The 134,534-nt window shown below is 29.3% G+C and overlaps 8 protein-coding genes across 12 annotated transcripts; 4 read left to right on the forward strand and 4 right to left on the reverse strand.

Annotated features, from left to right (window-relative positions):
• The first annotated feature begins 15,136 nt into the window (after positions 1 to 15,136).
• On the forward strand, positions 15,137 to 21,856 carry LOC114183566 (homeobox-leucine zipper protein HDG2-like). The gene is made up of 13 exons (XM_028070634.1): positions 15,137 to 15,446; positions 15,890 to 16,115; positions 16,652 to 16,920; positions 17,129 to 17,246; positions 17,335 to 17,523; positions 17,865 to 18,317; positions 18,496 to 18,597; positions 18,707 to 18,907; positions 19,018 to 19,192; positions 19,295 to 19,566; positions 20,677 to 20,772; positions 20,905 to 21,281; positions 21,377 to 21,856. Exons 2-12 carry the CDS (start codon positions 16,011 to 16,013, stop codon positions 21,268 to 21,270), a joined length of 2,346 nt encoding a protein of 781 aa, XP_027926435.1. The 5' UTR covers positions 15,137 to 15,446; positions 15,890 to 16,010; the 3' UTR covers positions 21,271 to 21,281; positions 21,377 to 21,856.
• Positions 21,857 to 24,593: 2,737 nt separating this feature from the next.
• Positions 24,594 to 28,633, forward strand: LOC114183337. The gene is made up of 3 exons (XM_028070326.1): positions 24,594 to 24,844; positions 25,030 to 25,109; positions 28,377 to 28,633. Exons 1-3 carry the CDS (start codon positions 24,728 to 24,730, stop codon positions 28,456 to 28,458), a joined length of 279 nt encoding a protein of 92 aa, XP_027926127.1. The 5' UTR covers positions 24,594 to 24,727; the 3' UTR covers positions 28,459 to 28,633.
• A 1,796-nt stretch (positions 28,634 to 30,429) lies between these two features.
• On the reverse strand, positions 30,430 to 35,537 carry LOC114185626 (glutamate receptor 3.4). Of its 4 annotated transcripts, none has more exons than XM_028073467.1 (7): positions 35,234 to 35,537; positions 34,364 to 34,691; positions 32,622 to 33,961; positions 32,159 to 32,436; positions 31,907 to 31,938; positions 31,412 to 31,821; positions 30,430 to 31,118 (listed from the first exon to the last, which is right to left on the reverse strand). In XM_028073467.1, the coding sequence occupies exons 1-7, from the start codon at positions 35,309 to 35,311 to the stop codon at positions 30,663 to 30,665; spliced, it is 2,922 nt and encodes a 973-aa protein (XP_027929268.1). In that variant the 5' UTR covers positions 35,312 to 35,537; the 3' UTR covers positions 30,430 to 30,662. The 4 variants fall into 4 exon arrangements, with proteins under 4 accessions (XP_027929268.1, XP_027929269.1, XP_027929271.1 ...); XM_028073468.1 differs by having other exon boundaries at positions 34,364 to 34,746; positions 35,234 to 35,493; XM_028073470.1 differs by having other exon boundaries at positions 34,364 to 34,705; positions 35,234 to 35,462.
• Positions 35,538 to 38,308: 2,771 nt separating this feature from the next.
• Positions 38,309 to 43,640, reverse strand: LOC114184982 (glutamate receptor 3.7). Its single transcript, XM_028072432.1, has 6 exons — positions 43,150 to 43,640; positions 41,121 to 42,469; positions 40,478 to 40,755; positions 40,316 to 40,347; positions 39,626 to 40,032; positions 38,309 to 38,993 (listed from the first exon to the last, which is right to left on the reverse strand). The coding sequence occupies exons 1-6, from the start codon at positions 43,397 to 43,399 to the stop codon at positions 38,577 to 38,579; spliced, it is 2,733 nt and encodes a 910-aa protein (XP_027928233.1). The 5' UTR covers positions 43,400 to 43,640; the 3' UTR covers positions 38,309 to 38,576.
• Positions 43,641 to 47,951: 4,311 nt separating this feature from the next.
• On the reverse strand, positions 47,952 to 54,952 carry LOC114183373 (protein DETOXIFICATION 40-like). Its single transcript, XM_028070382.1, has 7 exons — positions 54,468 to 54,952; positions 52,341 to 52,972; positions 49,128 to 49,184; positions 48,685 to 48,923; positions 48,483 to 48,601; positions 48,316 to 48,402; positions 47,952 to 48,229 (listed from the first exon to the last, which is right to left on the reverse strand). Exons 1-7 carry the CDS (start codon positions 54,792 to 54,794, stop codon positions 48,164 to 48,166), a joined length of 1,527 nt encoding a protein of 508 aa, XP_027926183.1. The 5' UTR covers positions 54,795 to 54,952; the 3' UTR covers positions 47,952 to 48,163.
• Positions 54,953 to 64,563: 9,611 nt separating this feature from the next.
• Positions 64,564 to 73,341, reverse strand: LOC114183593 (aconitate hydratase, cytoplasmic). The gene is made up of 20 exons (XM_028070666.1): positions 72,992 to 73,341; positions 72,293 to 72,397; positions 71,964 to 72,124; positions 71,767 to 71,859; positions 70,699 to 70,884; positions 70,442 to 70,603; positions 70,102 to 70,246; positions 69,869 to 70,011; positions 69,736 to 69,792; positions 69,561 to 69,640; positions 69,379 to 69,454; positions 68,465 to 68,650; positions 68,232 to 68,299; positions 67,999 to 68,117; positions 67,730 to 67,851; positions 66,806 to 66,904; positions 66,247 to 66,726; positions 65,402 to 65,500; positions 65,065 to 65,307; positions 64,564 to 64,925 (listed from the first exon to the last, which is right to left on the reverse strand). The coding sequence occupies exons 1-20, from the start codon at positions 73,248 to 73,250 to the stop codon at positions 64,857 to 64,859; spliced, it is 2,952 nt and encodes a 983-aa protein (XP_027926467.1). The 5' UTR covers positions 73,251 to 73,341; the 3' UTR covers positions 64,564 to 64,856.
• A 13,157-nt stretch (positions 73,342 to 86,498) lies between these two features.
• Positions 86,499 to 87,194, forward strand: LOC114185745. The gene has a single exon (XM_028073639.1). The coding sequence runs from the start codon at positions 86,687 to 86,689 to the stop codon at positions 87,044 to 87,046; it is 360 nt and encodes a 119-aa protein (XP_027929440.1). The 5' UTR covers positions 86,499 to 86,686; the 3' UTR covers positions 87,047 to 87,194.
• A 27,040-nt stretch (positions 87,195 to 114,234) lies between these two features.
• Positions 114,235 to 118,211, forward strand: LOC114186189 (probable beta-1,3-galactosyltransferase 2). Of its 2 annotated transcripts, none has more exons than XM_028074228.1 (11): positions 114,235 to 114,675; positions 115,615 to 115,714; positions 115,860 to 115,933; positions 116,028 to 116,239; positions 116,358 to 116,421; positions 116,504 to 116,576; positions 116,699 to 116,819; positions 116,937 to 117,024; positions 117,124 to 117,249; positions 117,354 to 117,463; positions 117,623 to 118,211. In XM_028074228.1, the coding sequence occupies exons 1-11, from the start codon at positions 114,566 to 114,568 to the stop codon at positions 117,769 to 117,771; spliced, it is 1,227 nt and encodes a 408-aa protein (XP_027930029.1). In that variant the 5' UTR covers positions 114,235 to 114,565; the 3' UTR covers positions 117,772 to 118,211. The 2 variants fall into 2 exon arrangements, with proteins under 2 accessions (XP_027930029.1, XP_027930030.1); XM_028074229.1 differs by having other exon boundaries at positions 114,236 to 114,675; positions 115,618 to 115,714.
• The last annotated feature ends 16,323 nt before the right edge of the window (positions 118,212 to 134,534 follow it).

The following is a 134,534-nucleotide window of genomic DNA, read 5'->3' on the forward strand; positions in this document are numbered from 1 at the left end:
CAAGGAACCCATGATGGGGGAGAGAATAGAGTGTTTGAAATTTTGTGGAAAATGAGAGTTCCGCCGAAGGTACAAGTACTTGGTTGGAGACTGTTTTTGGACAAGCTTCCAACAAAGACTAAATTATTAGCGAGGGGGACTTACTTACAACATAGTCTTTGTGAGTTTTGTTTAGAATGTGAAGAGACTATAGAGCACCTATTTATCTCATGTAAAGAATCCCAAAAAGTGTGGAATATGTGTTATAAGTGGCTAGGCTTAAGCACTGTATCTCATATTATGGTAAGGAACAACTTTCAACATTTCAACATTGTTAACCTTAATAGGCAGCAAAATCTTGTTTGGAAAGGAATGTGGTTAGCAATCATAGGAGAAATCTGGAAACAAAGGAATGGGGTTATTTTCAAGCAATATAAAGTAGACCCTATTGAGATATTTGGTCTCGCACAGGTAAATGCATGGGTATGGATGAAACACAAATTTTCATCTGTAAAATTCTCATATAGTGATTGGTGTCTATCCCCTTATACTTGCTTAAAATCTCTTTGATATGATAATTGTTGTGTGTTTAAGTGCTTCAGGTAAACAGATGAAGGTTATGTGTTTAAGAGAGCCAGGATTCTTAAGTGAAGGATAGAAGGAAGACTACATAAACTAAAGTAAAAAGGCAAATAAGTAAACAAGATGGAGGAAGCCATAGAACAACTTGAAGGAAAGCCGGTGGATGCTGTGTGAGAGGATGAAAACAGGCAGACTAGGACACTAGCAAGACTTCCATCAAGGCTAAACTTCCGCATATATTTTTTGGCCAGGGAATCCAAAGCTCATGCTTTCAGCGTTATATACAATCTGCAATATTATTCTGCATCAAAAAGAAGATTTGGTTTTTGTTAGCGTTTGGTATATATTATGTTAGGTGATCTGATATAGATGCTCGCTTATGGTCCTTTTGGTTGTGGATCATAATGCTTATATAGACTGTAACCAAGTGTTTTGATTGGGTTGTGGCTGGTGATGTTATGATGCTAAGTTAATGCATCAAATCATACAGGTTTTTTGTATAAGGGTTAGAGCACTCCTCAAGTGTTCTGCTAATTTAATTTTATTCTTTGCTGATAAAAAAAAAAACATGAAAACGCATACTAATACAATATAGATAAATGATCATGACATCACCTTTTTACAACATAATCCACTAGAGTATGAACTCAGGTTGCTTAAGATTTTGACTTGATCTTTGAGTTCAAACACAACCTTTACATTGTGTATGGATTGGAATATATATATTTGGAGGAGTTGAAAGACAACATGATCCACTATAGTATGAACATAATCCACTACAGTATGAACATAATTCTTTGCATTATTGTCTTGGGAGGGAAAGATTAAGAAGACAAAAAGACAAAAAATTGTGAATTCCTGTTATAAGAAAAGAAAACAAGTCACGAGTGAAAAAGAAGATAGCACTATAAAGTCTATTTATGCAAGTTTGTGAAAAAAAACTAATTTGAAAAATATATTTTATATCACATCTTATGTGTTGGATTCGTTCTTATATTTAGTTAGTTATTAAGATTTCCTTTTATGGTTATATATATATATATATATATATATATATATTATCGAAGAGGAAATATCAAAATATTTGTTATGTATTGACATGTCACATTCTCAAACAGTGTAACATTCTAAATTTATACTACAATGATTTCAGTATGGTAATACCTTAAATTGTACATTATTTTTCATATATAAATATTAAAGTTACAATTATAACTATATATTATATTATATATATAGTTAATAAATAAATTAAAAAATAATAATTAAGTTTAGTAAAAATAATAAAATAAAGAATATTTGACCATGACACTTATTATTCGTATGTATTATTATATGTTATATATTTATTTATTTACTTTTAGTATTATCATTTGATTTATATATTTAAATAGTTTTATTATGAGTTCAGTGTAATAAACACATTGGAAGCTTTGAGTGTGACTATTATGTCATGCAATTAATGACAATAATTGTGCAAGACAATTATGAAAAGTGGTTAGGATAAAGCAATATGTTAATTTTCATGTACTAATTTTAACTTCAAATAATTTACATATGTACTACTATATTAAGTTCTCCTATACTTTTGCAGAAATTCAATTACCCAAATCAAATAGAATCAAGAACACTAGCTTATGTTCAACAAGCGTAAGCAAAATACTTTCTATCTAGAGTTAGTGAGAGTTAGAGTTAGTGAAAGCTAGAGTTAGTGAGAGTTAGAATTAGTTTATACTAATTTTAGGAATCATTTAATATTTGGAACTGTCTCTGGATATTTCTGAAGTGTTTTGAATTTTGTTTGAATGTATTTTGATTATAGGTTTGGATAAACCCATATAACCAACCTGATTTTTTTAAAAAAAAAACACCTACATATAACGAAGGTTATGGTCAAAATCGTCGTTATATACTCTTTTTTCACAATAGTCCGTGTATAAACCATTGTGGTTTTGGTTGATGAGTATCTCATCGCTTTATAACGACGGTTTGGGCATGGATCGTCGTCTTTTGTGTGACACTTTCTGTTCTAGGACGCATTTCAATGACGATGTTTCAAACTGTTGTGGTCATGTTACCAATATGACGATGGTTTTGGAACCTGTCGTCATTTCTATGCACTTTTAATGACAACTAGTCCAACAACGATTTTGAAACTGTCTTTAAAAATCTCATTTTTCAGTCTTTAAAAAGTCTACATTAGTGTGTATATATATAAAATAAAATAAAGGTATGTTAATGTAGTGTTTATAAGGCAAAGAGAAAATAGTGTTTATAAAAGGTGAATGTTGGTTGGTCATTTACATTGAATGTGTGCAGATTGATGTGGTGGAGTGTTGATAAAACTCGAGGTTTTACATATAAAATTTGCTACAACTTCATTATAGCTGAGTTCTGATCATTTTCACTCTCTTCAAATTGTTTAGGATATGCTGACAGTCACTGCTGCAAACTAATATATTTATATATATATTTCTACAAAATATTAAGACGTGAAAAAAGAAAGGGATATTAAAACTGTTTGGCGAAATTTTTAATATTGTCACCCACATCTTTGTATTGCTCCGTGTGTTACAAGATAATAATAACACAGGAGTATCTTTTCCTTGTATTATTGTCTTGGAGTGTTGAAACCTTTTCTTTATGTTCAAAGGAAAAGATACGCAATAAAGAGAGACTCAAATTAATTATGACTGTATACCCATTATTTTAATTTTTTAAATCAATTTTTGTAAAGCAAACAGAAATTGATACGGTGGAATATGTATAAATATGATTTAAATTATGAATAAAAAAAGTGTGTGTATAAGTTATAAACTATGTTTTTAAAACAGTTTTATAGGATTAAATTAAATTAAAATTATTTTTTCGAGACATAGTTCATATTAATAATTTTTATACTATTTTGGAGAATATATTATCTTATGTAGATTCATATAAGACAAAAAGTTTCGATTGGTTATTGAATAACTAAACTATTGAGTTATATGTTGTATAATTATTTTAGAAATTGTTCTCACAAACATTATGTAGGTTCTTAATATAATCATTATAGAAAGTTTTCTCGCAAAAGTTTCATTATACACTTTTGGTCAATTACTCTAAAATTTCATATACATACTAAGTAAAAGTCAAATCAATATATATGATTGTGGATTTAACAAATCGAGTGTTGAAGAAGGTCTTCCCTTTTACATATCTAAACACACTTATGAAAAAAAAGTTTAAGAAAAGATAACATAAAATGAAAATAATTTATTACGTTATTATTATAATAACATATTTTCGATCAGATTTCAAATTCATTATTATAATAATTTATGATAATAGATGTTAAGGATCCCATAAACAAAGGTTTCAACTTCATATGGTTAGAAAATTGGTAAATTCATATATATTTTGATATTTATGTTAGCCAAGCAAAAATAAAATAAATAAATAAACTAAGTGGTAAAAAGAACTTAGATCTTCTTATTACATTCATTAGGCAGGAAAATTGGTAGATTTGAACCTAATCATGCACGAAAATCCAAGTGAGGTCCACAACTATACACAAGAGGCCATATTCCTTTTCTACCCACTTTTAAGAGTATGGGAGTGTCTTGGTATATTAATCTCTTAGAGAGTGTGTAATCTAGGCAACATGGGACAATATGGGACAATATGTATTTTGTAATACTTAAAATTCACAATAATCTCACATATTGCAAAAAAATAAGAGAAAGAAAGAAAGAATAAAATCTTAAGTATTAGATGTAATGCATTGGAGTTATATAACAAGTTATATGAATTACTCTTAAATTGAGAAAATTAACATATAGTATAGTTGGTATAGCAAGCTATTTAAACCAAAAACTCATAATGTGTGTTACGGTTAATTAATCACAATACGTATTATTACCGTTATGTTGTTCTAACTAAGTCATGTGTGTGTTTGGTATTCATATGTGGTTTAGTAATCTTATCAAAATTTCATGCAAGTGGTCTACTCAACACTCATATAGGTGATTTCATAAAGTATATGTTGCAAATCATATATCATTGGTAAGATATTTGAAAATCATTAAAAACTTGTTAGAAGTTAAAATTCCTTATACCACATAGAATTTAACTATAAGTTTATCTTCTCAATGATGTGGTATCTAGAACCTTCACACACCATACAAATGGATAAATTTTATTTTAAATCAATTTTAGTGCTAGTAGAACTAATAGTGACTTATCTTTTACCCAGATGAACCTTATCCATGTCATCTCCAATCACAAAAGTTGGGTTTTCTTAACTTACTTGCTTAGTGGCTTGAGTCGTATTCTCCTTAATGTTTCTAAAATCATATTTCTCCCTAGGAGTTATGTCAAATGATCTACTAGATTTCGTTTTGACTTAACGTAATCAATAAAATCATATTGTTAATTTTATTTTTAGTTGTTATCATTGACTAACAATCATAATGTATTAATACAAGTGGAGTTGGATTCATTTCTAAATGAGTGTTTGCTTTGTAGTTTTTCAATCACCCAAACTCCTTTTCTAGCCATTTTAAAAGCAATAAACTTTAATTTCATTTGCTTTTGTAATAATTGTTTGTTTGGTTGATCTATATGTAACCACATCAATGTCATGTGTGAATACATAACCACTTGTGAATTTTATCTCATTTGAATCAAAGATCCAATTAACATCGTTGTGACCTTCTAGTATAACAAGAAAGTCATAACATTCGATGGCATAATTCATTGCACATCTTAAGTATTTCAAGACTCTGTGCATTCTATTGTACCTACTTAGTTTACTTATGTATAAGCAATATTTGGTCTAGAAAGTCTCATTAAATACAACAAAATTTTAATTATTTGGGCATACTGAGGTTAAAAAGATTTTCCTCTATGTTTTTTTTAATTTCAAGTTGGCATCATAAGGACTGTTATTAGTTTAAATACATATTGTTCTTGGGATAGCAATATAATGTCTCAATTTCTAATGACTCTAACTCCTAAAATCACATTTATTTCACTCATGTCTTTCATTTCAAATTTAGACCCTATAAATATATAAGTTTTGGTTTAGAAATTATAGCATTCTATATTCCAAAAATTAACATGTCACCAACATATAAACATATAATGACACAATCACTTTTTTAAGATTTAGGCTACACACATTTATCAACATTGTTAGTATTAAACCATCATAAAGTAAAATATTATCAAGTTTTTCATGTCATTGTTTGGTGTCAGTTTTAGTCCATATAAAGATTTTAAAAGTTTATATATTTTGTTCTCTAGACCAAGACACACCCTTCATATTGAAACATATAAATTTTCTTCTTTAGTTCACCATTTAGAAAAATTGTCTTAATATTCATTTGACAAATAACTAACTTATGAATATATTTTATAAATACCAACACTTAAACAAAAGAACTAGGGTCAAATGTATCAAAATAATATATTTTGAATTTTTGAGTAATATCTTTTACTATTGATCTTGTCTTATATTTTTTCTATGAATCCATCAAGATGATATTTTTTCTTAAAAAAATCCACATAAAACTGTGACTTTTGTTCTTTTAGGCCAAATCTAATAACTTTCAAATATTATTTTTCTTAATTAAATAAATCTCGATTTTAATGACCTTGTCCCAATTTTTTACATGAAAAGCAATAGTAAATTCTAAAAAATCTTTTTGAAATCATGTTCAACTAGGTAAATGTAAAACTCATATCCAAAGAAGGTTTATTTTCTTTATTTTTTACTTCTCAAATCCTTACACATTACATTAGGTTGTTGAGATATATCATTGATCATTAAAAAAAACATTCAAAAAACTTAATACTATTAATCTCTATTATAGTATTATATTTAATTACATCAGTTTTATGAAAAAAATTTATAAATAGCACTATAATTAATGAATACAAAGTGAATAAAATAAATTTAATTTGAATCACTAACTATATAAATAATCATTTTATTATTATAAATATAGTTATTTTTATGAATAACTACTCTAAAAATATACATTAATTATATCTTTGGGGTTAATGACGTAAAGATATCTACAGTGTAAATTATATTAAACTTCTAAGAGTAACAAGAACTAAAGTATATGGTCTTTATAAAATGTTATAAATGTTTTCAGAATATAACACACAATATTTTTTTCTCAGATTATAATTTTTAATTAATGATACAATAATTAAAGTGTTTGCCGTGTTGATTTCTTAAATTTTCAATTAAATTGAGTTAACAAACAGGTCTATGTTTTTATAAATCAATCTTTTAATCACTTAATTTGATTATAAAAATTATTTAGTTTCTCAACTAATTATTTATTAATCTCAGTTTCTTACTCATTGTTTTCAGTTTATTCCATAACCAATCAAAATATTAACAAACAAACACATTTAATTAATTCTCAAAAAGTATCATTTAAAATAATCTCAATCTCAATGTATTATTTACATAAAAACTTACGAGTCAATTAACCAATTCATAAAAAAAACTATTATAAAAATCAACATTTTATAGTTCAAATCAATTGATAATTAGATAACTTAAAAATTCACTCAGAAATAAATCTGAAAATATGAAATTCTTTAAAATTAACCAAAATTACTCAACACACTTATATTTTTTTCTTTAACCAATATTTTGAAATGACTTGTAAGTGAAATTGGTGAAACAAGTTAGAGAGGGAGATTTGACCCAAACCAGTGACACCACAAGCAATAAATTGTTGGGTCCACACCCAACCCTCCCTTGCCATGGGACTGGTTGGTTGGTGTTGTGTTGTGTGAGCAGAGTTCACAGTGAGTTTCACACATTTATTCATTTTACCCAACCACACGAAACCTTTGACTTTTGTCCTAAACAATAACCTCATCTCTCATCGGTAGTGTCTTCGAGAACATTGCTAGTAGTTTTTTTTTTTTTTTTTCAAATGAATATTAATTTGAATTGAAATATAGAAGTTTTAACATGTAGTGAGGGAGGGAGGGACCATTTGAATTTGATGACAGAAGTGGAAGGTGCAAGGGACCCAGGAGTGATCTTTTTCACGCCGTTCAATAAAAGTGATGGTTGTTAATTTTGAAATAATTTTTGTTGCAGAAATAAAATAAAAAAAATGAAAAATGGATAGGGATGAGGAAAAAAACATGAATATAGTAAATGACTATTGTGATTGCATTGGTGCAGGGACAGCTTGCGTGGCTCAGAGGGCATTAATAAGGGAAGCAAAGTTGGAGGGAGAAAGTGTGTTGTGTGGTGCAGTGCAGCGGTGGTTCCTATGGCCAATGCTTCAGAGAAATCAATAAATAAAGGGAATCTTATTATCATTATTATTATTATTATTAGGTCCACTCTTCAACTATGTCAAAATCACACACATCTCAACTTTTACCTTCAACCCAACTCCAAAACAACTTTATTTATTTTATTAATTACCTATAATTACTTTTAATTTCTTTTTCATGAAATACATATTGTAATTTTGATGTAATAAAATTTATAAATATATATTTTACCAAATATGTTAATTGGTAGACCTTCTTTCTATTATTTTGTGGGAGTATTAATAATCTACTATGTCAGTTACTTATTATACAAGGTTGTCTGCCCTTAAGTTAACTCAAAAGTCAAAAAAAAAGTTATGTGTTGACTATGGATACTTTTTTGCATGGACAGATAATCTGAATTTCTAAATTTGTCTTATGCGTATTTAGTATTTGAATAGCAAATGGTTCTATGTTAAAAAAAAATGACAATACTAAAAAGTTTTAAACTATGAGGCAATATTTACACACTTAATTTTGTGACATATTTTAGAAAATAATTTTGTAACTTTAACCATACAACAAAATCGTGCAGGAAAATTAACATACATAACATTAGAGTGGATTGATGGTGTTTTTAGTTTTCTGAAAAATTTGAAATTTTGGTTTCTGTATATTACTTTTAAAATTCATAGTTTTTATCTTTATATTTTTTTAATTCAAATTTCATTTCTTAAAACTAACACTTCATTTTTCTTTTCCTATTTAGATAGACTAAAATTTGAGCATTAAAAATATATAAATATTATAAAAGGTAAATTTTATAACCAAAATTTTATTTAATTCCTTTCAGAAACTAAAAATATGATTAATCTTATTAGAAATATCAACTAAGCTTTAATTTATCATAGACATACCTCAACTACCACAAAATTGTTTCAGATTAAGGAATAGTTTCAAATTTAAATTTTATCTAACTGAAAAGGAAATTGAGTTAACTTGACATTATTAGACATCATTTATGTATATTTATTTATACATAGATAGAAGTATTTCTTATATATTTATTGTTTTTACTTCATCAGGAAAAGTCAAGTTTTATTTTTAAATGCAAAGTTCAAACAGGGCGATAGTTCTTTTTGGATTGTCTAATTTCAACTTGATGTATAAAGGTTGAGGTGGATCAACATTTATCGTTGGTTAAACAATTTTTATATTTTATTTTTTAATTATTATCATTTTATATTATAAATTCTTTTGTGAATTCTTTATTTGTTAATTAGTGTGTTATTATTAAACTTGTTGTATTTATGTTTTTATTTTTAAATTTTTTTTAAAGTAGGTATGTCAATAAACTTAACTTACTAAGAAGATGTTTTCAAGTCTAAATCCAGAACATTATTAAGGTAATAATTAAATTTAGTGTTTCTACAATGATTTTGTCTCAAAACATATTTGGATTAGTTACTTTTAAATTTAACGGGTGATGAACAAATCTTATGATTATTTCAATAAGATCATGGAAATTATTAAAATTATTACATCAACGAACCAAATAAAAATTATCTTAATTGTTTCCGTCCTTTAAAACAACAGTACCATCAGGTACAGTAAGAATTCTACCACAATTAATCTAACATTAAATACGATTAAATTGCATTAAATTACTCTTATTCTCTTTTAAATATACCATTTGGTTTTATTTAGCAAAAATATGGTGAGGAAAAACGACAACTAATTAAGAAAATAAAATAATTAATTATATATATTGTAACTTTACTAGAGAGACTTATGGTGGTAGGAATTTTTTTAATAAGTTCTAGAACTAGTATCTATGAGCACCATAACATATATTAATATGATTAGAACCATGAATATCGTTACCAATTTCGGTTTATCAGTTAACATGTCATTTGATTAATAATATATATATATATATATATATATATATATATATATATATATATATATATATATTAGCAACTCTACCATTGCTACTTATATACTTTACACTTACAAAATCTCAAACTATATACTTTATACAAATATATACACTAAACATATAATATAAAAACCTTTTAATTCCAATCCTGTATTTTTTTTTCTTTTTAGTTTTTAGCACTGACTAATACCATTCCGGTAATTAATAATACAAAACAAATAATAGAATTTAAGATATGTGTTGGATTATACATTATGTAAAGATATACTTAAATTATATAGGTGAGTGAAATTTCATTTTATTAATTTTTTTTATAAGTTTTAGTTAAGATTAAAATTTACATTAACTAAATATATAACCAAGTTATATTATATAAATAAATATAAATTTCATCTTATTAAACTAATTTTATAATATTAAATTAAACTTATAGTTTACTTCTTAATAAAATACAATAAATATAGAAATATAAAATTAATTTCATAATATATTTCATATATTTTACGGTATATAACCATCAAATTATGATAATCAACTTTTTATCTCAGTCACAATCATATAAAAACAAAATAAACCTATGATATGATAGAATAGTTGTTTACACATTCATCAAAATTCCTATCTCTCAAATAAATGACAAGAAAATTCATATGGTTTTGGCCATAAAGAAAATTTCATATGGTTTTCACCATGACACCATCTAATGCATTCATATATTTTTATTAAAATTATTTTATTCATATGTACATTTCATAATTTAATATTCTTATTATACTCATGCCAAATTAAATTAAAAATTGTAAAATAGTAGTACTATACTAATATTCATTCATATAAACTTAAAATTGTAAAATACACTCAAAATATTTAAAGTTCATTTATAAAAGGAAAAATATTACAGACATATTCATACTTGTGTACTTCGCTCAAATACAATTAACTGGAAATTATTTATTTAAATAAGAAGTAGATGTGTCAACACCTTAACTTCAAAATTTAGCAAACATATTAAGTTTTCTCTTCAATTACTCAGGAATATGGAAACAGTTAATTTTAATAAAAATATTCTCATAATGTTTATGATTAATATATATCCATTTCATAGATAAAGAAAGTACTACTTGATCATTTTTTACTTAACCAAAATTTAAATTATCTTCTCTTTATTTTTTTATATTCATACTTTTAAGCTTTACACAAATTTTATTAAGTTTGACTTAAGATCACATCCATGATTAAAATTAACTACAGTAAAATCATTAAATAACAACTAATTTTATAGACAAATAATTAGTCATTACAATGATTAATATTGTTACCAACTTACAAAATAATAATTATTTATATATAAAGTATTTTTTATTATGAATAAAAAAATTATAATTGATTTGTGAATTAAATTTTAAATTTATTTTTAATATTAGTTACTAATGTTTTGTTTTAGTTAGTGTCTAAATTAATCTTTAATTTATTATTAGGGACTAATTTATACATAAATTTATTTATAACTATTTTAAATATCAATTTAGATTATAATTCACAAATTTTTTATGTTTTATTTATAATAGGCATTATTTTATATATCAATAATTTTTAGTTTATACATTATAAATTAGTTACTATAATTACTAATTGTTTTTTATTTTTAAAATGAATTTTTCTTTAATAATTTTCTTGTAAGATATACACTATGATAATAATTAATTTCATAATTACTGACATAATCTAATAATAACTTACTTAACAGTCACACAAAAAATGTTGACCTAGCAATAGAACTACTAAACCAAACAATTCGAAACAAAAAATATCAACTTATTCTTACATTATTCACATGCAAGGCTATCACTCAAATCATTATTGTGTATGAATTGTAACTAAAATTAAAATTAAATTCAAAAATCAAAATTCAAAAATAAAATTAAAAAAATACTATATTCCTTATTTTAACTTTTCTTATACCTAAAAAATTATAAATTTTTAGCATATTAAGAGTCTTGAATCATCATTCTACATTTTTTGAAGTAATGAATATAAAATAAATACAATTTTTATTGTTATGTTATGGCACAGAATAACAAAATTCAATGTTTTCATTATTAAAAATTTAAATGTTTTTGTATATTTTTAGTATCTTTATTAAATCATTATAAATGTTTTATAATCTTTAAACATTGAAGGGTTAAATATGTTTTTGGTCCCTCAAGTTTCAGTGAATTTTGGAATTAGTCTCTCATCAAAACTTTATACCAATTTAGTCCTTCATCTTTCAAAATGTGTGAATTTAGTCCTTTTAACCAAATTTTGTTAAGTTTATCTGATGTTTCGAGCGCATTTCATGATAGTATTTAAGTTAACATTGAAACAAAAATGTGACAAACAGTGTAAATAATTTAAATACTATCATGAAATGCGTTTGAAACGTCAGATAAACTTACCAAAATTTGGTTAAAAGGACTAAATTCACGCATTTTGAAAAATGAAGGACTAAATTGGTCAAAAGTTTTGATGAGGGACTAATTCCAAATTTCGCTGAAACTTGAAGGACCAAAAATATATTTAACCCAACATTGAATGCCTATGTATACTTAAAACACTTTAAATGCTTTTACATTCTTAAAGCATTTAAATGCTTTATTAAGTAATTAAGAACATATGCAAGATTATATAATACACTTGTAATTAGTGTGTTTTTTTTAACAATACTTTGTCTTTTTAAGTGTATCAGGGTTTTTTCACTATTTTTTTTTATTCTTAATATAATTTTAAGACATTTACCGGGTATACTTTCTTTTAGTTTTTATTTCAATACATTTCATTATATTTTCTCTTTTTGTTATTATAACTATTTTTCTCTTTTCATATTCACTAAACTAAGTAAATTAAGGGCACAATTAAAAAATACACGTTATTTTGAAATTTAAAAAAATATTTTATTAAAAAATCAACATTGAAAAATGAACAAAGGATGTATGAATACTAATTTTTTATATACACTACTTTTAAAATAGTTACTCTTTAATTTTTTTATAATTTAATGATTATAACTCATATTTGAATATTTAGAGATGAAAGAAAAATAGCTCATGTAAAATTAGTTAATTCCTCTCTCTCTTTCTCTCTAAGACCTTATGTAGTAAAATAAGAAATATAAATATTAATAATTATATTTTATTACTTAATTATACTTCTTTTACTTTACACAAATATTTTAATTGATGAGATGACTTTTTAATTTTTGAACTTTTAAGTAGTCACGTTTACCATTCTTTCTATTTCCAAGTCAAACTCCAAAAAATATATATTTATATACACACAAGAATTGAAGTAAAATATATTAAAAATTAACGTAAATATTCTTTATTTTTTAAGCGGTGGATAGAGAATAAATACTAGTTTTAATGTTATTGCACAATTTAATAAAACTTAATGTTTTTTTAAATACTACTAAAAGCATTAAATGCATTTTTGTATTTTTAATATTTTCATTAAATATTTATTTAATAATCTTTTATCAAGAGAATGTTTACAAATATAGCATCCATTTAATATTGAGTATAGTGTAGTTAATGCGAAAACAAAATTCAAAATAATACTCCTACTACTACTTTTATATATATATATATATATATATATATATATATATATATATATATATATATATATATATATATTATCTTTTTTGACATAATAAAGGTTCATAAATTGGGCTATGCTTTGCGCGCCACAAACGGGTGTCATGTTTTCGTGGAATTTATTATATTTATCTTGAACACTTTCGTATAAATGCATTATGTATATACGTGTTTAGCAATTGTCCAAGTGCTAAATACACTGTACAATGTGTTACAGAACCTCTCTTTATATTTGACAACGATGTTCTATGTTCTTGAATTGAAAGAGTTACAATAATAGCTAAATCATTATTGATCATCAACTATGCTTGATTCATTTATTTCACCAAATATATTTCGGTTTAAATGCTCACTCTTTGTACTTAGACAAAATACGCACTACTCATTTGTAGTATGTATATGGATACAAGTATACGTAAATTAATTTATATGTATATATATAGTATATACGCTTAATATGATTCAAATCATTTTGGAGAAATGGCTAGGTACAACCAATTAAAAGAAAAAAAAGAGTCTACGAAAAAAATGGAAACTTTCTTGTTCCAAAAGGACACTACCATCTGTTGGAATATATGTGATGTCATAACCTTTCAACGTATCATGGGAAAAAGAATCAAACGTAGAATCAAGGTAGTCCTCAACGCCATTACAATGGATGATGTAATGCAAATAACTCATTAACAAATTATTAAGTCACGGATCATGGTCCTTTAGGAAATAAATAAATAAAAAAAAATATGAAATCCATGTAATGCATGGCTACGTACAAATTATGATATTTAAATATTTAAATCCATGATTACCCATTGATGAAACTATATAAATTGAGTTTGGAATGATAATAACGTGCAACACAATTATAATGATTGGTTCATATTTGTACTAATTAATTAACAAGTTAAACATGGTCTTAAGTCATATTCATCACACACTTATAATTAAATCATAATACCTGCTATAATAAGATTGAAAGTAATATGACAGAAAATATACATAAATAAATTAATCACAGTTACTACACAGGAAGTTATTATACTGTCATTAATTGAATTTGTTATAGCAGAAGATACACAAAGATGTACTTTTTGGAGCTGAAACAATAATAACATAGAGTACCGTTTAACTTTATAATTTTATCCTATCCCGAACCTGTTACCATTAATTATAGTTTGTGTGTGTATGAACCATCTTTTCATTAATGCAGCATAGAGGTGTAGGATAAACCAAGTCAACAAAATTTCCCACAACATAACATGCAGATGCGTTTTCAAAGTCCAGGCTAGCATCACCTCTTTGTGTTCACACGTCAACACACTTTTTCAAAAATAAAGAAACAAACTTTACAACATCATGGTATTTCCACAACCAAAACCTTCCTCGTCTTGGTTCATGTTTTTACTGTAACACAGTTTAATAAGAGAGAAAATCAGAATTAGAAGCTGAGAAAGTGTGTGTAGTGTTACAGTGTGTGTATGGTAGAGTATATGTGAGAGAGTAAATGGAGTGTAGAGAAGCAACAGAAGGAAGTTTGGTAGCCGTCATTTGTTGCACCATCAACTCTACCGAGGGCAAAAAAAATTACTTGCTAAAGAAAAGAAAAAATGTCACTCTCTCTCTATCTTTTTCTTTCTCTCTCATTCACTAGCAATTACACCTCTTTGGCTCACCATTAAATGCAATTGCACCATCTCAATGCCCTCAGCAATAACTCATCGCTGCCACATTTTCTCCATCTGTTTCCCTCTTTCTCTCCTCCTTTTCTTTACTCCTTCAATTCCTTTGTCCTCTCCTCTTCTCACTTTCTCTCTTCAAACCAAGCTTTTTCCCATCACAACAACACTCATCAAGCTTTTCTTTACTTGCCACATATAACCAACTTTTTTTCCATAACTTCTTTCTCAAACTCTTTTTCTCTCCCATGTTTAAAAGGGTCCCTTTTTTGGCAACAAGCTTAGCCCCAAAGTAGATCTAAATACTCACTCATCTTCTTCTACCTAGCCATCGTCTCCGGCAATCACCTTCCACTGGTAAGTGCAGGAGAACTCCTCCTACATGTTGCTTTTCTAAACGGTAGGTATATCATTCCCGCAACTTCAGATCATTGTTTTAGCCACACCCAACTGTTCATGCAGTTAGCAATTTATTTATAAAAAAAAAAATCTTACTTTTTCTTTGGTGCATTTGGCTGGCTAGGGTTGCTAGAATGCCAAAGGAACGGTAGGTTTGCCATATGTATATGTTCCTTCCCCGAGATGTTTAGTTGTTTTTTTTTTTTTTCACTTTCTGATTCTGGTTGTGTCTGGTTTTGCAGTATCAGAAAATTTGTCAACACTTTGTTTCTGTGCATTTTAATATGGCATATACACTATGCATTTAATTATTCATTTTTTTTTAATTATACATGCGAAGAAGTCACGTTTCTGTGCCTGGGTTTTTTGGCTTATTATGTTAGCATGTTTCCTTTTTGAAGTGGCCTTGTCAGAATCCAAGAAGAAGCCCAACCTGTGAAGTTTTTCGACATAAAAGGGTCTCAGAAGATCAACACAACACTGGACACCAGAGAGAGAATTGAATTCTCTAGAGTTTGAAATATGCCAGCTGGTATTATGATTCCAGCAAGAAACATGCCCTCGATGATCGGAAGAAACGGCAACGTTGGTGGCTTTGGACTATCTTCGGGGCTCTCTCTTGGCCAGGTCAGTGTGCTACCTTCACCATTTAATGTCTTTGATAATCTCTTCTTCTTCCTTTTTTTTTTTTTTCAATCTCTCGAATTTTGCCCCATTTTTGTCATAATTCGGTTCTGATTCTGATGCCAATTGAATGATGTGTTGGGTTTGCTCAAATTGACTTTATCCTTCAAAAGTGACCTTATTTTTTTCACAAGTCAAAATTGGTCTCAGTTGAAGCCAAACCAGCTCAAACTCTCTCTTCTATCCTTCTCGTTATTCGTAAAACGCGTTATTCCTTCTCACTGTGTGAAGCTACTTGCTCACTTTCCCCAAGAAAACCATCAACCTAGTCAAAATCCCCGTGTTTTCTGCACAACTCTCATACCAAATAATTTAAATTATCCCATCAATTAGTCCCTCTAGCTGGGTGTCTATACATGTGAATCAGACACAAAGCCAAAAAGAAACATAAAAAAGGTGTTCTTGTTGGTTCTATTTTATTTATGTTGTCTCTTTGTGTACTAAACTGTACTATATACCTCGTATTCTTGTATTGTTAGATTGAAAACCATAAGGCTCCGGAATCTCAAAGATCTGTAGAAATGTTCCAGCCAAACCTGATGGAAGCTGGTCAACTTCTTCCTTTGGACATGCCTCAGAACACTTCAGAGAGCGATGTCCCAAGAATTCGCGAAGATGACTTTGACAGTGCCACCAAGTCAGGAAGTGAAAACCAAGAAGGTGCTTCCGGTGAAGATCAAGACCCTCGTCCCAACAAGAAGAAACGCTACCACCGCCACACTCAGCACCAGATCCAGGAAATGGAAGCGTAAGCCACCCAAAATACACTCATTTTTTGAAATGTAACTTCATTGGGTACAGAACCAGATTCACAATCCTGTTTCAGTGTTACAAAACCATACAGTGAAAACTTAGGGCTTGAATTTATTTCATCAGGACTCAAACTTGAGACTATTGTAACAGACCCGTGACAGCTATTGAGATTAATTTGTTAATTGTTTTTTTTTTTTTTTCAGTTTCTTTAAGGAGTGCCCGCACCCTGATGACAAGCAAAGGAAGGAGCTGAGTCGAGAGTTAGGGTTAGAGCCATTGCAGGTTAAGTTTTGGTTTCAGAACAAGCGCACTCAGATAAAGGTACACTTGATTTTTGGCTCTTGTTTCTTTTGTTTAAAAGTGAAAAGGAGGAAGCAACCCTTTAAGCGTGTGATGCTTTGTGTTGCAGACACAACATGAGCGCCATGAGAACACACAGCTCCGAACTGAAAATGATAAGCTTCGAGCTGATAATATGAGGTTCAGGGAAGCTCTCAGCAATGCCTCGTGCCCTAACTGTGGAGGACCAACAGCTATAGGGGAAATGTCATTCGACGAACATCACTTGAGGCTTGAAAATGCTCGCCTCAGAGAAGAGGTAGCACAATTTGGGAGCTTCTGCATGGTAGATGTATCAAGATAGAAAAGACTATTTATGCTGAGAGAAACCTTTTCTTTGTATAAAAAATTAACAAAGTATCACTCCATCTTACAACTGTAGAAAAATAATAAAGACAAGTTCTATCATTTACACTATTTGCTTAGCAAATCTTTAAAAATAAAAATAATTTAACCCAATGGTACTTTCATAATTATTTGTAAAAATAAGAAATAAAATAGAAAATTAATTAAATTATCCAAATTAGCTGTTGGTAAATGTTGAATTATTTTTAAACATTATTTTTCTTAATTCTTATATATGTGGGTGTTCATGTTCAGATTGATAGGATTTCTGCCATTGCTGCGAAGTATGTGGGGAAGCCTGTGGTGAGTTATCCACTTCTTTCTCCTTCTGTTCCTCCGCGACCACTTGAGCTTGGGATCGGAGGTGGTTTTGGTGGCCAGCCTGCGGGCATTGGTGGAGACATGTATGGTGGAGCTGCAGGAGATCTTCTTAGGTCAATCAGTGGACCTACTGAGGCTGATAAACCCATCATAATAGAGCTTGCTGTTGCAGCCATGGAGGAACTCATTGGAATGGCGCAAATGGGTGATCCTCTTTGGTTGACTACTCTGGATGGCACTACCACTGTTCTCAATGAGGATGAATACATCAGGTCTTTTCCTAGAGGGATTGGTCCTAAACCCGCTGGTTTCAAGTGTGAAGCTTCACGAGAAACTGCAGTTGTTATCATGAACCATGTTAGCCTCGTCGAGATTCTCATGGACGTGGTAAGTGTACAGGAAGAATAAAGAATAACAAACAAAAACATTTGATTATGTCACAACATATATATGTAACAGTATCTGTCCACTTATTTTCTCATCTGACATTGTCGTACTTAGATATTCTTCAAAAGTTTAATTTTTAGTTTCTGACATTTGTTATATATTTTGTTGTGCTCTTAAGAATCAATGGTCCACAGTTTTCTCTGGCATTGTCTCAAGAGCAATGACTTTGGAGGTGTTATCAACTGGGGTGGCGGGAAACTACAATGGTGCATTGCAAGTGGTAATGTATTTTATAGAATAGAGAGATAGTGAAACCTAGTACATTCAATTTATTTGTCAAGGATTCATATATATAACTAAAATGCACGACAAATTGTGTTATTATGCAGATGACAGCAGAATTACAAGTACCTTCACCTCTGGTGCCAACTCGAGAGAGCTATTTTGTAAGATATTGTAAGCAGCATGGTGATGGGACTTGGGCTGTAGTGGACGTATCTTTGGATAATTTGCGTCCTAGTCCCTCGGCCAGATGTAGAAGAAGGCCTTCAGGTTGCTTAATTCAAGAAATGCCCAATGGCTACTCAAAGGTTAGATATAATATAATTAATAAATCCTTATAGGGAATGAAATTCATTACATGTCTTTTCCATTAAAAAATGAAATTCATGGATCATATCATATCCTTGAGGAATTATAGGTCATATGGGTTGAGCATGTTGAGGTGGATGATAGAGGTGTTCACAATCTATACAAGCAGCTTGTTAGTTCTGGACATGCATTCGGTGCAAAACGTTGGATTGCTACCTTGGATCGACAATGTGAGAGGCTTGCTTGTGCCATGGCAACAAACATTCCCACAGTAGATGTTGGAGGTATATATATATATCATTTCACAAACATTTATTGTTTTTCTATTTTTACGTATGAATCTTCTCCTTAATGAACTTTACAAATGTTGTAATGTAATTAACTAGTGATAACAAACCAAGATGGGAGGAAGAGTATGCTGAAACTGGCTGAGAGAATGGTTATAAGTTTCTGCGCTGGAGTGAGTGCATCTACTGCACACACATGGACAACACTCTCAGGAACTGGAGCTGATGATGTAAGGGTGATGACACGTAAGAGTGTTGATGACCCAGGAAGACCTCCTGGCATTGTTCTCAGTGCTGCAACTTCTTTTTGGCTCCCGGTGTCACCAAAAAGGGTGTTTGAATTCCTCCGTGATGAGAACTCCAGAAGTGAGGTAACATGCATTACTTATGTATTCAAACCAGACAATAATTATGCACCAATGATTGTCTTCCTGTCAAAAGTTCTAGGCTGCATTATTGTCGGCTCTTAGGTTACTAGACATTGTTCTTCATTGGGTAACATTGCCTAGTTTGGTGCTTGATTCATCTCTGATATGTAGTCATAATATTTAGTTATCATACGTCAAATTTCTAAACTAAGTTATCTCATATCAATTGCTTTAAATTGCAAACATCCTTTTCAAAGTGCAGAAGACAAAGTGATCATGAAGACCATGCAACTTTTTTTGTTCATATTATTTTGTCATTTGACATTTCACAAATTAATTTTATCTGATAGCCTGTTCTAATCCCTCAGTAAATTAATTTTTTTAAGTTTTTAGACTTTTGAACATGACCTCATGGTGTCAGTCTAAATCATCTTATCTTTTTTAATTAAGAAAAAAAAATATTATTATATTAAATATTATAAATACTCTGTGCAGTTTTATTTTATATATATATATATATATATATATATATATATATATTAAATATTATTTCTCCAAAACATTCCTATCTTATAAATATTGCTTTTGCTCAATTGTCATATGGCATGAAATGTCTTCATTTTTATTAAATTATAGAAAATAAGTTAGTAAAAATATTAATTGGAGATTTTCTAAAAATAATAAAATCAGAAGTGACATAAAATAAACAAAATGATACGAAATTCTTGAATTTTTTTTTTCAATTAGAAAAGTAATACATATATTTAAAAATAAAAAATGTCATTCAAATGATATTTAAAGGAAAATATAAATTTTAAATGTTATTTTGCACATGAAGGAACTACATAAACTTTATTAGATTTATAGCAGTTTTTCTAGTTTATTCAACTGTACACGAATCTGTACATTTTTTTATAAATATTAATGAATAGATTTGTTCTTGTTAATAAAAAAATTAAATACCAAGAGAAAATAGGTGCTGATAAATTCTTTAAACATAATCATAATAACATCTATGAATAGTTAGTATTTGGATTAATATTAATTATCTTTTCATCTCACTGATATTTGTTTATTTTATTATTCATCTAACTTTTTCATCCTTGAAAACAGTGGGATATTCTTTCAAATGGAGGAGTTGTCCAAGAAATGGCACACATTGCCAATGGACGAGACACTGGAAACTGTGTCTCTCTACTTCGCGTGAATGTAAGTTTATCATGCGTAAGAGTCACATTTACTATTCATCGATTTCATGAAACTTTTCTCTTTCATCTCTAGTCAAACAAATTGAAGATTGAAGCAACCTATGTCATATATGTTAACGATGTTGTGTTGCAGAGTGCGAATTCAAGCCAGAGTAACATGTTGATATTGCAAGAGAGTTGCGCAGACTCTACGGGTTCATTTGTGATCTATGCTCCGGTAGATATAGTGGCAATGAACGTGGTTTTGAACGGAGGAGACCCTGATTACGTGGCGCTTCTTCCTTCTGGATTTGCTATTCTCCCAGATGGGACCACTGCACATGGAGGAAGCATAGGTGACACTGGACATGGTGGATCTCTTTTGACTGTGGCCTTCCAAATCTTGGTTGATTCAGTTCCAACTGCAAAACTCTCTCTTGGATCTGTTGCCACCGTTAACAATCTCATTGCCTGCACTGTGGAGAGAATTAAGGCTGCTTTGTCTGGTGAAGTTGCTTGACCTAAGCCTAGGTAAGAACAAAACCAACACTCCTGTAAAAAACATCCATACAGTTGTGACAAATATTCCGAGGTTGTTCTAACTGCACTTTTCTGTATTTGTTAAGTTGGATGCAGTTTAGAAAAAGGATAAAGAGGTGCAGTGCATTTTGGAGAAATGGGAAGGTGTTGGAAACTTCGGCTTATAAAAAAAAAAAAAGATGAGAAGTCAAGAGCGCACCTTGCATGATCCTTTCTTAACACTGAAAAGGAGAGGATTAAGGTTCGGGAATTGACTTCCATGGAAATAGTAAATGCTATAAGAGCTTAAAAATCAATGAAGACCATATACTTTTCTGTCTGCACCTTCCAAGACTGCGTATTTATAGTTAGTCTTTTTCGTTTGATATTATTAGGTTGTAGTTCTGGGATAAGCTCTCATGTTCTTTCTTCAGTTGTTATTATTTGTGTTTCAGCTCAAGCACCAACAACACTATAGCTAGTAATTGGGAAGCTTGCACCTTTAGTGTAGTGGTTCAATTATCACTACACGTGTTTGACCCTTTCTAAGATTTTCAATTCAATGTTTCTTCCAATTTGTCAACTCATCTCCTGTGTTTTTTTTTTTCTTATCTTATTTTTATCTGTGTTGTGTTTTAATTTATTTTTAAAGAAATGTTTAAGGATCAATCTACGGAAAAACACTTCTGACTGACTCCTAGGGTTTCAATTATACAATGTTTTGTGAAACATAACATACAATGGAAAAAGCTCCTCTATTTAATAACGTATATTTTCTAAAGTTACTTATTGTTACAGTAAATATCAAGATAATTAAATAAAGGAAAGAAGATTTTGAAAAAGGCCTACAACTCCATTTAAGCGACTTTATTTTTCTTCTTTGATATGCATTTTATAAAAAATACCTTTTGCAGATAATCGACATATATAAAAAACTGATATAGAAACTCAAAAACAGACATTGGACTGAAGAAACTGTAGGATGAAGTTATTATTCGACCTATAAGAGGAACAACTGTTAAAAAGCATTCTACATATTTTTTTTTAACTAACATCAAGTTGAGGACATTGAAGTAGACCAGTTCACTGTAGAAATATTTTCTATCATACTGAATTGAAGTCAAATGTCTATTTCCTTTACCCACTTTGGCTTGCACCTTATACTAAAACATAATTAAACAATTTGTCTAAGTTACTCATTAAATCAGAAATATCTCTAATTCAAGATGAACTAGTAGTTTCATAGTTAGAGCAATTAATCAACAAATTGTAACGATATGGACAGATCATGAGATGTGTTTATTAATTTCTTATAATACAAACTTTAATTAAGTAAAAAAAAAACAGAAAAGATGCGTCAACTTACCAATATATATATATATATATATATATATATATATATATATATATATATATATATATATTATGCTTGTTGAATATCTTTTTAAATTATTTAACTACTGTTCTAAAAATACTTATGGGCTAGTCTTTTTTATATTTTTATTTGCCATGGACTTGTGTTGGGCTTCAGATCGACTTTGAAAGGGGTTTTACTTTTCCCACCTCCCATTTTAATGATACGCTTTCTTCCCCCGTTATGTTCATTTTTGTTTTCTGTGTTCTTTCTATAAACTAGTTTATGTGGAAACGTATTTCTGAATGTTGCTTTAGATTTTGGAAATATAATTGTAACCTTTCCGAACTAAAAGATAATTTTAGGTGTTGGTGGAGGTTCTATACTTTAATTTGCAGAATGTTATAAATACATATTGAAACTCTATTACGGAATGTATTTTTCTTTGAGTTGAAATTAGAGATGACAAAAATATCCGTGGATAAAATTTGCGGTGGATAGTTACTATCCGTAGGTATTTTAATACCTGTTTATAAACAGGTCGGCTACGGATATCATACTACCTGTACCCACGGGTACTCGTTACCCGCAAAAAAATTAAAATTAAAATTTAATTTATATTTTATTAAGTTAAATTTAATTAAAATTAAAATTAACAATATATTTTATTATGTCAAATTTAATTATAATTAAAATTTAATTTAATTTATAATTTAATTTTATAATTTTATATTAAATTTTTTATAAAATATATATTTTTTAAATATTTGCGGGTATCGGGTATCCACGGGTATCCGCGGGTTTTAAAAATATTCACGGATATTTTTTAAGCGGATACTCGACAGGTAAATGGATGGGTAGTGGATGAATTTTTTTTTGGCGGGTCGGGTTGTGGGTAGGCACTATCCCTGTCCGATCCGACCCGTTGTCATTCCTAGTCGAAACTATTATAAATATTCTCATAATTATCTTGATTATTTGGTTATCTTTGGTTGATTTTATCTACAATTATTTTGCTTTTATTTTTAAATTTTTGGTTAAAAATTTATTTTGTCAATTGTTTGGCAAAAAGTTATCCTATATGACACTAAAAAAACTTTAGAAAAACAATTATCGCAGACATGAAAAAAATAAACAAAATAAATTTCAATTAAAAATATTTGATTCACATAACTAAAATTAGTTCATCAATATTAATTGAAAAACATCTAATTAATACCGGTTAAGAAATAATCTTGGATTATATTAATAAATAAGATGTAAATTGTATTAACATCATCTAAAAGAAATTCTTACTTACATCAGTTAACAATATAGTCTCACTTCGTGAACGTTGATAAGAACAAAATTAAATGTCGTTGCAAGAAAATGACCCTACAAACATCTTTACAAACATTATAGAAAAAGCTTGATTAACATAAATTGAAAATAATCTTAATTTATATTAATAAAAATTGTATTTGGCATCAAATAAAAAGTACAGCTGATATTAATAAAAAAATGTTAAGAAACATAATATTTCATGTCCAACTAAAGCCAATATTAGTTGTAAAACAATGTCCAACTGGTGATGTTCAATTTATGCTAATTCAATAATGTTTCAGTTGCAGTCAAGCTAAATTAATAATAAAATTAAAAGAATACAGAAATTTAAGAAAAATATATTATGAAGAATTTTAAAATTTTATTTGTTAGGTTGATTTTTAAATTGTCCAATCTTAAATAGTTAAATTTCTAAAATTTCATTTTTTAACTTTTTATTCAAATAAACATATTTTGCGATAAAATATTTTTAATTCTTAAAATAATTTGCTTTGTAAACTTTATTTTTTTAAATACACTATAAACTTTCTGTCAAACATTGATGGTCTCTTCGATTAAAAAAAAATATATTTAATTTAACATTTTAATAGTGAAAAATTATTTCTGAGTTACGGCGAGTTTGTAATTTTCTTTGCATATGAATGCAGCAGAGACTATTTCTTAGTGAAAAATTATTACTGAGTTACGGCGAGTTTGAAGAAGAAAAGAATAGGGTTTTCTTTTTCATTGTTCTAACAGCGTTTGCCCCAAAAGTGAAGGAGAGAAGAAGAAGAGAGGAAAGATGAGCAACGAATCAAGGCCGGTGCCGAGGAGAGAGAGTCCATGGGGAATCACCGGAGACAATCATCCTGAACCCAAAGCTCACCGTTGCAACGACCGTGTTGAGGATGTTATCCAGGTTTAGCTTTTTCCCCTTTTCCCTTTTCAATTTTACTTTCCCTACTCATCATGGATCTGTTCATGTGATTCGGGATCTGTGCTCACTTTATCTTGTTTTTCGTTTGTTTAATTGGAACATTCTTTCTGTTATTGTTATTATTGTTATGATCTATAGGTCCTGAATAAAGGTGGTGAATTTTGTAGGCTTGCTTTGAGGGAAACCCATTCAAGACTGTTCCGGGACCTTTCAAGCTCTTCTGGCAGTGCATGCGTTCAAAACCTGGGTCAGATTATCATCTACCTTGCAATTATATCTACTCTCTTGTTTTAAGATAATTTCATTTTATGAATTGAGCTTCGATCGAGATATTGTTGTGGGTGGATATAATTTGGGAAGCACAAATGTGACAAGGGATATGGGTATGACACAATATGGGATAGGGAAATATGATACATTATATTAGACATAACGTAGATGTAAAACTTTGTATAAAATACAGAAGAGAGAATCTGTGGTTTAGAAGTGAGGTGGAATTGTTTTAAGCATAATAAAATAGTTTAGGGAAAATACATTGACCCTTTTGTTAAGTTTTCCTAAATAATAATCATACCCCCCTAATTTTTTAAAACACTTGTTTCCCCTGAGATAGCACCAGAACATATGAATGACCATCCTCCAAATATCATAAAAAACATGCTATGAATAGAGAAATTAATGGAATGTAAAGAAAGAGCAAAGGCATTACTTGCAAATTGTAATACTAGCAGAACTCTTGAGAATCCAGGAATGCACAACATAGCTCTGCATCTGTAATGTACAGCTTCTTTTATCTTCTCTTGAATTGTGGGATGATGAGTTGTAAAAGAAGTCTTTGAGTAAGTACCTTCCGTTAATGGAGTATATGATCTTGCAGGGAGTGTGCCTACAAAGAAGAAGTGAATGCTCAATGTAAAATGATCATTAGTTGAGAAAACTTTAGGAGATATAAGTGCAGTTTTCCTTATAATTCATCATTTTGTTTCATTATTGTGATATTCTCTTCTGAAATTGTATACAAATTTTAAACATAAAAATAAAATGATTAAACACAACTAGGAATTTTTAAAGTGTCCATAAAGTGACTGGCATATATACTTGGGAGATAAGTTGCATTCTCAGTAACCATTATTTCAAAACCTATGGTTGTTTGATGTTGAATATATATTACTTCAAGAGTAGTTCTAGTAAAGTTACTAATCATTCTCATTTTCACTTTCTCTTAATCTAACAGTTACAAAAAGAGTTACTTATTAGATTCGTTAGATTAACTTGATCCCCTAGAGATTCTTGCAAGGAATTTGATCCTTTCCATGTTCCTGTATGAATTATTATATTATTAGCAACACCAGTACTTGAAACATGGGGAGGCTTTGATAGGAGAGAGTATTTCATCCCAGTTTGGGGGTGTTTCTGTTTATGTAGGTTGATGGGAAATAGGGAAAAAGGAAAATGAAGAATATAGATTGATCTTGGATACTTGATGTCATATAGATTTGAACCCTTCTAACGATGTAATTTTGTGAGAATCATAGATCTTACTGTCCCTGTCCCTGTCAAATAGAGTAGTTTCTTGAATTGAATTGCAATGTATGACATTACATCATAAAATTGGTATCAGAGTCAAGTTGACTCATCTAATTTATAGAATAACTTTAACGTAAAGGTTTCTAATGTGATGATTATTAGATTATAAATGTATTAAAGTTATGGGAATTATTTTAGAGTTATTAAAATTAATTCTCTCTCTTCTCATTTCATTAAGGATATTATGGTACTTTAATAAATGTTTCAAAAGGCTATCTAGGAGTTACATTACAGTGCTTTCGTGAACGAGAGAGATTACATTCCTATGAAAAAAAGCAAGTAACTTTACAGAAGGAAACATCCTTCTAACGATGTAATTTTGTGAGAATAATAGATCCTAAGGTCACAGGAAATAGAGTAGTTTCTTGAATTGAATTGGAATTTTCCCCATATTATAGAAACCTTAATTTTAAAATTATGATATTTTGTGGATTGCATTCTGCTGCAACTTCCGCTACTGTATTCGTGAAGGTGAATTCCAATAAGAATTGAAAGTGTTTCTCTGTTACCTAAAAGTGACACGGTCAATCATGACCATTTAACTTTAATGACATTGCTATACTTCTCTCTCTCTCTCTCTCTCTCTCTCTATATATATATATATATATATATATATATATATATATATATATATGGTTATGAAATTTTGTATTAATTTAGAAATTAATTGTATGATAGATTTGTAATCTCCAAAAGTGATCAATCTTTATGTTTTAATTAATTCTAAAGTAGAGATGATTTTATTTCAATTAACCCATAGACTAATTATTTATAATTACATCCATTCTATGGGTAATTAAAATAAAACCATTTCTACTTTGAAATTAATTAAAGCATAAAGATTTGATCACTTTGGTGATTACAAATCTATCATACAATTAATCCCTACACTAATACAATTTTCCATAACCAAATATATATAAAAAAAGGTAGCAATGTCATTAAAAACAAATGGTCATGATTGACAGTGACCCTTTTACGTAACAGTGGACACGTTTTTTCAATTCTTATTGCAATTCACCTTCCAATTCAATTCCAATTGGAATTGCAACTCAGGAATACAGTAGCGGAATTCTAGCCATAAGGTATTGGGACATACAAATTGATCTTGGATACTGGATGTCATATATATTTGGAAGGGTGTCTCTTTGTACCTGCATGTGCTACAAATTTAGTTTCTGTTGCAAAATTGGATAATGTAGTTTAAGATTGGACACAAATGTTTTTTCTTTATTTAAAGACACCAATGTAATGTAGTTTCATACAATTCAAGAAACTACTATTTCATAATGACCTTAGGATCTATGATTCTCACAAAATCTTATCGATAGAAGAATTCAAGAACTTACTTAGATCCATTGTAAAAGATCTCTTCATGGATGTTTAATGTGCCTAGTAAGATGTTTTCAGTCAAGTTAATTTTTGTCCGTTATTCTGGAACTTAGCCTTTATCATTAACCGAAGAACTGGAATGTAACTTCTAGGTAGCATTTTTTAAATATTTATTCAAGTACCATAATACCTTTAATGAAGTGAGAAGAGAGAGAATTGATTTTAATAACTCTAAGATAATTTTCATAACTTTAGTACATTTATAATCTAATAATTATCACTTTTACACTAAAGTTATCCTATAAATTACATGAGCCAATATTATATTAAAATAATCTAACAAGAATTACATGTCATACGAATGAAAAGAAGGAGATAAGAAGAAAATGGGGTAAAATATATGATGAAAGAGATAATAAGCGTTTGAGTATGATTATCGAATAGGAAAGGGTTTGTACTTGTAAGGATTAAATCAACTACTGCTTGGGGTGGCTCTACAGTGAAGATTATTGTTATTTTCATGGCTTTCCTTTCCCCATACAAGTTTTTCTATGACCTTGTTAACCGTGTGACATTTATTTTGTGGCTATTGCAGTGAGGAACCAACAGAACCATATACTTATCTAGATTTTGATCCTCCAAAGAAAGAGGCGAATCCTGTGAAACCTGATCAGTAGTGGTTTCAAAATTTCCCTCCTTGTGGATGTTTTATGAGAAGGAAATATGTAACTAAATTGTTTTTGTTTCTTACATTAAAACAGACTTCCTATGCCTTATTACTTAAGAAATCATGGCTAGTTGCATTTTTGAATAATTTCCATGATAATCGATTGGTTTTAGTTTTCAATGTAATAGAATTTGATAGCAACATAACAAGAGATGAAAGGAGGGAAGAAAATGGGGAGGAAGAAAAACATGTGAAGAGATTGACTGATATTCATTTAACCTATACATTCAAACTAAGAAACCAAAATAAGAATGAAAAGCTAAACAAGGAATCATCCATTCATGACTGCCCCACATGCATGATAACAGGAATATGTTTCCTTTTGAAATGATTGTACGTCAATTTGTTATCTACAGCTTTGTATAGTCAACAATACTTTTTTATTTTTTAAATTTATCCAAAAACTAGCCTTTTCAATATAATCTAAATTAGTTCATTGTAAAACACTTTGTAGGGACCATATCATCCTAGAAATTTTTCTTCCAAGAGGATTATCATGAACAATTAAGTTTTTTTCTTGAATATCTTAATGCAGTAATACTTTTAAGATTTTTTTTGAGTTTAAAATTTATAGTAGTAACAGTTTTTTGAAAAAGTAGTTCAATAATGAATTAAAGTTTTAAGGACCTAGGGAGCTTCTGAAATGATTCACCAAAACTTGTTTACAATTTTTTTAATACATGTTATGAATGTGAAGTTTTGAAAATTAGAAAGGAGGTAAAATTATTTGCGAGAGTTGTTTAATATTTATAAAAATACACAATTTTAAGACACTAGATTTACATTAATCTATCATGTATTTCTTTTATTTTAATACTTTTTAAATTAAAGAGTGCTCATTAGAAATAATTTTTCTGTCCTGCTTTATTTATTTATTCTTTAATTTGCATTGTATTCTCAAACATTTAGATGTTAATTCAGTCATATTAAAAAAATACACGCAACTAGAGCTATAAATGTTTATATTTATATTCATGTGAGTTTTATTTTTTAAATTGGTTTGTTATCATTTTTTCAATAAAATCATTAAAAAACATTTCAATTAAAAAGAAATCACTAAGTGTCACCCAGCCAGGAAAAAATCAATTTCACAAATAAAAAAAAATTAAAAATATGTTTTTAAGCACAATTTAACTAAGCAAAATTTTAATAAAAAATTAAAAACATTATCAAAGACTTTGAGAATATTCATGCATGCAAACACGATATATTTAGATTAGTATTTTTTTAAAATTTACCTTTTTTTTGTATAAATTGTCCAACAAATTACACTATTTTTATAAATGAACCGAATGATAATCACACTATTGTATTAACTCGTTTTTCCAAGTCCATTTAACTCGTTCCCACGGGAAACATGTGAAATGACGACCACAATGATTTGACGAATCATTTTCAGTTTTACGACTATAAGCTATGGGCTCCACATTGTGTATCATTTATTCAGTGCGTGTAAAAACATTATAAAAAGTTTTGCAAGTGTGTGAATCTAAGAATTTTGTGATTAGTTTAACTTCATTTTTCAATAGAATAATTGAAGAAGTGGGAGCTAACTCTTGGAAAATCTCTATTCGATAGGTCAACTAAGTAAAGGACAATTTCTATTCACAAAGAAAACCTTAAACCTAGGTAATGTAAACTTGGTTGGTACGGTACAAAGATTCCCCTACAAAATATACCCATGGGAGGCATAAGATATATAATTAAACTTGAATTGGCTGCATTTGTTTTCTTCAATAGAAAACATACTTTTGTTAAAAATATAAATGCGATGAATATGTAAATTCATATTTAAATTGTTTAACTTTCTCATTTTTACCGTAGATTCATACTTCAATTCTCGACCAATAATACTACTCTTAAACCCTTCTCATTGATAAAAGTAACTTTATAAAATGATAATCGTATTGAGGATGTTCTCTGCATGAAAACCTTTTATTCATGAACAAGTTGGAGACTTAACAGTTCTGTATGAAGGTAGATTTGTCTAAATCTAGTGTATATTGGCCCGAAGTAGACCGTGATTGTTACCTATCCAAGAAGATAGAAATGAAAATATTTCAATGCTGACAAATTTGTGTCACTACTACTGTTATTATGGTATGGCCTAAACAAGAAAAGTAAAAGAAGGGCTACAAAAATATACATGGATACTTAGGCGGATGAAGAAGATTGGCCATCTAAGCTCAGACTGCGTCTTCTTTTCTTACTCTTCTGCTTAAGTATCTCTTTGATTTCTTTTTCTTTCTTATCCACAAAATAAATCAAGTCTCTGAAGCTAGTATTGCTTCCAAAAGGCCCTTTACCTTTAGGCCTGTCTGGTGAAGTTTCCTCATCATGTTGCTCAGATTCTGGGCTGAATTTTGTGTACTGACATAGCACTCTAATGAAGAATGCAGTCAAAGCAAGGAGACATGCAATGCCACATATAAGAAACAGACCCCAGAAGCTACTCAGAGATAGTTTGTTTAAATCAACATCATTTTCTTGCGTAGAACAATCCTGTTTCAAGAGCCATTTGTCATGGATTTTTTGCAGGTCACCATTCTCTGAGAGTTGAAGAATTGCAGTTGACATGTCAACAGCAAGGGGAGAGTCCCTCTGGAATGCCTATCATCATCATCAGGGTATTATCAAATAAGAGATGAATATTAGTTTTGTGTAAGGTATAAACAAAGACTTGAATACTCATAGTAAGAGTATTCTATTCTCCATATTCTTCTCACAGAAAAAATGAGTTTATTGATGAATATCTATGAATGTTTTTATTGATAGACTTTGGGGTGTCAGCATAACTGAGATGTTAAAGTTCATAGATGTTAAAGTTCATAGTGATGTCTAACATGATCTTATTTGGAATATATACAAATGTAAACCTTAGACTTGATAAGAAAGATACTTACAAATCCCCAACCACTTTTAGTGAACTCCTGCCCAACGGTTCTGAACTTGCAGTTTGTATTTGACATTAAGATTTCAATGTAAGGAAGCTCATCAACAACAGCCACAACTCCTCCATCTTTTGGTCCACGCTCAAGAGCATCAATATATGCCTCCATATTTTTCAATGTAACTATCCTTGATGGTTGTATGTTGAGTTCTTCTGTCAAATACTTGCGTGCAAATGAGCCTTCTTGAATTCCAATGGGTTGATTGCTTGAAATCAAGCTGTCAATTCCTTCAATCTGTGATGAAAGTTGCTGCACTGTGAGGATGGATGTTAAGCTAGCTGTGTAGCTTGAATTGATAATTAGCACCACAAAAAGCCATATGATTAGGACCAATCTCCCAAGACCACTCACTGTGTTCTCTCCTGCACCAACTCAAAACAGGAAAAGTAAGTCACAAAATAAGGACTGTAACAACCCAGAATTGAATGAGAATCTGTGGGCACGTACTGTGTGAGAAAAACATTGTTGAGAAACTAAACCTGCAAAAGAGGAGCTTTATCTCAGCAAATGTTAAAGTAAGCCATCTCCTAGTACTATGCATGCTATGTGAGAGTTGGAAATTCAGAAAGAGACACATTTATTCTAACTTACAAACACTCCCCTATAACCCTATTCAGTGGTTGCAGCATGTTATACAAAACCTGTGTCATATTCCAAAAGATTGAGCTAAAGGCCATGAAATGGTCAGAATATACTAACCAGAAGACTGTCATGAGTTGTTTCTTTGGTCTACCACGGAACTCCGGATTGTGCCTGTGCTCAAGAATCCATACAACGGTTCCCACAAGGATAAAAAAAGCACCAGTAACACACCACATTTGAGCAGTGAAGGGCTTGAGGAAAGACCAAGGACTTGATTTGATCTCCTTGACAGGAACAACAACAACCAGACCTGATTCTATGTAAGGTTGTGTAAAATCCAAAAACCTTGTCCTGTTGGGAACAATTGTAACATCACCAACAGCTGCATCATAGTTCTGAAGAAGTAAAAAGAAGCAAAAGGCCAAATTAACATAGCTAATTGGAGCACAAAACTGTATTCTACAATCTAGATACTACATGGAAAAACCATAGACAATTGGAAGCCATGTTATAGCCTATTAGGCTGCAAAGTATGTTTAGAACGAGTCAACAGAGAATTCAAATTCGTTTAGAACCTTACATTTAGTGCAACTTGACTAGAAATGTCATCGTAGCTAGGATTTCTATCACCAGGTCCAAATAATATGTATTCTCGCGGGACAGGATAAGGCAACAAGTTTATGGCAGCTTCAAATACATCAATGCAATAGCCTCTTACACCAGGGGGGTTCTTGTCTTTAGAAACAAACTCCAAGTAGCTTACTCGGTTAGGCACTGCAATTCTCAGTGGCTTTCCATTGTTGGGAAACACCCATCCCCTTGGTTTAGCTGCAGTTTCTCCAGGCCAAATAACACCATATAGTTGCTGGCTGCTTGTTGAAGTGTTTGGTGGCTTCTTATACAGAATTTCTGGTGCCACAACTGAGAGACCTGAGTAATTAGACCAATAACCAATTCTGCGCATTCCAGACCCACCAATGTTCAAGATATCATATGCTGGACGAATTCTATTCCTTTCATTATCAAACTGAACTAGTCCTGTCAGACCAGTGAAGTTGGTTCCCAAAATTGTCTGCAGAAAAGTAGGGCCTTCATCAAAAACATGAAGTGATTCTAAATGCAGTGTGCTTCCATTTGTGTCGCTTAACTTAGGGTCAGAGGAGAAAGATACCACACCACCTTCTTTCAAAAAAGCATCAAGAGCATGGGCTACTAGCCAAACTGTATCATATGCATACAGTGCATAGGAATTGAAGCTTGGAGTCTCCTTGTTTCTTAGTCTCTTCATTCTGGAGAGAAAATTCTTCTTTTCATTAGTATCAGGAGTGTGATGACGTAAAGCCAAAACCCCTTGTAGGAGATTCAATATCTTAGGATCAACTGGCTCTGATGAATCAAGAGCTGAAGCAAGTGAATCTGTTGCAATCCATACATAGCCACTGCCCATCATTCCTAGCTTCTGAGCAATGGAAAAAATGCTCAAACCAGTTTCAGGATTAACATGCAAAACGAAGACCCTTGACTCCATTAGGTTAACTCCATTTAACAAGTCACTGATGTCTTTTCTGGGTGCCCCAGGAGGGAATGGAGCCTTGTAAGAGATCTTGGCACGTTTTTTTGACAGAGCATCTCCAAGTACTGAAATTCCATTTCTTCCATTATCATCATCTACATAAATGGCTATTATCTCCCTCCATCTGTAGTAATCAACCAAAGCTGCAATTGCATACATCTGATAATAGTCACTTTGGGTGCTGCGAACAAAATATGGGTACTGAAGGGAAGATAGAGAAGGGTCTGTTGCCCCAAATGAAATAAGAGGGACATGGAGTTCATTGACCACATGAGAGATGACATGGGCTATTCCTGAGGACTGTGGACCAATTGCAGCAATCACTTCATCCTCCATCAACTGCAATGCTGCATAAATTATCATGAAATATCAATCAAGCTTGTTCACTCCTTTTCCACACACTTCCAGAAATTCTTCTCGGAATTATGTCCCATTATCTATGCAAATGGCGTAATGTGAACGGGAATCAAGATCTTTTTGATTCGTGTTATCTTCTTGTTCTTAGTTTCATTTGTAAACATGATTTAGCAAGATTGATAAGAACCGAAGTTAATGTGAAAGAAACTGAATGATAATCTTGAAATGAAAGATTCTCAGACATGACAAATCAAAGAGTTAAATTATTGAGCATGATCATACACAGAATGAAACCTACCACGTGAAGGTTATCGGCAAAATCAAGAAGTTTAAATTTGAAAATAAATAAACTCTTAACAAAGAAGGCCTCAAATTCAAGTTTTGACAAGTACCTTCCATTGTTCCAGCAAAGCCACTGCAATTTGTATCATGCAAAGCAGCTTCGAGTTTAATGCCAGGGAGAATGCTTGAATCAGCATTAACATCTTCGAAAGCAGCCACAAGTGCAGGTTCAGCCGATCTTCCAATTACAGAATCGAGACTGAACAGTGCTCCAACTCTCAAAACTCTTGGTGTCGAAGAAGAAGTAGAAGAGTTTGTGACAGTAGTTCTTGTCCTTCCCACCACTACCTGCGTCGGAATCCACAAGAACAAAACCAAGAGAAACAACACCCTTCCCACAAAAATTCTTCCGTGGCTTGTGACCCACATCACCTCCATCTGTGACAAAAATCCTGAAAGTTCTTCAGTTTAAAGCAGCATCAGAACTCAGCACCTGTCATGTGCCAACCATATTTCATCAGCAGCACATGATGAGGCAAGAATAAAGACCAGAATCTTTGGTCTTAAAAAGTTAAAATCAAACCATTCCTATTCCTGAAGAAAACAGAAACACCCCCAGAAGACTACTTTCAAGCACCCAACAGGAACAAGCCATATGGTACAATCAGCAATTTGGGTTATAAAATTCAGATATTCACTTACCCAGATGCAAATAAAGAATGATATTATCGTATCCAGTACTTTTATTTTATAATATTCAGAATAAGCAAATCAAGGTCAGAAACTCTAAGGTGAAAACCACCACTGAACCATATAAACAAGTTGATTTGTTGGTGAAGACAACACCCACATGCCTTGTTTATTGAGAATATCAAGAAAGAAAACAAAAAAAAAAAAAACATTATTTTATAATATAATATAATATGATGCAAGAGAAACCACAAGAGCAAGACAATGGAGATGAGAGTATCTAAGATTACCTCAACACCAAACTTAATGTGTAAAAGCTTCCCATGTTGCAACAGTTTTGAGGAGTTGTTATATATGATCGAAAGCATGTGATTGAAGACTGAAACTTCACACTTCGCCAGTAAAAAGAAGGAAGCTATTGTGTTTCACACTGAAAGCAAAGAATCACAGTGCTTTCGAGTCTGGAGAATCAATCGTTGTCTTCTCTCAGAGTTAATTTCAACAAGTGTGTTACAAAATCTTTGTCTTCTCGTGTGACTGAGCTATAAGCATGATATTTCGTGAATCACATTTTTTTATCATGAAAAAGTGTCGCGATAAGTTCATTGTGGTGGTGACGGCATCTCTAGAAAGAATAACCATATCAACATCTCCATTATATTATATTATATGTTGTATATTATATATTATATATATGCTGCTAATATTTTTAGGAGCACATGTTTTAAACAAGGGTACACATTGTCGAGTGTGAACCAACAACACAGTCAAGAATAAAACAGAGGAAAAAATTATCCTGAGAAACTAACAATAAAGATAATATTTTTTAAAGAAAAAATGTATGATAATGAATTTTGAGTAAATAAAAAGTATCATGTTCATTTTTTTAATTAAAAAATTACAGTAATAAAAAGTTTTTGAGTGTAATTATTGTTATATAAATCTTACATTAATGATAATTTAAAAATACACATTGTATTAGTAGTAAAAAATGTGGAATGTAGTTTAAAAAATTTATGCAAACTGATGTTGAACGTAAAAATTGTTGGGCTGAAAATTTATTATCCAACAAATGTAGAAATTTAGAAATTACTGCTTTCGGCGTCATCAGCAAATGTGAACTCATCATAAATGAAAAGGTTGAAATTCTTTGGATCTCCAACTACTTCTTTCTTGGGTCCATTAATTTCTGATAACTTTTATAAATACATATCATGATTTAAAAATACTAAAATAAGAAACAATTGTTTGTATCATTATCTTTTAGTAAAACTATTTAATTTAGCGACGTTCTCAAGATTTTAATTAACTTCAAGAACCATAAAAGCGTATAATTATCTAACATGGAATGGATTGTATAAAATTTAATCTCGATACATTAAAAACATAATGCACATTTAAAGTTAATGGATTGGAAAACTATACTTTAAGAAAAAAAAAACTACGAAAAAAATCAATATATATATATATATATATATATACTTTTTTTTTCTTTTCATTGTGGCCACGATATCTTCATTAATATTTGACCAAATAACATTATTGTATGTAAAATAAAATATCGAATTTAGTCAATGTTTTGTTCTAGTGAACGATATAAAACCCTTTTAAACAACCAATCTATGGTAATGGCGTTTACATAGCAAAATTCTCCACTAAACTTTGGCCGATTTAACAAGTATTTGATACATATTCACTTTAGATATATAATCATTTTTAAAAGCTTAGACATGGAAATTATATTGTGTTGAACATAAATATATTACTCTAATGTGTTACACTTTAATAATTTTTTTATTAACTTTAAAAAATGTTTTTTATTTTTGGAATTGATTCCTAAATGAATTAGCTTTGTACATACTAGTTGGCCACCGATCCCAATGGTTGTATAGATGTGTTAAAGTTGATGAATAATTAAGTTTATATTTAATTAACTCGTTTCAATCTTAAAAAAAAATTAATCAAAATCTTCTTCAGGAAGCTTTTAAAAACAATAATTTCTTTAAAAGTGATTATTGTAAAAAAAAATGCACTAATGACAGTTACTCCTGCTAATACGTTTCTAATCTGGGGCATCTTTTTCTTTTTTATTTGCTTGTTGATTAGAAGACATTTATTAATAATATCTCTGCTTTTTTTAAGTAAAGTTGATTTGTGTATTCGCTAAGGGCATAAAAGTTGGGTTACAAGCTCATAAATATATCTTCAAGCTTTTGGTGAAAGAAAGCTGAAAATGACGAGGGCACGTTCCAATTCAATTATTGATTTGAATAGTTATGGTGTACATAATACTCTTCTAAATTAAATTAAGATTATTTGTAAAGGATACACTATAGCATATTTATTTCTTAAAAGGGAAAAGTGTAATTGATAAAAGATTAAAGAAGATAATAATATAACTTAAACATCTATTGGAGGAAAAAATTGCTTTAATAAGTAATAACTATAATAGGTTATAATAAACCCAGGTACAGCTTTCAGCAACCAAATATAGCTTATATGATTAATTAGAGGAATTAATTTCCAATCTATAATTTGTATTTGTTGAATGAAGTAAGTGCTTTGCAAGTATGTATGTCATGATGGTGACCTTGAAGGATTGGAATATGATTGAAGTTCTTTTGACTATTAAGACTCAATCACATTTTGTTGACATATAATGTGTTTTTATTGGTAGAGTCATGAGCAATTAGGTAATAAAAATTTGAATTAGTATAAGGTAATATGAAATTAGTGGGAGAGACATCATTATTTGGCAAATTGGAAAAAGATGAACAAAGTTGTCTTGTCAACAAAAGAAAGACACTATTAAAATATTGAAGTCTGGTGGGGACTTAAGCTGTTAACTTTGCAAGATAAGTACATAATTTTCACAGCTTTAGTTGTTGCCCCAAGATTCCCAAACAGTCATGCTTGATGCTAAGTTTGACTGTTTGGAAGTCCTTCATTCATCTATTTTAAAAATTAAACATAACTAACAACTGAATTATGAAAATCATTAAAAGACATGTCTAGATCAATCTAACAATGAAGATGCATTTCCTTTTAAAAGTTTAAGATGAGTTAAAAGAATTTACAATTTTTTTATCTTAAGATTTTGATTTGAAAGTGATATTTTGATTTCTTATTTAAACTTGTTTTCTCCATGAAAAATCTCACATTTTTTCAGTAAAATGTGAGGAAATTGATTTTTTCAATACTACAGTAAACAAGAAATTAATACATGCTAGATGTACATGTTCTTGAGTTTTTAACAGTTTGTACCTTGGAAACTTTGAAGAATAAATCATTACACTTTGATTCATCGAATTACTAACTAGTAATGGAATAGCACCTGCAAAACCTAGTCATGGGAAGCAAGTAAATGGTGTAACTCGGATGTATAGATTATTAGCACTCAAATTGCACAACATGCTGCAATGGACATGAGTACACTCGCTTAAAGAGAGATTGTGTGACCAGAACAAAAACCTAGTACTGCAAATAATATACAGGACCATCATTATTTGTCACTATACAAAGACTACATTTCCATCAGGTATCATATAAACATCTTAAGTAAAACAACCTGAATGACAGTACATTGCTGAAACCTACAAATCTGTGCCCTTTTGCAACAGAACTACAATGAACTCAGTTGGGGTTGTGATGATTGTCAGATGGAGTGAACATTTTCTTGATGGCCTCTTCCTTCTCATCAATGAAGTTAAAGAAGTTAATAACAACCTGGGAGCAATGGCTGCCTGATGGTTGTTGTTCTGAGGACGAAGAAGCAATATCCTTTTGCTTTTTCTTGAAGCGAGCGTATTGCCGAATCATTCGCAGCAGAAACACAACAAGTGCAGCAAGAGAGACAACACCACATGAGAGATAGAGGCCCCAAAAGCTAACCAAGTGAAGCTGCTCAGGCTTGGAGTTGCTTGTCCTTTCTTCAGGACAACCCATTTTACAGAACCACCTCTCATGTATCCTATGAAGATCCCCATTCTCAGAAAGTTTCAAAATTGCTGTAGACATGTCAAAGGCAAAAGGAGATTCTCTTTGAAAAGCCTGATGGGGTGTTACAAAATGTCAGGAAATGTGAAATATACCATAGAACATAACTACACAACAGATCATTTTTATGATGTCCACTCTCCAAACCCAAGTGACCAAAAATGTAATTAAGGACTGCATATAGCACTTCTCATGTATGATATGTTAGGAATTCAAGGTGAGTTGAAGTCCTACATCAGGTAAAGTTTAGGAAGATGACTAGTATATAAATTAAAGGAATCATAAGCCCATTGTCTTAAGATGTTAGGCTCAAAGTGATATCCTGGTCTCATATAAACTAGTTCACGACTCATTAGTACCATATCTCCCCAATGTCTCCCCTTAGAAACCTCACATGATAGACCACCACATGCCATATCCAGCAATCCCTTGAATCATAGAAATACCACAAAGATAACCCTTTGTTTCAAAATCAGTTCTAAGAATTTAGAAAATCATATATTGCACAAAACTCTTCTTGTTAGATGTTTTTTCCCATTAAAAAAGTACTTCTATTTTAGTCTGGTTTAAAGATACAAGTTGCTATTACAATCTATATTATCATTATCATGACGAATCCGGAGCATTTAATTTTAATCATATATACTATAATATGTTACTTTGATATTCTAGTTAGATGAACTTACAAATCCCCAACTGTTTCTTGCGAATGGCTGTCCAATGATACCAAAATCAGTTTCTTTTGACAGAAATAACTCAACATACGGAAGCTCATCTACAATAGCTGCAACACCTCCAGCAGAAGGTCCCTTCTGCAGTGCTAAAGCATATTCCTCAGGGGAGCCTAGTGGAACAAGCCTTGATTTTGAAATATAAAGATTATCTGCCATATAGCTGTAAGCAAATGACCCCACTTGGTACCCTATAGGCCAGCTACTTGCAATCAAGCTCTCAATTCCTGTGATGGGCGATGAAAGCTGCTCAACCGTAAGAATTGAAGTCAAGCTTGCTGTATAGCTAGCCGTGATCACCATCAATAGAAAAAGCCACACTATCATCACCATTTTAGAAAGAGAGCTTACGGTATCTTCCTCTGATTTCATGACAAAGTGAAAGATTATCAGAAAGCATAATAAAGATGCCACAAATATCATTCTTCACAATACAATGATGAACACCACCAAAAAAGTTCATAACCAGTTCGGTTTTTTCTTTGTTATATATATAAAAAACACTTGGGAAACGAGAGGGAATGGATATTAGCTGACATATTATTTGGTTGACAAGTTGAACTCGTGGATTAATTATATGATGACCTTGAGAAAGAAAAAGAAAACAAAGGAACTATTAGACTTTGGAGTAAGATGTTTCCTTACGATTTTTCTTAAACAGGGTTGAGAGGCTGAACCTGAAAAACAACAAAATGACAACATGGAGTTAGAATCTAAAACAAAAGATGAACATTGGGGCACCTATTGCTGCATCAAATTCAATAAACTGGCTGTAGAAGGTAACCATATGACGCTGCAAAGGCTTACATTATCATTGTTATAATTTGCTTCTTAGGAGGACCACGAAAGTCATTATTGACTCGGTGCTCAAGAATCCATATAACAATTCCAACCACCAAAAATGAGGCAGCAGTAGCACACCACATATCTGCTGTAAATGGTTTGAGGAACACCCAAGCACTTGATCCTGCTTTGTTGATAGGAGCCACTATGACAAGGCTAGATGATGCAAAAGGCTGAGAAAAATCCACAATCCTAGTACGGTTTGTCACAATTGCAATGTCTCCAACAACAGCATCATATACCTAAACAATTTTCAAAGATTACATGGTTAAAAAAAAAACCAAGACAACACTGAACAGAAACCAATGCTGCTGATTACAATTTTTTCAATTTTTGTTCCCTTCTTTTCTCACTGCTATTCTACCCAAAAAACAAAAATATAAAAGAAGAAGAAAATGAAAGGAAAGGTGAAAAATTTTACAAACTTTGGAGCAAGAAAAAACATAATACTATTTCATCCATCAGAATTTTACGTATAGCATAGCTGTTTTTTTTTAGTAAAAACACTGAAGGTCAACTCAAAAACAATAGTAACTAATTTTGAGTAGATACATATGAATTAACCAATGTGAAGAATGTTTCTTTTTTCATCATCCGTATCACTTACATTATCAGCAACCATTTTCACAAGTTCATCGTAATTGGGATTTGCTTTACCATTGCCGAAAGGCTTGAATACAAAGGGAACTTCATATGGAATAAATTCTAGGGCTTTCATGAACACATCGATGCAATACCCCTGAATATCATGACTATTTGGCACTTCAGTTACAAATTCAACAAAACTTGCTCTTTTCGGCACTCCAATTCTCAGTGGCTTGGTATTATCAGCAATCACCCAGCCACGTGGTCGATCTGTCTTTCCACCAGGCCAAGTAATGTTGTCAAGCTTCTGATCTTTGGAAAACCTGCTGTGTGCCCTTTTTTTAAGAGTTTCAGGTGGTACAACTGAAAATCCAGAATAATTAGACCAAAACCCAACCCTAGTAATTCCCAACTGATTGATATTGATAATATCATAACCACGACTCACAATATTTCTGTCAGAATTAAACAGAACTTGACCACTCACACCAGTAAAATTTGACTGTAATAATATCTTGACCAGATCAGATCCACCAGTGAAGATTTTGAGTTTGTCAAGCTGAACGCCAATTCCTTCTGTTTGAGATAGCTTATAGTTATCATGAGGCATGAAGGTTAAATTATTTACTTTGATGAATTTATCAATTGAAAGTGCAATTGCCCAAACCGTGTCATAAGCAGAAAATCCATAGGAGTTCAAACTAGTATTTGTCAATCCATCTTTTTGCCTTTTCATCCACCGAGAAATGAAATCTCTCTTTTTTTGGGAATCCAAAATGTGTTGCCGAAGACCAACAACCCCTTGGAGAACACTGAAAGAGGTTTGATTCACTAGGGATAATGAATCTAGTGTAGCTGAGAGCCAATCCGTGACAAGCCAGACGTAATCCTTGGACATCATTTGAAGTTTATGGGCAATAGAAAAAATTCTCAAGCTTGGATCAGGGTTGACATGAACAACATACACACGAGGACCAATCAATTTAGATTGATTGAGTAAGTTGGTGATTTCAACCGGATCAAACTTAATACTCAAAGGCAGTTTATAAGAAATTTTCAATCTCCTTTTTTCAAGTTCATCATTCAAAGCAGATACTCCATTTCTTCCATAATCATCATCTAAGAATACAACAATGACCTCTTTCCATCCATTAAAGTCAATTAGATCAGCCATTGCAGTCATTTGTGCCAAGTCACTTTGCGTAGATCGAATAAAGAAAGGAAACTGGAGTGAGGACAAGGTTGGATCGGTGGCAGCATATGAAACAAGAGGAACTTGGAGAGCATCAGCAATTTGAGAAACCGTGTGAGCTACAGCGGATGACTGGGGACCAATTATGGCTGCAACTCCTATCTCAAGTAACTGAAAAGCTGTACAAAGAGAATAGATAATGAAGATAATGCAAATTAAGGTAACCCCATGTTTAAATTTGGACATTTTAATCCAATGGACAAAGTTTATGCATGGCCTTGACCAAGTCCTACAGTAGACCAAACCTAAGAATGCACCCAAGTAAGTCTTTACTAAGCACAATACTCAAGCCTAGTTTCTCACCATAGAATAGCTCACACCACGGGCCAATCACTGCAACTGGTTTATCCTACTACACAATTATCATAGGCCAAGACCAAAGAGATGATTATAGTGTTTCCTCAAGTGAGAAAGGCACCGGACCCGCCCAAAAGGTGGGAACAGTTAGAGGACATACTCCATAGATATGTGCAATCCTCTCCTTGGAACTGTATAACCTTGGAATATGATAAGCTGTTGCTAAAAATCTAAACATGGTGTAATCATCATAGAAAAAGATGCTGTATCATAGTATAAAAAAGGCATATTACCAAGCATGATTAATATTCATTAAACAACATAAAAAAGTTGATGCTGGCTGAGAATTAAGACGTAAGAGATAAGCAACAATAGGAACTAAAGGAATTCAAGCTTAAACCTAGAAACAGCTAAAGGGGGGATTTCTATAGTTTACTACTCCAGCAACAGTAACAGCAACAAGAAGAAGAAGAAGAAAATTGATGAGGTTCAGGGTTGGCACCTCCAATTGATCCCAGAAAAGCATTGCACATGGCATCCTTCATTATCAACTTGAGTTCGGTTCCGTTAAGAACTGTGGGATTCTTATTGACATCAGAAATGGCCATTTCCATAGCTTCCTTCGCAACTCTACCTATGACCGAATCGAAAGCAAAAACCGCGCCAATGTTCACACTGGCAGGCGTTGTGCTGTGAGCAACACCACATATCCAAATCCATGTCACAAGGTGCAAAACCATGAATTTCTTCATGCTTGAATCGGAATTTCAAGTGACCACAATTTTTTTTTTTTCACCGTAAAGACCCGAACTTGCAGACACCCAGCATCCGAAAGCGCAAAAACATGGTTGAAATCGAAGAAAGTTTACACTTTGATCGGTGCCCAGATGAGTGTAGCTGGAAAAGCAGAAGGACAACCATGCCCTGTAGCTTAAGAGTTGGTGTTGTGAAGTTATAAGCATTCAATTCAACCCATTCACTGGTATATAAAAGAGATGTTATTCCATTTTATTCCATTTTTCCAAGAGATTGAAAAATGATGCGTGGACCCAGAGAAAGAGAGAGAGACAGATGTATATAATATACCACATATATCACACTAAAAATAAGATTAATGTTATTTAGACATTAAATATAGAGAAATGTCGATATAAGACTTTATTATTGTATAAAATATTTTTAACTAATTATAGAAATTACGACTAATAATCTTTTCTCATCTTCACAAAAGATAAAACGGCTTGTTTTATTAATTTATAGTATTTAGTGACCAAGTTTTTTTAAAAAAAAAACATTTTAATAAAAATAGTTACGAAAAAAAGTTTCTCCATAAAGAAATAAATGTAGTGTTTTTCAAATTTATCAAAAGAATAATATAAATAGTAGCGTAGATATTAACATGTTTTAAATAGTCTATTTGAAAATGCTGTATTGCTAACATTTTTAAAATTTACAGAAAAACATAAAAATATATGAAGAATAGAAAGAAATAGAAGTAAACAAAATAAAATAAAAATTATTATAAAAATGTATTGAATATATAATATTATTTAATGAAAATAATGGTAGTTGACAATGAGGATGAACTCTGTGTGTGTGTGAAAGTGAGGCACCTCCCAAGGATGTGTTTCAACACGGCATGGTTGTCGAGAATGTAAATTCCGTCAAAGCGAGGTCAATTTTTTTTGTATTTATTATGCAAAAAGTTGCTTTTATTTCTCACTCTTTTACATCTGATACTAAAGAAAACATGATTGAAAAGGACTTTAACACGAATGTATAAGTTGTCTTGGTTCTTCTCTTTTGAACGAGAAAAAAATAGAGATTTTCTTAAAATATCAACCAAAATTATTAACAAAATTAACCAATAAATATTGCACGTTAATAACTTAATTAAAAAGAATATAAATTCAAAACTTAAATTAGGAATGATAAAAAGATTTGTTTTCGTGAGTATTCTTTGAACACATATCTATTTTGAAGAATAATCTTTATATTAAGTGGATCGTATATGAGTATGAACAATAATGAATAATTTCACTTTTTTCAATTGAGTATAGAGACTAGAATGAAAAATATATGTATGTTTATCCCGTTCTTGTCATCATATATGTCCTGATACCTATCCTTATCTTCATTTTATTCTTATTTAAATTACTAAAATATTCGTACTTTATTAGATAACCTAAGACACTTTTATATATATATATATATATATATATATATATATATATATATATTCAATGATCATACTAGGTGCTACTTTAGTTTTAAGCTTCATACACGTACTTTTGATTATTTTCTAATTTTAATTATTTCAATTTTAAATGAAATTGATTTTAAATGTATTTTGATGTTAACTTGTTGTCATGTAAGGTATATATAAGTATACCTCTATATACAAACCAAATAAATTTTTTGACTGTTTGACTTGTTTTATATCCATAAATTTAGTCACTTGTGATAAGTACTTTCTACACATTTTATTATTTTTATTTATTATGTACTTTTTTCACATGAGAATGTTTAACTCTCCCAATTTCAAGGTTCAGTAGTGTAAACCTTTCATTTACTAGTAATACAATGAAAATTTATCTTTTTTATTCTTTTTTATCCACAATTGTTCGGAAAACATATCATCAATGAAGAACATTATCGTATTTACCCCAAGAATTATCATACTAATATAGAAATAAAATTAACACAAGGATACACAAGAATATACATGGAAACTCCAAAACCAGAAAAAAAAAATTATGATTGTTGTTTGATGACAACCAAAGAATAATACTATGTAAAAATTTATAAAACACATAAACCACTCTCGCATGCCTTTAACTCTAAGTACACTCACACTCTCCAAAGTATTAATTTAACCAAAATCTCACAACACTTGGCTACAAGAATATAAGAAAAGTCAAATACAAACTTAAAGTGTTTTTGACTAGGACAAACACCATGTACTTAAAGTCCATTATATAGTTACCAAAACCCACTCCCTAATTTATCCTAGATAATGTGGGATTTTCCAAGACATATTACAATCATCAACCCAACAATTTCCACCCTGGTTAAAATAAACACATCTCCATTGCCTATACTAGCAATCATACTCCACCATAGAGTATATTCACTTAGAATTAAACCATCCCAAGAATTTACATGCACCTTGCATCAATGCTAACCAATGTTTGTGAATAATCACTGATGAGTCATTATTTTCCCTTATTTCATTGTCTTTTGTGCTCATCTTGATGGTTGTTTAGTGCTTAATTGTCTTTTATTAGTGCATTTTCATCAATTGGGCTTCATTGGGCCATTATTCCGAATTTTGAATAATTTGGCATTAATTGTCCTAATTTTCATTTCTAATTACTTTTAGGTATTTTGTGAAACAATTTTGGAGCTTGGACACTAATCTTAAGATGAAGAGATAGTTGCCACATCCTAGTCACGTCTGTCCATGTCATTTCCACGTTATTTAAGTGAATGGGCCAGCATTTTGGCCCATAGTGGTACTTTTGTAATTTTGTTGACCAGAATGACATTTTTGTAAATATGTGGATCTGTGGTGAGGTGGTCACCAAATATAGGTCTCAATTTTCATGTGGCAACCACCTTCTTCTTCCTCATACTTCATTTTCACTTTTTTAGCTTTGGATGGTGATCCATGGAGGTGTCTTCCTCATTTTTGCATTTTAGCACTCTTTATTGATGTTTTTATACATTATTAACAACACCCATTGTTGGGTTTGTGATTTTTTCACATTTAGATGGTTGGCTATTTTGATTTCTGATTTGTAAGCACTTGGAACAACACTTATGTATGGGGTTTTACGTTTTTTATAATACAACAACCATTTTTGTTCCATTGAAGCTTTAAAAATCTTGTTTTTCTCTTTAATTTACGTTTCTTATGTGGAAGATTAGACTAAGTTGTAACCACAAAGCATACTAAGAATATCATAACCAAACCATAGCTTTTATACGACTTGTAGGGAAAAACGCATCATCAATGAATAACAATATTGTTTTACCCTCAATAACCACCCTACTAACAATGAAATAAGATTAACATAGGGATACACAAGAATATACACAAAAACTCCAAAACCAAAAAAACAAACCATGATTATTATTTAATGACAACCAGAGAATAAAACTATATGAAAATTTGTACAACACTTAGACCACTCTTCCATGCCATTTGATCCTAAGTACACCCACATTCTCCAAAGCAAAAATTTTACTCAAACCTCACAACACTCTACTACAAGATTATAAGAAAAGTCAAATATAAGCTTAAAGTGTTTTTTATTGGGGCAAAAAACACCATAGATTTAGAGTTCATTATATAGTCCTAATATCCACTCCCTAGCTTATCCTAGGTGACGTGGAACTTTCCAATACATATTATTTTCATCCGTCCAATATTAATTTTGTTTCTCCCTCGAACAATTTTTATTATCTCTCAACGATTTGACTAGTTGTATATCTCCAATGATGTATCAAATTGTTTCTATGACACACATTTGATATTTTTTTAATATTTTTATTGGTTAATTTTTATTTATAATATATTTTATGAAATTTGATAATATCATATTTTATTTATAATATATTTTATAAAATTTAATTAATTAATATTGAAACAGTAAAATTGTAGTTATACATATGAGTACGAATGAGAATGAAACAAAAAAGTATATACCTATTATATATTATATATAAATGGGATAAAAATAAGTACAAATTTTAATTTCAAGAATTTGGTGAGACAATCAAATGGCTAGTCATACCATCATAAATTAAAAGTGAAGAATTTATCTCTAATTTTTCAAAATAATGTATCTGGGTGTAATAAAAGAGGAGGTACGAAATTTTCCACAATTGATTTTGGTAGGAACTTTTGAGGAATTTGGCTCTTGGGTAACTTGATTGTCACCTTTTCATTTTCATCATTAAAGCTTCTAATATGACACATGATCTGCTATAAGATAACGCATGATCTATAATTTTGCTCTCTCACCGAAAAAATATTAGATGGTGCAAAATTGGTATCCACTATATATATGACACATTCAAAATTTTCCAAAAGAACAACTAAATTGTATATTTCTGTCTCATGAGTTTGTTTGTTGTAATGGTGAGCAAGTTTTCAGACCATTTTCGAATTATTATTGGATATAGCAAGTTTGTCAAGAATTATTTCCATGATTTCTCACTTTTTTGCTCACTAGGTTATGAGACCCTTTAACTGTTATTAAGACTCTGTTGCTGAAATGGTAGAGGAAAAAGAGAAAATGAAAACAGATCACATGTACATATATCCCCTGTAATGTGATCCCTAAATTATTGAAATTAAATATTGATTGAAGTAGAGCTTAACTAATAACAGAAAAAAAAAATCTAACACAAAAAGGTAGAAAATATCTCTAACAAAAATGTCAGAACACACAGAAAAGGAAGTGCTAGAATAATAATAATAATAATAATAATAAACAAGTCATCCTTCTTCAGTCTAGTACTGCTGCCTCCTTCTTGTCCTCCCATACGCTCAACCTCTTGGCTGCTTCCTCCACCTACAATCAACAAAATTCACATCAAAAAATTATCCCTTTTCTGCATTCTTTTAAGCATCAAAACCTGTCTACATATTCTCTTTTACCTCTTTATTCCAGTCCGTTCTAAATGTAACCCACAATAGAATCACTGTTTGCATGGCTGTGCCACCAAGCATTCCCAACCATATTCCCTGCCACGTAAAAAAACAAAGAAAGTGTATTTATTTCTATCGAATACAACTTTTCAAATGAAAAGACCAAAAGTATTTACCTTGGCACCGTAATGGAAAACAAAGCCTAGAACAGCACCCACCGGTAACCCAACTCCATAATAACAACCCACGTTTACATAAGCCACGAAAGCTTGCCAACCACATCCAACCGCCACCCCTTCATTCATACACCATAGGTTAAAATTCATGCAACAATAAACCAAGAATTAATATGATTATGAAGTAATTAATATTAATTACCAGATAAGACGGGCTGAACGCCGTTGAGGAGAATAGCAAGAGCAAGCAGAGGGCAGAGATCTGAAACTGCAGCAGCAACCTCTTCACCGCCGGTGAAGGCATAGCTAATGACATCCCTGAGTGCAAGAATCACCACTGCTATAATAGCTGATATTATGAAAGAAATCGCCGTCACCACCACCACCGAAAACGACGCCGATTTTGGATTTCCTGCTCCCAGTTCGTTACCCACCCTCACGCTGCATTCATCAATCATCATTAAATCTCTTTTATAACTTTCTACTCTTTATAATAATTATTTTTTTTAATCATTTAATATATTTTTTAATTTTAATTTAATATAACTTTTCGGTTGTGTTTGATGATTCTCCGCCTTGTGGTTTGGAAAACTGTCATGCACACTTTTTGGAAATTTTGTAAGAAATAAAGAGACAGAATCTAACCTTGCGGCGGCTTGGAATCCAGCAGAGATCATGAAAAACCAGCCAGAAATGGTAGTACTGCAATAACAAATGTAACAAGAGTAAAGTGCTTGTTTGATGGGGTTAATTTTGAAAAAAATATAATAATTTCCCTAAACTAAATAATAGTAAACACACAATTTAAATAAAATTTAAAATCAATCTCCAGTATTGAAATATATTTTTATTCGAAGAAAAATATTAATAAAAAGTAAATAAAATAAAGGTATTATGAAAAATTGAACGGCATTCCTGTAAAGATTTTAATTTTAGACTGTAACGGACCTGTATCCAATTTAGCAATATATTCAGAGTAGTCTAAATAAATTCTTAAAACACTTTGTGTATAAAAATAGACTATTAAAAATATTCTACTACTTTAATTGTTTTCAGAAAAGTATTCTTAATTATTGATGGTCCTTTTCGGTTTAAAAACAATGGTAAGAGAATACATTAATATTGTGGGATTTTTATAGTCTTTTTTATTAATGGGAAAATAAAGTGAGATATTGATGCATGTTATTTATTAGAGGTGAAAAATAATCAATCAATATAATACACCTTATAGATTACTTAAACCCGTTTCTATTTTTTATATTATATTTAGTTTAAATATATTTTTAATCTCTAAAAATATATTATGTTATTACATTTTTTTTCTAAATTTAAAATTCACTATTTCAATGAACAAAGTTTCTTTTAATCATTTGTCCAATCGTTTAAATGTTTCAAAATATTTTAAATAAATAATATATAACTGAATTTTACGTTTAAAAGTTGTTAAAATAATTATAAATAAATAAATATTTATTTGAGATTTGGATTTTGTTTGGATGGGAAGAGAATGAAAAAGGAAATTAGAAGTGAAAGAGAGTGGAATGTTCGGTTGTTTGAAAGGAAGAAAAGAGAAAAAGAATCAAAAGAAAATTTATGAATGATTTGATTTATGTGAGAATTTTTTTATATTAATATATAAAAAATAGTTAGTAGAAGAAAATTTTAAAAATAATTTGATATTAAAAATATAAATCAGACTTAAAATAACTTTTTAAATTCAAGAGAAATTTACCAAATTTAGATAAATAAAAAATTTATATTTATAACAAAATAACTAATTAAAAATTTAATTTACAAAATATTAAAATTAAAATTAATCAATTTAATTTTATTTATCATTTAATATTTTGTATTTTAGTCATATGTTTTATCATAATATAAAACATAATTATTAATAACATATTAAATTAATTTTTTTATTTTATTATATTTATTTAAATTATTTGTTTTTATAACATAAAATGTATATTAATATAATATTAAGTTATTTTATTATATTTATTATTTTAATATTTTTATTTTATTACAATATAAAATGTATATAATAAAAATATCAATATTATCTATATTTTATATAGCTAAAACGCATTTTTTTAACATAAATTTTATTTATTATTATTATTATTATATGTATAATCGATTATACGCACTTTATTAGCAAATCAAGGTATATTATAAGAAAAATATTAAAAATATTTGTATCATATATGCGTAGTGTTTATTAATAATGATTTTTTAATTTTACTTCAAATGTATTCGTCGGTTAGTGTGTAGAAACAAACACAAGTTTATGTTAAAAATATAGAATTGAATAGACTATAATATTAATAATTTTGTAATTATAACTCATGCAAACAAAATGTTAACAACTATTCTAATGATATATGAAACACATGAAATATAGTTTTCGTTTTAAATTATAAATATTAAAGATTAATTTTAAATTTAAATAAGACAAGTTAACTTACTCATTTAGAAGAGAATATTTATATATGATCATAAACCCCAACTGTCGGGCACATGGAAACATAGGGAACATGGCGTACCGGAAGGGGACAACATAACTGACTTTTGTTTTGGTACATCCTTTTGGCATTTTATAAATTTTTACATCACCTCATCATATTCACTTTTTTATCTTTGATCTTTCCTTTTCTTTATCAAACTTATTTTTTTCAAATAACTATATTGTCTTTATCTTTTATCTCTTTTTTTTTCTTTACCATTACTAAACTTCATTCTTTCAAATAATTATATTATCTTAAAGTAAATATCGAGTAGTTATATTGAAGATCAGAAGAACATTTCTCGTCTTAAAGATGGACAAAATAAGATGGTTGGTGATACTAAAATGGGTTAAAACTTACCTTAAGTTATAATATTGTTATATGTTTATACTTTTAGATTTTTCTAGAATATTTTTTAATTTTAAAATAACAAGCTAATGGATCCATCCGCTTCGTCCTAATCCTAACATGTCAGTTTTAACAAGTTAGGGGTAATAAATCAAGATGCACTATAAATTAAAAATTTTATTACTTTCTATTACAGCACAGTTACTTCAACTTGAATGGAAGGTTTTTATATAACATTGTATTTTATAAATATTTTATTTCTAATTCTTCTTGGAAGAAGTATTACTTTTAAGATAAAAAATGTGATCTACAATTTTACTTGCTCACAGTTTTACATGGAATAATTCTATAAGATTAATGTTTTAAAATTACAAATTTTACATGATTCTTCCAATGATATCAGATAGATTTGGATAATCTTATTACCTGATCCAAGTAAAAATATTTGAAGTTGGATTAGGTCAAGCTTTTAGACTTCTTTTACTGACATCAACTAGTTGAGTAATTTTAATAATAGATTTTGAAATTTTTTTAATAAAAGTTTGTAATTTTAAGATATTTTAAAATTTACATTTAATTAATAAAATGAAATAAATATTTACTATTTAATAGTTTTAATTAGATTATAATGAATTTCACAACACAAAAATCAATTTAATATATTCAGGTTTAAATTAAGTGATTATCTCAGGGGACGAATACTTGACTGGGACCTTGACTGGGACGGGACTGGGGATTGCAGTGGGCACAAGAATCCTGGAAAGGAATCATTAAACTCGGGAAAGGACAAAGAAAGGGTGAAAGGTAAACAAACAAGGGTTTTTGTTTTTTTTCTTTTAACAGTCAATTTTACAGATATTTTAGTTATTTAAAAAGACGTAAAATGTGTAAAAATTAACCAAGTGTCAGAACAATAATAGGGTATAATAAATATGAAAGGCACAAGAAAAGGACGTAATAAAGAAGAGTCATAGAAGGTGACAAAAAAGAATTAAAAACTTACCAGATCGAAAGAGAATCAAGGGCCAATTGAGGGTGAGGGAGCAGGCCTGCGAGCAGCACCAGGATTTGATAATACCACGTTTCCAAACAGAGCATAACAGCGGAAGCAGCAGACAGCTTGAAGAAGGAGGGTAACCCGGAAAATGCCTGCCACGTGAACCCCTGCCACGTCTGCTTGCACCTCGGGCTCTTCACGATGTACACGAACTGAGCAATCACGATGATCCACCAAGAGAGACTCAGCGTCAGTGACGCGCCTAAGAGACCCATCCCAATCTTGTACACCGCCAACCAGCTCAGCAGCAGATGGACCAACAACGCCACACCTGAGATGATTGCGCTTGGCGCCACTATGCTCTGCGCCTGCATAAACTTCTGGATGGGGAAGTTCACCGCGTACGCGAAGATCTGAGGAATCAAACCGTAGACGAAAAGCGCCGCCGCCGCCGCGATTTCCGCCGATTCGCCGAGAAAAAGTAAAATTGGCTCACTGAACACGTATATGACCGCCATGACGATGCCGGCCAATGAAAGGAGCACCGTTGAGCGCTGCATGTATACGCCTAGCATCCCGAACTTCTGTGCACCGTATGCTTGTCCGCATAGCGTCTCAACTGCACTCCCCATGCCTAACTGCAATTAGTTTCATGTTAGTTTCTACAATCATTTTTAATTAATATTATGCATTTGGATTGCAGTTAAAAAAAAAACAAGTTTCTTCTGTTTGAACTAAAAATGTTAAGAAACGTTTAACGAGACTTTGAATAATATGTGAACAGGCATTTAGATCTAAACGGGAAAACAAATACATTATATATCAAGTTTTCATAGATAAAATTGTAAAAGTATAAATCATGTTTTCAGCAAAATTAATTAAAAATTTTGAAACATAAAAGTTAAAGAGCTTTTTAATAAATAAAGTAAGATAAAATATTATTTTATTTTGGTTTAATTAATTTTTTTGTCTCTCTTTTAATTTAAGTGTTAAATTGTTATTTCAACACTGATTTATTTTATTTATATAATTAACATAATCATAATATAATTTTGATAAAAATTATTTCAAAAAATTTAATAAAAAAAATTAAATTACATCATTTTTTAAAAATTGAAACAAAATTAAAAATTTATAAAACTAAAAGATCAATTTAACATCTTAAAAAAAACAAAAAAATTAATTAAACCTTTTATTTTATATAAAATAGATATAATTTAGGTTTAATAATTAGTAATTTATTTTATCACTCATTTTTCTTTTTAATATTTTTAAATAGTGTGAATTTGGTATGTCTTTAAAAGATATCATAATGAAAATTGAGAAGTTATCATTATTGGGAAGGCATCACGTGTCAATAATAGCACGGCTTCCGTGTCTATCAGGAGTTTATGGCTCTCAATTTTTTTATAAAAAAAAAACTAATACATAAATAATTTTATTTTATGTACTTGGTCTCCTAGATTTGTATATATTTATAATAAAATAAAATTAACATTCGCAAAAATATTTGACAAAGATCTATTACTATATGTCAAAACTTCACAAAAATAAATAAAAAATATTCAGAACTTTTATACATAACACTTTTAAACTGAGTTAATATAATTTAACAATTGATTTATTTGAAAAATATTAAAACTCAATCTAATTAAAAGATATATAAAGATAAAAGTAAATATAAAAAATTACTACTTAAATATATTAAAATATAATTATAAATGGATTACATATATTTTTAATTTTTCAAGTTATATAAAATTAGAATTTGTCTTAAATTTTAATATAATTTAATCTTCAAATTTAAATAAATTTAACTTTTCCAATCCCAATAAATTATGTTTAAATAACGTTTTAAGTTAATGTTTAAATAATTTACACATTTAAATTTAAATACTAACTTAAAATATTATTTACCACTTCAAAAGTTAATAAAATTAAATTAAAAAACTACGTTCATTTAATTTTTAAATTTACAACCAAAATATATAAAAAAATTTAGAATGAAACCACCAAATTTAAATACTAAAATGTCAAATCTAAAAAACTTTTTAATTGAATGAAAATTGTTAAAATTAATAAATATATTCTAAAATGCATGTAGGTTGAATTTAATGAAGTGAGTGCATATACCATGAGACCATAAGCTAAGAGCTGGATGCCGGTGTTGCCGAGGGAAGCGGCGGCGAGTTCAAGATTACCGAGGTGACCGGAGAATATTTGCGTGGACATTGACATGACGTAATTGATGACGTAGACAAAGATGGCAGGGGCGGCGAGGACGTAGAGGAGCTTGACCTCCACCCACAAAGCGGCCCCGACACGGCGGAGGAAGGGGAGGGTGTCATCGGTGAGAATTCTCTCAAGTTTCCCATCGGACACGTGCTTGGAATTTGAGCGAGGAGTTTCTTCCCCTGCAGAAAACCCTGACAAGAGCGGTTCCGTCCCCGCTGAACCCATCGATCTAAATAGAAATAAGTAACTATTAAAGTGAGAGGAACTGCAGAGCTTTTCTCTCCGGTGCTCTTTTCTAGGTCCTCTGCTATATATGTTTATACAAAGGGTTCAGTGGTGGTAATAATTTTACACTGTTGCGTGCTCTTACCCTTCACACTGCACACTCGCAATGACAACTCACTCCAATCACCATGTCTGTCAGTATATTATTATATTATTCTATCACAAAAGTTATGCTGCAAAAAACAAAACTGTAAACTAAATGTGTTTGTTTAAAAAAATTTAAAAATAAAATAATTAATTGAAAATAGATGATAAACAATTTCTAAAATTTCTCTATGCCTAAAATTTTTTGATAAGAAAATATTTTTAAAATTTTATTGATAAAAATATATATTTTTAAAATTTGTTTTCTCACTTATCATCTTGCATTATTTTAATCTCCCCCATCCCTCCTCTGCTCTCGTTCACACAGTATCTACCATTCAATTTCGAATTTTTTTGTTGAACTACCAGTTTTGGTGGTCAATAAATAATAAATATATTTTCTACTTTTTATGGTATTAAATATATATTAAATACAAAAAAAGAAAAAAACATTCTAATTGGTATTAAATGTATGTACAACACAAAGGCATGAAATAATGAAAATAAGGGGAAAATAAAAATAGCGTGTTAGCACTTTGTTCCTAAACACGCTGCTATTAACCGGAAGTTACCGTATGTTTTCTTCTTTTATGATAGAAGATAGTCTAAGTTTACGTTTAATTAGTATCTAAATGTAATTTTGGTATCTATTTTTATAAATATGCAAATTGAGTCTTAATTTTTAAAAAATGTCTTAATTAGAGTTTTTTAAGAAAAAAATTATTAGATATTTAAAATAACTTACAAGATTAAGTATTGGTATTTATATAAAAATTTAGTAGTAAAAATCATAAATAAAGTTAATGACGTTAATAATTTTTTTTCTAAAATAACCTAATTGAAACACTTTTCTTAAAAGTTGAGACTAGATTGACACTTAATTAAAAACAAGCAATAAACTGACACATCTGAACAAAAGTGAATATCATCTAACTAATTAAACATAAGTTTATGACAGATGAACACAGTGTAAAAAAAGATATAATACTCCTATGAATATAAAAAAGAAATGTGAAAAATTTATATATATATATATATATATATATATATATATATATTTAAAATATTATTAGAAAAATATATATAATGTTACAATAATTTTAATGTAACAAAACACATGACTAGTTAATTATATTATGAAATTACTTTTGTTAAAAGGAATATACAAAAATAATTTGTAATGATAAAAGAAGGTCATTGTATAATATATATAGTGATCTGAAAACCAAATTAAAAAATAAAAGCTTAAGAAAGTAAAATATAAAAAAAGAGTATTAAAAGTGAAAAAAAAAAGTGTTATGAAACAAGTGACGTGTTACAAAAACATTTTATAAAGATTACATAGGTTCTTATCAAGTCAAAATAAAAATAAGTAGTACAAGTGTTTGATTAAAAGTAATTTTAGGATAAATGATATCTTGAACAATTAATTTATTAAAACATGTAGAAATGAGATGGAAGCGCGTCTAAAAGAAGTTGTAGTTTATTTATAAACATCATTATGTGTTACATAAATGAATTAATATGTCTATTAATAAGTAAAAATTTAATTTAATTTTACAAAATTGATTTTATAAGATAAGATTTGTATTCACTCATATTTAAACTTTAATTCATAGTATTCATACCGTAAAATTCATACGTGATGATCTCTTTCTTTCTTTTTTCTCTTTTTTTTTTCTTTCACACTTCCGTAGTCTTCTCATCACTTTTTCCTCTCTCAAATTTGACCTCCAATTTCTCATATTTTTTTAAATTAAATTGTATTATGGTGAAATTGATGAGCTAAAGAACATTTAGGACCAATCAATTCTATATTTCGGATAAGTTCAATTTTTACCTCTTTTTCATTTTGTTTTGTCCTTTAAATATGGGTTTCTTTGGTTGTATGTTGTTTTTCTATTTTATAGATAGATCTTTATTTTTTGGTGGTCATGAAATTGTGTTCTAATAATTGATGGTAGAAATGCTATTGTATTTAGTTTTTCTACCTTATAGATGAATCTATATTTTTAGATGATCTACCTCATAGATGAATCTCTATCTGTTTGTGTAGATAGACTAACTAGATCAAGTTGCACAAATATTCACAAGCCATTAAAGTTTGAAAAGTTTCAAAGACTAAAAACAAAAATTGGTATGTAAAAGAAATTTTAAATTAAATTAAAGGAGAGAAATATTATTGTAATTTGAAATAAAGAATTGTCTAGAATGACTTTTGAGGTTTCCTAAGTAAAGTCTAAAAGATATAGACACTCTTAATTAGTGAAGTATAGGGATGACAAAAATATTCATATCCGTGATTATCATTCGTGAATAAAATACATTATGAATAGTTGATATTCCTAAGTAGCGAATATTTTAATACCTATTTGTACACAAATAAAATACAGATATTATACTATTTGTGTCCACGTGTATATGTTACCAATAAAAAATTAAAATTTAACTTATATTTTATTAAGTTAAAAATAATCAAAATTAAAATTTAATTTGTATTTTGTTAGGTTAAATTTAATTAAAATTAAAATTTAACTTACATTATATTTTTATATTTTTTTTTTAATTTTTATAAAATTTGTAAGTATTTACGAATACCATCAAGTCTTTTATTTAAATAGATATATGATAAATAACAAATTTTTATTACAGGTCAAGTAACAGATAAATACCTGTATTCAACTTGTTATCATCTCTAACAAAGAAGAGGTAAAAAAATCCATAGTAAAATTTTAACAAGAGAAACTCCTAAAAAATAATTTAAGTATCTCCATTTAACACTTAAAAAAAAGCCATTACGTTTGACATATTTGAAGTAAGAAACCCAATATATTTGACATATTTTAAGCAAGGGAAATTGAGTTGTTGAAACTACTTCTAGGGTCTTCCGCTAACAATAAATGTGCATGTGGACACATTAATGTTATGGAGATATAGCAATTGGTCTGAAAATTTGTTGAGTACTGCACACACTACGACACATTGCTCCGATTTATACACAAGTCCCCACCTCTGAAACGACAGAAAAATTATAAACAATATGAGCCAAGAAAAATAGAGCTACAAACATGTGGCCAAGTGTACCACAACAACAAGGATGTGTCGTTGCAAGTGGCTTCAAATCTCAATATACAATGAAACGACATTTATTATGAGATATTGAAGTTTCATCTAGCTCACACCCCCATATTCTGACGTAAAAAATGTGCATATGTTTTTTTTAGCTTGATAGAATGGGAAAGCTTTCTCTGCTTTGGGATTAGGAGACTCCAATTTTGATGTGATAATATATATTATTCTTTACTGTTAGAAACCAGTTAGTCAAATTCACTAAATTTTTATTTTAACTTATATAACAAATGATTTAGAAGTAGAACTTACTAAATTTAGCACATCAATACAATTCTTATTGAATTATCAAAAGGAAAAAGCGAAACTTTCACTGTTAAAAAAAATTGCTTGATTCAAAATTTATTAAATGGTGATGATTATAGAAACAAATTATTTATTTTTAAAAAATATAAAAATATTTTTTATTAATTTTTAATTGATTATATGACATGAATGATATTTTTTTATGTATCATATATTTGATAAATTTATAAAGATATTATTTTTATATATTATTAGATAGCAATCATTTTTCATTATCATTACCAAAAAAATATATATTCAAAAATCTCACGTTGCACGGATAGAAAAACTAGTATAACTAGTAACAAGAATGCTAACTAATATTTAAGAATATTATTTAAGTTATAATTAACGAATATTAAATTTTGTAAAAAATTATAGATTATTATAATATTAAATGAATTATGATTTTAATAATTATTAATGCATTTTTATTTTATTTAGATAATAAAAAAATAATTATATTTTAATGTTGTTAAAAATTAAAATATAATTAAATATAAAAAATTTAAATTAATAAAAAATAAAATATTGTTTTTTAATTAATTATTTTTTATTTAAAAAATAAATAGTATTTTATTTTCTGGTTATTTAAGTTTTTCATGTTTAATTATATTTTTTATTTTTAATAACATTAAAATATAATTTTTTATTATTTTTTTATGAAATAAAATTTTAATTATGTATAATATTTATAATTATTATTATCTTTTAAATAAAATAAAAATACATTCATAAATTTTAAAATCATAGTTTATTTAATATTATAATTATTTATCAACTTTTACAAAATTCAATACTCATTGATTACACCTTAAATAGTAATTTAGACACAGCTTAACATAACCCTAAAACTTATGTCAGTTTTTTAATTTAATTTATTGTCATTTCAATCACTAAATTACTTAGATGTCATTTGTTGTGTTTCTTATTCTGTCATTAAAATTAGTGATTAAATGACCTATGTAAACAACAATTTTCGGCTTATGATGGTTTAGGTCTGGTCTTTCCGTAGGTCCCAGGCCAACCCATTAGAGGATCCCAATACCCCTTCACTTGCCTCATTTTTTCAGAAACTTTCTCTCTTCCCTCCCACATAGTGCTGAAGGAGCTCTGCTAGGGCACATTTGGATTTCCCTCAACGAGAATCGAACCACCTCCAAGTAAGTAGAAATCAAAACTCCACTTCGTTTAAAGTTCCTTCCACCTCCTAAGCTTGAGTTCGTATTGGTCCTAATCGCAAACCCTCTTATTCTTGTCTGCTATGTTTCCAGCTTCTTAAGAGCTGCTCATGGTCTTGGGATTCTTCCTACTACGTGCTTTCGTTCCCCTAAGCTCAACTTTACTCAAGGTAAGGGAAGCTAGGTCTTTTCGTGTTTTTAAAGTATGTGGTCTGTTTTTGCTCTGTTTTATGCTTGAAATGAATTAAAAGTGCTTGTGCTTGTATATGAATGAATTGTATGGATGTGCTTGGTTGTCTTTGGTGTTGCATGTGTGGAGCAGTGATGAGAGCTGATATTCTCGCCCAAGCGAGCTCGTCTCGTCTAGGCGAAAATAGTAAAAGCTCGCCCTGGTTTTGCTCGAGCTTCTCGCTCAAGTGACCAACTCTGGTTTTGAGCGACGCATCGTCTCGCTCAGGCGAGAACGGCTCGCCTAAGCGAGTCCTCGAGGAAACCAGTGGTACCCTCTGTTTGAGTCCTTGTTTAAGCGAGTGATTTTTATTTTAGGCAAAGAGCGATCTCGCCCAGGCGAGAAGGGCCCGCTCAGGCGAGAACTCGCAGAGTGGCCACTGTACCACTGTTTCAAGTCTCGCTCAAGCGAGAATGCCTAGCTTAGGCGAGACAGTTGTTGTCGCCTGGGCGAAGGTTTTTAGCCTGAGCGAGAGCAGTGAGGATTTTTGCATTTTATTTTCCCTGTTTCTGTTATGGCTGGATATTCTTATGAACATGCATGAGTTATTTGAATTGTATGAACTGAAAGTAGCATGATTGGATTAATTTATGGCATGGAATTGTTGAATGATGGTATTCTGGCATGAGAATTGGATGTACGAGATAAAAGTGGTGGTGTGTAGTGTATATAATTAAGGTAAGGTAAGGATTCAAGTAAGGATTGCATCCCGAAACTCTAAAGGATCAGTTAGTCTCACGTAGAACAAACTGATCCAAGTGGTGAGAGTAGCGGAAGGCCCTAGTCTTTGGCAGGATAATGGCCTTAGATGCTTCAAGGCTAACCTTGTGTGTGGTAGGGCAAAACAGTAGAGGCCACCACAAGTGCAAGCGTCCAGTGAATCCGATCTTATTATATTTATCCGAATAATTGAGTCATAGTGTCTTGCTTGTTTGCTATAACATTACTTGTGCCTATCGTGTTGCATGTTTGGGATTGTTTTGAGCTATTGCCTGTTGTAATATGTTAAAGTTATTTGTACACTAGCTTATCCTTTCAATTGTGTTTGTTTCTTGTATTGTTTTCTCTTTCGCGATGATCACCTTGTTGGTGGGAGCAAATGGAGGAATGTTGAATGTAGACTTGACGGTGGCAGCGATGCAGTTTATATGACCTGTTGTATGTGGCTCTTAGGAGCAGTTTTAAGGCTCTAATGCCTTTGTAACCCCTTGCTATATGAGCAACTTCTTTTGCTTTAATCTTTAGATTCATGTCTAGCTCAGGGCATTATGTTTGGTATGCTACCTTCGTGGATGACTATAATAGTAGATTCTGTTATGTGTATTGTTCATCTGATTGCTCTCTATTATTATAACTTTGTGATGTTTTAATTTAATAGATTTAATCTATTTAAATGGGATGTCACAACCTACGTCTTTTAGTGATTAGCATATACAGTTATACAACTTCCATTAACATCAATTAAACTAGTATAGTATTGAGTTTATACTAACATGAATGTTTATATTTATTTAAAATTTATTAAAATTTAATTCAAAACAAAAAGCTACATGATAAAGTTAAGAAGACTCCTATCGGAATAAAATACTCACCCATGAAGTTGATTTCAGACAAGAGAGATGATACTTTTTTGTCTTGTTTCGTGTTGAAACTTATGTGCTTCAATATTTTATTTCAGATGGAAGATACACTACGGTAACCATTCAAATAAATCTTAAAATACTTTAATCTTAACAGGTTTTACACTAGTATTTAATTAACTTTTGTTATCAGTTTATTTCCAATAATGGATTAATTTAATTACTAAAATAATTTATAAATTTATCACTTTAAATAAAACGTTAAAGATTTTTTTTTTCTGTATTATTATATAAAGAAATGGTATACACATTTTCTTCAATTTTGTCGAAAAAGTTTTTTTTTTTTAAATTTAATCATCTTTCTGATTTGATCATTTTTTAAAATTTATTAATTTCCTAAAATTAAATTAATTTTTATAATAAAAATTATCTATTAAATAAAAAAATATTTATAATAAAATGGAAAAAATTATTTATTTATTTTTATAATTATAATAATAATAATAATAATAATAATAATAAATTTACTATTATTTGCTATCTTATAAAAGAGAAGTAAAGATACATACACTTTTTTATTAATATTTACTAAAATGTATAAAAATGATTCATCTTCTGTGTTAATACCTCATAATTCAAATTTTACTCCTTACAATATAATTATTTGTTAAACTTTTAAAAGTTAATAATTATTTTTATCTATTTTTTTTTCTTATTCATCAATAGTTATTTTTTAAGTTTTTTTATTCATTTATTTTATTTTTAATAAATATAAATAATAAATATAAATTAATTTTGTATATTAACTAAAAATATTATAATATTATTATATACTAATATAATATCATGAATGTGTTTATGTTAGTATTACACAACGAGAATACATTATATTATATATGTTATATGTTAAGAGGTAATTATTATACCGTATACTTTAGCAAGGATGAATTTACCTTTATGTAGTCAAAGGACATATGAGCTCCTAAACTTTCTCATATTTTTTTTTATGTAGTATTGCATAGCATACAAGACTTAAAAACCACTAAAAAAAATGAAGACCATTATATGTTATATATTTTCGTCGTACTAATGGCTATGAATTTTCTGTTTTTGGTGGTTAATAAATGGTCATGATAAATGTGGCAACAAAGGATTGCTTGAAAAGGACTCTGATTGCGTCTAAACTAAATTCATTAAAGATAATAATAATTACTGGTATTTTGAAACTGGGTGTTCAAATCATAAGACAAAAAAAATATAGTCCAATAAAAGGTGAAATTTGTTGATAATAACCTATTTAGGCTAAAGGATTGGGCACAAATTTGATTGGAGGAAAAGATGGAAAATAAGCATTCATAATAAATGTTTTTTATTACCACAAATGAAAACCAACTTTAAGCTTTGGATAATTAATGGAGAAAGGCCATGGCATGAATATGAATCAGAATGGGATGAAAGTTTACTATTGCAAGAGAAAACTAATTTTGAAGGTTCATTTGAATATGCCAAAACAATTTCAGGGAAAAGTTATATCTACTATTGCTTATATTTTGAACAAAAATCAAACTAAGAACCTACATTATATGACTTAAGTGGAAACATGTGGAAGAAAACATGGAGTAAGTTATTTTAGAGTGTATCTAATGAAAGAAGAAAAAGGTTGGATGACAAGGGAACACTAATGGTGTTCTAGAAAGGAGTTAGTGGTAGGATTATCTTTATGAGAGGTTGATTACATTAGTTACAGCCTTAATGAGAACATGTCAAGTCTTATGGCTTGAGAACTTGGTATGAAAAATAAAAATTGGAAGATAAGAGCCAATGAAAATACTAATAAACAACAATTTTCCTATAAGCTTAGCTAGACATGTTATTGCTGATGGAAGGATGAAACAAGATTTTACTTCCTATGAAATCATGTTAGCAAAGAAGAATTGGTGTTAAAATATTGTAGTACCAATTAACAACTGGTTCATATTTTATCAAAGTCAACGCAGATGATGTGAAGTTGATTAGAGAGATAATAGAAAGTATTGCAAACAATTCAATTAGTGTTGTATTATATGATAGTTAGTAGGTGTTCACTACGTACTTGTAATAAATACTTTGTAATACTTCTATAAATAGTAATGATCTATTCTATTGTATGTGAAATATCAAATTTTATATTAACTATATATGTCTTTTTTGTCGTCTTCTTTTTTCTCGATTCTTGGAAGACTATTTGGTACTTTCCAATAAATTTTAAACTTTTAAACTTGAAATACTCTCTTTTACAATATTTAAATAAGTATATTTCAAGATTGGTTTAATAACTTTACACACTTAAATCTCAAGTGGCGTGGCTTAAAACGTAAAAGTAAAAACTGAGACATCAATTATTGATCTTTAAAAACAAGAAAAATAGATATTAGATGTAATGTTGAAAGTCTTGACATGAACAAAATCTTTCACCGTTAACCACTTCTATCAAACGACTATCAGTATATTTGATATGTTAGTTGTATTTATAAGTACAAATGAACCCGTTTTTTCTTTTAATTCATCACCATACATAATTATTTAATTTTTTTCTCAGATTTATTTTCAAAATGTTTCTTTTTTCTTTCAGTTAAATGAGTTTAATTAATACGGTTGTAAAACTAGATTTACTATTGCACATGATTCTTAAGTTGGGAATCTATACTTTTATGACCTCATATTCACATCTGATTTAGTATTGACTATGATGAAATTATTTTGGAAGTGGTTGATTTTTTTAAATATAATAAATATTTTTACTAATTACCTTTTATCTATTTCATTATCAATTTTCTGTACTTATTACAAATAAATATCATGTATTTTATTATTGATTTTCTGTAATTTTACAAATAAGTCTATAATTGTTTCAAATAGAAAACATACAATTGCCTTGCCTATTTTAAACGTTGTGGTTAACATCACATTGTATCTTTTACAGCAGTAATTGGTGGATTATTTTAAGGAACATGTTATTGGTGGTTTCGGACAACGACAAAAACTATAAGCCAAGGAGAACGGAAACGTGTCATAAAAAGTCAGACATAATGCTATATCCACCCTGTAAACATAATGTTATATCATATAAATTCTTTATCATCCATTTACAAGAAAATTTTAGAGTGAAAGTAAATTATTTTCTTATTATGTGGGCTGAAAAGCTCTGCACCTCCCATTCAGTTTCAACTTCTATGTAGACATTAAAAGGAAATTAAGTGAAGTATTTAAATTAAAAGAATATTCACTGCCATCGGCAAGGATCACGTCAGCTTATACAAAAATACAATCGTCCCCATTGTTCAATGGGCACAGAACGCAGACATGAGAAATCTAGAATCAATGCACTCGATGTTTTACAGGCCTAATATAAACACCTTGAAGTGTCAAAAAATTGCCTTTCCTATTTATTTAATTTACTTTATCTCATTTTATTACCACTCGAAAGGTGAACACGCAGTGGCAACAGCATTTAAAATTTCCATCAACGATGACTTCACTGCTTAATGAGGTTCCTGATCACATACGGAAGTATGCCACCATTGTTAAAGTAAGCAAGTTCCACCTGAAAATACAAGGGTGTGTTACACAATAATCTAAGGACAAGTTTTTGGAACGCCGAAATATGGCGCTCAATAATAGACCACAATTTACATTAAATTGCATCAATGGACAAACATGAATAAGGGACATGTTTAAATTACCTCAGTGTCGAAACGAGCTGTGCAGGTGAAAGATTTTCCAGTATCCGTTGTTACGGTGACATCTTGGCCAGGCCTTATCTCGCTGATTTTACTCGGGAGATCAATTGTATAACGCTCGTGACCGGTCAATCCTAATGTGTCAGCGTCCTCACCAGATTTAAAGCAAAGAGGAATAATACCCATTCCTACCAAATTACTACGATGAATTCTCTCAAAACTTTTAGCTATCACAGCTTTGACACCCTGTCAGAAATAAGTACACGTTATCATGCTAGCCATGAATAAGTCTCGAGATATGTTCTGAAAACCACCAAATGACAGGCTATATATGACTTACCAATAGCATGGGACCCTTAGCGGCCCAATCTCTGGAACTCCCACTACCATACTCGGCTCCAGCCAGAACAATGGTGTCCTTCCCTTCAGCCTTGTATCTCTGGCGTAAAAGAAAAATCGTGGGGATTAGAATATCAAAAGAGCAAAAATCAGACTGTTTATCTCATTGTCCTAGCACAAAGGTATCCCCACTAGTTCTACTATGGGTGGAAAAATAATCTTTTACTTTTCATATTAAGGTGACTGGTGGATTTTGATCCTTTATCAAGTCTATACTTGGTTTAGAAGTTTTCTGGTTTAAAATCCATTAGAATAACTAAAAGGTAAAAATTGTCTGGTAGTTTTCATTTTTTTAAACTCCAGAGATAACCTTAGTGCTGGTTGGGGGTAGCGGATAGTAAGGAGGGAGAGAAAGGAGTAGAGAAGAAAGAGGAGTTGGTTTTTTCCAAAAAGCTCCTTGATTCAGTTCCTTTTTCCTTTTCTTCAGTAAATGTTAAACTTTTTATTTTTAAAAATCTTTCCAGAAAATGCATTGTTGTTCTCCAAGGGGAGGATCCAAAATTGGGAGATTTAGTTGCAATAACAAGCCTTGCAGTCATTGCAACCAGTCGTGAATTAGTGATTACCTATTTTAATTATTTAATAAGCAAGACCGAAAAATTGATGTACATAACATGCATTATAAAAAAAAAAATCAACGTTTTTCCTCATCAGCAAATGGCTGTTAGTTTAAATTTTGGAAAATGATTTAGGAAAGAAAAGGTCAATAAATATCATACGAAATAAAAAGTCAGCCACTTGAAAAGCAAGAAACAGCATATTATACTTCTTTAGTACATAATTTACCTGCGCGGCATCAAACACATAAAGCTTCTCCCCGGTGGGAATGTGAACTGTCTTGGGGCCAACCTCCCCATTCAAGAGCTTGTTAACAAGACGAATGTTTGCAAAAGTTCCCCTCGCCATCACTTCATCATTGCCACGGCGACTTCCATATGAATTGAAGTCTTTTTGTTCCACCCCTCGCTCCAGAAGGTATTTTGCAGCTGGACTGTCCTTGTTAATGTTTCCAGCAGGAGAAATGTGATCAGTTGTTATGCTGTCACCAAAATTCAGCAGACAGTAGGCATCTTTCACACCATGAGCACCGGGTGGATCCATGGTCATACCCTTGAAGTATGGAGGTTCATGAATGTATGTTGACTTCGGGTCCCATGAGTACAGGGTCTCGGCGGGAACTTGCAGTTGGTTCCACATAGTGTTACCTTTGGTAATAGCTTCATATGTGCTTCGGAACATGTCAGGCAACACACTGGATTGAACAGCCTATGAATCAAGTAACCAAAGTTAATTACACAGTAAAATTTGTAAATTTTACATAATGAGGAATTTAAACATCATTTACATCTGCAATTTCTTGAGTGGATGGCCAAATATCCCTCAAGTAAATATTCTTTCCATCCTTCCCTGTTCCTATTGGCTCCTTTTCAAAGTCAATGTCAACCTGGAAATTCAACCAAAAGGTAAATGATATGTTAATAGTGTACACACTCTAACGGCAAGTTTAGTTTCAGAAAATGTTCGAGTTGTTCTCTACTTTCACTTTTGATTACAACAATGTCATTATTTCAACTTTGTTTCTTATTTATAAATGTCAGCATAAAAAACAACAAAACAAGAATTGTTCACCGTTTCATTTGCAAATGTTTGAAAACAAAAAACATGGCCTTCTTGTGGTCAATCGTGGAACAAAAAATGGAAATAGAAAACACCCTCTCAACGTAATAGGTCCTATATTCCATCAACCTTTTAACGGACTAGTTAATAAAAAAGAATCCAACGTACTAAAACAAATTTCAAGATAAAGCTAATATAGTTGGCAGAACACGGGGACATATTAGTCGGAGACATTAGCACGCAATGTCAGAAGAAAAAATAAAAATAGCCTAAGCCCATAGCAAATTGTAAGTCAAGATCCCAAGTTCTGGATATAAAAATTCTAAAAATTTGATAGATAATTGAAAATAACACATATAGCACTGCATTTGAATTCAGTGTAAGTCTACTATATTAGAAATAGCAACCAGAACATGTACAAATATATATATATATATATATATGAAGAGTATCGACCAGACAACATCAACGTCTGAGGTCAGCCTCCAGACCAGCACTTTTAACATATCAGTTTTGTTTTTTCCAACAAAGTACTTGACAATCACAATCTAACCATTCTTCATAACAAGATATGAAAATCAGACTATATGAACGAAGCAATAATAAAAACCCTTTCATATACACAACAAAAATATGGATCAGGGAAACATACTGTGCCAGCAAGAGCATAAGCAACAACTAGAGGTGGTGAAGCAAGGTAATTAGCTCTGGTCAAGGGATGCACACGGCCCTCAAAATTACGGTTCCCAGACAACACAGCAGAAGCCACTATGTCTGCCCAAGACAATTATAAGAATTTAATCAGTTCAGTAAATGTTAAGCAGAATCCGATTAGTAGTTTATCTAAAAAGTTATAAGCATGACAATTGCAAGAATGGCAGAATTTAGCTTCAAGTACAGAAACGATATTTGATATCTCACCATTTTCAGAGATAGCAGAAGCTACTGACGGGTCCAGTTCCCCAGAATTGCCAATACATGTGGTACAGCCAAATCCAACAATATTGAAACCCTGTTCATTTAGATACTTTTGCAGCCCACTGACCAAAAAATATAAAACAAGTTCAATACATTTCTCAAGAATTGAGCAGACTGAGCAGGGAAGTACATTTATAATACAAATTAAAAAATTGATATTCCACTATGAAAAGTACCTCTGAAGTAGATATTTTGTAACAACTCCAGATCCAGGAGCAAGACTTGTTTTTACCCATGGCTTAACCTGTCAACCAGTAAAAACATCTACAATTACGAACTAGAAAAGGACAGCATAAATAAAATACAATTTGGCACCTTTGGAAGTGGAAGAAAAACTGGACAACATCATTTAAGCACATGTTTAGAAGTACCACGATGACAGTTTCTAACATCTATTTTGGTGCCTAACCTTCAAACCAAGCTCATGGGCCTTCTTTGCCACGAGACCAGCCCCAAGCATAACACTTGGGTTTGATGTATTCGTACAGCTTGTGATTGCAGCAATCACAACACTGCCATGCTTGAGCTCTGCTGGCTGCCCGTGAAAATCAAATTTTGCAACTTTTCCTTGTACATCTTTTGGTATAGCAAAACCCTGAATTTCAAGAAAACATGCAAGAAGATTAAACTGCTGCATGCTTTATGACAGCAACAGTGTCACCAAGTTAAAGTCTACAACTTGAAACTATTAGAATGACAAATACTAGAAAAAGATTAATGTCTTTCATTCTTATTATCATACCCTTTCTGAAATCTTGGTAGAGTGATCATAGAAAATAAGAACTATAATAAAGAAAGAATAGTATTCAGGAAATAGGACTCACTTCACCTCATGTAACATCAAACATGTTTTAGATTGAAGTTTCAAGAAAGAAAATGGCAATTTCTTTCTCTTAACATACTGTTGTCATTTCTATTGGGCACTGGGTGGGGCTATTTATAATGCTACCCCTTGATTGCCCAGTTTGCAGAAACAAAGTCATACAATAAGTAAACAGGACTCCCTTCACCTCAGGTAATATCGAACATATTTTAAATTCACGTTTCAAGAAACAAAAATAGCAATTTCTTTCTCTCAACATAATGTTGTTATTTCCCTTGTGCACTGGGTGTGGCTATTTATAATGCTACCATTTGATTGTCCAAGTTTGCAGAACCAAAGGCATTCAGTAAACAGTAAAGTAATTTGTGTTTGATGCAACAATCTGAAATTCAATTTGTGATCATCATTTAGGTATACGTTAGTTCTAAGTTACCACGGACACAAAAAAAAAGGAGACAGCAAACTTAACCTAGTTACTTGACCATCACAGCATTACTAACCTTAAATCCCACTTTGTTGTCCAGACAAGCATGCCAATCAGCCTTCATTTCTTTCAAAGGCACCCGATCATGAGGTCTGGAAGGAGTATATTCAGTATGAATTACCACACAGATTATAAAGCAGAATTTTTTTAAACAAACGTTAAATGCAAGACATGTTTTGCAAAATGAAAGGGTCTTACCTCTTGGGTCCTGAGATGCATGGTTCAACTTCGTCGAGGTTCAATTCAAGATAGGATGAATAAACTCTATCCGGTTGAGGCTGTATTTCCAGAAAATAAATTAACTTTCCATACCCTGACATATACACATTTGTTTTGTTGAAAAGGAGTACATAGGATATTAAACTAGTATTACCTCATTATAGTCAATAAACAATTTGTTTGCCCTGAGATAGGCCTCTATCATTGCCACCTACAATGTCAAAAATGAAATTTAAGAAATCTCACAAGCATTTCACATCATTGGAAAATAACGAGTGCATACTTACAGTCTCATCACTTCTTCCAGTTAACTTGAGGTATTGTAATGTAACGTGATCTACAGGGAAGAAGCCCATGGTTGCACCATATTCAGGAGACATATTGGCAATTGTGGCCCTATCGGCTAATGATAGCTCACCCATACCATCACCTATAGAACAAAACCATAAATACCGTTAAACAGTTAGAACAGTTCAGCATAAGCTAAAAATAATGAAGAAAAACAAGTGTAGCCAATTACCATAAAATTCAACAAATTTCCCCACAACACCATGTTTCCTAAGAATTTGTGTCACAGTTAGAACCAAGTCAGTTGCTGTAACTCCATTGCGCAACTTTCCAGATAACTTGAACCCAACAACACCAGGTAACACCATGCTCATAGGCTGTCATTATCAAAGTACACATCATTAGGAACACCACTGTAACTAAAGTTCTTTATGAGCTAAGTTTGAGATAAGGATAAAAAAACTTAATTCTAAAGAACAATTTATCAGAATTCATCACATTTATAGGGAAGTACAATATTATAATCAAAACACATTAACCACCAATAAACCAAAATTTGGAAGTAAATATACCTGGCCAAGCATTGCTGCCTCTGCTTCAATACCCCCAACACCCCATCCAGCAACTCCAAGCCCGTCAATCATTGTTGTATGTGAATCAGTCCCAACAACACTGTCGGGATAAAGCAGGCCTTCACTGTTGAAAACAACACGTCCAAGATATTCAAGATTGACCTACAACAAGACAAAACAAGTCCCCGTAATTAACAATAAATAACCATAAAAAATATATTCCATAACATCATTACTAATGTCTGATTAGCGCTTACCTGATGTACTATACCAGAACCAGGAGGGACAACAAGCATGTTACGGAAAGCATTAGACCCCCATTTAAGAAAAGCAAATCTCTCCTTGTTTCTCTGGAACTCAAGCTCCATATTGGCCTGCACTGCATTCTCTGACCTTGCTACATCAACTTGAACTGAATGATCAATAACAAGATCAACAGGAACCTGACAACAATTATAGCCAAGAGTCAGAAACACTTGTACTATAGCAAACATAGCATGTAGGGAAAATATGGCCATGGGGGCTATTTGTTAAATTTCTAAAATCAGAATAACTAGGCTTAACAGTTAGTTTTAAACTGTTTTTAGTAATTACTCAAACTTTAAAGTAATAGTTCTCGAAGATTCACTTTTAGGGAAAATTAGTTCATAAAATCCTTCATTGCTATGATACGGTTTTTGAAATAGTAAATGAGCTGTCTAGGAAATTAAAATAGCCTGCAATGCATGCAACAGCACAAGTTTCTTTCAAATAATATAAAAAATATAAAGGAATCCTACACAGTTAATCAAATCATTAAATGTTTCCTTATTAGTCTCACTCTCAAACCTCTATTACCACATACAACTTCAAAAACAATTCAGTAAACAACATTTGATCTTAAACAAATTCCTAATCAAATTTTATGCATGTTTAATATAAGTTCATATCAGTCAGCGGATAAACTCCCTTAAAAGTCACTTTGGTTGGGACTGGCCGCATGGAAAAATATATCAACAAATGGTTTTTACTATGTATGATGACACTGCTAATAGATAGAATTTCTTTTAAAACGTATATACAAAGTAAATCAGGAGGAAATGTTATCTATCTATCTATATATCTATATATATGAATGTGTATGAAAGTTACAGTACCAAAGCACACTTTAGATAGACAGTCGGTAATACGCAAAGTAAAAAGAAAATATTGTGTATCAAAAAGCCAATAATTACTAATGAGAACAATTACAAGTTTAAGGCACGTAGAGAACTCTACATAGCACATAAAAATTTGGAATCTCTGCATCAATGACTGCACAGAAAAATTATAAGAATGGTGTATACCAGAGGATTGATCTTATTAGAATCACTGCCAAGCTTATTCATAGCATCACGCATGCAAGCCAGGTCAACAACAGCAGGGACTCCAGTAAAATCCTGATGTGAGAAGAAAAAACAGGTTAAAGAAAGAACCCAAATGATTGTATATCACCCATCCATGACCACAACTCTTTTGCCGCACCCAGTATTGAACAAGTTACCTGCAGTAGAACGCGAGCAGGCTTGAAAGGAATCTCAACTTGCTTCACAGAAGAGTTTTCCCAGTCAATAATCTTCTCAACATCTTCTTTAGTAACTTGGAAGTTGTCACAATTACGGATGGCAGATTCAAGGAGAATTCTGATAGAGTATGGTAACCTATCTGTCAAGGACCACATAGTTGAAACCATCAGCAAAAAAGAATTAACAAAGAGACATCGCTATTTTAAAGAACTAGAATTTTATCACTAATCATCATTAGATTACGATAATAGAACTACATAACCAAAATTCTAGTAAATAAAATTAAACAATTACGCTAGCAAATTACCAATTCTCGGATCATTGAGAGACGGAAGGCTGTAGAACTTTCCAAACTCGCCACCACCAGGCTTAGGGAGACTCGTTAGATTTCCCTTGAAAGGATTATCAAGAGCTGAAATGGCACTTACGTTAGATGACCGATCAGAACACAAAATTCAGCTGCATACATTAGAGATACTAAACTACAAATCACTCAGATAAAGCACAATCCGTCAGCACTAAATAATAAACATAATAATACTATGACAACAAAAACAATAATTAGACAATTATATTATAAAGATATTGCAGTATGGATTAATATTTGATGAATTAAATAATGTTCAGTTTAAATCAAACCCGGTTGGGAATATACGAGTGAATATATGATTTCTTTTCTCTTAACCTCGTTATTTCACAACTATTTTATAACTATTTTTTTTATCGGCGAACAACTATATTACAATTATAATAATAATAATAATAATAATATGAATTGATGATGGATTAAACGTTGAGGTTATATATGATTTTTCCTCTCTTAACCTCGTTGACGATCGGACAGAAGATTCCAGAAAAGAAAAAGGGCAAAAGGAAATTCAGTCAATTCAAACTTCAAATTCGATCGAAATACGAAAAATCGCATCCAAAACGAACGATTCTCAGCCAAGCGAAGCAGATCAAAAGAAACAGAACTCCAATATTGCGGGAGAGAACAGTGAAGTACCACTAGTGGCGATCCTCCGGTGGAAGCGTTCGATGAGGGGAGCGACGGCTCTGATCTGATGGCGGAGGCCGAGTGGAGAGCGCCAATCGACGCCGTGGCTCCATCGCGGAACGGCGGAGCCGAAGGAGCGCGCGGCGGTGGAAGAGCCGGGTAATCGGCGAGGAGCGGAGCGAGAGAAGGCTCTATAAACAGAAGTGGAGGTAGAGGAAGCAAGCGTAGAGCGAGAAGCTCGGAGGAGCGAAGAGGCTGCAGAAGCCATGATCAAAGCATTCGTATGCTGAGAAGCGTGTGGAGAGCGAACGCAAACTAGGGCTTCTTTTAGCTCTAGAAGAAAATAACAGTACCCAATATTTCTCTATATATATAAGCCTACTCTCAATTATTACTGAGGATAATACCAAGCAGAAACCGTTTTATTGAGACCCGAACCCGTTCCTCTGCGGGAGCTTCCATACTATGCAATCCTCATGTCCAATCAACTCTCTAAAATACCCAACTTATCGTCGTAGGTTATTTAATTTTTCTTTTACTTGTTATAACAATTCCTTCCAACACATACCCGGGTTCCCGGCAAATTTTTCGAATTTTGGCCAAGTGGCTTCATCAAGTTGTATTCTTTCATTTAACTTTATTCCCATCCCTGGCGAAAAAACCACCACCGTTCCCTTCTCCCGTTATTAGCTTTCTATGACTAACGAATCATTCCACGTGCTTTCTCCATCGTTGATTTTTCATCTTTGATGCAATAGCTCAATGCAATGAATTATTCATTTATTCTTTTCCTTGTTTTACATATCACTGGTGTCGGTGTTCACTTTTGTGTAATGATAATCACGAGCCAACTTGGTCAGCATTGCTTAGCCGTTGAAAGCGCAAGGATCATCACGTGTGGCTAGGGTTTATTGTGGTACATGCGCCTGCGATGTACCATAGTTGATTTTGGTTTATTTATTATCATGATTAGTAATAAGAGTTTTTGTTTGAAGGTACTTGTCTGAATTGGTTTCAGAAAGTGGGAATAATACTCAGCCATCGAAACCGACCAGGAATAATATTCTATGGTAGGTCCAGCACAAACGTTGACGATTCCCAACAAGACTAATATTTTGGATTTTTTTTTATTAATAAAGCACTCTTTATATTTTTTAAAGCAAGAAAATTTAAAATTTAGTAAAGTCTCTTGTCATGAAATCAATTTAAAACATCTTTTAGTATTTTTAAAAGTATTTTAAGTATATAAGCAACGGTTGACATGTATTATTAATCGGTTAAACATTTTAAAGTATCACATTATTTCGTATCAGCAATATTTGGATACCTCCATATATAATAAAAAGTAAAGAACTACATTATTCATATTGAAAAGAAAAAGTCAAGTTAATAAAATTATACTAAAAAGGAAAAAAAAGTGACTTGTTAATGTTAGGGATGTTTGGCAGAAAAAGAAGTTATTCTCAAATATAAAGCTGGAAAAGTATATTTCTCATATCTGGTTTATCATATAAAAAAAGATATTCCAAGAAGACAAGATTCTTTGAGAACGAATTTGATCTAACGATATAAGAATAGAAAATTAAATAAATAGAAAAGTTACTGAAAAAAGTGCCATGCTACTTTTATTAAAATGTTGAATGATAAAGATTTTGGTAAATTTAAGCGTTTTTCTAAAAATTTATATAAATATTTTCAGCTATAATTTAATTTCCACTAATCATAGTTCTTTTTATAAATAATGATTCACTATAGTTGGCTATGGAAAAAAAAGTGTATCGTCCGCTAAACATCTCCCTAAAGATAATTGAAAGAAATAAATAAATCTAGGATAAATTTAATACTATTAAGTTAATTTGTATTAAAGAAAATAATTTTAGATCAAGTTCCTTCAGAATATAAATAAATAGATTTGTCATATAAGTTTTCTTTGGTAAATAGAATTGTGAACTATATAAAAAATTTAAAATTATTATTTTATTGAGTTAAATATATATATTTTCCTTCCTTAATCTACTTTTAAAATTTGTATTTTATTTTTAAGTTATATATATATATATATATATATATATATATATATATATATATATTTACTTTATAAAAGTAATGTAAGATTTTATCTCTAATAAAATAAATAACACGTTGAGGTTATATAATATTTCATTGCGAAACTTTGTTATTAACGTGATAAACACTCCAAATACCATTTGTTCGAGAGATATTTTAATTTTACATGATTTCATAAAATATAATAGAGAAAGACATTTATATTTAATCTAGAAATGAAAAACATGTTTTATAATAGTCTATTTAACCATTTTATTAATAATCATTATATCAATTATATTTTTATCACTTTTATTTGTAATCATTATTATTTTTAAACTAAGAAAATAAAAATACACTAAATTATATAAAATATTATAAAAATATTATTTCTTAACCTAAATTGAGATATTGAAAATATTTTTCCCTTAATAATTTTCTATTACAATTTCTTTCCAAGTTACTAAATGAATATTTATTGTTTCCAATCTGGGTACAATATTTTAAAATCTATTAAGAAAGTTCCTGGATGAAAATGTTTATTATATGAAATTACTTAGAAAATGTGTTATAACAATAACTTATATATCAATAATATATTTGATAAAATGTTTATCGAGCTTAACATGTTTTATCTTATTATATAGTATTGAATATTGGTTAATGTTTATAACTCACAATAAATTGCATTGCATCAAAACCTTTATTGTAGGCTATAATAGGTAGCCTACTTACTCTTCACACAACTCTAATGCTCTTCCCTAAAAGTTTAATAAATCACTCCTTGGTTTTTTTAATTTTTTTTTTACTGAGAGTTTCATGCAGTGGTTAAACTCAATGATTTTATAAAATGTTTTTATGGAGATATTTTTCAATTTTAAATAAAAATTTAAAATGTATTTTCACATAATTTTCAGTAATTATTTTTAAAATTATAATACAATTTCTCTCAAGGATGATTTGGTAAATATCTAATATTATTCACTATAACATTTTTAAATATATCATATTCATCATATTATAAAGAAACTTTCATCTTAAATCACACAATATTTTCCTTAATCCAAACAATTACAACTTCACCTTTTATTTCCTTTGAGATTCACTCAAATCTACTCTTCCAAATTCACCCTCTACTCCAAACACACCCTAAATGAAATGAGTAACCTTATGAGAGACATTTTATGTCCATATTTCTTACCTAATAACTTATTTCTTAACTTCTCACTAAATCTCACACAAAACCTCATATGTTATTATCGTTTGGATCCTTATTTCACATTCACCCATCTATGTTGTCCCCTTTTAGTTATAAAAGTGTTGGTTCTACCCTAAAACTGTTAATTATGTTTTCTTTCCATGCAAATCATGTTCTCTTTCATTGAAAGTCTCGCTACCCCTATTTTTGCACCCATCCTATATTTTTCATTGTGTCCTTTTTTTTTGTTTGGGATTAAGGAATAATCTTGGATAGGTTACAATTAAACTCTTATTTTCTTTTCACTTATTAAGCTAAAAAATAATGTTTCTTTCATCCTTTACATTTCAACTGACATTGTTCTAACATCACTTGCAACGAGTGTCTCTTCCACATTTTTTAAGTCCTTCCACAGTAAAAGATTGCACTTATTTGTGTTCACCCCTTTTTGAAACTCTTTTCATTTTCCATGGTTGATTTCTAACACCTTACACCACATGGACTATTTTTGATGAAAAATGTTTTGTACTCACTTTGCCTAGAAGTGAATGCATTAAATATTCTAACATATTTCACATATAAGCCACAAATGTGTATGGGTTAACATACGTCCTTCCAATTCATTTAAGTTATTTTTCATTCTAACATTTTTTCATCCTCGCAAAAATTGATATTGCATATTTGCATTCACCTTATCTAGAATTTTAAACAAAGACAAAAATAATAAAGGTCAATATGTCATGATAAAGTTAAATGCTTAAATTTTCACAAAGTCGGTATACTCCTAAACTTTGTTATGATTAACTCCAGTATTAAGTCTTCTTATAATTATTGTTTATAAGGATTCAAAAAGTAAAAAGGTTACAATTCAACAAAATTATGACTATATTATATTTTTACTTGATTGCCTCTTTTGTCCCACATCCCCTTTTAAAGAGGTTTACTTGGAGTTTTAATGTTAGCTTAAAACTCCTTAACATACTATTGATGACTGACACATTATTGAAGGTGACTTCTCCTAAAAAGATTGTATAATGGTAAATCAATGTCAAAATTTTTGTCACCCACATTGTGGCCTTTATACATGCCTTGTTCAATAACTTGTTTCGGCTTCTTCTTTTTCGTAAAACAGGGTTGTTTTGAACCTGTAATTGTAAAATAGGGTCAATGAACTTTTTATTTTTACAGAATAAGGTGAAGTCGTTATGACTCATGACGAAGTCGTCAACATACATGACGACTTCACTTTTTTCATACACATAAACTAGTAGGAATCCTAATGTATAGGAAGTCTAGGTACATCCCATTAGTTAGGTACAATAGGGAAGCTTGGGAGGGATGTACTCGGCCACGGACACGACAGGAAAGGGTGTTACTCAAGATAAGGCACAGTCAGTAAAAGAGGGTTAGAGTGGTGTGGTCAGAGGCATGTATCTCGGCCCAGGTGCCGTAAACATCACGGTCCAATGGCTAGACACATTTCAGGCACTGGAGTCAGGGAGTGGCTTGGTAGGGTGGCAGGCACGTGTAGGGTGGAGGCCGAGTAGATGTCGGCCCTTGGTGCCTGGTACATCTCGGCCCAAGGGTCCTGATGCGTAATGGGCCAGCAGTGCAAAGGGGTAGACCCATCCCAGTCACGGCAAAGATAGCACACAGGTCCAAGAGTTCGGAAGTCCAATGGAATGTAGAAATGTTACCGTTAAGGTCTGGGAGGCAGTTACTGTATTGATTAAGATTCCTTAGTGTTTAATGGGAGAAGGAAACCGCTCTGTAGGCAATAAAAGTGGGAATAATGCCAGGTAGTATAAAAGATATTTTTACTGTCTAATAAGAGGTAAGTTATCTGAAACTAATATTTTACAGAGAGTATCTGGGGTTATTGCTGACTTAAGCATCGGAGTATTTGCAGGTACCCACCCCTGACGGTGAGCCAGAGTCAGCTGTAAAGAGAAGAGACATGAAGTGGGAGGAAGAATACTGAAGGCCTTTGAGATCGCTTGGCTCTTACCCTTACAAGAACACCTAACAACTTCATTTTCGCAAAAAAAAAAAAAAAAACAGTCACACTCATGACGACTTCAGCTTGAATGTCGTCATGAATCCTTACGACTTCACTCTGTTAGGCAGAAAAAGAAGTCCATTGATCCTATCTCACAATTACAGGTTCAAAACAACCTTGTTTTACAAAAAAAAAAAAAAAAAAAAAAAAAAAACACTTGTTTCATTAGGCCACTCAAACCTTTCGCTACAAACACACCTAAAAATGAATGGTGCTACAATATTTCCTTGTTTCAATTTTTTCTTTTTTGCATTTGGAATTTTATTATAGGGCTTCCAATAACCAACGCATGTGAATCATGTGTCAATATATTATGTAATATATATTTTATGAAAACACGACTTTCTTAAAATGTGTAATAAAAAAATTCATGAAATCAAGTCATACATGTATTTATATTTATGAACATAAGTCACTTTGTTTTCAACCTCTCCGCCACTTCATTAGTTATCAACACAATGTGTAACATGTTTTTATCACCCAATAATGCACCTTTCCTCTTATAAATCACTTTTGAAAAAACTTGCTTCATATTCAAAGGTGCATTGACTATTATTTTATATATGCAACTATGCAACTAACAATAGAAATAAGCTTGTAATCTCCAAGGTCTAAAGGATTACTTGTAATAAAAAAAAAGACAAAGGATGTATTACATCCTCTTGGTGTGATAGCAATATGAAATTCCTTTATAAGTTTTAGCAAATCCATCTTTATTGTCCATTAGAAGCATTTGATCAACTTGAAATCATATCCATCAACATATATGTTTTTATCATACTCACACTCTTAGTCTACATAGTTTACATCCCTCTCCTCAAAAGGACTTATTAACATTGAATTATTTCCATTATATATTGGAAAATTGAATCTCATCCAATCTCAATTTCCTTCCCAACTATTGGCTTAACAAATCTCATATGAAAAAATTGTTCAACTTATTCTAATTAACAAAGAATTGTCCACCCATCCATATTACACACTTAGCCTCTAAACATGATAGTCCTTGTTTTCAGTTTTTCCTTCAAGTGAGAATATTGAGTTGATGTCAAAGAATAGACTCATTATTCATAGTAATAAGGAATACCAAAGAACAAATTATAATAATGTAGAAACCGGGCTAAAGATTTAAACAATTCAACATGTTCACAACCATAATCATATATGGCGGTACACAATTATATTAGACTATTGTTCATTTTCTTTTTCTTTGGACCCTAACTTTTTTTTTTCTTAAAATATACCTATGACCACTAATTTCATTCAATTTTCTTTCTATGAATCAAATGCAAAAATACTATATTTTGAACGAAGAACACATGAACACACACATATTAAAAGAAAATTAAATTTTTGTTTTTTTTTTACAAAAAATTAAGATAAGAGAAGAAATTCAAACCATAACCTTGCTCTGCTACCAAATGATACAATCCTAACCGAAAACATGATGATTTTTTTTACTATGGATTTCTTCTATAAGATAAACAATAAAATTGAGAGTAAAGAACGCAAATTTAAACAAAGATGGAAAGCGCCACAGTATAGTAGATTGATAAGCAAAGGAAGATTCGCCACAAAAAGATCTCTCTTTGATAAAAATGAAAGGGTAGACGCCACAATCAAAGATAGATAAGTTAAGACACCACAATTCAATCCAAGATTGATAAGTCAATACGCCATAATCCAATATAAGATTAATAAGTCAAGACGTCACAATCAAGATTGATAAGTTTAAGGTAGATTCGCCACAAGTTGTTAATCATTTATAAGAATCTAAAGTTTTAGTCCAAGAACCAAACAAACCATCTCTTAAAGAAACAATTTTATTAATGAACGAAGTGATTACAAAAATTATGAAAATGCGTATAAATAGACTTTCCCAATATTCCAAAGATAAAAGATAAAAGAATAAAAATAGGCCCAACTATAAAAGTTGAACAACCACCTTAAAAAAATAAAAACTAAATCAAAAAGTGATGATAAAAAAATAGACCCAACCACATAGGCCAAGCGAAATTCAATAATTAAATTTAATTATCTAAATTATTATTTAATTGTATGATCTTCACCTCTTCATGTCCTTTTAATGCTAAAAGTTCTTCCTCAAGTTTTTCAAGTATATGTCTGAAAGATAGTCCTCTATCAATAATTCTTTTGGGGTATTAATTATATGTATATGTTTGTTGCTTATTTGTACCACTTACTCTCCTAGATATGCCAATAAGGCATTTATTGAAACATAAGCTTTCATTTCCAAAATTGTTATAAGATGTGATCTTTGAATACTAGTTGTTCTTATTGGAATTCGACGTGTGGACCTTTGGACAGGTAACAATATTTGAATGGGTTGGAGAATCGTGATGTGTGCTCCTAAGGGCTGGAACCCAATAGAAGATTCATATGTAAAAGACTATTCGACGCTCAAGTCAGTAAGAAAGTTTGGATCTATTAAAGTAAGAAAGAATGAATATGAGAGAATCTGTATTTCTTTGTGAAATACTAGGTGTATTTATAGGATTTTTTGACTCTTATTATTCGTGTGATAAAAATAGATAGTATTAAGACAATATCAAATAATGTAAACAAATATAACAATTTACCGTTTATATGTAAAATTACTGGAAAATTAACAATTATGTGATACATTACCCGATATAGTAAATACTCTGTAAATATATGGTATTAAGAAATATTGAAACATAATCAAACTACCGAGGTTTAATCACATAAACAATTAATATATGAATATTTGCAGTAACAGATATATCTCAGAATATCTTCAAACTACTTTAGGTCAACAAAGTTAAACGAGACTTATTATGCCACGTCACTTAGCATGTTTCTTAGACCAAAAGATATGTGTACTAGTTTTTGTATTTTTTTAAAACAATGTAGACTCTTTCTCGTTTTTTCGGTATATTTATATTAGTGTTATTTTGGCTTTAAATCAGGAAAGTTTATTATAGATTGAAAATTTTGTCCAAATTGATGGGAAATAAATATTTTTGCTATAATGCATTTGTCATTGGAAATTAAAGTGGGGTGATTAGCTTTTAACTCTAAAACAATATTTAGATTATATGTAGTATTGGATTGGAACCAAAATTTTATATTAAAATTGAAGATAAGTAATAATAGCATTATTGGTTTCCAAGTAGCATTAGCATATCCTTTTGGATTTTTGGAGCAATTAATTGATGATTTTCAGGACAATTTTCCAAGACAATATCATTTATTGGTTCATTATGTTCAACAAGAAATTGAAGAAGTTCAAGGAAATCCCTATGGTTAGCATAACTAGTTGATTCATCATGACCAGAAAAAGCTAATCCTTGCTTTAAAATAAAACAAATGCAATCAATTGATGTTGTCAAATGTCTTCTATACACGTCACGAATTTGTTCAAATTACTTAGATATTCCAACTTCAATATGTTGATTTTGATTCATTAAATCTTGACACTTCCTACAAATATGACTATTGATGACAAATAAATCCATTTTCGTGGGTGTTGTCCAAATCCTTCCCATTTTGACGGAGAATTCTTGCATTGGTTGGGGATGGGTATAGGTATGGAGAATATCCGATTTTTTTAATTGAGGATGGGGATGAGGATGAGGATGTACATATCTGTCCTGTCCCCGTATAAATTATTAAGGCTTGTCATAAACTTTATTCGCATCTCCAAGATAATTTTCATCTTATCACAACCTCTATGCAATTATATTTAAATGATGTATATCAATCAAATATTTTTTATGTCTCACATTTGAATATTTTTACTTTTTTAATATTTTTATTTATTGTATATTTTATTTTCACACAAGAATGTTTACCACTCTTAATTTAAGGGTTCAAGAACATAAATATTTCATCTACTAGGTATTATAAAAAGTTTATTTTTTTTATTATATTATTACTATTATTTTGTTTCATTTGAAGAAGTTTTTTCTTTCGTTAAAACAATTCTCCTTATTTATCAACCATCCATTATATTGAAATTTGAAAAGTTTTCTTAAATCTCTAAGTTATTTCTCATCTTATTGTATCCTTGATTTTAATTTGTTCCCTTTATGCGATTTCATTTAATGGTTTCTCAAATTGTTTCCAAGACACAATTGATAATTTTTTTAATATTTTAATTTGTTGTTTATTTTTGTCATGTAGAATATTATTTTGATGTTTTTTATATAATTATTTTTTATTTTATAACTCATTATCATACCTGTAATTTTATCACTATAATTGTTTAAATAAATTTTATTTAATATAACATAATAATCTAACGTAATTTTCATAACTTTTTCATTATTATCCATATGTTCAAAAGATGAAAGATCTATGTTCAAATTCCATTATTACTAGTTTAATGTTTGCGCTCTGTGTGATTTTAATAAAGTAACATATTATAACTTTAGTGTATAAAAAAAGATATTTCATTATAATTTTAAAAATTGAAGTAAACAAATATTTAAAATATTTGTTAATTTGAATATTTGTTTTCCTTTTATATTTTTTTTAAATTTTATCAATTGGGTTTCAGTAACTTTTGCAAATTTAATAAATGTTTTAATTCTCATGAAACTTTATTTTGTATACAAATTTAAAATCTATACATTTATAATTTTTTTCAAAATATTTGATATTGAAGAAACAACCATGCTTTTAATATTTGATAATATTATATTTCCTTTACCTAAATTTTATGTTATTTTATAAAAATTAATTAATTAATATCGAAACATTAAGGAAATCCGTACGAGTGTATTCTCATTATCCAGTAAAGATGTGGATGGGATACAAATTTAATACGATTAAATTTAGATATAAAGATGAAAATGCATTTTTTTTTCTAAGGATGGGTATGAAAAAACGAAACTCGTCTCCACTCCGTACTATTATTATACCTGATTATAATCACTAGTAGGACCTCTAATAATAAAAGATGAAAATATTTCTTTCTTATTATAAATTATAATTTGTGAATCCCATTGTAATATATATATATATATATATATATATATATATATATATATATATATATATATATATATATATATATATATATATATTTAAAAATAAATATTTATATTTAAATTTTGTATGCAATTAAATTATTAGTCTTTAATAAAATTATATAAACATCTAAATAAATAGTATATATATATATATATATATATATATATGATTAATAAAATGAAAAAGTTTGAAATAAAACTGATATCTATTTTATGTATTTATTGTAGTATTTTTTATTTTTTATCAATTGATTTATATAATTTTATTAATTTATATAATTTTCAAATTATAATTACATTTTTATAATTTTAAATTAATATAATAAATATATTATAATTTTAAAAAGTCCCGTGCTTTCAAGGTTACAAATACTAGTTTCTATAAATTACAATTTAGATTATTAATTGAAAGTTTAAATGATTAATTTTGCATTTAAATGTATTTAGTTACCAAAAATTGTAGCCATACGAAATTTATGTTTTTAATATAAATTACTTATTATAAATTTACTAGCAACTTATATAGTAAAACATTAAAATTAAAACAAATCAGGAAAAAATAAGTATGATCTGTAATGAATTAGTTTTTGTATCCGTGCAATGCACGGGACTATTTAAAAAATATTTTTTTTGTTATTACAAATAACAATAATATTAAAAGGTAAGAAAATTGTGTAATAATATAATATTTGAACATATAAAACTTTAATGTTTTGATTATATTTAATATTATCACATTTAAACATTATTTAATATCATCATATAGAATTAGTAAAGTTTTTCTATCCACCTTTAATCTTGGTATTTTTTTTGAAGAATTTATAAGTAAACTTTTACACTTGATTGGTCCACATGTATTTTATGAACAAAAGTATATTTGAATTTTCTAAACGAAAGTGTTTTTTAAAATGTAATCACAATAAAATTTAAATATAACAAAAAATAAAATAAAACATGAATACAAATAAATATAACTGATAAAATATTAAAGGAATAAATAAACCAATGTAGAAGTTTGAATTGAATTTCTAAAAGAATATCATAAACAATAAAAATTTTAAAACAATAATTTATTATTTAAAGATTTTAGTTATGTCGAAAAAACAACATATTTGAATATTTTTTTGGGTTAAATATGTTTTTAGTTTTTTAATCTTCGATGAAAATTAGAATTAGTTCATCTTCAAAATTTTAGCTTAAAAGTCCTCAAATTTTATAAATGTTTAAATTTAATCATTTTAACCAAATTTTGTTTAATTTATTTAACATTTCAAATGTTTAAGGTTTTAATACCGTTTAACACATCTATGTTTTAATGTTAGCTAAAAAAATACCATGAAACTCGTTTAAAACATAAAATAAACATAACAAAATTTAGTTAAAATGACTAAATCTGCATACATATACAGTTAGAGGAATAAATTGGGCTAAGGTTTTAAAGAAAAATTAATTTCAAATTTTATTAAAAGTTAAGAAAAAAAAACATATTTAATCTAATTATTTTTAGAAACCCTAATATAATAAAATTTAAGTTTTTCAAAAAAAGAAACATAAATATGATAAGAATTCTAAATTTTGTAAAGATTTATTTTATGTACAAAAAAATATATATGAAGTCATTAAAAAACAACTACTAATGTATTTTTCAAATCTTAACCTAATGTAAATTTAATCTTTTGCTAAACTTTTCTCTATTAGACCAAAATTTAAATAACTTTATTTAAATATTTTGAAGCACAAATACTGACCATGTAAAAATATTAGTGTATTTATTTTAATTATGTTAAAAACAAATAAAAAATAAAATAATTATGAAGTGTTTCTCGGTTAGACATTGTCAGACAGGGATTTATAGTTGTATTTATGACATTTTTATCATCATTTAAAATGACTATCCTTAATCATTTATTTGTATTCATTCTTGATATGGGTATATACAATTATACATGTATAAATATCGGAAATAAAATCTAGTTATATTTTATTAAAAAATATAATAATTTTAATAGGGGTAGATTTCCATTGTATCAAAATAAATAAAAATAAAGACATAAAGACATTGCATACAAAATTGGTACCATTCTACACTCTAAATTAACCTTCAAAAAAAAGGTATATGTTAGGTAACAGCAATAAAAAATACTACTATAAATATAAACAATATATTGTGATTTTAATTTAATTGACCATTTTATTAATTAAATTTTAAATGTTTTAAATATAATATTTATCTATATATTGTATTCATATACAATTTTATTGAAAATTAATGATTTTAATTATGTAATAAATGACAGTAAATATATTGTATTTATGAATTTTATTAAATCTAGTTTTAGTTTTATATATTTTTATCCAATATTTTTGTGTGAAAAAAAAGTGAGAGTTCATTTTTGTACATTTTACTGTAAAAGAAAAAGAGAGATTTTTTTAAACTATTGTAAGATAATATTTTTAATGCATAAAATTAAGTGAAATATAATCTTCATATAATTTTATACATTCTTAGACATATTATTATATTAAAATAATACATTTAATAGTAATGATAAATTGTTATTTTTACATATAACAAAATATAATTACTCTTTCACACTTTATTTTTATTACTTTCTCAATTTTATTTCAAAAATAATAACAAATGTTACTCTCTATATTTTTTATCAATACCTATAATTATATGAATGTCTTCTTCCAATAAAAATAAAAAAATTAAGAAAAAATAAATGAACTAAAATAAAAAATGCAAATTTAAATTGTAATAATAACAAAAAATTAAATCAAATTAATAAAGATTAATTGACAAAATATGATTCCTCAAATCTACTAAGTACAATTATATTTGGTTTCTAAAGCATGTAGTCTGAAAAACATGAGAAAGAGAATTTCCTCATTCTATAATTATTAATTAAAAATATAAATGATTAATTTTGCATTTAAATGTATTTAGTTACCAAAAATTGTAGTCATAAGAAATTTATGTTTTTAATATAAATTACTTATTATAAATTTACTAGCAACTTATATAGTAAAACATTAAAATTAAAACGAATCAGGAAAAAAGAAGTGTGATCTGTAATGAATATGTGGATGAATATTTCAGGGAAAAAGAAAAATAAAAATAAAATTGGGTGGAGGCAAAAACAAAACAAAAGATCTTAAAATCCCGCCTCCTTAAGCCTCCGTTTTGAAACCCTCACCCCAACGCGCTCTCACCCTTTCCCGCCTCTCTCACTCCTATCTCCCTCCTTAAAATCCCTAATCCTCATCTTTCCATTACAATCTCTCTTTCTTTCTTTCTGCCTCTTTTTCTCTCTCTCTCTCTCTCTCCCCGTGTCTTTGATTCTCTGTACCTTCGATTCTCACTTCTCGCTGTCTTTGCCATGAACCGCAGAACCAGACCTAGCATCTCTCAATCTTTGCACAAGTACCTCAAACCCGGCGCTCTCGCTCGCATCCGTGATTCTCGCATCAGCGCCAGATCTCACCGTCTCAACACCATCCTCCGCCACCAGATCTCCCTTCGTCGTCCTCCCTCGCCTTTGCCGCTCCCTCCCGCCGATCAGACACAGGCGGCCGCCGCCGATTTTCCGTTTTTTGTCGCCAGGATCTACGGCCCGCGCTATCCTCAGCGCAAGAAACTCATGGCCGCCAAGTCCGTCCTCTTTCTCCCTGTCTCTCCCACCACGGACTCGCCCGATCTCGTCGACGCCTTAGCCGCCGATTTTCTCGTCGCGAATTGAGCTAAATTTTATGCGATTCTTATATTGTAGAATGTAGAGTGGTTTCTATGTGCAGATGTAGCACTGTTGTTTAATTATGTGCAAAAACAAAAAAACCTTACTCAGATACGCCTGAAATTAATAAAGTGAAATCAATTTTCCTAGTGCATGTCTGTTTCTCCAATTTATTATGTTTCTGCTTGCGTTAATAATTTTCCTATTGTGATGACTTTGTTTGAATGCACACTGAAGTATAGTAATGGTTAGCTTCAATTTCTCTATGTAGATCTTCCTTTAGAGTGGAAATTAAAATATAGAAATAGTTACCTCCAATTTCACTATATAGATACTCCTTTAGGAAGTTATAGTAATGAACGCATTCGCTTGGTTTTGACATTAATATCTTCCTGTTTGATAAGTTAGTTTGAGATTTAGGGTTTATTGGTGTTTCATTTATTGATTGGTTCCTCTGTTTGTACTGTGGTGAATTAATAGTAACTTTATTATTCTGTTTTAACCAGTAATTAGTGTGTTTATTGGTATGTTTCAACCAGTAATTAGTGTGTTTATTGTTCTGTTTGAACCAGAAGTTAGTGTGTTTATTGTTCTGTTTCAAAGGCATTATTACAGTGGTAAATTAATATGATTTAATTGGTTTACTTGTGTTTCTATAACGTTTATGTTTGTAATGCTGTCAAATAAGATCTGTATGTTTTTATTTTTCTCCCACTTTGAAGGCCATGTTAATCTGTATTTTACTCTGTTTTTGTTGAATCCTGTTCATGTATATTTTTACTCGGCACACATTTGTTTTAGGTAGTTAAATAGATTAAGACAAACTGTTCCTGAACAGTTTGAGATTTGAGCATGTCCTTGGTATGGCCATTTTGCCAACTTGGCTAGTTAAATTTTATGGCAACTTAACTGTTAAACATCCTGGATATTTTAGTCCTAGTTACTCCTGCACATAAAGAATGTGGATGCTGGGTGTCATTCTGCTAACATGTATATGAACTAGTTTGTTCTACTTGTCAAATGAACTTGTTCAATTAACTTTGCATTCTGGTAGTTTTAATTAAGGAATAGATGGGGCAAGGAAAGGGCAATTGCTTATAGCCAGAATGAGCATCTCAGGACATGGTAGTAGTTTGAAACAGATGAGTAACTTCGTACATAATTTAGCCAATCTAAAGTTCATGTTTGTGTAACTTGTTAAACTGACTTCTGAATGCCTCTGATATTTGGTTGCAGCATAGCATCATAGAGATGCATAGATCTCCATCCTTGCATCACATGTGTTTCAGCTTTCACAAACATGTGTCTCATCATAGGTTTGTGACACTTAATTGCTATCGGTTAGTGTATTCTATTCTTAGAAATATATTGCTAGGTTGAAGTGATGGTACTGATGAAGAGACACGACTTATTTGGGATAATAAGTTGTGTAGAATATAGATGGTGAGTCGTGCATTAATGCCTCTTTATTTTTTTCTTTCTATTGCACATTTATTAACGCCTTGACATTTTTTTCTTCTTAAATTAATAATTTAATAATCTTTGACAAGTCTAAGTTCCATTCACCCAGAACAAAATTTCAAAATTTGATTGTTTTCCTTTCATTTATATCTTTGTTTAACAACTGTCTGCAACATTAATGTGATTATATGTAATGCGATGTTAAAGAAGTATTGTAATTCAAATTCAACAATGTCCTGTGTACATGTTATTATAGTCAAGAGATAATTGTTGTTTTTGTAAAAGTTTTTCTCCCACCCTTAACTAATTATAAATAATTAATGTTATGTTTTTAATGTTTTGATTCATAATTTTGAAAATTTATAATATATATTTAGTATTGAAAATACATATTATTTTATTAAAGATGTATATTAATTTTAGTTTTTCCTATAAATTTATCTAGATAATATTGTTGAAGTTGCATTTAAATTGTTTTTAATTTCGATTCAGGATGGTTTATCGTCACAATTGTTCCATTAATTCAGTTGAGGGTTAAGTGAAACTGAACTACTTTTTCATTCTCTTGTGGAATGAGGATTTGCTTTTTGAAACTTCCTTCTATTTTCATTTGAAGAGATACTTGATCTTAGAACATTGAAGTTCCGAGTTCTATTTCTAAATTATTTGATCTATTAGAACAATTTTAAATTTAATTATGTGAAAAACAAGTTTTTTTTTTCTCATCTTTCTAAAATTTATAATTATTTTTAAATGTTTATAAACGGAGTAAACGCTGATTTTAGTTTATCTATTTTCTTTTTTCTTTTTATTTTTATCTTTTCAGAATTTGAGATTGTTATATTCAGTCTTGAATTTTTATATTAATTTCTATAAATAATATTTGTCTTAAAAAACTTAAATTTTTAAGAATTTTGAATTGAAATTACAAATACCAGTGGATATCACATAATAAGATGGTCACTTCCTATAATTAAATACATATATGTCACACGTTAAGGCATAACCAAAATGTCTAATTTTTCATTATAAAAATAATTATTTTTATAGGATTAAAATTAAAATGTATTTGTTTTATAGGATGAAAATACATTAAAGTTTTAACTTTACTAACAACAGTATAAACTAGAGGTTCGACATTCTATTCTCTTAATCAATATTTGGGGTTTGATCCGAATACGAAATTATAGCTAAATGTAATATTTTATTTTAGAATGAGATGGTTAAAAAAAAAGAACCAATAAAATGGAGGTATTCTATATGGTACGTGTGTTTTTTAACCATGGATGAGTGAAATGGGCATCCAATTGTCAATGTAATTATATTAAGTATGACATACAATACGAAAAAGAATTGCGTTCGTTCATTTTATAATTGCGCCAAAGAAAAGTGTTTTATATTTAGGACCAGTTGACACAGTATTTATTTATAGCATTTAACCAAAAAAATTTACTAAAATCTAACGCATAAACAAATGGTAGAGGGTAAAATACTATATTTGTTACCTGTTTTATTTGAACACAACCTTGTCATGCTTGCAAAGCCTTACAATATAACAGAGAAAAAATATATATAAATTGTGAAAATCAATCCACACTAATATAAATAAATTTTAATTTAGGTTTATTCAAATAGATTTACTCTAAATTCAGATATATATATTTTCGGATTTAAAATCAATGTACTTAATTGGATTTGAATTAAAATTGATTAAATTATTTTTAGAACTTTGAAAATTCAAAATCAATGTACATTTAAGTTGAGACAAGACACTTAAAGACTAGTTCAATTCAAGTAAAGATCCAAAATCAAATAAACTTGAGTCTAAGGCGAAGGTCAATCCAAATCGGTCAAGATAAAATTGAATTTGCCTGAGTCAAAGATCGGACCTAGTTGACCCAAGTTAAAGATTGAGTTGAGTCGACCAGACAAAAAGATTTAGTCAGTTTAGATTGGATCGAAAGGTCAAGTCAAGTTAGCCTAAAAAAATTATGTGCCAAGTCTGCCCGAATTGAAGAATTAGAAAGAGGTGCCCTTATATGAAGATCAAGATGAGTTAGTTCAGGTTGAAGAATTGAGACAAGTCAACCTAGGTTCAAAAATTGAGTCGACTCGCCTAAGTCGAAGGTTAGCTCAAGTCGGCACTACTCGAAGGTTTAATCAAGCTGACCTCAACTGAAGATCGAGTTCGAGGTCAAAGGTCGAGCAGAGTTGGCTTTGATCAAATAATTAGGACGAGTCAGCCTAATCGAAAAAATATAGACGAGTCAACTTGAGATCAAAGGTCAAATTAAGTTAGTTTGGGACATAAGTCAAGCCATGCCCACTAAGGTAAAAGGTTGATCCATGTCAACTCGAGCCAAAGGTCTAGCTGACTAAACCCAAATTGAAGAATCGAGATGAGTTGACCCTGATTAAAGAATCGAGTCAACTCAGCCTAAGTTGAATGTCGAGCCAAGTTAGCCACGATTGAATGTTGAGCTAAGTTGGCCCAAACCGTAGTTGAGCCTAGTTAGCTATAGTTGAAGGTCAACCTGATATAGTCTAGGGTGAATAATCGAGATGAGTTGTCCTTGTATGAAGGTAGCGATGTGTCGGCTAAAGCCAAAGAATGAAGACAAGTTGGCCTAGGCCCAAGGTTAAATTAGCTTAGTCGAGTTGGCCCAATGTGAAGGTAGATATAAATCGGTCTGGGTTGGAGGTTGAGTTGAACCGAGCCGACTTGGACTAAAGGTCGAGTTGAGTGGGTCCGAATTGGAGGTCGACCCTTGTCGACTCGAACCAAAGGTCAAGCCATGTTTACTCGGACCAAAGATCAAACCATGTTTACTTGGACCAGAGGTTCAACCTAGTTGGTCAAAGCTAAATGTCAAGGTGAGTCATCTTAGTCTAAAGGTCTGGATGAGTCGTCCGATGTCAAAGTTCAAGTCAAGTCGACACAGACTTAGGTCGAATGAAGTTGGTTCAGACCCAAATTGACCAAAGTTAGTTCTATTTCAACCCAAAATGATACAAATTGGCCTGGATTTGAATTGAGCATAATTGACTCAACCTATATCTAATAGATGTGATAGCGAATATATTATATTGATCTCATTGAATCTTATAAAGTGAATTCAATCTAAATTAAGTCTATATTTAATTTAGTTTAAATTGGATTAAAAAAAATCTAGATCTGATTAATTTAATTAAAATAAATCTGAATTACAAATCCAATTAATTTTATTGAACTTAATTTTGAAAAATCTAATCCATAATCTTAGTTGAAAAGAGAGGTTGTGAATAATTATAGACTCGGGAGGTAGCTAGCAAATGCTTAGTTACGCTACTGGATTGGAGATTGGATAGATAAAAGACTTAAAATTCATTCATTGAACCATTCACACCGGTGAAGTCTTTGCGTTGGTGCTATAGTGTCTATAGTTGACTAAACAACATACTTTAAACAACACTTTAATCTAACTTTAATAAGGGTTTGAATTTAAAGTTAATTTTTATTACGTAACTTTTAAGTTAAATTTCTTAAATATTGAGTTTTTGAGTAATAGATTCATTTTTGTTGAGAGAAAGGATCTGAGACAAATAAATCACTAAATTGACCTTTTTCTCGCAGTTGTTAAAATAGAGTCATATACCTTCTAGATTTTTTTTTTCTTAAAATTTTGTCTGAGAAGAATCCTTTTTATTAAAAAAGAAAACCGAGTCAAAGAGGTTGCCCTTACTTAGTTGCCAAAAATGACTCTTTGCCTCTTTGTGTGGTAGAAATGTTTTAATGAGAATAAACAAACAAACAAATAAATAAATAAATAAATATATATATATATATATATATATGATTTTTTATTTTGTGTTCATATTTTAAAATATCAATTTTATCTTTTAAAATATAATTATATACTAAATTTTTGAAAATTAGCTATTATTTTTACAAATTTTGTTCTCTATTTATTAATAATTATTATTTTATCTTTTCTTATATATTCTACTTTATTTTTAATAAATGAAATTTTATTTTTTATATTAACTTAATAATATTATATTATTCATCACCTATTAATATTATATATATTTAAAAAATGTATACAAAGAAACGCGACACGCGACATCACTATGTATACGTTAGTGTATATATATATAAAAACTCTAAAATCATATACAAATTTTCCAGAAAGCTTTTATTCAAAGGTGTCATTAATTTCATTTAATAAAAATTCCTTTTTAACTTATTAGTTAACTTTCCCATCATAGCAAACAAAAGAAGAAGTTAGAAACGATCTTTAAAACAACAAAGGAAAAGTCAAATAATATTTAAAACAACAATTTGTTTGAAAACTTTTATAAGTAACAACAACAAAGGAAAAGTAAAATAATATTTCAAATTTGATTTGTAACTTCTTCTAATTTTAATCTAATTTTTTGCAAATAAATAAATAAATATAATCTAATTAACTATAGTTTTTCCATTTAGTGTTTTTTAAATAGATAACCCAATACAAATTATGATGTACATGTAATTTTTTTAAGACCCAACACAAATTATGAACTGTAATATGTACATAAAGAAAATTAAACAAGATATGAAGGTATTATTTAAAAAATATTAAAATTAATGTGATAAAACATTAATTTTAGCTAAATTAGGGTGAAAAAATGTTCTGGATACATACCCTGGTCCCCTAATATATTGACATTTGGATAATCATCTTATACAGTTGTTGGACTTATACAGTATTGACGGACTCATAGTTTCTTTTTTGTGCACCATACTTCTTATTTACTTTTTTAATTTAATTATTTTCTCCAAATTTTATAATTTGGAAACCTTTTTTATTCTGTAAGTCGAAACATAAAAGGGCTTATAGATTCATCTTCTATGAAAAATAAATAATTTTTTTTGCATAAAAAAGTTTGTAAATTGTGTAATTTAGAAGAAACTTTTGAAGTTAGAATTAAACAATCTAAAGGTTATATTTTGATTAAAAAACGTTTCTAATTTGTATAATTCAAAAATTATTTTTTTATCAGGAAAAACTTTTGAATTATATAATCGAAGAATATCTTATGTAAAATTTGGAAGTCACTGAGAGTTACATAATTTATAAGTTATTGGTACAGCATAGAAGATGATTGGAACTAAGGACAGTTTTGTCTTTTAAACACTACATGAGGACGTAGGAATAAATCATGGGGTGGAAAAAGAAATTTCTTAAAACACGATTGGGCCGATGTCCATTAGTTTTTTTTTTTTTTATATGTTGCCAACTGCTTCTTCTATGTTAAAAACTTTAAAATACTGAAAAAATATTTGAAAATAGATTTATTTTGTTTGACTACAATTGAAGAAGACCTCACACTCATGAACAGTGAATTGATGATGAAGATGGTAATTATGGATTAAAAAAATGTGAATTATTATGCATTTGTTCCCCACAATGGAAAAGAAGAAAAAGTTAAATGATGATTTCTCCTTTTAACGAATGAAGCTTCTTGGATTATAAAACTTTAATAGATTAGTCTTTGAAAAACACTTATTATGTAGTTTGTGGGCACAATTAAATAATGGTGAAGTTATATTATTGGATACAGGGAGGGAAGAAGAGACAAATTTTAATAATTAGATCATATATTAGGAAGCATTCTTTTTTTGAGGAAGATAGTAGATATTATTTTAAATATCTAAAATTTAAAATAATAGTCACCCATTTTATTTGTCAGCAACAACCTTTATAAATTTACTTTAAAAATTAACATTTTTATGAAACATATCCCTTTAATGAATGTTCGTCTAAATTATATTTCAAAAATACATTAAATTTGAATAAATTATATTACTGATTAAATTATTTTTTGAGATGATAATAATTGAAAAAAACCAGAGAATAATTTGTTTCAAGATTTTTGAAATATTGAAAAAAAAATGTTGTATCTCAGCCAAAACTATACCAAACTACGGTGATCATTCAATATTTAATTTATTTTCCTGATTGACCTAAAGTGTAATTTTTAAGTTGGAGAGATTCACCAACCAGGGTGTATAAAGACAAAGGATGTATAAAACTATCTTCAAACTAAGGTTTCGAAATGAGGACATATTAGTGAAACATTTGACTTAATTTTCAATATTTGAAAAATATCAATAAAAAACTATCTAATGACTTAATAATATAAAATCAATAAAATTTTTGATTTAAAAATAAAAAATAAGAAATCAATTAACCCATACAGACCTTAATTGTGTACGTTCACAGATATTTTGGTCACATGTGAACAACACGTACCCTCACTAATGACTGGCATGGAGCTTCCATGGACTACCATACATCACAAAGAGAAAAAAAAAGTTTTATTTCTCATTGATTCACACAATACCCTAAAAATGATTACATTATATCATTGCCACAGGTGAAGGTCCATTATCAAAAATGCCCTACACATTCATGGTAGTGACAGATAATAATGTTACATTTCATTTATTTCTTCATCACTATATATATATATTATTTATTTTGTGTGTGTCCTTGTTGTCCCTAACTATAAAATTGAATACACCATGCCACTATCAATGTGGTAGGGATACAAACTTTAAAAAGTGACCCCTTTTATGCGGCACAAAGTGAGAGTACATATGGATATGGTAAAATAAAATAAAAACAATAATATGAAATATTGAAAGGTAGGTTTAATTCAAACTCATATAATACACATCTCTTACATAATATATATAATCTATCGTGAGTGAAATTAAATATCTATAAATGAATTAATTTATAATGTATTTAAATCTAACTCACTTTTGTAAAATTAATTTAAAGATAAGAATTACTTCTATGATATACTAATTTATGTTTTTTTATATATTTCCAACAAAATGGAATAGGATATATAGGAAAGGATTTTTTTTTTCAAAATTCATTATTAAGAAAAAAAAATTGTCAATTTTCTTTTTAATTTTTTTTAAAATATTTATAAATTTTGTTATGAATAATGATGTCCAGAAATTTGATATTAATTTCTTTACAAAATTTTGCACATAATATTTTTTGCAAATTTTATAGGAAATACTTGTTTAAAATTTTTGTAAAACAAATACTTTTCAAAAATGGTAACTTTGTAAAAAATACTTGTGTAAAAAAATTATCCATCAATTAAAATTTATAAAAAATAAAAAAATTATTTTCTTACGACATTTTATAACAAGTTTTTTTTTTAAAAAATATCGTAAAATATTAAATATTCTAGTGACTTTGGTCGGCTTTGCTTTCATTTAGTTTGTTGAATGCCTAAGTCATAAATTAAGAAGCATCTAGATGTTTAGACAAGGGCCCATGAATGTGAACATGTTTTTCTGATAAATCTGGATCAGACAGGCAAACAGACAAATATTTTTGTTAAATTCTCTGTAACACTTTTTATTTGTTTATATTTTTATTTTCATACTTTGGTACATAAGCATGGTGTCTCTGACTCATACTTGTGAAGAAAGAAAGGAAAAAAAAAAATGATTTAAGTATTACGAAAAAGAGAAAGTAGTTGTAAGAAACAGTTAGTAGAATAGTTACTGGTGCAATGGCAGCTTTAGGTTGCTTGGGAAGAGAATGAATAAGTAGTTGTAGAAGTAGAAGTAGTGGTACCAAAAAAGTGAGTCAAGAACCACCTTAGAAGCAAAACAACTACGTAAGGTATCTTATTTCTCTCACCATTCTCTCACCATTTTCATACAATAATATCCATTTACCTCCTTTTTTTTTTAAATACACGTTTAATTTCTATTTTTTATTTGTTTAATTTAGTCTTATTTTTGTTTTACGTTTAATTAGGTTTTCATTTTCGTCAAATTTTGATCAATGTAGTTTTTTTTTTACTTTTTTTACTAACAATGTTAAAGTAGTTAATCTTTTTAAACAGTACATGTTATGTGTCAGTTCCTTTTTTATTTTTTAATTTGAAAAAAATTGTTCACTTGTCAAATCATAATTGTATCAAGTGTCAATGACATATCAATTTATGGTTGCATTATTTTCTTTTATTCAATTTAGTCATTATATTTGTTATTATTGTTCAATTCAATTTCTATATTCGTTATTTTTATTTAATTTAGTCTTAATTTTGATTAAAAATTGAACAATTTTGTAATTTTCAAATTGAGACCAAATTTAATTTTTTTATAAATATTATATATTTATTTTCAAAATTAATGTTATTATTAAAATATAATTATTAAATACTTTAAAAAGTATATTAACGTTTATAAAATTAACATTTAAATCTAAAATATTTAATATTTTTATTGTGTTTTAGATATTAAAATCCAGAATGTTTTATATTTAAATTTTATTTTTATAAATATTAGTATACTTTTCTAAAATATTTTTAATATTTGTCATATTTTCAAATATCAATTATAAAGATATTAGTATTTTAGAATATAAATATTAGAAGAAAATATTTAATAATATTTTAAAAAAATTATTCTATTTAATAATTTATGATTAAATTTTAAAAATAATTAATAAAAATATCAATTTTAAAAAAATATTAATATAATATTTATAAAAGATATTAAATTTGGTATTAATTTGAAAATAACTTCAAGACATTTCTCTTTCTTATGTTTTTCATTGATTGCGTAAGGAAAGTTAGTTTTGCAACTCGCGTTCGGCAAATTATGTTCATGAACCTGAAGTTTGAAACAACAGTGGACTTTCTTTAAAAGTAAAATATTTATGATTTTCAAAAAAAATAAAATAAAATAGTCTCAACAAACATTTGATTTTGTGGTCCCATTTTAAAGTATTAAAATCACGTCTAGTATGAAAAAAGAGTGACATAAGTACAAATTATTTATTTTAGGAGTTAAATATTCTTTTTAGATTTCGATAAAAATTAGAATGATCATTCATTTAAATTTTTCATCCAAATTTTATTAAATTTATTTAAAATTTTAAATATTTTTTTTAATTAATATTAAAATAAAAAATATTAAACAGATATAAACAATTCAAACCATATTATAAATATATTTAAAAATTTAAATAAATTTAACATAATTTAATTAAAATAACTAAATTTGTGCAATTTTTTAATTTTAAATACTGAATTAAATTAAAGTTTTAAAAATTAACTAATTCTAATTTTTTATCATCACTTTTGACCATATGGTTGGGGAATTTGGGTTTGGTGAGTTTTCTGATATATTATATTATGCTGTGCTACATAATATATGATTGTTTATATTTTGAGATTTAAATGTATACAACTCTCATTTAATTTATTTTTTTATTTTAATAACTTTATCTTTTATAATCTTTTAATATAGAGTTAGTTATTTTTATCATCTTTAGATAAAACTAGCATAACTATAGGCGTAATATTTCATATGTATATGCATTTTTTAAATATATGTGAAATTATATTAGTATGTGATAATATTGTAATGTTATTAAGTTAATATATAAACTAAAATTATATTTATTAAAAATAAAGTGAAATATATCAAAACAGATGAAAGAATAACCATTGATAAATAAAGAAGAAGAGGAGAAGTAGAGATAGCCGATTTTAAAAAAACTTGTAAAAGTAACAGTCAATTTTTAAAAATTTAATAAATTATTATATTCAAAGGGTAAAATTGGTATTTTGAAATATGGACACAAAAAGGGATATCGTTATAGATATTAAACTGTCTTTTCTTTTTCAAAATGTTGTTATTTTATTACTTTTACAATTAATAATAATAATAATAAATGATTTTATAAACATAAACATATTATACATAATAGTGAAAACACATAACTATGTGAATGTGTGTTAACTTTTTTTATTTATTTTGAAGATAATTTCTTTTATTAAAAGTACTTAAAAAATTATTAGTTTAAAAGAAAAAATTAAATGAATGAACAGTTAAATCTAACAAAATAATTACTTAAACAGTAAAAATAGTAAAATAATTATTTTAATTTAAAAAATTATTATTTATTAAAAGGTAAAACTAAAAATAGAAATGTAGACATCAAATATGGTATCCCCTTTGGTGTAAACACATGCATAACTTTTTTTATCATAGTAAAAAAATAATAAAATTAATAATTATATTTTTGTTATTAAAATTATAAAATTTATATAATTTAATTATAAGGAGTTTTTATTTACTTTGTAGATAATTTTTTAATTAAAAATTATTAAGTTTAAAAAATGGTCAAATCGAGAAAAATCGTAAAATTAAAAGAAAACGGTTATTTGAAGGTAAAATTATTTTTCTGTTTATATTCTGTTCTTGAGATGAAAGTTTATGAGAGAATATCTAATCGGCTCTGCCAGATTTATATTCTCATAAATCTTACATCTTTTATGTTTTGCTTTATCTTTCTGTTTATTCTCTCCGCTCCTCTTTCATGGTATCAGAGCGAGAAATCCTTGGATACCTCTTGAATATTTATGTGATTGAAGTGGTTTGTATTCGCTAGGATACCCTTAGTAGATCGGGCAGGTTATGGTCAGAAGAGCCAACAGAGCCATAAGTCCCATTTGATCTGCCTCTGAGGGTTGAGGAATACTTTGCATATTGCGACACTCTTTACATATATATTTTCTTGTTTATTTGCTTGTAAAAAAAAAAAAAGAGTTTTTGAGCCTTATGATTATTTATATTCTTTTATAAGTATTACTCTACAGTGTATTCCGTAGATTCCTGCCTTTTATCTCCTACTACTGCTTTTCCGCTTTGCCTACTTTCTATTGTTTTCCTGCCATTACACTGCCTTATTGTTTCTGTTTAAAATTTTCTTTAATGGATAACATACAGCCATTTCTAGGCTCCGACTACAAATCAGCTCTAACCGCTGTTGAAAAAATTACAAACTCTCCTCCTGTAGGTTACAAAAAACCTACTTCAGAAGTAGACCCCGTACACACAGTCCTTATAGGACAAAATAACACTATAATAGCTCTCTAGAAGAAGTTTCTAGAAAATTGAATCATATGATTGATTCTACTAAAGGGACGAACTTGTCCAAAGACATAGATGGTCTTATAAAGCAAGTATCAAAACTATCTTTAGGGACACATACACATATGAAAATAACTTCTAAAAATTCACAGAAATTTATCAAAGTTACAACTAAAAAAGATTCAAAAGCTGCAAGTACCAACACAGCGCCTTCTTCAAACAATGATAATAGTTTGTAATGATAACACAAACCAATACGTCTACACAAACACAAACTGATAATATTAATATGAATAGTACAACAGAACCTAGTAGCACACAAAGATTCCCTGGAACCCCCAGAAGATTAAGGGAACATCAGACTAGAAGTCAAAATCTTATACAACATCCAGGAATCTTAGATAGATTCTTAAATAGACAAAGAACTACTAACATTAGAATATTAGAAGATTTAGTAGATATACAACAAAATACAGATATAGGATCTAACTCAAGGATAGATTCTTTAAATCCTAGACAATTATACAACATAGGGTGGCTAAGTTCTGAACGAACAAGCCTCTATCGATATAGAAGAATAGAAGATTTTCATCTCCCTGACAACATATATGAGATAATCCCTCTAATATCTCCACAAACAGGAAGACAATTACAAAATCAACAAGGAAGATATGTTCACATGGGATTAATTACCATTGAAGTCAGATCCTTAGCCAGACATATGATTGGAGCTAGAGCTTTGATAGTTCTACACGATTCAAGATTTCAGAATAATGATTCACAAAGTGTAATAGGGATTTTAGAAGTAGATTTAAATCAACCCTTTTCCCTTGCTCCAAATTTCACATTAACTTTACAAGATTTTATAAACCATATAAACCTAGAAGTACAAACGATAGGTTTTGGACCCAATTGGATGGGTGAAAATCTACATTTAGACATAACCTTCATAGGAAGAATAAGTAACCATATTTCTTCTATGTATAGAATAAACACTAGACCATTAGAAGAAGCCATTAGCTCTTATGGTACACAATTCTTGCCAGCTCAAGCCTTCACAAGAAGAAATGAAGGACATTTATGGCAAACTCATTTACCCAGAGAAGAAAATAACCCAATTACAGCCCCTTCATCTGCCATTTTACATAACAGGTCTAGAGGACTTAGTCTAAGTTTTGTAGATTACACAAATATACCACGACTTGACTTAGAACAAGATAGGTTAGCTGAAAATAGGCATAACACTTCAGCCATTCCTGATAACGAACACATTTCCATGATGAATATCATACAATACGAAGAAAATGAAAATGATGAAATGACTGATGAAGAATGGAATCATCATCAGGCAATTATAGCCATGTATAGACAAGGATCTTTGGATCCCTCTACAAACACAAATATTGAAAATATTTACGATGAAACAGACGATATCATAAATAATTTTCTTGATAGCCTGTATTTAGACAAAGAAGACAACTCTTCAGTAATATCAGAACCTTTATCTACAATAGGTTTCGTCAATACAAGTGTAGGATCAGTAAACCCCAACAGTTATCAGTTAGAACATGTTGCTACACAAAGCTATTCTACTGGATTCATACCCAGAGAATCCCCAACAAATGTTACTTTTACAGATAATCAATATACAACACATGGAAAGAGGCTCCCAATAGAACCAAATTTCCCTTTGCCAAATCTTTTATTAAACATAGGAGGAATTGACCCTCAATTATTACCAACATACATTGAACAATGGACTGCTACTGTAATCCGTGATTATGGTATCCATTACGAAAAAGAAGTTCAGTCTTCACAAGACATGATTGCCAAAGGTGAAACCTACTTAGGTGATATAGCCAGAGCATGTTGGGAATCTTTTAAAAAAAATTACCCAACAGAATTAAATACATTAGTGATCGAACCAGGTCCTAACATTTATAATTTTTGCTCTCTAATACAAAGATTACTCACTTCTCAATCTGCAAATGATGGGAATACACTCAGACAACAAATTTATTTAGGACATCTAGAAAGGTTGTCTATAACATATTTTGGAAAAATTAAAGAATTTTTACAAGATTATCTCATGTATGCCTCTATAGCCGGATGTTTTCATGATATAAGTGTTGGAGAAAAAATGTTTCTCAAACTTCCAGGAAAATTAGGCCAGAAAATCAGAGAATCCTGGAAAAACGATGAGGTAACCCCCATGTTAAATAACCTCTCAATAAGAATACAACATATTATGAAAGTAATGGAAGACACTTGTACACATATTGCAATACAAAAACAATTAAAAAATTCTGATTCTGGAATTTGTAAACAAATATACACTCCTCAACAATACAATCAAAATAAAAAATATATGCCCAGAAGAAAACCTAGATATAGCCAATCTTATAGCAATAAGTCTCAATCTTCTATACAAAAACCTACAAATTCTAGAAAGACATATACTATAAGATCCTCAAACTCTAGGAAACCAACTCTAAATCCTAACAGACACGTTAGAAAATTTAGAGAAAATAAAAATTACAAACAAACATTAAAATGTTATGCTTGTAGCCAAACTGGACATTTCTCAAGAGATTGTCCAAACATAGCAAATCTTTATACAAAAGAAGCAGAGCTCATCAAATCTTGCCACATGAATCTTCTTCCGATCGACGAAGATGTATCTACTGATTCTGAAATATTATCAGTAGTTAGTATAACAAAATTCAATGATGAAATTAATTTAGAAAAACAACCCAAAAATTATGACTTAATAAATGATTTCACAAATAATGAATTTATACAAATTTACCTTAAAGAATATGATTTCGAATTAAATGACAAATATAATGAATTAGGCGAAATATTAGATGATTTTGGATATTATCTAATGAATATAACTGAAACAAATATATGTCCTCATACATTACAATACTTTTCAGGACCAACATCCATTCTCTGCCAGTATTGTGATAGATATTTTCATAAATCACAAAGGGCTCATTGTCCTTTATGCTACAAAATTTTTTGTATAAAATATATTACAACACATCTAAAAATACAAGAAATACCAATCTTTTTAGAACAAAAAGAAAACATAAAAGATAAAAACATAATTGATACTAGGACTTCAATTTTAGAAACCAGAGTAAATAACCTTGAAGAAAAAATCCTTCGTCTAGAACAAATAACCCAAGATTCTGGAACAAGCACCATCTTAAAAAACATACAAAATAACATGATGGGAACCACAGAATGTATCCCATTAGTTTGCAACGAAAAACAACTAATATCTGTTAAAGTATTAGTAAAATTAAATTTTCCAAAACAAAACAAAAACCCTGCTAAGGAAGAAATCATACAGGCCCTCTTAGACACAGGATGTTCTGAGACAGTCGTCTGCAAAACAAAAGTACCTTCATATATGATCACTAAAAGTAAACATATACAAAAAACAAGAACTATGTCTGGAATAGTAATGATAAACGATGAAGAAATAAACAATATTTCTCTTCAATTCAGTACAAATTGTGACCTATTTGGCAAAAAAATACATCTTAAAACCATGCGTGTAGAAAATTTAGTCCCTTCAAAACAAAGCATGATAATTGGTTTAGATTTTATCTTAGGCCATAATAGAACTATCACTATAAACAAGGATTATGTCATTATTAGTGATAAAACACAAATGTCACCCATAATTAGTGGAGACAGCTATACAAAACCATCCTCTGATGAATGTTCGTGTACAAACACCAAATCCTCAAAAAAATGTAATTGTATGAAAGAAGATTTAGAATCCATAGATTACTGTTCAGATGACACTATGGGCTCTTTTTCATCCATAAAAATATCTAAAACAATCACTTTTGATAGTATCCAACAGATTCTGGATAGGTTAAATAAAACTAGCATAATAGGAGAAGATCCCACCAAATTTTGGGATCGTGATCCTGTTACTTGTAAACTAAACATAATCAACCCTGATTTAGTTATAAAGACTAAAGATATACAGTTCAATAATTGGGAACAGGAAGAATGTCGAATGCATATTGACCACCTTCTGAAACTAAAAGTAATAGCTCCAAGTGAAAGTCCTCACAAGAGCCCTGCTTTCATAGTAAATAAATCTTCTGAACAAAAAAGAGGTAAATCTAGAATGGTTTACAATTATAAACGTCTAAACGATAATACAATTGAAGATGGATATACAATTCCATCTAAAGAAATTCTTATAAATCGTATTCAAAATGCAAAATGGTTTTCAAAATTTGATCTCGAAAGTGGATTCCATCAAGTAAAAATGGAACCAAAATCTATAAAATGGACAGCCTTCTCCTGTTCTGAAGGATTATACGAATGGCATGTAATGCCTTTTGGTCTTAAAAATGCTCCTGCAATTTTTCAAAGAAAAATGGATAACATTTTCAATGACTTAAAAACCTTTACATGTGTCTACATAGACGATATACTAGTTTTTTCCAAAACAAAAGAAGATCATTATCTCCACCTAAAACAAGTATTATACAAACTTGAAAAATATGGCTTAATTATATCAAAAGGAAAAATGGAAATTTGTAAAAATTTCATAGAATTTCTTGGAACAGAAATAGGTAATGGAACCATAAAACTCCAACCTCACATTTCTAAGAAAATTCAAGACTTTCCTGATAAAATGGAAGACATAAAAACCCTAAGATCTTTTTTAGGACTTTTAAATTATGCCAGGAGTTTTATCCCAGATTTGGGAAAATACACTGCTCCTTTGTACAATAAAACTTCTCTAAAAGGAGAAAGAAAGTTTAATTCTGAAGATATAAAATTGGTTCAAAACATAAAACAAAAGGTAAATAAATTACCTACCCTACAATTACCATTAGATTCAGATTATTTAGTACTTGAATGTGATGGATGTGAATCAGGATGGGGAGCCATCCTAAAAAGAAAGAAAAATAAATACTTGTCAAAAGAAAATGAACAAATATGCAGATATGCTTCTGGAAAATATACTGTGAAACCACAAGTTTATCAGACCAGCACTGATTATGAGGTCAATGCAATTATACACGCCTTAGAAGCATTTAAATTATTTTTGATAAATAAACCAGAAATAACCATTAGAACTGATTGTGAAGCAATCATTTCCTATGGGAAAAACCAAATAAATAATGACAAAAAACCTCACAGACGATGGTTACTTTTTAGAGACTACATAAATTCCGGAAAAATAATAAATTTTGAACATATCAAAGGATCTGACAATATGTTTGCTGATATCCTTTCCAGGTACATAATACAAAAGTAAAACTCAAAGAGTTTTCTATACAATCATATACATGAATATGTTACACATCGAAGATCCTGAAATCCCTCCTGGGTTCCGGGTCAGGGTCAGAATACAACCATTACAACCAAGAGGGATTAGTCCTGTTTTTAGTCCAAATCCTGCCATCGAAATTTCTAGACAAATAAAAAGATTTAAAAGAAAGTTAGCCAAACTAAGGCGAAGAAGAAATGAACTATTCCCACACAATCCTTTCCTATATGCTTTTACACTTGCCTCGTACAAAGGCAACATCATGGTTTTAGAGCAACACCTACAAAGGTTCAGACATTTTATTGCTTAACCCGTTTGCTTCCATATTGCAGGTACAAATATTCCAAAATGGAATTTATACAAAACACAAAGAAAGGGCCTTCAGGTCCTAAACCAGTCAAGTCCCCCTTTGTAGTGGAACAATACACAAAGTATGGCAAACAAGAATTGCCAATACTCACAAATACCTACCATTATCCTGGTAGAGAAAATACAAATGTCAAATTATATGTTTTAATTGACAACATATGGAATATTCCAAAATACACAGTTCAAAATGAACACCAAGTCACTAAGGTGAAACAAAGCATCATTAGTGCACTATACAATTTCTGCAATGCAGATAACAAAGGAGTTTTATTAACTTCACCAGCCTCTCCCTCTGGGAAAGGATTTACACATTATACCCTAATTACAGGGCCAAATAAAGGAGTTTATACTTCCTTCAAAGACCTCTCTGAGGCAAAACAAGACCAATTCTGGTCTACTTACAAAGGCTTTAACTCTTTAGAAGAAGCCCAAATGGCTTTAAAACTGGAAACTATAGATGAAGAGAAAATAAAAACAGGGTTAACATTCGAACCAAGAAACCAAACACATATGTATGCTGCCTCTTGTAGCTTCTCACCACAAATAAACCCAAACATTTTCCTTGCAAAATCTGAAGTCATACAAGAATTCTTGTTTGAAGTTCATTCAGAAACACAAAATTACAATGGATTATTTGTAAAACCTCAGACTTATTTCGACACAAAAACACCATGCCAAGAGTCTTCAGACTATTGCAAAACGGTTACCACAAAATGTACATGCCAAATAAAATTTATTTTTAGAAAGGCTCAAATTGATTTAAAAACCTTTAAAAATCAACTATATAGAGACATAGTCATATGTTCATCACTATTATTAGAAGCAGGATGCCTCCAAACGCTTCTAATCCCACCAACTGAAAAATTCAACTCCCTAACCCAGGAAATAAACTCAATAGTAAATGAAATACAAGCAGAATATATGACCAATATCTGCCTATAAATCACTTCCTCTCCAAAAAGCGCCTCTACTCCTGATAGCGTGGCAACACATGTCATAAAACTATTCACAGAGTCAAATCCAGAGGCCCATGTCAGATTAGAACACGGCTCCTTGAAAGGGTTGTCACTCAACAAAGAAAATAAAGCAAAACATAAAAGATGTAAGATTTATGAGAATATAAATCTGGCAGAGCCGGTTAGATATTTGAAAGAGGAGCGGAGAGAATAAACAGAAAGATAAAGCAAAACATAAAAGATGTAAGATTTATGAGAATATAAATCTGGCAGAGCCGGTTAGATATTCTCTCATAAACTTTCATCTCAAGAACAAATGAAAGAGGAGGGGATGAAAGAGGAGCGGAGAGAATAAACAGAAAGATAAAGCAAAACATAAAAGATGTAAGATTTATGAGAATATAAATCTGGCAGAGCCGGTTAGATATTCTCTCATAAACTTTCATCTCAAGAACAGAATATAAACAGAAAAATAAATAGAAAATATAAAATGTTTTTATGCCTTGAGTAATATTTATTAAAAGATGCGATGAAAAACTTTAATATAAAGGATAAAACTAAAAATAATATATATATATATATATATATATTCTCTATTTTTCATATATTCATAATTATCTTTACAAAATTGATAAAAAGATTCTAAGAAATCATATATGTTTCGTACCTTTAAAAAAGGTTTAATGAATCACAAATACGTATTGACTACGTAAAGATAATAAAGATATAAAGCAGTAATACATATTTTTAGTCTCCTCAAAGATTTATATAGCACACATACCTCTAAATTTGACAAAGTTGAGAAGGAGTGTTACATAATAAAACCTTTTAAGTCATATTACATAATAAAATCTTGAAACGATGAATACGTGGCTCTTTCCTTTTATATAATACCTTTTAAGCTCATTTTTATTTAATATAAGATCAAATTCACACTTGAAATCCTAACAAAAATATATTGATGGATAAGTTATAATTTGATGTGGTCATAACAATTCATCACAACTGCTTTACAAAGTGATATAAAATTTCTCATCACGAATATCTTAATCTATTTTGATTTAGATTACTAGTAAAATTGAGATATATGTACATATGCGCACTAGTAACACCAAGACCAGGGGCGGAACTATGCTTTGACCAAGGGGAGTCACGGCTCCCCCAAATATTGTTTTTCTTTTGGAATTTATTATATATATATATATATATATATATATATATATATATATATATATATTTCAATTATATTTATATATTTTTTATATTAAATTTATATTATGAAAATTATAATAAAAGATAAAATAAAAAATTTATGGAGATATTGATTTATAAAAGAGATTAAGATTTTTTTTTGTTATAAGATTATTTTATTGTGTAAATTATCGTGAAAGTGTGTGAAGAGAAATAAATACAACTAGATAGATTTATGGTTTTTTTAGGATGTTTCTCCAAATTAAGTTTATCACAAATTAGTATAAACCTAATTATGATTTTAGAGATTCTTTTATAAAATTGGTATGAATCTTAATTATGCTTTTTCTCAAATTATTATAAATGAAATTTAGTGATTTTGTATTTTCTGTTGCCTATGGTAATTTTTTTTAAGCTTTGAATTTATACCGTGTTGCTTATTTGATTAAAGTGGTATGAGTTTTGTTATGTCTTGTATTGTGAAAATTGTGATTTCTGAATATAAATTTTATCTTTTTCTAAATAGGTGAGATGTGATAAATAATTTCTGAATATAAATTTCATTTTTTTTCTAAATAGGTGAGATGTGATAAATTTATATTAGAAAGATTGTGATAAAGAGTAAAAAAACTGATTCTTTATTTAAAGAAGGTTTGTCATAAAGATGAAAAAAATGTATATATGTTCACTAAATTTTTCATGAGAAATTTTATGAGAACCAAGAATTCATGACAATGAAAATCAAATCTCTAAAGTTCTTAAAGTTATATATAATGAATTTAAAAATTCATTAGAACGCGATTCGGAAAAAACGTCTTCAAATTTGACAATACTCACCGAATCAATTTGATGAGGTACAAAGGGCTAATCTAAAATGATATTCATGATTTGGTATTATGATATAATAGCGAATAATAATCATATATATTTGAATTCTACTATTATGTATGTTTGTTTTAAGAAGAGGAAATGAGGAGAAAAAATGAAAAACTTTTTTTTCTAACTAAAAGAAAATTATATATAACAAATTTAATTTGGCACCCCTAAATTTTTTCTCCAAATTCCGCCACTGACCAAGACAAAGTTAAATTACTGTCTCAACTAATCAATTGATTGGCGATAACATTTACCGCGTGCATAATATATTCACAATTAAAATTACTTACTTTTCTTTATATATATAATCTGATCATAATACAATAAATCAAACAACACTTATCAAAGTATCATATGAAAAGGAGTCGTGGAAAGTTAGGAGGGATAAAAATATTTTTTATTTTTAAATTTCAAAAGGGAATTTTATTTATGGTGCGTCATGAAGCAAGTTATGGTAGCTCAATAACTATCACATGTATATTTCTCCAACTATAAGTCAATATTATGCTAAATTAATTATTTTTACAGAACATACTAAAAAACTCAAAATGCATAAGTATATCTTCAATTCAAACTAAACACTCCTCTTGGTGATAACATAACTTGTTCATATCAAAATCAACATGTGGTTTTCCAAATTGAATTAGGACAAGTTCTCATTCCAAACCATTTTACATATGATTAAATGTGTAACCTTGTTAATGGTAGTGAATATACGCTCTACTCACTCTCATGTGATGTAACTACTAAGATATTTTTCCATAAAACTATTTAGACTTGTTATTGTAATTATTACTGACATCACGAGGGTGTGTACCCAGAAAAGCATTAGAATTTTTGTTGAGCACTTGTTTGTGAGGCATGACAAGCTGGAATGTTATGTGCATGAAATTATAAGCTACTTAACTTTTATAATATTCCAATCCAATTCTTCCCCACACCCTACCCCTATTATACACATAACATGTGAAACTATTTGTATCCACAAAACTACTTTCAACCACACATCACATGCACTTCCTCATTACCCTAACCCTACCCTCTTTCCTTAACGTGCTTTCATGCTTTGCACCACATGCATCACTGCACATAAACTTCACATTGGCCCCTTCACGTAATCATTACTTTCTTAAATTTAACAACATGCACGTATAACATATATAACACATTATCACTCTCTTACGTTGGAAGTCCCACATCGACTAGAAATAAGATCAATTCATAATATATAAATGGGTCGATTTTGTCACTTCTAACATCTTATTTTAATTATCATTTCTTTATGCTCATCATCTATGAATCATTATATTAAGTCGAACTTGGAAGATTATTATTTTAGTTATCATGTCCAGAGGTATTTTGTTATTTGTATAAATCTTAAAAGATGTTTTGTTCGTTGTGTGTATAGTTTTGTCCTACTATATATTAGGGTTTGACCTGAAAATTTATTTTGATAAATCATGGACTTTTTATTCTAAATTGCATGTGATCGTTACTAATGAACATGTTTAGATAATTAAGGGAGCTTATTTAATTAGTTTGGAGATCAGTTTAAGCAACATAGGTGATTGATTGGTGAAGAGGAGTACAATGTCGAACCATGTCAGATTTTATTTTATTTTTTTCACTTTTCAGCTTTTTGTTATAAATTTCATATTTTAGATCTCATCAAAATTAGGTGGTGGTGCAATTGATTCTCATCTCATTTAGTTGGATTGTTATTAGTTTTTTCTGTAAGAATTAAATAATGTGTCAGAACATTATTTTCCTTATAATATGTCAATATTTTTTTTTTGATTCAATAATAACAAGTAAGTAAAAAGACCCGTTTGGAAACTTCATGAATAAAGTAAGGATTAATATTGATTGAATCCAAGAATATAAAAATTATTACCGTTAACTTTTGGTTAAATATAAAAGTTGACATCAACATCATATAACCAAACACGCTATAAAACAATTTCCTAATAAAATAAAGTAAAATAAAATAGTTTTGTAATAAATAATTTACTCCAACGTACTTGAGTGACTGGGTAATTAGTATTTCTTCACTTGAAAGTAATATAACAAAATGTGTTTTTCAATTTTCTTGGAAATAAGAATTTTAGTCAAAATTAATATTGTTAGATATTTATTCTTTGATATGCCTAACGAAACAAATGTCCAGTATGGTGTACCTCGATAACAAATACGTACTTAAGAATCTTAATTGAGTAATATTGAAGAATCGTATATTGAACCCTTAAGCATGTTTATAATGAAAAAAAAAAATACAATCTTATGACGTACTCGGAATAAAAAAATAAGAAGCATTTGATTCCACACACTAAAAAATATAAAATGATGAACACAAACGTTTAACGGAACCAATGAAGATGGATCCGAAGAAGTTGATGAAAACGATTATTAATCTAATTAATCTAATCTAAGTACATTCGTAAACTCCAACATTAACATTATTCAGAAGCAAAATGCTTTATGTTTTTCAAGGCAAATAATTATCGCAATACTTTAGGAATCATCTAAGTGTGAACCTTTTTGCTTAGACGCAATGACGAAAATGACCTCGACCACAGAGCGAAGATGTTTCCGTGTGTCAAAGGATGTCTCTTTTTTATTGGCTGAGGAAACGTCAGATTCCGTGAGATCTCACCTAAATGTGACACGTGTAGGCCATCCTCGTGATGTTAGCCACTTGATTGCCTTTTACAGTACCCACGTGAGTCGGAAACGCAATACGTCACGTGACTAATGTCGAGGTTTGGGTCCCATCCAACTGGAGTGCGCCACGTTGCGTGCTACTAAATCTGGCTCACGTGTCCATTGTCGGTATTCAATAAAACGATCTACAGTTAGAGATGGATTTAAAGAGACTTATAATAATTTTTTTAAGATTGTATTTAATTTTTTAAATTAGTAACTTCAGAGTTCAAATTATTATTATTATATTTAATTTTTTAAATAAACATCAAAATAAAAAAATGACATAATATTTTAAAATATTTATAGAATTATTTCTTTTTTAAATATATATATATATATAATTTTATATATATATATGCTACAACTCTACATACTAATATAATTAATTAATCGTATATAATGAAAAAAGTAAAATTATTATAATATTTATTTTAAGGATTAAATATATATATATATATATATTTATATTGAAAATTAAAATTAGTTAATCTTTTAAGACTTTGATTTAATTTATTTTTTCAACTTTAGCAGCATGCGTATTTAATTGTTTTAACAAAATTTTTGTAAATTTATTTGACTTTCATGTTTAATGATAATATTTGAGTTATTTATACCATTTGATATATCTCACCTTGATGATAGCTTAAAAACGTGTTTAAAATCTTAAATATAACAAAATTTGGTTAAAAAGATTAAATACACATCTAAAAAAATGGAAGACTAAATTTGTTCAAAATTTCAAAGAAAGACTAATTTTAATTTTTACAAAACAAAATATATTTAATAATAATTTTAATAACATGTACAATTTAATATTTATTGGTATTTATAAATAGTCTTACATAGTCAATAATATATTAGACATATTCATGCTATTGCAATTAATACATGATAAAATTTTCATTAAAAAATAGTTAGGTTTAGGGCAGGAGAGTTTTGCCACAAGCTCCGAAAAGCTCAGAGTAGTGAGGGATCCAGGAAACCATTTGCTTAATTTTTTTTTATATAACAACTCTATTGGAGTGTTTTTAAGTCTTTAATTAAGCATTGGATAAACAAAAAAGTTATTTGAAAACTACAAAATAAAATGTAATGATAAATATTTTCTTGAAATTTTATGGCTAACTTAAAATATTTAAAAAACACTTTATCATTTTCTTTATAATAAAGATAGACAGGCAGTATCTAATATTTCTAACGTTGCATCCATTTATCTTTTATATAAATATGAAGAAAATCATAAAAAAAAAGAAGAAATAAGAAAGTAATAATAGAAGCTGTAATTCAAGGAATTTTGTTATTTAGTGAATGGAATATTATAAGTTTACAATTTATATAAAATCCAGTAACATTTTATTAAGAAATTTTAAAATAAAAAATTAATTATGACATTTATAAATATTATATTTAGTCACAATGTTTGAAATTTAGGTATGAGTGTAAACTTTAAATTATATATATATATATATATATATATATATATATATATATAATATGAGTATAATTATTATATCGAGATGGAAAATGAATTTCTTTCCTTGGTTTGCTAAGTTATAAGCAGAGTACGTCCTTTGTCATGACCTGACACATTAACCTCACAACCCAAAAACAAAAGAATATACAATAGCTTAATCAGTTAGTGTACTATATACCTATTTGTGACTATGATTGGTCTACTCTACTAACGCTGCAATTAGTTTATTTATCTACAAGCAAGCTTAAATAAACTAATGTATAACATTAGTAACTACCGTAGATAAGATATTTTTATGTTTAGAATGTACAAAAAAAGATTCGTTTATGTTTCTGAGCAATTAATGAGGTTCAGAAGAGACACTGTAGCGTTAAGCCAACTCTGTTCCCATGCATGCACTTGTTTGTCTTGTCTCACACTGATTCCATTCTGTGAATATGAGGTGATATTATTTTACCCAATATTGTTACTACTACTCTCATATCTTTAATTACAGAAAAAAAAAAAAGTGACACTCACATCAAAATAAGTCATGCAACTGCGGAGAACCTTTCTAACTGGGTCACTGTCCATAATCTCTTTGCTCTTTATTCTTTAAGCATATCAACTTTTTATCCTCAAAAATCAAAAAAGAAAAAAAAAATCACGGACAATATGCACATGTCCTTGTCAAGGATACCAAGCCACATTATGTTTATTACTCAAAGCAAAAGTAGGAAAAAAAATAAAAATAAAGAACAAGACCTTTTTAAGTGTTTGACATAGTTTGTTACAAAACTTGTCGTAATATATTCCTACATTTGAATAATTCACAATGCTTATTTTACTAACATAGATAATTAGAAACCTCACTTGCTTTTTGTTTTAGGAAAATAAACGTTCTTCGTTGTAAATAACCCTACTCAAGTATATATGTTTATTAATTTATTATAGATGTTAATTTTTTATTTAAATATTAACACTTGCATATAACTTCTTTGATGCTAAATTATAGTAAAATTAAAATTATATTTGTGTAATGAATGAAGTTGTGGTAAAAATTAGAAGATGATGAAATTGTCCTTTGGGAATTGCATGCAAGAACATGAACGCGTGTCATGGGATGGTTTCCAAGGCACATATTCTGCAGAAAAAGTGGCCAGCGATGACAGTGGAGAATCATGTGTTGAATTTATACATTTCGAAAATTTGTAAATAGTTCTGCTAACAATTAAATATTAAAACAAATCTATTGAAACTTATTTATAAAATACAATTAAAATTATGAAGAAGTGGATTTTTAAGACAGCTTAACTAAACCTCCTGAGCTAGTTTTTCATTATGTGAAAAGATTATACCTCTTTGCTTACATTGACATTAACAGAAGAAAATCACATTTCTTTAAATATAAAAGGAATAAACACAATTTTTCTGTACAAGCATAAATTCTGATCACAAACAAAATTAGTAAAATTTTTAAAATGTTTAAGTTTTAGATCATTTTGTTATTATCTCCATATAGTTTTTAATGTTTTGTTTCTTACGTGTTAGGGGAGAACATAATAACAGAACATTATGTCACACGAGCTGAATCTGATATTCTAATATAATTTCTCTACATATTTTCAAGATGAATGATCCATGTCAATATTTTCAACTTTTAGCATAACAAAATAACGAATCTGGAATTATAAACTAGTAATTAAATTAAATAAAAATAAAAGTTGACATGTTGATGAGTTGAGTGAATGATATGTTAATTGTTGAAATGGGTGTGGACATGGACATAGAGATTGAGAAAGAGAAGATGGATCATGTGACGGGAAAAACACAGTTACTGAACTGTCATTAAATTAAGGATGGCCCCGACAGGGACGGTTTGGTAATATGCTATTATAAAACTGGGCGGTTAGGAAGTCAGTCTTCTCTCACTTCTCTTCTTCTTCAACTTCCTTTACCAGCAAACACAAACACACACACACCAAAGAGAGAGAACATAACTACACAAAGCAAAGCATAGCGTGGCACAGGATAAAGAAAAGAACAAAGTAGAATCGCAAGACCAAAACAGAGCACCTCTCTGTTCTTATTCTCTCTCTCTCTCTCTCTTCGCTCTTCTTCTTCTTCTCTCCAAGGTGCCCAATTCCAAATTTTCTCCCTTTCCCTCACCTTTGGCTGCCTCTTGCAATTCGGTTCGTGATTTTGAGCATGGATTTTTCTTGCTAATTGCAAAGTTGGAAGATTTTTTTGAAAAACAATGACTTGGAAAAGCAGGGGAGACTTGCTTCCCAAAAGTGTTATGTCTAAGAAATGGGTGATTTTTCTCTGTATTGGAAGCTTCTGTGCTGGGATGGTGTTCACCAACAGGTATATCAATTCCCTGTTTTTCTCTGTCTCCGTATTTTGATTCATAGTTTCTTCAGAGCTTTCTAGATTCTGTTTAATCAATCCTGTTCATCATATATTTCATGCCTTCAGATCTTTATAATAAACGTCAAAATTCAGCTGGTTTTTAAGTGTTTGTTTAATTCATTGAATTTGGTGTGAGTTGTGTTTATCTTTGTTAACATGTTTTCATTTTTTTATGAATTCAGTGTTTAAGTCAACTCATACTTTTCTCACCATATTTCAGTATATAAAAACACAAAGAAGAAGTGGAATGGATCTGTATAATGATCCAATCCATTTCAGTTTTCGGTTGAAATTTCACTGACTACAAAATTCTAGTGACATGTCAATTCCGCTCTCACATATCACTCTGCCTCAGCTCAACATCTTTCAATTTTTTCCAACAATCAAGTCCAAGATCAGTTTTCACCGTTGAGCAAGTTTACTTCAATAGTTCATTTTTGTGGATGAAAAAGAAATCACTGGTTTATCTTAGTTACAACACACATCATTGCTTGTCATATCATTGTCACTAATGAATGGGGAAGAAGACCTGTGACATGTAATAATTGATCGACACTCTTAGTCTTTCCTATGGTAGTTGCAACTGAAGCACTTATTTTTATATTTACAAGTTGGTGAAACGTTGAATGATGGACCCTTTTGTTTTGGGATCTGCCTTATTGTTAAATAGCGATGGTCCAACATATTTGGGGTGCTTCAGTTTTTTAAATTGCATCGATTTTTGTCCTTGCACATCATAATAGACTCATTTCTAGTTCAACGTTCATAGTTTCTCCAACAACTTGACATATTTATTTCTTCCCAGGCTCTGATTTGACTATAACGTATCATGTTTGTGTACCTTTGTCACACAGTTATTGTGGTGCTTTGCTTATATGAAGTTTAAATATGTAGCAGGATGTGGACTATGCCTGAACCTAAAGGACTTGGACGAACAACAGCCATGGAAGCTGAAAAACTGAATGTAGTTTCAGAGGGTTGTAATACAAGAATTGTAAGCATTTGTTACATTCCCCCTGCTTGATCAGTTTTTGATTGTTACTTGGTAGTTCTCAAAGACAGTATTGCTTGAATTCAATGTTCCTGGTATGATGTAAAATCATGTGAAATTCCTATGTTTGTGTGCTTGTCTCCCTCAGTTGCAAGAGAAGGAAGTGAAGCGTGAAACTAAAGGCATCTATGGAGAGGTTTCCAAGACACAAAATGCCATACAGTAAGTTATATTATACTTATGTTATCATTGGTGGTAGTTTATTTTATTTGATTGTTGTTTTTGTGCTAAACATGTGTATCTGCATGAAATGCAGAACCCTTGATAAGACTATTTCAAACTTGGAGATGGAATTAGCAGCAGCAAAGGCAGCTCAGGAGTCTATACGAAGTGGTGCTCCAGTACCAGCAAATGCCAAGATGAGTGAATCATCTGGTAAAAGAAGGTACCTAATGGTCGTAGGAATCAATACTGCTTTCAGCAGCAGAAAAAGAAGAGACTCAGTTCGTGAGACATGGATGCCACAAGGTTCATATTTGCATGATTTTTCATCCTTTCTACCCAGTTATTTCTTGTTGGTATTTTTTTTTCTACTTTTTTGCCCTCAGTTTCTTATAACGTGTTCTTGTGATAAAATGGTAAATAGGTGAGAAAAGAAAGAAGCTAGAGGAAGAGAAGGGCATTATCATCCGATTTGTAATTGGTCATAGGTGCATATCTCAGCTCTCTTAATCATATTTATACTGAATTAATCGAAACTTGAACTTTTTTGTTTTTCCTTTCTTTCACCAGTGCGACATCAGGGGGTATCCTAGACAGAGCTATTGAAGCAGAAGATAAGAAGCATGGAGATTTTCTGAGACTGGTAATGGTCCTCTTTGTCTCTACTTGAATGAACACTTGACAAAATAGCATCATCTCATTTATTTGAAGGAAAGATTAAAAGATACGCAACAGTTTTGAAATCTGAGTGCTTTGATTCTGCAGGATCATGTTGAGGGATACCTTGAATTGTCAGCAAAGACAAAGATCTACTTTGCCACTGCTGTTAACTTATGGGATGCTGACTTCTATATCAAAGTTGATGACGATGTTCATGTAAATATAGGTATTTAAGCTTTCTCAATATCTCATAAACTAACGTCGCATGAGGAGTTTTTGATAGAAGTTGTTGGATTCTTGTTCCATACTACGCATATCACAACAATATTCACTCCTTTTTCAGCGACACTAGGACAAACTCTAGTGAGACACAGATCAAAACCTCGGGTGTACATTGGATGCATGAAATCTGGGCCTGTTCTTTCTCAAAAGTGAGGATCTTTTTCTTTTATCCTTCTGCTATTTGATGAAAGTGTCGTAAACATGATCTAGTTTCATTTCTATGTTCTTACTTGGGGACTTTCTTGCAGAGGGGTAAGGTACCACGAGCCAGAATACTGGAAATTTGGTGAGGCTGGAAACAAGTATTTCCGTCATGCCACGGGACAGTTGTATGCCATTTCAAAAGATCTGGCTACATACATTTCAAACAACAAGTGAGTGTTACATCTCACTTGTATTGGGAAAAAGCAATTCAAACAAAATTAATAGACTAAAATGGTGATGTGATAGCTTATATATGTTTATGTCTTTGTCTCAGGCACGTTCTCCACAAGTATGCCAACGAGGATGTCTCACTAGGTTCTTGGTTTATTGGACTTGATGTGGACCACATAGATGATCGAAGACTCTGCTGTGGTACACCACCAGGTAAGAGTCCAAATTCTCTTGGTTCTTTTTGTGCTGTCTTCTGCTAAACATTAAGAATAACCTAAAGAGGGAATCCAAATTCATCATCAAATCATTATTCATTTGGGTAGTTTATTGATTAATTAATAACGTTCTACATTTGCATGTTGATTGTGGCAGATTGTGAATGGAAAGCACAGGCGGGAAATGTTTGTGTTGCTTCATTTGATTGGACTTGCAGTGGAATTTGCAGGTCTGCTGAAAGGATCAAAGAGGTTCACAAGAGATGTGGAGAAGGTGAGAAAGCTTTGTGGAGTGCCTCTTTCTAGTGGCATTGCAGCTAGGAGTTCCTCCAAACTCAGGAGGAAATAACCAGCACAGTGAAACTAGGCTGGTGCAAGAATCTTGTTTTTCTTTTTGCATAGTTTTGGGAAAGTATAGAGAATTTTCATTTTAATACAGAGCAGGAGAGAGAGAAAGAAAGAGTGGAGGAGAAAAAACCAAAAGGAAAGAACTTGAAGGGGATTGACCATGGTGGTTGCAAGAATAGGAACCATTGGATAGTCCACCCCACCAATTCTTTGATGCTTGATGAGGCACTCTGTGTGTTAATAGCTCCATACCTATCAAGCTCCTAATAAATGTAGATATAGTTTTGGTTGGATATTCCTGTTTTCTTCCTTTCATTTCTTCTACTTCCTCACATGTAATACCATAAGAGCAAAGTCACAATCCTAGAACACTGACCACTTTTTTTCTGTCTTCTTAATTATATGCAACAAACACCAAACATAGAATACATTAAATGGTTCCCAATTGCCAATTTGGCACCCAAGGTATAAGGGGAAAAGACCAAAACCTCCGAAAGTTTCAACTTCGCCATTGCCAATTCAAATTCAAACCTTTGAATTCCCATGAATCGAAATACCTAAACACATTGGACCTTATATCTACTTCATTGTGGTACCTTTTTCTGCGGTTTTGTAACTCATTAAGTCACTTAACACTGTTCCCTAGGAGGTTCTTAGGGTGTTGAAAATTGCAAGTTTGAAACAATTAAAATAAAACATACGGTGGAGTTAGGTACCACAATTGGGATGTGACGTTGGATGAAAAAACTTTGAAAAGTCTTTCTTTTTATGGGGTCAACGATTTACAAAAAAGTCCAAAGTGAGAAAATTACAAGTCTAGGGATTTATTTCTCTACACTCACCAAATGGTGGGCCCAACTACCCTATCTAACAGACATGGTAGGATTGGTAATGAAGTACCGTTAATCAATGGATTAAATTAAAACCCTAGGCTTAAAGAAAGGGGTGCAGAAGATGTAGTTGAAGACTTGAAGTTGCAACTATCACTTTCTTAGGAACACGGTAAAAGGAGCATGTTCTGTACCAGCTGAGGTAATAAGTAAAATGATGCCGTTTTCATTGATGTTATTAAGGTACAACTTCACTGCAGCCGGTAGTACTTCACTCGTGTTCAGAACCTAATTTTTAATTACTAAACAATTAAAAGATTCCTTAACGACTTGAGCATGTGTCCCACAAACTCAAAACCATGTTTTGTAAAGGGGATTAAAAGACAAAAAAGGGGGAAAACTATGATCATGACTTATAATGGCATGTGCATTTCTGAACGGGTATAATAATAAAGAAACGGAAAATAATAGAAAGAAAGGATTTATTGGTTAATTTATCAAAAGGGTTAATTTTTTTATATTATTATTTTGTATCAGTTTTAAAAAAATTATATATATGAGTTAAGTAGTACTTGATGTGCATGACTTCATTTGAAGTTTTGAAGTCTACAATGTCAATAAAAACTACAATTTTAAAAATATCAAAATCGACTTTAATATAAAAAAGTATAGGAAGTCTAGATTGATAATATAAAAAGAAATTAATTCCTTTTAATAAATTAGTCCCTTTTATCATATTTTTTATTTTCCATATTTTTTATTTTTATTTTTTCCGAATTCCGAATTCCGAGGATTATATATATTTAATTGATGTAAAAACTTGTATTCTTTTAATTCGCAATGAGTTCCATTTCTAGATTTGAGGAGGCAAGAAATGACTATAAGTTTTTTTTAAGTAGGGATGGCAGTGTGGGTCGGCCTGCCCCATTTAGGTCCGGTCCGCATAAGGCCCGCCCATTGTTTGTTGGTCCGTCCCGTCCCGCACAATTTATGTGAGTTGTAATCACTGGTCCGTCCCGCACATCACTTGGTCCGCTTTTTTTTTTAATTTTTTTTAATTCTTATGATAAAACTTTCAATGTTTAAAAAACTGAGAAACTTTCAAAAGTTCACAAAATTAAGTAAAGACTTTGGGGAGTTGATGATAAATTAATAATTCAATATTTTCATCATTCATACTATGACATACACAATGTATTCTTTAAATTTTAGAACATTAAAAAATACATAATACTTGTATTTTCCAGTTATATAAGAATTTGAAAAGTTAATGCAAGAGTCCATAAAAAAATTAATTAACATACACAAATGCAAGTTTTTTTTATTATGCGGGCTTGCGAACTGGTCTGCGCTGACTGCAGGCTTATACGGATCAGCTCACTACGAGTCTACTACCTTGACCCGCCCCGCGTTTTTCACGCTGGCCTGCGAGCCGACCTAACGGATCAGACCCATATTATCATCCTATAAATTTGCTTTTTTGTAATAACATTTAAATATATTTTTAGCTTATGCATTAGAGGAGTTTTGAACTTCATTCTTCCCTTTTATGAATTTTTTGGTGGTTTATATTTCTAATCATTTTATAACAGGAGGAGTAGTTTTTATTCTCACTGTATAATTCCTCTTACTTAATTTAATATTTTTACGAGTAACTCACTTTAAATTGTTAAATTAAAAAAAAATAAAAAGAGATACAGAGTAATTTTATTAGGATTATTTTTAAAATAATTTCTTTCATCCCTATTTTTTAATGACATGGATAAAACACAGAGAAAAAAAAACAATTGAATTGTATGTAAATTTTCTTTAGCTAATCTTTTCTGTTAAAACGTTAAGAATTGAACAATGGGCTTGCAAGTGGGTGCGCTTTAAAAATTATTTGTTTTGTAATTCTTTCTTAATTTTAATAATTTTTTTCTTCTAATTATTTGGTTTGTTATGAAACTCATTCGCATTTTTAATCTATTTTTTATCTTTTCATATTATGTAATTATGTTAAAATAATGTATGTCAATTAAAAAAAATTATGTCTCATTTAAATATTTCTATTAATGAAACTTAGTTGATAAAATTTAAAAATATTTTTAAGAAAATATATAAAAAAATAAATATTCAAATTAAAATATATTTTAAATGTTTGTTTACTTCAATTCTTTAAATTCTAATGAGTATCTTTTTTATACACTAATAAAAATGATAATACATCATTTGATTAAAATGACGCAAAAAATAAATAATAAACATAATAATAAAATTTTAACATAGATCTTGTATCTTTTGAACTCCAATATATGTTGGATAGTGATAAAAAAATATTCATGGCAATTACATTAAATTTTTATATCGTAGTAAATAAAAGTTATTTATACAATTATAGTAAAAAAATTACAATATGATTGATAATGAGTTAGAAAATAAAAAATAATGAGATAAAATCTATCGAAATAATATTCTACATAATGAAAATAAACTACAAATAAAAATATTAAAAAATTAACACATGTGTCTTATAAACATTTTAAGAGACTATTGAAATAAATCGTACAAAGAAAAACAAATGTATAATTAAGGGTATGGTAAGATGAAAAATACCTTAGAGATCTAAGAAAAATTTTCAAATATCAACATATATATACTCAATAGTTGAGAAATAACAAAAATTGTTTTAGTGAAAACAAAAGAGTTCTTCAAATGAAACAAAAATTAATAATAATAAGTAAATAACTTTTTTATATTACCGAGTAAATGAAAGGTTTATGTTATTGAACATTTAATTTGAGAGTATTAAACATTCTCATATGAAAGAAAAGTATACAAATAAATAAAAATATTAAAAAATAATAAAAATATTCAAATGTGAGACATAAATTTTTTTTAATTGACATGCATCATTTTAACATAATTACATCAATGTTATGATAAGGACAAAAATATATTGGAGAATTCTTCATACATATATTTATACCCATACCCAATTAATGTGGGAATTCTCCACAGATAAAAATTCAGACAATAACATGGTAACGATTTTATTTGCAATATTTATTTGTTGGACAAGATGGGATGTGTTTATCTTATTTACTAATTACTAGATTTCGTCAAGTTACAATCTGAATCATGACAAGACGACAAAAATAACATAAGAAGACAAAGAAATCAACACCACAATTTAAGGAAAATTATATTTTAAAAATAATGTATTTGAAACTAAATTTGTATCCAGAGTGGATTACATGCAAAACAAGTATATATTGCAATACAAAATTTTTAGTTAAATGTGGAAAAATAATATAATTTTTAAAATATTTATTTTCTCCCAAAATCAAAAAATATATATGTAAAAACAATTTAAAGCTACTTTTTTTTTAGAAATTAAAAATTATTTGAACTCAACAAAACTCCATATTTACTTTTAGTTAGGATGAAAAATCGGAGTTAGATATTATTTATGAAAAAAGTGTTTGTTACGAAATATGTTTACGTTAGGCTCACAAGAATTACTTTACTTTTATGTATTTAAATTCAAAATAAAAAATATTTTAAAAAAAGTGTTTATGTTAGTCCGACAAGAATTATTCCTAACAATTTTAATTCATGAAAAAATTATGTAGTTATTGTGTTAAAAAAAGTGTTTTGTGTGTGTTTTTTTAGTCGTGAATTAAAAAAAAAGAACGTAGTTTAACATTTTAATTATATCACAGCTTCCATTCAGTTCTTAAATATTTTATCCTAGATGTAAGAGAAGTAACAGTAAATATTACGTTAACACTAAAAAGGATATTATTTAATTGGATTAAATATTTTTTTTGTCCTTTGTATTTTGAAATTAGTCCTTTTTTTAAGTTTTTAACCAATTTAGTAATTCATCTTAAAAATGTGTGGATTTAATCATTCTTATTAAATTTTGTTAAATTTATTTGACATTTTAAACACATTTTATGATAATATTTGATTTCACATTGAAACAAAATTGTGTCAAACGATATAAATAATTCAAATACTATCATGAAATACGCTTGAGACGTTAGGTAAACTTAACAAAATTTGGTTAAAAGGACTAAATTCATGCATTTTTAAAGGTAGATAACTAATTTGATCAAAAATTTTAAAAATAAACTCATTTTAAATTTCACTGAAATTTAAGGAACTAAAAACATATTTAACCCTTATTTAAGTATGCGAAAAATGTCACATCTATTTTCTTCGCTTATACATAAATTCACGTCCAATTTTTAATAGCATATAAATTTACAATTATCATTATTATGTCTGATCTGACCATCACGAGAAAAGTAAAATCGGTGGACGTAAAAGATTTTTTTCTGTAAGTGTGATGTCAACTGCCAAATGAAGGTAATTCCAGGAGAAGGTAATGCTATGTAGTTGTAGCTCCTTTTAGGCATACTTTGGTAAAATTAAGGTACAGCATTTTCTTACGCCAATAGTTTTAAATGTTATGTCCGTACTGTAAATCATTCGTTATAAATCTAATACATGTCATATATAATTTTAATATTTACTTATTTTGTAATTTAATTACAATATAATTTGTCAAATAAAAATATGAGTTAAATATAATTCTTTCTCTAAATTATTATAAAAGTCATATTTTATCTTCAAACTAAATTATAAAATATTTCACTCTTACATAATTATCTAAAAATATATTCAACAAATAATATGTCGAGATTATATTATAATTTTTTTTTATAAAATTTGTTTGTCACGTGAAAGATACAACATGTCATTTATTAAAACTTTCATAAAATATAAAAACTAAATACTTTAAATTTTAATTTAGAAGAAAAAAACATTTTATAATAGTTTAGAGATAAAACAAATATTTAACCCTACAGACGATGATTTTATTTTATTTTTTACACATTTTTCTTGCAAAGTGATTATTAAATTTAAGTAATTTTTAATTTAATTTTTTTTAATTTTCATTTTTAAATTAAATTATTTTTCTAAATTAAATTAATTATCTAAAAATAGGGACAAATGTACACGTAATGTGTTTCCACTAATAAATTATAAAACTAACTATATAAAATAAACATCTATCCTAACCTAAAATCAACAGTTAACAGACTCAGTGTAGAATGTTGATTTATATACAGTAATTGTTTTTTCCATCTATCTCAAGATTTTGGCTTCACTCTTGAGAAGGACTTCTAAATCTACACAGTGGGGATTTAAACTTTATGGTCATTGGAAACCATGTGTTTAGGTTGAATTGAGATTTGAATTTTTTATATTTTCACTTAACAATGTACCTGTACCCTGCATTATTCATTGACTTACTTATTCACTTCTTCACCTACCATATTTGATTCAAATTTCAAAATAAACAAGTAGACATTGGAAAAATTATTGATCCCTATTAAAAAAATTTAAAAACACAGGTATACGGTCACTGTAGCAATTCAATGAATAAACAACATGATCATCTACGAACTATTTCTTGTTGTAAATAGTTTTCCTTTTCTACTTTTCAAGGATGAAAGCATCACATCTTGAAAATGTTTTTTTTTTTTTTTCAGTTTATGTATTTAAAACATGATATGCATCCACCTTTATACATTAAAATATTATATTAACTACTACTTTATCTCTTTCTTTATCACCATATTAATAATTATTTTCTCTTTTTCCTTTTTTATCTTGATTTAAAATTGTTACACACAACAAAGTTTAGAACCTGCTCTGCAAATGTTGAAAATAGCATCTGGAGTTCATAAATAACTTTCTAGATGTATTCATTCATGAATTCATTTCAATCGTAATCACATTTCTGGTACTTAAAATGAAATAGGATCAATATTTAGAAGAAAACTGGGAGGAATTAAACCTAAGAAAAAAGCAAAGAAAAAGAGTGAAAGGGAGATAAAGAGAAGAAACAAACAATACCAAAAGAAAAGATGCATGATACTTGCACACGCTTTCAGAGTCATCTCTTAGATTCAAAGCTTGTAAGCCACTTATTATATTCATCATAACTCAAACAATATAACTGAGTAAAAAGAGGAACATATTATTGAACTTCTAATATACAGAGAGAAAATGCAAAACATGTAAAAAGACAGCGTAAAGGAAAATCAGAAATAAAATGAGAATAGTGACAAGGATATAAGTAAAAACTAAAACACGAAACATGACAGGCTGGTCCAGTTCAATAATGACAGTATTTAAGGACAACATGATACTCTGAATTTTTTTGCAGAAGAAGAAGCCTAGTTAGTTGATAATGTGTAAAAATATGTATAAGTGAGACAAACTCTGGTGTGGAAAAAATGTGAGAACTTAACTCATCTAAACGAATAAAAACTTGATATAATACATATACCTGCAAAATTTTTGATGAGAAGAGAAGGGTTGTTCAGGGGTTTTAGGAGCAGTGGCACGTGATATTGGCACGGCTCAATCGAAAAGCAGGGCCTGAGACATTTTGAGCATTGCTTTCTCATTGAACCGGACCAATATCCCGTTAAACCGGTCCATTGTTCCCCTCCGAGAGAGAAGGAGACATGAAAAAAAGAAGAAGAAGAGAGAGTGATGTGTATGAATGGAGAAAAAGATGAAGATATATTGAGGTGGAAAAGCAAAAGAGAGAAGAGAGAAGAAAGAGCGGGAAATGGAGATGCATTAAATTTGCAACAACCCTTCAAGTGAGGAAGTTGGAGTATTAATTTAAGGGCAGAGAGGAGACAAATGTGTGGGTTTTAATGTTAGCATTTATGGATTATGGGGCAGAGAGAGAGAGAGGGATGTTGGTTCTCTTCAATCTGCATGGAACAGTAAAAAATAAGCTCTGCTAGTGCCACTCAACCTCTCTCCTTAGGCACTTCGTAGGTTCAGAGAATGGTTTTTGTTTCTCTTTCACTTCTTATCTTCAAATATCACAATCCTTTGCTTAACATCTCAGGACTCAAGGTGCCTCATCATTTATTACTAATCAATAACTATCAACACTTCTCCTCCTGCTTTCTCCATTTTACTTCTTTGCGGTCAAGTTTTCCACACAATAGTGCTTTAGGTTACTGAATTAAAAACTTTTTTCTTTTTTTTTTTTATTGAGAACCGCCTAAATATCTTATAAATGAAAATTTTTTAGACTGCTTACATAACAAAAGTTATATAAATGTATTAAAGACGTGTTGTTCAATTTTTTTTTCTCAGTGACAAAAAAAAAGTTTAAATTCGGGTCACTAAAAAATATGTTTTTTTCCTCAATTTTTAGTAAAAACTAATATTAATTTATTTTTGAAATTTTGATCTAGTTTAGTTCTTCAATTTTAGAATTACATAAATTTAGTCATTTTAACTACATTTTGTTAATTTTATTTGACGTTTTAAACACATTTTTTAGTCAATATTGAACCAAAAATATATCAAATTTTATAAATAATTTAAATGTTATCATGAAATACATTTGAAAGATTAAATAAATTTTAAAAATTCTGGTTAAAAGAACTAAAACTACATAATTATAAAATTGAATGATTAAATTGAACTAAAATTATTAAAAAAAAAAGACTAATTTAAATTTTTACTTAAAGGAAAAGAAAAACATGTCTGATCCTTTGTTTGCCTTGCTTTCATCTAACTTACTTTCAGCTTTGGTATTCAGTTTGTTGGATTTTGGATAGCCAATAATGGGCTTGCCACAAGAAAAAAGCCCTTAACCACCATCTTTTTTATTCAGATTAAAAACTGAAAAATAGTTGTGAAATGAAACTGTATTTAAGACTCAGTAGTTTAAATAAATACGTGTTTCTATAACATTTTTTATTATTTGTAGTTTACGGAGCAACATTTAAGATAGATGTCTGTTTTAAATAACCGAAAGTTATAATGCCTTTTTAAAGTGTTCTTAAAATAATGATTTCAGAAGATTTATCCGATAATAGTTTTTGGGTCTTGCTGACCCGTGCCCACTAGTTAAGGATAATTAATATACATTGAATTTTACAAAAGTATATAGATAAGTGTAATATTAAATAAAATCTGACCTAATAACCATCAATGCAACTTTATTTTCTTTAAAAGACAAAAATGCCCATAAATATTATACATGTGTATTTAATATTTTATGTAATGTTCACAAATAAAATTTAAAAACTAATTAAATAATAAAATAACTATATTTTAATGTTGCTAAAAATTAGATATAAGAAAATTTAAATTAACAAAAAACCAACAAAAAATAATGTTAAACATCTAAAACTTAAAAAAAAAACATAAGAAAGTATAAATTAACAGAAAAAAAATAGTGTTAAATATCTAAAAATGTTACAAAAAAGGAATAATTAAAGTGTCAATTTAAGACTTATTGATTTCTTTTTCTTTTTAGTAGAGACCTTCAAAATTTCAAAATCTTATTTTGTAATAGTAAGTTATTGTCTACACATTTAAAAGGGTATTTTTGTCTTTATAAAATTGATTATGTGCATTTATACTATTTTAATTACTGTATTTAATTATTTCAGCTTTCAATGTAAAAATGATGATATCAAAACACATTTATTATTCCTTAACTAGTGCTCTTAGGGCACTGGTTAGCATTCTCCATAGTTTTTAGAGATTTCCCTTAAATTCTTATCTCATCTTTTTCTTAAAGTTTGTTCTTTTAATATTTTTTAAACCAAATCATGAATAAATAAAAGGGTCCTGCACGGTACTAATTAAGGATAATTAATATACATTGGATCCTAAAAAATACATAGATAAATGTAATATTAAATAAAATCTGACCTAATAACCTTAATACAACTTTATTTTCTTTAAAGAACAAAAATGCCCATAAATATTATACATATGTATTTAATATTTTATTTAATGTTCATAAATAAAAGTTAAAAACTAATTAAATAACAAAATAACTATATTTTAATGTTGCTAAAAATTAAATATAAGAAAGTTTAAATTAACAAAAAAATCAACAAAAATAAATAGTCTTAAACATTTAAAAATTAAAAAAAACAACAAAAGAAAGTATAAATTAAGAGAAAAACAAACAAAAAAACAAGTGTTAAACATCTAAAAATGTTACAAAAAAATAATAATTAAAGTGTTAATTTGAAACTTAATTGAATTTTTTTTTTAGTAGAGACCTTAAAAATTTCAAAGTCCTTGTTTTGTAACAATAAGTTATTGTCTAAATATTTAAAAGGGTATTTTTGTCTTTATAAATTTATTATTGTATTTATACTATTTTAATTATTGTATTTAATTATTTCAACTTTTAATGTAAAAATGATGATACCAAAGCACATTTATTATTCCTCAACCAGTGCTCTTAGGACACTGGTTAGCATTTTTCTAAATAAAATTATGACTAAATATGTTTGGAGACCTAAATTTGAATGTAAAATTGAAATTCGTACAGTTTTAAATTGTGATATACTTTTGTTTCTAATCTTTAAAAGTGAATGATTGTAGTTTTTTTGACCCAATTAATTTTTATTTAAGTGTTAAGTGACATTACAAGTTAATATTTGAGCCAAAAAATGTTAAATGGTATAGATAATTTAAATGTCAGCTTAAAACACAATTTTATATGTAAAAAAAAAGTTTAGTACAATTTGGTTATGATGAATATATATATATATATATATATATATATATATATATATATTCATGTTTTAAAGTTTTGGACCAAATTGTATTAAAATTCGAGATAAAGATGAATTTTAATTTTAGGATAAAATTTAAAATTAAAAATATATTTGACCCATAAAAATATCATTGTATAACAAATATACATTTGTATCATAAGTTTAAATATATATATATATATATATATATATATATATATATATATATGTATATATATATAGTATTCAAATCTTTAGTTTTTGTGAATTTAAGTTATAATAGTTTATATATTGAAATATATTTATTTTTCAAAACTAAATATTTTTCTTGTGTACCACAACTGCTAAAATATTAATTATAACAAATTTTTATAAAATAAATACTTTAAAATATAAATTTTCTGTTAATGTAGGAGAGAAAATTATAATATAAAATATCTAGAAATTCTTCAGATAAAAATAGTTGAAGAAGCATGTGTAAAAACTTTGAAGAAAGCTCTATAAAAGTACTCAATAAAAATAACTCTAAAAGCTATTATATTCAACTTTTAAATAGTGGTTATTTACACAGTGTATTTTGTTCTAATAATCTATTTGGTGCATCGACAAAAATGATTTTTTTATATTTTATAATCTATTTTATTCCATTCATATATTTTATTTTTATCTTAAAATTAATTTATTTATTTCTATCACTCCACCCTTCTTTCATCACATCATCATCACCAAAAATAAATATATCATTGAACATTACTTTATTTTCTTTTATATTTTTAGTTTCTAACTTCCCTTTTTTTTAATTCTTTTGGCAGATCAATATATCCAAATTATCAATGAATTGTATTTTTATCTCACATATTTAACTTGTTTATGTAATGCTTGTAAAATATCACTGCCTGCTTATGGAATTATGAACATACTTTTTCACGATATTAAAATAATTTTTAATTCTAAAAATAGTGTTGTTCTCTCTCCCAAAGAAAACAGAAAAGTGAGCGTGTCTAATTATTGATTTTTCCTATTCATGATTATTAGATAACTGGGACCGTGCGACAAGAACATTCTAGAACAGTCCCATGTTTGGTCGATAGCGTTACGTAATTATCAAGTTTAGACGAATCTAGAATAATTTATTTTCTTTTATTTAAAATCGTTTTTTATGTTCAACATTATTTATGATATTTTAAAATGACACAATTAAGGAAACACTTTTTTAATATTATTTTCACTTTTAAAATTAGTCGTGCATAAATTTATATTATTTTTCCAAATTTAAGTCTTGTTAGTTTTTTTTTTTTTTTTTTTGAGGGAAGGATTCTGAAGAGTAGAAAACATGATAACTTCCCCACAGATCTTACATAGAAATATGTTTCTTCAATTTTGAACGGATATAAAGAGAGAAATAAAAGGTTTATATTGGAATGACCACAAAACTATATTTATCTATGTTATATCTGAATTTTCATTGAAGATTTACATTTTTTTTTACTATTTATCTTTTATGTAATGAAGTGGTAAAATATTTTTTTTTACCAATATAATACTTTAAAAGCCATTTCACTTTTTACCATTTTTACTTCATTGTTTTCAAAATTGAAACAATGTTCGGATGAATTAGCTATAACCCAAACAATAACTTGGTTGAGTCCAGTTCAAAACGTCTCAATCAAAACATCAAATAAGAACCGATTAAATCCGTGGATAAGTTGAACCAATTTATCAATTAATTTGACAAAGGAAAATGATTTTTGACTACTAAATTTTGACAACTTTCTCTTACAACTTTAGGTGACATCTTTTAAATGGTTCTCTATTTCTCCATTTTCTCATTTTCAATATTCCAAGACCATTTAAAAGATGACACATCATGGTATAAGAGAAAGTTGTCAAAATTTATTAGTCAAAATATTATTGCCCTTTGACAAAATATACAAAATAAATAGTCTATTAAAAAAACTTACCAACCTATCATCATTTTAGTTTAGTTTTCTTAAAGAACTAAATACCGATTTAATTTTTCATTTAATCCTATGCAGAAAGCAACATAAAAACGTTTAATTTTTCCCTTCTGTTCAAAAAAAAAAAAAAAAAAAACTTGTTTTTCTAAGATCAACATGATAAAAACTTACATAATTATTCAAGGGAATAAATCAGTGTCCCTTCTTTACTAAAATTTAAAAACTATATTCATAGCTTTTTATTGTTACATAACCAAATGGTGTCTGTGTTTGAGAGATTTGAAACCACATTCTTGAGTTAAAGGAGCATATTGATGTTAATCTTCTGCAGATTTTTTGATTGATCTTGTATTGTACCCTTATGAATCATCACTTACGAAAAGCCTTTTCATCATAGTTTATCTTTCAACACTCCTCAGACAGCAAAAGATAAAGAGAAAACACAACCCATGTTGATCATACGCATAATATGATGGTGGATATGTGAGGCGAGTCCTAATAAATTTGCCTGGTTATATATGCAGATTGACACTATATTTTGTTACAACCAAAAGGAAAAAACCAGGGTGCAATTAAAACAAAACCATAGCCATAAAGACTTGGGTTCCACTTCCTTTATTCATTCATATCATATCACCGAATCCAGCATAGAGTTATGGCAACTAAAAAAAATACTCAATACACCTTTAAGCTCGATAAGCATGTGACATGAGCAATGGATATATACATGTTCATAAATATATAGTAGGTAGGTACTGCATGTGAGAACGACTAAACCACACTACGCCATTAAATAGTGCTGCGAACTACCATGCATACACCACGTGAATATGAAGAAGGAGGAAGAACTAAATTTCCAATGATATAACACTTTTCAGAATTAACAACTACAATCTATTTCGTAAATAGAGGGGGAGAATTCATCGCAGAAGACACAACAATAATACATGAGTCTAACTCATATAAATGATTCACATCACCTTTTAATTCAAAGCTTAAAAAACAATGAACTTTCGAATCTTCTATGTTATGTGTTCAAAATTTTCACTTTTACTCGACATGGAACTTCACTCAGACTTAAAATCCAATAGTGATAGTAAGGGTTTGACATTATTCATATTCATCCCAGCATAGTAACATGACTAGGCATCTTCTGAGAATGTAAAACCTGCCTCTGTACTCTTTGAAGGTGGCGGAGAATCTCCTTGGAAAGCGAGAACGTTGGTGACTTTTCTTTGTTGAGATGCACTGAGCCATTTTGTTGCCTCAAAAGGGTTCTCGAATCTACGATCTTTGGTGTTTGGTTTTGGTTTTGGTTGGTTGCGACACTGGGTATGGTGTGCAGGTTTTTATAGAGATCTGGTTAAGGAGGCACGTTGGGATTTTTCGAAATAGTGTGAGAGAGTAAGCCACAGAACTAGAAGACCCCACAGGTCTACTGAGTGACAGAGCAAGGAAAATACAGTGACATAATTTATGTTGTTTCATTCGGAGGAAATGAATATTTATGATTATTATGAAGAGATAATGGGGTAAGAAAGAGAAGTGTTATATGGAGTGTTGCAAATGACTGGGATGAGGTGTAAGGTGTAGGATTTTGGAGGCATGACTGAACGAAAAGTTACCCTACACTTGGCACTGTTGGAGTTGAATTGTGTGAAGGTTTTGAATGGCAATATTCAGCAGCAGCTTCTTTCACAGTTGCTTCACAGCTACTATGACTTTTTTCTCTTCTCCATGGCCCTACAAGTGGCACGTTTCGATTATACCTTCCATAATATCAATTAGAGTCAACTTTAGCGTTTAGAAAATATGTATTCCACCACTTCTGTCTTTTCATTTTCTTTTTTGTTTTTTCACTGCGTTTGCTTCTTCAAATGTCCATTTTTTATTGTTTTCTTTTCTGCTTTTTAAAGTTTGCACGTCAAGTTAATAACCAAAAAGCTTTTCACCATTGGGAAAAAAAAAATATAAAGTATAAGTTGATGGTGTTAATTGAGAAGTGTAAATAATTAAAGGACCACACCAGATATCTTAACATTAATTTCCTCCGTATGTTTCTAAGATAACTCTTAATTCTATCATTAGTATTTATTTTAAAGCCATTAGCAATTATTATATTACATCAATGAAACAACAATGACCTCCCTAATTTAAATACTGAAAATTTTCAATAAAAATTTAGAAACAACAATACTCTTATGCTTTTTAATCTATTCTCGATCTTGCACTAATTCTTTAATTTGAAAAATAGATTCACAATAAAAATTATTTTAGTTATTTTATAGATTAATTATATTTTTTTGAAACTATTTTATTGTTAACAAAAAAAATTTGTTATAAATTGATACCTAGATTGATTGGTGATCAAAGGGTAATGATGTTATATTAAATTTATATTATGGAAAGTTATAATAAAAAGTAAAATAAAGATGAAATGAAAATCAACTTGATGGAGATGTTGGTTAATAAACGATATTATGGTTCTCTCTTTGGCCATCACTACTAGAATTATTCATACTACATCGGATTTTTTTTTGTAAATTTGTTAAAAGAATTTGCAAAAAAATATTTTTTTCTGTCATTTTTTCTAAGAATCTTAATTTGTAGGTAATTCCTTCTTGGGTAATTATTTCCTACAAAATTATAAAATTCGCAAGTATTTCTTACAAAATTTGTTGCGAAAAATGTTTTGTACAAAATATTTTGCAAAAAAATTGGTAGTAATTTCTTGCAAAATTTTTTTCACAACAAAATTGTTAAGTATTTCCTATGAAAAAAATTTCAAAACAAAATTGACAGGAAATGAGTTTTTTTAGTAGTGCATAAGGTTCTTCTACAATAAGTCATTATGAAAGTACAATAGGAGAAAGAAAGACAAAAAAATATATTGGGAAGCAGAGATTGCAGAACAAAGAGATTGAAGTAGGCATTCTTACCCGATCTCTCACGGATCAAGGTTAGTATTTTATTATGATTTGTGTATATTAAATTTATGATTATCATATTACAATGTTTCTCCTAAATTTGTATGAACAATAGTTATGATTTTAAGGATTCTTTTATAAAATAGGCATGAACCCTAATTATTTTTTTCCTAAATTAGTATAATCCTAAATTTTGAAATTTAGGAATTCTGTTTTTTTTTGTGCTGCTTATGGAAATTTTGTTAAAGTTTTGAATTTATATAGTGTTGCTTATTTAATTAAAGTAGTATTAATTTTTTCATGTTTTGCACTCTGATAATTGTAATTTGTGAAGATAAATTTTATCTTCTTCTAGATATGTGAATTTTCTAAATAGGTGATTTTTCTAAATAAGTGAGAGGTCATAAATTTATATTAAAAAATTTATGATAAGGAGTAAAAGATATTCTTTTTTTCAAGAGAAAGGTTTGAAATGAAGATGAAAAAAATGCATCTAACCCAACTAAACATGTGAAATTTCATGAGAATCTAAAGAATTGAAGAAAATGAAAAATAACTCTATCTAGTTTTCAAAGTTACATATAATTAATTTGAAAATTCATTAGAACCTGATTCGAGAAACGATCATAAGATTTGGGAATAACCTACAAAATCAAAATGATGAGGTATGCTAAAATGATATCCATATCAATTGCATTTAGAAAATTATTCCTCATATTATGATATGATAGTGAATGACACTCATTTGTTTTTATTCCACTATCATGTGTGCGTGCATGTTTTGAGGAGAGAAAATGAAGACTTTTTTTTTTAATAAAAGTAATTTATATGTACAAATTTAATTTGACATTCCTGAAGTTTTTTGTTCAACTTCCATACTGATAATGATTACTTATTTTTGGTTAGTAAAATTGGTTATTATTAAAAAATTATTGTTGGCGACGATTAAGAATGCGGAAGAAATGAATAATTTATGATGACAAAATAATTGTATCACAACAATAGAAGTAAAAGGAAGAATAACAATGTAAGGGATTGAGATTTGCAAATTACTTTTAAAATATGCTTTAAAATTATTATTTGGTAAAATTCTTTAGAACTATGACTCTATAGACATGTTAAAGTGGGTTAAACCTGTCAAGAAAAAGGCGGGTCGGGTTGGAGTTTCCAACCTGTAGCCTAGCTCGCCTAGCCTGTTAGTTTGGCAAGCCAAAGGCGGTCCAATCCGTCTTGGCCTGTTAACTCATTTTTTTTTATGTTTAAAATTAAAAATAATTAAAAAATAGTAATGTTTTTATATTATATAAACAAATATATATATATATATATATATATATATATTATAAACTAAAATTTTTAAAAATTGAAAAAATTAAAAAAATTAAAAAAAAGTGGCGGGACAGCGCG

Source organism: Vigna unguiculata, chromosome 5 (genome assembly GCF_004118075.2).
Source record: "Vigna unguiculata cultivar IT97K-499-35 chromosome 5, ASM411807v1, whole genome shotgun sequence".
In the NCBI taxonomy this organism is placed as follows: domain Eukaryota; kingdom Viridiplantae; phylum Streptophyta; class Magnoliopsida; order Fabales; family Fabaceae; genus Vigna; species Vigna unguiculata.

Excerpts from the sequence above, each read along its gene's own strand:
- LOC114183566 (XM_028070634.1), top strand. The coding sequence starts at position 16,011 with ATGCCAGCTGGTATTATGATTCCAGCAAGAAACATGCCCTCGATGATC. Across the intron at positions 19,193-19,294 it reads TCCCACAGTAGATGTTGGAG|TGATAACAAACCAAGATGGG; the intron begins GTATATATATAT and ends GTAATTAACTAG. Across the intron at positions 19,567-20,676 it reads ATGAGAACTCCAGAAGTGAG|TGGGATATTCTTTCAAATGG; the intron begins GTAACATGCATT and ends CCTTGAAAACAG.
- LOC114183337 (XM_028070326.1), top strand. The coding sequence starts at position 24,728 with ATGAGCAACGAATCAAGGCCGGTGCCGAGGAGAGAGAGTCCATGGGGA. Across the intron at positions 24,845-25,029 it reads GTGTTGAGGATGTTATCCAG|GCTTGCTTTGAGGGAAACCC; the intron begins GTTTAGCTTTTT and ends TGAATTTTGTAG. Across the intron at positions 25,110-28,376 it reads TGCATGCGTTCAAAACCTGG|TGAGGAACCAACAGAACCAT; the intron begins GTCAGATTATCA and ends TGGCTATTGCAG.
- LOC114185626 (XM_028073467.1), bottom strand. The coding sequence starts at position 35,311 with ATGCTTTCGATCATATATAACAACTCCTCAAAACTGTTGCAACATGGG. Across the intron at positions 34,692-35,233 it reads ACATTAAGTTTGGTGTTGAG|ATGGAGGTGATGTGGGTCAC; the intron begins GTAATCTTAGAT and ends TTTTTGTCACAG. Across the intron at positions 31,119-31,411 it reads CTAAAAGTGGTTGGGGATTT|GCATTCCAGAGGGACTCTCC; the intron begins GTAAGTATCTTT and ends TGATGATGATAG.
- LOC114184982 (XM_028072432.1), bottom strand. The coding sequence starts at position 43,399 with ATGAAGAAATTCATGGTTTTGCACCTTGTGACATGGATTTGGATATGT. Across the intron at positions 40,033-40,315 it reads AACCCTGTTTAAGAAAAATC|AGGAAGATACCGTAAGCTCT; the intron begins GTAAGGAAACAT and ends TCATGAAATCAG. Across the intron at positions 38,994-39,625 it reads CAAGAAACAGTTGGGGATTT|GCTTTTCAAAGAGAATCTCC; the intron begins GTAAGTTCATCT and ends ACACCCCATCAG.
- LOC114183373 (XM_028070382.1), bottom strand. The coding sequence starts at position 54,794 with ATGGGTTCAGCGGGGACGGAACCGCTCTTGTCAGGGTTTTCTGCAGGG. Across the intron at positions 52,973-54,467 it reads TCTTAGCTTATGGTCTCATG|TTAGGCATGGGGAGTGCAGT; the intron begins GTATATGCACTC and ends AACTAATTGCAG. Across the intron at positions 48,230-48,315 it reads GAACGGACTGGAATAAAGAG|GTGGAGGAAGCAGCCAAGAG; the intron begins GTAAAAGAGAAT and ends TGTTGATTGTAG.
- LOC114183593 (XM_028070666.1), bottom strand. The coding sequence starts at position 73,250 with ATGGCTTCTGCAGCCTCTTCGCTCCTCCGAGCTTCTCGCTCTACGCTT. Across the intron at positions 65,501-66,246 it reads ATGTGTTTGATGCCGCGCAG|AGATACAAGGCTGAAGGGAA; the intron begins GTAAATTATGTA and ends CTTTTACGCCAG. Across the intron at positions 64,926-65,064 it reads CAGCTCGTTTCGACACTGAG|GTGGAACTTGCTTACTTTAA; the intron begins GTAATTTAAACA and ends TTGTATTTTCAG.
- LOC114185745 (XM_028073639.1), top strand. The coding sequence starts at position 86,687 with ATGAACCGCAGAACCAGACCTAGCATCTCTCAATCTTTGCACAAGTAC.
- LOC114186189 (XM_028074228.1), top strand. The coding sequence starts at position 114,566 with ATGACTTGGAAAAGCAGGGGAGACTTGCTTCCCAAAAGTGTTATGTCT. Across the intron at positions 116,820-116,936 it reads CGATGTTCATGTAAATATAG|CGACACTAGGACAAACTCTA; the intron begins GTATTTAAGCTT and ends CTCCTTTTTCAG. Across the intron at positions 117,025-117,123 it reads GGGCCTGTTCTTTCTCAAAA|AGGGGTAAGGTACCACGAGC; the intron begins GTGAGGATCTTT and ends ACTTTCTTGCAG.